Here is a 121,968-nt window from a genome sequence, read left to right as displayed (position 1 = left end):
TTTCATTGATCATTCAGGACAGCAAAAGTGGCTGATCTGAAAATAATCTGATCCGTGGCTTAAAAAAAACAGTATACATTCTGAACTGTGGGTTTTGCGATCAATGACACCCCTACACAATGCTAACTGTTGGCATCACACTAAAGATAGCTGATACGTAGTGAGACCATATAGTGTCACTGCTACTGCGTGACCACATATGGTATTGATAACTAATGTGAGCGATTTCTTTAACATGGCCTGTCAGGCATACCGTATCAGAACAATAACAGATGATATAAATTGACGGAGGATTTTTGACATGACAGCAAGTCTGTTTTATGACTATTGTACAAATTGTGTTGACCGACATGCAATTCAAGACTTGATGAATCAAATTTTTGTCCACAGCTCTTAAAATTTGTCTTTGTGTGGCTTCAAACAGATATGAACCAAATGGGAAATGTGAAACGTATGTCGATTATCGCAATATTTTTAAACTGTGAATGTTGTCTGCTGTTTCATTGAAAGAGTGCAACAAACTGAAAAAAGGACAAAAAAATGTAATTTAAATTTTAAACATGTCAGTCATGAGCAAAACACACGATAGGTGGAAAGAAATGAATGACCCACTGAGAATTACTAAAAATGATGGAATCACTACCCGCAGAGGATGTTCAGGATTATTTTTAACTTCATAACAAATAAACAAATCACATTTATGACACAAATCAATTTCTGGCTCCATTAAATATTTGAATTAACTGTATAATGTTTTCCAGATCAAGTACAAGAAAAAATTGAATCTCTAATACCCCTGTCACACATAGCTGGAATCACACAGAATGGTGACAGAATGACAAATCAGCACACATCCGAAGAGTGTCAGATTTCAGTTCCAAAATGTTCTGACAGCCATCTGTGGATGTCCACACAGTTGGTCAAAATCGGCCAGCGGCCCCAAGTGTGAAGCACATGTTCAAAACCCTCGGGCGCCGTCAAGATGGGACACCTATCGACAGCGGTCCATGGCAGTTTGATGACCATCTGACTGCAATTACATATTCTGATGGCGCCAAATGGGATCCGAAACGATTCAAGGCATACGAGTGAACCGCGAGATGGATCTGGCATGGCAAAGCCTGCCAGTAGTGGACCTGCACGTGCCACATATAATAATGTCCCCACCACCCCCCCCTCCGGAGCACAAAGGAACTGTTGAAATGTATGTGGCAAGCTCATCATGATACAAACCCCAATTCCAATGAAGTTGGGACGTTGTGTAAAATGTAAATAAAAACATAATACATTGATTTGAAAATCCTCTTCAAGCTATTCAATTGAATACACCACAAAGATAAGACATTTAATGTTCAAACTGATAAACTTTGTTGTTTTGTGCAAATATTTGCTCATTTTGAAATGGATGCCTGCCAACACATTTCAAAAAAGTTGGGACGGGGCAACAAAGACTGGGAAAGTTGATGAATGCTCAAAGAACATCTAATTGGAAACAGGTGAGTGTCATGATTGGGTATAAAAGGAAGCATCCCCAAAAGGCTCAGCATCACAAGCAAAGATGGGGTGAGGATCAGCACTTTGTGAACAACTGCATGAAAAAACATAGTCCAACAGTTTAAGAACAATGTTTCTCAACATTCAGTTGCAAGGAATTTAGGGATTCCATCATTTACAGTCCGTAATATAATCAGAGATTTAGAGAATCTGGAGACTTTCTACACATAAGCGGCGAAGCCGAAAACCAACCATTGAATGCCTGTGACCTTCGATCCCTCCGGCGGCGCTGTATTAAAAACCAACATCATTGTGTAAAGGATCTTACCACGTGGGCTCAGGAACACTTCAGAAAACCATTATCAGTTAACACAGTTCATCGCTACATCTACAAGTGCAAGTTAAAGCCATACATCAACAACATCCAGAATCCTGTGGCCTGATGAGTTCACGTTTCAAATTGTTTTTGGAAATCATGGATGTCGTGTCCTCCGGACAAAAGAGGAAAAGACAATCCACATTGTTACAAGCGCAAAGTTCAAAAGCCAGCATCCGTGATGTTATGGGGGTGTGTTAGTGCCCATGGCATGGGCAGCTTACACATCTGTGATGGCACCATCAGTGCTGAAAGGTACATCCAAGTTTTGGAGCAACACATGCTGCCATCCAAGCAACGTCTTTTTCAGGAACGTCCCTGCTTATTTCAGCAAGACAATGCCAAGCCACAGTCTGCACGTGTTACAACAGCGTGGCTTCACAGTAAAAGAGTGCGGGTACTAGACTGGCCTGCCTGCAGTCCAGACCTGTCGCCCATTGAAAATGTGTGGCGCATTATGAAGCACAAAATATGACAATGGAGTCCACTGACTGTTGAACAACTGAAGTTGTACATCAAGCAAGAATGGGAAAGAATTCCATCTACAAAGCTTCAACAATTAGTGTCTTCAGTTCCTAAATGCTTATTGAGTGTTGTTAGAAGGAAAGGTGATGTAACACAGTGGTAAACATACCACTGTCCCAGCTTTTTTTGAAACGTGTTGCAGGCATCCATTTCAAAATGAGCAAGTATTTGCACAAAAACAATAAAGTTTATTAGTTTGAACATTAAATATCTTGTCTTTGTGGTGTATTGAATGAATATAGGTGAAGAGGATTTGCAATCATTGTATTCAGTTTTTATTCCGTTTTACAACAACCGTCCCAACTTCACTGGAACTGGGGTTGTAATAAGTAGGAATTATTATCATGTACAGTGAATGTGAACAGCGGCTATCAAAATGAAAGCACCATTCACTACTGTGCGCACCCCACCACAAATCTGAACAGGCTGTTATATCTACAATAGACATTACAGTACAGATATTTGTCCATTCCTTCCCATGGACAACGTAAATAATAGGAATATGGTATTCATCATAACTGTATATAACACGGGCAGCTGCGCCTCTCCATGGTGCACAGTAACGCGTTATTGCACGCGTCAGGCTCGGAGCTGAACAGATCTCACACTGTAATAAATGATCACCTTCTAACTGTAGGCGATATGACATGGAACTGTTATGCCAGGCCGCGTGACAGCATTAATAAACATGATCTCACCTCTACAGCGGTCCAGAAGTGTTTCCCAGCGGGACGTGGATGTGGAGCGGAAACGGCAGTCTGTGGTTAAAATCCTCTCACCCAAAATAAAAAATAAATCCCATGTGATAATCCAACCATTGCGGTGTCCAGTGTTGCGTTGTGCTGCTGAAGTGAGCAAAAAAGAAAATAAAATTCGCTGGAAAGGCACTCCGTCTGATGCAGGGGACAGCATGGCACACTGCCAGTAAACTTTCAGTGAAGCTGTCCAGTGGCACTAAGTGCACGCACTCTTAGTGGCTCATATATACATATACACACACAACACCATACACTGCTGAGTGATAATTGCAGCCCCATGCATGTATCTGCGCACACGCATGGGGCTGTGGCAACGCAGAAACGGACACTGCGCACGTCCCGTGAGGAACTGAGCACTTCAGTCCCGTGCTTGACATCCAGACGTTTAGACATCGGCAGTCTTCAGCGCCTTTATGGCCGTCTGACAGCAGTCTGTATCATCTACCTGTTGTCTACATGTGCTTTGGATGCCATCGTGCAGGTGTGGACAAGGTACTCCGAATGCGTTCTGACACTGCTGGCTACGCCTCTTTTCCTCCTGACTGTGTCGGATTATGGCAATATTGCTGTGTCGGCATAGGTCCTGCACATTCTTGCTATGTGTGATGGGGCTTTAATTTTAAGAATAATATGATGAATAATCAACAACAAAATGCAGTCACAAAGGGGTTGCCAAAAGGAGTTTGGAGTCAAAAATCTGGTGATTGCAGTGGATGCAAAGATTTTGGCAACTTAGAGTCTGACATATTTACGTATTTGACATAAGTATTATTTTGTGATGCCAAAAATAATACTTACGTATTATTATTTTTTTATCTTAGGCTTTGCAAAAGTATTGGCATGGTCCTTCTACAATGCATTGTTTGAATAGGTAGATAAATGAATTCACTATACACTATAAATATTAATATTGTCATCCTGGAACTCAGGGAATTGCAGCTGCAAGTAATGAGGATAAACTCTCATATCTGGTGAATTTGATGCACCACAGCTACAAGAAAGCAACTTGTGTTGCTTATGTATCCCATAGGCATGTGCTGCCACCTACTGATGGTTAGTGGACACTGAATTGATAATGGATTAGAAGCAGGTGTGGTTTGTCAGTGAGAGACAGACTGCTGTACTGTAGTAATCAGAAAATAATTATTTTATGATTGTTTATACTATAAAATTCCAATTATCATTATACACACACACACATATATACATATACACACACATACATACACACCGGGTAAAATAATCATTGAACACATCACCATTTTTTCTCAGCAATATATTTTGAAGGTGCTCTTGACATGAAATTTTCACCAGATGTCAGTTACTCCCCAAGTAATCCACACATACAAAGAAACCAAACAAATAATACAGAAATTATGATACACGTAATAAATGGAATGACACAGGAAAAAAGTATTGAACATGCTTACTCTGAAATTTCATTTAATACTTTGTACAAAAGCCTTTGTTGGTATTACAGCTTCAAGTGCCTCCTGTAGGAAAAAAAACTATACCACATCCATTGCTCATTCTTCCACACAGTCTTCAAATCTTGAAGGTTTCATGGACCTCTTCCCTGAACGCTGATCTTTAGTTCTTTCCATAGATTTTCTATTGGATTCAAGTCAGGTGATTGGCTGGGCCATTCTCGAAGCTTTATTTTCATTCTCTGAAACCAACTGGGAGTTCCTTGGCACTGTGTGTTTGGGATCATTGTCTTGCTGAAATGCCCATCCTCATTCATCTTCATCATCCTGGTAGATGACAGCAGATTTTTTAACAAGAATGTCTCTGTAAACTGTTTTTTCCCATTCATCCTTCCTTCAATCATATGAATTTCGTCAGTGCTATATGTTGAAAAAACAGCCCTACACAATGATGTTTGCATCTTCAAACTTCACTGTTGGTATGGTTTTTTGGGGTGATGTGCAGTGCCATTTGACCTCCAAACATGGTGTTTATTATGGCATCCAAAGAGTTCAGTTTTGGTCTCATCTGAACAGACCATACTTGTGCAGCAAACTTTAAATGAGCTTCAACATGCTTTTTCTTCAGCAGTGGAGTCTTGTGTGGTCAGCGTGAATACAGCCATAGAGGTTGAGTGCATTACTACATGTCTTTCTGAAGCTCTCCCATCAGTCCGTGGCTCTTGGACAACTCTTCTGATGATTCTTTTCACTCCTCTGTCAGAAATTTTGCGAGGAGCACCTGGTCATGGCTGGTTTATGGTGAAATGAGGTTCTTTCCACTTTCAGATTATGGCCCCAACAGTGCTCACTGGAACATTCAGTAGTTTAGAAATCCTTGTGTAATCAATGCCATCAGTATGTTTTGCAACAATAAGGTTGTGAAGATCTTTGCTTTTACCCATCATGAGATGTTTCTTGTGTGGCAGCTTTTTATGGGCCATCCGTTCGGACTGCGTTCTAATTACTGATAGATTTCAGCAGGTGTCTTGCCTTTCTATGTCTTTTTACACTGCCCTTTCTTTATGTGTTCAATACTTTTTCCTGTGTCATTTCACATTATTACACAATTTATTGACATCTATGGTTTGATTTCTTTGTATGTATGGATTACTTGGGTTGTTACCAACATTTAGTGCACCATCAGAAATATATGTACTTATATATATTAAATATATTAAATATATTTATATTTTATTTGCTGTATGTACAACCCTAATTCCAATGAAGTTGGGACGTTGTGTCAAATGTAAATAAAAACAGAATACAATGATTTTCAAATCCTCTTCAACCTATATTCAATTGAATACACCACAAAGACAAGATATTTAATGTTCAAACTGATAAATTTTATTGTTTTTGTGCAAATATTTGCTCATTTTGAAATGGATGCCTGCAAGATGTTTATAAAAAAGCTATGACGGTGGCATGTTTACCACTGTGCTACATCACCTTTCCTTATAACAACACTCAATAAGCATTTGGGAACTGAGGACACTATGATTGGGTATAAAAGGAGTATCCCCAAAAGGCTCAGCCGTTCACAAGCAAAGATGGTTGCTTGATGTGCGACTTCAGTCCGGGGTCTCCGTTGTCGTATTTTGTGCATCATAATGCAGATCATAGATGCTGGCTTTTGAACTTTGGATGGTCTTTTTCCTCTTTTGTCTAGAGAACACGACATCCATGATTTCCAAAAACAATCTGAAATGTGGAGTCATCAGACCACAGCACACTTAGTTGGACATTTGCCTGTCTCACTTCCATCATTGTGATGTCTCATTTCAGTCTATGGTGCAGAGCATGTTGGAGGTTAATGCATTAGCTAGCTAGCTTGTTTCACTTTTCTTTTTACCCTCAGAGATTCTGAATTAGACTGTATTAAGGGTGAATGCTAACATTAGCTCGTGTCTAACATTAGCCTTAAGTTACAGTTTAACTCACTAATTTAACACTAACTCACTAATGAACGGCTGAGCCTTTTGGGGATGCTCCTTTTATACCCAATCATGACACTCACAATTAGTGTCCTCAGTTCCCTAACGTGTATTGAGTGTTGTTAGAAGGAAAGGTGACGTAACACAGTGGTAAACATACCACTGTCCCAGCTTTTTTGAAACATGTTGCAGGCATCCATTTCAAAATGAGCAAATATTTGCACAAAAACAATAAAGTTGATCAGTTTGAACATTAAATATCTTGTCTTTGTGGTGTTTTCAATTGAATATACAGTGAGGAAAATAAGTATTTGAACGCCCTGCGATTTTGCAAGTTCTCCCACTTAGAAATCATGGAGGGGTCTGAAATTTTCATCTTAGGTGCATGTCCACTGTGAGAGACATAATCTAAAAAAAATCCGGAAATCACAATGTATGATTTTTTTGTTAAATTATTTGTATGTTACTGCTGCAAATAAGTATTCGATCCCCTACCAACCAGCAAGAATTCTGGCTCACACAGACCTGTTAATTTTTTAAGAAGTCCTCTTATTCTGCACTCTTTAACTGTATTAACTGCACCTGTTTGAACTTACCTGTATAAAAGACACCTGTTCACACACTCAATCAATCACACTCCAACCTGTCCACCATAGCCAAGACCAAAGAGCTGTCTAAGAACACCAGGGACAAAACTGTAGACCTGCACAAGGTTGGGATGGACGACAGGACAACAGGCAAGCAGCTTGGTAGAAGACAACAACTGTTATGATTATTTATTAGAAAGTGGAAGAAACACAAGATGACTGTCAATCTCCCTCGGTCTGGGATTCCATGCAAGATCTCACTTTGTGGGGTAAGGATGATTCTCCTCCTTCCTTCAGTAAGAGCATTGAAGATGGGTCATGGCTGGGTCTTCCAGAATGACAATGACCACAAATACACAGCCAGGGCAACCAAGGAGGGGCTCCATAAGAAGCATTTCAAGGTCCTGGAGTGGCCTGGCCAGTCTCCAGACCCGAACGCAATAGAAAATCTTTGGAGGGAGCTGAAACTGCCACCCTGAAAGATTTGGAGAAGATCTGTATGGAGGAGTGGACCAAGATCCCTGCTGCAGTGTGTGAAAACCTGGTGAAAAACTACAGGAAACATTTGACCTCTGTAATTGCAAACAAAGGCTACTGTACCAAATATTAACATTGATTTTCACAGGTGTCGAAATACTTATGTGCAGCAGTAACATACAAATAAATTATTTAAAAAATCATACATTGTGATTTCCAGATTTTTTATTTTATTTTTAGATTATGTCTCTCAGTGGACATGCACCTAAGATGAAAATTTCAGACCCCTCCATGATTTCTAAGTGGGAGAACTTGCAAAATGGCAGGGTGTTCAAATACTTATTTTCCTCACTGTAGGTTGAAGAGGATTTGCATATCATTGTATTCTGTTTTTGTTTACATTTCACACAACGTCCCAACTTCATTGGAATTGGGGTTGTTTGTTTGTATGTATATACATACACACACACATATACTCATGTGTGTATGTGTGTGTGTGTGTGTGTGTGTGTGTGTGTGTGCGCATCTAGAAAAATAAAATGTGCAAAAGCTCACAGGGTGCCCAAACACTTGCATGCCACTGCATATGATGAGATCAGATGGAATGAATTGGGATAAATATTTTAACTTGTTATTGTTTACATTCTGTCTTACTCATGCTACCGTTGGATTTCTTAATAGATTTAACACATACGTATACACAGGCACTGGATAGAAATGAAAGAATAAGCAGCTCTGCAAATAAGGATAATCAGACAGCATGTTGAATCGGCAGCCACCTAATCCTGAATTTTTTTTAAAGCAGAGGAAGAGAGATTTTTGACTCCACCGAAACATTACACTTGAAAACAAATTATTTATATCCACTTTGAAATGCTGAACAAGTTTTTGTAGTTAAATGTAAAGTTATTTTATTGTTGTTTGTCAGCACATAAAAAATTTAATTGTAAAAAATCAAATCCATACATTCTCATGAAGAGCTCTGTACTTGTCTCTCAGTGCCAGAAGAGGTTTTTACTTTTCTTTTTTAACCCAAGAAGCAAGATCTGTGAAATGATCTTACAACAAACAAGCTGTACAGCAGTAACATCCTGTTCAAACATCCCGGACAACAAAAATAATCAGGAAACATATCATCAATGTAGCTCACAGCAAACGTTTTATTAAATCTGTACATGATTCTGCTTGTACGATTGACTCAATGTGGTGTTACACCTATTGCACATCCGCACATTGTGATATTGCTACTGAAATAACAGGTTGTGCAGCTCCAGTACTGACAAAGTTAACTGAAACCAGATTACTTAGACCAAACTTCAAATACAAACTGGAAGCTAAAAATTAAAATGGATAATGGTGCTTCTTTTCTTTCACATACTTATTACTACTGGCTTGTTATTGTCAAAGTTATTTAGTATCAAAGTTTCTACTGTGTGTTTGTTGTTGTTCTGAAATTGAATACGCACTTTCCCTAAAAGGAACAAACTGGAACTGGAACAATTCTTCTTTTTTTCTCAATGTGTTGCATTTTACACAACATGTGACTTTTAGATCCAAGAATGACTCTCATCTTATATAATGTAATGTATATTGTAAATATTTTCCTGTGGTAGTTTATGTCTTAAGGCCCTGTCTAACCTTGACGATTTAGCCAGCATATGCTGACGTATGAAAAATGCACCGAATATGCTGGATACATCGAATACATTAATGCAGCTCTCACTTCACGATGATTTAGCCAGCGTATGCTGACAGCACCGTTTTCACCAAGCTGTCCGGGTCAGTACGGTACAGGTCGGAACAGTTAATTCTGGCTTGGTTTGCATTCCCACCACGGACAGAACCCTTTTTTTGGCAGGATCATGGGATTTATTTCATAGCATGCAGAATGTTGAAGAGTCAACTGATGTCTGTGATAAACGCTGACATGAATATATGAGGCGCTGTGACTCCAAACTTTTAAAATAAGTTAATTGTCTTGTTGTGACACAAAGTGCCGGTGTTCTCTGGTTCAGGCTGAGAAACGCACCGGGAGCACAGAAACCAGCCACAACAAGGAACTAAAGTATTTTCAGACGCTGTTTTCCAAAATCAGGACGCTTTATGTGGATACGTTTTCGTCAGGCTGTGATGATGAATCTGACTGAAATGAACAGGTCACATTAAGACTTTATATTTACTCTGTGTGTGAATGGTTTCAGTATTTGTAACAGTCTGAACTATTCATATGAGGACTGCAGCTTTCAGTTGTTCAGCCAATCAGTGGACAGCATCAATGGACGTATTTTGAATTATGAGTAACTTACAAGAAACGTGTGTCAACAATCGCATAACTTACATACGACTTATGGTCAGCGTATGCAGGACATATTAGCCATATGCTGGCATACATCGAAAATATTGTGCATGCCCAAAATTTTTCGAGGTACTCGCCGCATTACGATGTATATCATTTTGCTTCATCATGCTCTTAACTTATACAAAATTTACCCTTAACTTATTAGATGTACGCCAGCGTATGCCATTTGTAATATGCTCAACATACGCTGGCTACATGGTCAAGGTGTGATAGGGGTTTTATTTTCTAAACCTCCAAACCAGATTAACCTACCTCACCTGTGCAGTCAGCCTTTTTTTATAGCTCCAAACAGCCCAGCACACATTAACGGGTTCTGCCTTTGTTCATGCATTGCTAACACAAGTAAGCACCGTCTGTCGCTGGCTGCCATCACAGGTAGCATAATCGTCCTTCCCACTCTACCTCTTCAGTTCACATGGACTTTGTGAACTCTGACCTCTAAGTCAGGTTCGCCATGCTGCCTCTCCTCAGGTCGGCCAAGTTTCTGGCTGCTCAGCAGTTACAGGTTCCATAACATATCTGATGACTAATTTGCCTTCTCTTTTCCCATAAAGCCTTTCCTCCTGTACATGTACCCACGCTGAGCTATTTTTGGACCTACAGCAGCTGTCTGTGCTCTTGCAATTTGTGAATGCTTACAAATAACCATTGTGCTTTTACCTGTGACACGGATGCTACAATCAGAGACACAGTCGTAAACTTTACCGCTGCGCTCCTCATGCTGAAAGAGACTGTCTTGGCTTGTGTCTTTTTTGTTAAAGCGCAGAAGTGTTTTTTTGTTGTTGTTGTTTGTTGTTTTAAAGTCTGCTGTAGTCAGACAGGAGAACCGCTGCTTATCAGTTGCTTGGTTTGTAAAGCGGCTTCACAGTGAACTGCAACAATGTGAAAATATCACATTATGTGTTCATGGCTACACTAATATTGTGAATTCTGAAAATGAGTTGTTTGACTTGTTATTTATTATAGTTTTGTACTGTAACAACTACTTTTACAGCCTAATAAATGTTTTATAGACTGCAGTTTCTGTTATTGTTGTGATACTACATCTACACTTGTAAAAAAAATTATTAGACCACCTTTACAATTTTTATGTTACTACTTCTTCTTCTTTGTCTTTCGGCTGTTCCCGTTAGGAGTCGCCGTAGCAGATCAGTTGTTTCCATCTCACCCTGTCCTCTGTATCTTCCTCTGTCACACCAGCCACCTGCATGTCCTCTCTCAGCACATCCATAAACCTCCTCTTTGGCCTCCCTCTTCTCCTCCTGCCTGGTGGCTCCATCCTCAGCATCCTTCTCCCTATTTACCCTGGGTCCCTCCTCTGCACATGTCCAAACCATCTCAATCTCGCCTCTCTGACTTTGTCTCCAAACCGTCCCACCTGAGCTGTCCCCCTGATATGTTAATTCCTAATCTTGTCTGTTCTTGTCACTCCCAAAGAGAATCTCAACATCTTCAGCTCTGCCTCCTGTCTTTTTGTTAGTGCCACCGTCTCTAAGCCGTACAACATAGCTGGTCTCACTACTGTCTTGTAAACTTTCCCCTTCACTCTTGCTGATATTCTTCGGTCACAAATCACTCCTGCCACCTTTCTCCACCCACTCCACCCTGCCTGCACTCTCTTCTTCACCTCTTTACCACACTCTCCATTACTTTGAACAGTTGACCCCAAATATTTAAACTCATCTACTTTCACCACTTCTACTCCTTGTAACTGCACTATTCCACTGGGCTCCCTCCCATTCACACACATGTACTCAGTCTTGCTTCTGCTGACTTTCATTCCCTTTCTCTCCAAAGCATATCTCAACTTCTCCAGACTAGACTCAACTTGCTGTCTACTCTCACTACAGGTCATCTGCAAACATCATAGTCGATGGGGACTCCTGTCTGATCTCATCCGTCAACCTGTCCATCACCACTGCAAACAAGAAAGGACTCAGATCTGATCCTTGGTATAATCCCACTGCCACCTTGAATGAGTGTCATTCCGACTGCGCATCTCACCGCTGTCACACTATTCTTGTACATGTCCTGCACTACCCTAACATACTTCTCTGCCACTTCAGACTTCCTCATACAATACCACAGCTCTTCTCTTGACACCCTATCATAAGCTTTTTCTAAGTCCACAAACACACAATGTAACTCCTTCTGTCCTTCTCTGTACTTCTCCAACAGTATTCTCAGAGCAAACATTGCATCTGTAGTGCTCTTTCTCGGCATGAAACCATATTGCTGCTCACAGATCTTCACCTGTTTTCTAAGCCTAGTTTCTACTACTCTTTCCCATAACTTCATGCTGTGGCTGATCAGCTTTATGCCTCTGTAGTTGCTGCAGCTCTGCACATCACCCTTGTTCTTGAAAATAGGAACCAGCACACTTCGTCTCCACTCCTCAGGCATCCTCTCACTTTCCAAGATTTTATTAAACAATCTGTTTAGAAACTCTACTGCCATCTCTCCTAGACATTTCCATGCCTCCACTGGAATGTCATCTGGACCAACAGCCTTTCCACTCTTCATCCTCTTCATAGCAGCCCTCACTTTTTCTTTGCTAATCTCTTGTACTTCCTGATTTACTCTCACCACATCATCCAGCCTTTTCTCTCGCTCATTTTCTTTATTCATCAGCTCTTCAAAATATTCCCTCCATCTTCTCAGTACACACTCCTCACTTGTCAGCACATTACCATGTGCATCTTTTACCACCCTAACCTGCTGCACATCCTTTCCAGCTCTGTCCCTTTGTCTGGCCAATCGGTACAAGTCCTTTACTCCTTCCTTACTATTCAACTTCTTGTACAGCTCACAATATGCCTTTTCCTTCACTTTTGCCACTTCTCTTTTCACCTTATGCCGCATCTCCTTGTACTCCTGTCTACTTTCTTCATCTCTCCGAATATCCCAAAACTTTTTTGCCAACTTCTTTCACCTTATGCTTTCCTGGACCTCTTCATTACACCACCAAGTCTCCTTGTCTTCCTTCCACTGTCCAGATGTCATACCAAGTACTGTCCTAGCTGTCTCCCTCACCACATCTGCAGTACTTTTCCAGTTGTCCAAAATTGCTTCCCCTCCAACTAGTGCTTCTCTCACCTGCTCGTTAAATTTTAGACAACAGTCTTCATCCTTCAGCTTCCACCATCTGATCCTTTGTTGAGCTCTCACTCTCTTCTTCTTCTTTACCTCTAAAGTCATCCTACAAACAACCATCCTATGCTGTCTAACGACACACTCTCCTGCCACCACCTTACAGTCTCTGATTTCTTTTAGCTTGCATCTCCTATAAAGAATGTCATCCACCTATGTGCACCTTCCTCCACTCTTATATGTTACCCTGTGCTCCTCCCTTTTCTTAAAGTAGGTATTCACCACAGCCATTTTCATCCTTTTTGCAAAATCAACTACCATCTGTCCTTCCCCATTCCTATCCTTGATACCATATCTACCCATTACTTCCTCATCACCTCTGTTCCCTTCACCAACATGCCCATTGAAGCCCCCACTAGTGTGTGCATGGGCAGGGTTTGCAGAGTGCAATTGTACAAAACATATGGAACCAAATTTGCATGATAAATAGAACCATATTTGCACGCTAAATGCAACACAACACAAATGCCAAATGTATGTCACGTGACATACAAAGCACCAATCAATTGACAAGGAGGATCCACTCAGCCATTATATAATCATTAATATGGGAAGCATAATATTTACAATTATAGGTAAGGATATGAAAATGTTTTGAACTCTCCAAATATTGTTTTACCTCTTTTTTGGTGGGGTGGAGAGCCCCCAAGTACCCCCTGTAATTCTAATCATGGTTTAATTGTGAATAAGGATAAAGTTGAACCCTTGAAAATCAAAGTGTCAGTGCATGTGGGAGCCTCTACAATAGTCCTTGTCGATAAATTGGTGAAATTGTACTTCAGCGTCAATTTTAATAGTAAGGAAATGATTTCTCTTTTTGTGTGTAAACAGTGTTGTAATAAGTATAGGACTTATCCACAAATTCGGTTCTGTACATACGGAGAAACCACACAAATCTGGATTATTTGTGCCCCTGCATCAACACAAATGATATTTGTCAGATTTCTAAACCTCAGTATTTTCTGAGTCAGACTTCTTACATGAACAAATATGGACATATACACTCAACAAAATATAAACGCAACACTTTTGGTTTTGCTCCCATTTTGTATGAGATGAACTCAAAGATCTAAAACTTTTTCCACATACACAATATCACCATTTCCCTCAAATATTGTTCACAAACCAGTTTAAATCTGTGATAGTGAGCACTTCTCCTTTGCTGAGATAATCCATCCCACCTCACAGGTGTGCCATATCAAGATGCTGATTAGACACCATGATTAGTGCACAGGTGTGCCTTAGACTGTCCACAATAAAAGGCCACTCTGAAAGGTGCAATTTTATCACACAGCACGATGCCACAGATGTCGCAAGATTTGAGGGAGCGTGCAATTGGCATGCTGACAGCAGGAATGTCAACCAGAGCTGTTGCTCGTGTATTGAATGTTCATTTCTCTACCATAAGCCGTCTCCAAAGGCGTTTCAGAGAATTTGGCAGTACATCCAACCAGCCTCACAACCGCAGAGCACGTGTAACCACACCAGCCCAGGACCTCCACATCTAGCATGTTCACCTCCAAGATCGTCTGAGACCAGCCACTCGGACAGCTGCTGAAACAATCGGTTTGCATAACCAAAGAATTTCTGCACAAACTGTCAGAAACCGTCTCAGGGAAGCTCATCTGCATGCTCGTCGTCCTCATCGGGGTCTTGACCTGACTCCAGTTCGTCGTTGTAACCGACTTGAGTGGGCAAATGCTCACATTCGCTGGCATTTGGCACGTTGGATAGGTGTTCTCTTCACGGATGAATCCCGGTTCACACTGTCCAGGGTAGATGGCAGACAGCGTGTATGGCGTCGTGTGGATGAGCGGTTTTCTGATGTCAATGTTGTGGATCGAGTGGCCCATGGTGGCGGTGGGGTTATGGTATGGGCAGGCGTCTGTTATGGACGAAGAACACAGGTGCATTTTATTGATGGCATTTTGAATGCACAGAGATACCGTGACGAGATCCTGAGGCCCATTGTTGTGCCATACATCCAAGAACATCACCTCATGTTGCAGCAGGATAATGCACGGCCCCATGTTGCAAGGATCTGTACACAATTCTTGGAAGCTGAAAATGTCCCAGTTCTTGCATGGCCGGCATACTCACCGGACATGTCACCCATTGAGCATGTTTGGGATGCTCTGGACCGGCGTATACGACAGCGTGTACCAGTTCCTGCCAATATCCAGCAACTTCGCACAGCCATTGAAGAGGAGTGGACCAACATTCCACAGGCCACAATTGACAACCTGATCAACTCTATACGAAGGAGATGTGTTGCACTGCATGAGGCAAATGGTGGTCACACCAGATACTGACTGGTATCCCCCCCCCCCAGTAAAACAAAACTGCACCTTTCAGAGTGGCCTTTTATTGTGGACAGTCTAAGGCACTAATCATGGTGTCTAATCACCATCTTGGTATGGCACACCTGTGAGGTGGGATGGATTATCTCAGCAAAGAAGTGCTCACTATCACAGATTTAGACTGGTTTGTGAACAATATTTGAGGGAAATGGTGATATTGTGTATGTGGAAAAGTTTTAGATCTTTGAGTTCATCTCATACAAAATGGGAGCAAAACCAAGAGTGTTGCGTTTATATTTTTGTTGAGTGTATAAATGATCCAAGTTCTTCTTTTCATCAGTGATCCCAGTTCTTATTCAAGACACAAAAAACAGATTTCAGAATAACTTGTGGAAGCAGTTTTAGTTCAAATCATCATGGAATCACAACATTCAAACATCTCATTTTTGTCACTTGAAAAGCTGCAGTGTATTGAGAAAAATAAAAGACACATTCACCTTCAAAGTTTTCGAGCTATTCGGTTAGGACCAGATTCCTGATTGTTCTCTTTTCCTGCGGACGATGGTGGCTACATCCTGTTTCAGCATAGAGACACTCTCTTCGAGCTGTTCCGAGAAATCTCTCAGCAGACGATTGTGGTCATCCACAAAGACTCTGAGTCCAAACAGGTCACATTCTTCCTGGAAAACAATATAAACACACATAGGATCTCTCTCTCTCTCTCTCTCTCTCTCTCTCTCTCTCTCTCTCTCTCTCTCTCTCTCTCTCTCTCTCTCTCTCTCTCTCTCTCTATATATATATATATACATAAAACCCCAATTCCAATGAAGTTGGGAGTTGTGTAAAATGTAAATAAAAACAGAATACAATTTGCAAATCCTCTTCAACCTATATTCAATTGAATACACCACAAAGGCAAGATATTTAATGTTCAAACTGATATTGTTTTTGTGCAAATATTTGCTCATTTTGAAATGTTTCAAAAAAGCTGGGACAGTGGTATGTTTACCACTGTGTTACATCACCTTTCCTTCTTGTTGTGTGGGCCGCTGAAGAGGAGGTACTGCTGGCCCACTACCACCAGAGGGCGCCCTGCTTGGAGTGCGGGCTCCAAGCACGAGAGGGCGCCAGACCCAGAGGAAGTGACAGCTGTCACTCATCTACACCACCATATAAGCCGGACTGCAACTCCACCTCCCCGCCGAGAAATCGACTACCAGTACCAAGGTAATTTCTCTGCTGACTAACACTGTGTGTGTAATAACTTGAACCTCTATTGCAGCCGTTTTCCTGGAGTGTTGCCTTATCTGGAGGATTGGCGTTTGGTGTGACAGCGACGGCTTCGCCTCACACCCCATCTCAGATAAGTGGTTGACCAGGAGCTGCACGAGTGTGTGTGATTTGGAGGTGGAGGTGCTCCCTCCCAACTGTGTTTGGACTGTAAATTACTGAGTGTGCGGACTCACACTCATACATCATCTTTCTGTTTTCTGCCAGCAGTACCAGGGTCGACAGCCGAAGACAGAGGCCACCTGGGGACTCGGGACTTGGCGGCTCCGGTGTTCTTCAGACCGTTGGTGGTGGAGGCCGTGTGGGACGCGGCTTCTCTCTCGTCGGGCGTCTTCTATCTTCGAGCCTGCCCACACGTCACCTGGTGTTTATTGACTGTGAAAATTACGACACATTTCGTTGTGTATTATCACAACATTAAATTGTTACCTTTTGGCTTACTCATTGTCCGTTCATTTGCGCCCCCTGTTGTGGGTCCGTGCTACGACACCTTCCCAACACTTCTAGCAACACTCAATAAGCATTTGGGAACTGAGGAAACTAATTGCTGAAGCTTTGTAGGTGGAATTCTTTCCCATTCTTGCTTGATGTACGACTTCAGTTGTTCAGCAGTCCGGGGTCTCCGTTGTCATATTTGGCGCTTCATAATGCGCCACACATTTTCAATGGGCAACAGGTCTGGACTGTAGGCAGGTCAGTCGAGTACCCGCACTCTTTTACTATGAAGCCACGCTGTTGTAACACGTGCAGAATGTGGCTTGGCATTGTCTTGCTGAAATAAGCAGGGAGGTCCCTGAAAAAGACGTTACTTGGATGGCAGCATGTGTTGCTCCAAAACCTGGATGTATCTTTCAGCATTGATGGTGCCATCACAGATGTGTACAGTTGTGCTCAAACGTTTACATACCCTTGCAGAATTTTTGCTTTTTGGCCATTGTTAAGAGAATATGAATGACAACACAAAAACTTTTTTTCACTCATGGTTAGTGGTGCAACCATGGTGCAAGCTTTGCATATTGCATCACTACTCTTAGCTTCATAGTGGAGTAGAGCAGAGGATTTTCTTTCACCAAAACAGATCAAATTCAGGCTTGCATCTCACATGTACCTTCTGGCAATTTGTAGCTAAATTTTCAGGTCTTCTTTTTAAGAAAATCCTCCTCTATACCACTTCATCATGAAGATGGATAACTGGTGATACAAAATGCAAAAGTTGCACTGTGCATAATTTCTCCAATCACAACCACGTAAGCCTATAACTTCTTCTGGGTTGTCTGGGTGTCTTGGTGGCTTTCCTCACTCTTCTACTTCTTGCACTGTCTCTCAGTTTTTGAGAACTGTCTACTCCATGCAGATTTACCATAGAGTGCCATATTGTTTTTATTTCTTTGTAATTGAGTTTAATTAAAGTCCGAAACTAATTCAGTGGCAGCTTTACCATCAGAGAGCCTTGTCCACAACTACCACAAAAGACTCCACGCTGTCATTGATGTTAAAGGGGGCAATACACAGTATGAAGAACAGGGGTATGTAAACTTTGGATCAGGGTCATTTGGGTAGTTCTCTTGTCATTTTGATTTAAAAAGAGGAAACACAGTTGTTTGATAATAAATGGCTTCACCCAACCACTAACCATGAGTGAAAAAAAAGTTTTTGTGTTGTCATTCAAATTCTCTTAACAATGGCCAAAAAAGCAAAAATTCTGCCAGGGTATGTAAACTTTTGAGCACAACTGTAAGTTGCCCATGCCATGGGTACTAACACACCCCCAAACCATCACAGATGCTGGCTTGTGAATTTTGCGCTGGTAACAATCTGGATGGTCTTTTTCCTCTTTTGTCCAGAGGACACAATGTCGATGATTTCCAAAAACAATTTGAAATGTGGACTCATCAGACCACAGCACATTTTTCCACTTTGCGTCTGTCCATTTCAAATCAGCTCAGGCCAGAGAAGGCAGTGGCATTTCTGGATGTTGTTGATGTATGGCTTTTGCTTTGCATGGTAAAGTTTTAACTTGCACTTGTAGATGTAGCGACGAACTGTGTTAACTGACAATGGTTTTCTGAAGTGTTCTTGAGCCCACGTGGTAAGATCCTTTACACAATGATGTTGGTTTTTAATGCAGTGCCGCCTGTGGGATCGAAGGTCACGGGCATTCAATGCTGGTTTTCGGCCTTGCCGCTTATGTGTAGAAAGTTCTCCAGATTCTCTGAATCTTCTGATTATATTATGGACTGTAGATGATGGAATTCCTAAATTCCTGCCTGCAGTCCAGACCTGTTGCCATTAGAAAATGTGTGGTGCATTATGAAGCACAAAATACAACAACAGAGACCCCGGACTGTTGAACAACTGAAGCTGTAGAGAAACATTCTGCTGCTTTGAAGGTCCCAATGAGCACAGTGGCCTCCGTCATCTGTAAATGGAAAACGTTCAGATCCACCAGGACTCTTCCTAGAACCTGGCTGTCCATCTAAACGGAGTGATCGGGGTGAAGGGCCTTACTCAGGGAGATGACCAAGAACCCAGTGGTTATTCTGTCAGAGCTGCAGCATTCATCTGTGGAGAGAGGAGAACCTTCCAGAAGGACAACCATCTCTGCAGCAATCCACCAATCATATATATAGTAGAGTGGCCAGATGGAAGCTACTCCTCAGGAAAAGTCACATGGTAGCCCACCTGGAGTTTGCTTAAAGGCACCTGAATGCGTCTCAGACCATGAGAAACAAAATTCTCTGATCACATGAGACAAACACTGAACTCTTTGGAGTGAATGCCAGGCGTCATGTTTGGAGGAAACCAGACACCATCCCTATAGTGAAGCATATGTAATGGAGGCCAGCAGGTGTCACTGTGCATATGTAGTTAGTAAACCTCACTCCCAACAGCTCAAAAGGATTCTCTGGTTACAAGGCCAGAGCCCTAGATTTTAGCCTTCTGGTTAGAGAGTCTAACTCCCATGCCGAGGATTGTGAGTTTGCGTCCCGAGGGGAGCGAATGGGCAGAGTTATAACAACACAATGCAGAGTGCCAGCTGCGACACATAGTCAATCAATCAATCAATTTTTTTTATATAGCGCCAAATCACAACAAACAGTTGCCCCAAGGCGCTTTATATTGTAAGGCAAGGCCATACAATAATTATGTAAAACCCCAACGGTCAAAACGACCCCCTGTGAGCAAGCACTTGGCTACAGTGGGAAGGAAAAACTCCCTTTTAACAGGAAGAAACCTCCAGCAGAACCAGGCTCAGGGAGGGGCAGTCTTCTGCTGGGACTGGTTGGGGCTGAGGGAGAGAACCAGGAAAAAGACATGCTGTGGAGGGGAGCAGAGATCGATCACTAATGATTAAATGCAGAGTGGTGCATACAGAGCAAAAAGAAAAAGAAACAGTGCATCATGGGAACCCCCCAGCAGTCTACGTCTATAGCAGCATAACTAAGGGATGGTTCAGGGTCACCTGATCCAGCCCTAACTATAAGCTTTAGCAAAAAGGAAAGTTTTAAGCCTAATCTTAAAAGTAGAGAGGGTGTCTGTCTCCCTGATCTGAATTGGGAGCTGGTTCCACAGGAGAGGAGCCTGAAAGCTGAAGGCTCTGCCTCCCATTCTACTCTTACAAACCCTAGGAACTACAAGTAAGCCTGCAGTCTGAGAGCGAAGCGCTCTATTGGGGTAATATGGTACTACGAGGTCCCTAAGATAAGATGGGACCTGATTATTCAAAACCTTATAAGTAAGAAGAAGAATTTTAAATTCTATTCTAGAATTAACAGGAAGCCAATGAAGAGAGGCCAATATGGGTGAGATATGCTCTCTCCTTCTAGTCCCCGTCAGTACTCTAGCTGCAGCATTTGAATTAACTGAAGGCTTTTTAGGGAACTTTTAGGACAACCTGATAATAATGAATTACAATAGTCCAGCCTAGAGGAAATAAATGCATGAATTAGTTTTTCAGCATCACTCTGAGACAAGACCTTTCTGATTTTAGAGATATTGCGTAAATGCAAAAAAGCAGTCCTACATATTTGTTTAATATGCACTTTGAATGACATATCCTGATCAAAAATGACTCCAAGATTTCTCACAGTATTACTAGAGGTCAGGGTAATGCCATCCAGAGTAAGGATCTGGTTAGACACCATGTTTCTAAGATTTGTGGGGCCAAGTACAATAACTTCAGTTTTATCTGAGTTTAAAAGCAGGAAATTAGAGGTCATCCATGTCTTTATGTCTGTAAGACAATCCTGCAGTTTAGCTAATTGGTGTGTGTCCTCTGGCTTCATGGATAGATAAAGCTGGGTATCATCTGCGTAACAATGAAAATTTAAGCAATACCGTCTAATAATACTGCCTAAGGGAAGCATGTATAAAGTGAATAAAATTGGTCCTAGCACAGAACCTTGTGGAACTCCATAATTAACTTTAGTCTGTGAAGAAGATTCCCCATTTACATGAACAAATTGTAATCTATTAGACAAATATGATTCAAACCACCGCAGCGCAGTGCCTTTAATACCTATGGCATGCTCTAATCTCTGTAATAAAATTTTATGGTCAACAGTATCAAAAGCAGCACTGAGATCTAACAGAACAAGCACAGAGATGAGTCCACTGTCCGAGGCCATAAGAAGATCATTTGTAACCTTCACTAATGCTGTTTCTGTACTATGATGAATTCTAAAACCTGACTGAAACTCTTCAAATAGACCATTCCTCTGCAGATGATCAGTTAGCTGTTTTACAACTACCCTTTCAAGAATTTTTGAGAGAAAATAGTGGTGGCAGCATCATGCTGTGGGGATGTTTTTCAGTGGCAAGAACTGGGAGACTAGTCAGAATTGAGGGAAAGATGAATGCAGCAATGTACAGAGACATCCTGGATGAAAACCTGCTCCAGAGCACTCATTCGACTGTACACACAGTATAAAAATTTAAGTAAGGGTTTGAGCACTTGGTCACTTGCCAAAAAGAAAAGAAATCAGTTTAGACTTGAGAAAAAGAACTGTTGATTTTCACAAAGCATGAGAAGGACATACAAAGTTATCACAATGTTTCTAAGTGTCAAGAACTAAAGTGAGAAGTATCATGAAGAAATTCAAAGAGAGCCACACAGCACAGAACAAGCCTGGCAGAGATAAAAAGCGAAATTGAGATGTGTCTGAAGAATGCATAAAACTGCCCAAAGAACAGACCCAGAACAGCTGGAAAGACACTCATAAAAGTGTCCTGGACAGGTATGGACTGTGGGACTGCAGATCAAGAAAAACTCCACTTCTGCAGAAGAGACAACTTCAAGCCAGACTGAAGTATGCTAAGGACAACCTGGAGAAAGATCATGCATACTGAAGCATGTCCTTTAGTCTGATGAGACAAAGCTAGAGCTCTTTGGCCATAGAGATGTTGCTTATGTTTGGAAAAAGAAGGGAGAGGTGTATAACCCAAAGACCACAGTCCCTGCAGTGAAACTGACCGGCGGGATGCTCAGGAATGGTAGGACACAAATGCACGGCTCTAGCAGACAGCTCTGACTCTTAGTAATCTTTACTGAAGGAGAAAACAGTGGTCGGTACACGAGCAGGCAGTCCAACAAAAGCAGCAGTACAGAAATCACGAGGCAAAGTGGCGTGGTCAAAGCAACAGGCAGGAGGTCAGGTACACACTATGAGGCAGGCAAGAACAAGAACACAGGTACAGAGCTGGAATGCAGGCGCAATGCATGACAAACTGGCGGAGAACAATATCACCCAGTGAGCTTATAAAACCCCAGGTGGCAATCAGCAAATCAGGAACAGGTGCACATGGAAAGCACCAGAAGCAGGGCGTGGCCAGAGAGAGAAAGAGAAACACCCATCACCAAGAACCAAGAGAGAGATAAGAGAAACAGAGACAGACAGACCCAAGCAGAAAAATCCCAACAAGAGAATAAACAAACCAAAACCCTGATAACACAAAAGTAACAACGCTCAAGCCCTGACAGTACCCCCCCCCCCCCCCCCCCCACCACCACCACCACCACCACCGGCCGACCCCGGACAGCCCAGGCGAACCAGGATGAGAGGAGTGAAAATCACGAATCAGAGTGGGGCCCAGAACAAAGTGGGAGGGAATCCATGACCGCTCCTCAGGACCATAACCCTCCCAATCCACGAAATACTGAATTCCATGGCCACAGTGACGAGAGGGCAGGAGCCACCGCACCGTGAATGCTGGGCCACCATCCACGAACCGGCGGACAGAGGGGGAATGGCAGGAGGGCACAAAGGACTGGACGTAGCAGGTTTGATCTGACTGGTATGAAAGGACGGATGAATGCAGAGTGACCTGGGGAGATGAAGATGAATAGAAACAGGGTAAATAATTATGGATACAGGAAATGGACCGACGACGGGCCGCTTGAGGGGCCTCGGGTGTCGGGGGGACCTTGTATGGTTCCTGGCCTGGGGAGTGGGTCTCGCCTCTTTCCTGGGGGCTGGGCCTCGCCCTTGTGTCCCGGTGGTCCCTGCCTGCACTCTGGGTTCAGTTGCGGTGGCTCCTTTGCCCCCATCCCCGCTGCCGCTCACTCCTCCCTCTGGTGCCGTGGGCGGGGTGGTGCGGTTCTGGGGCCCCCCCCTCTTGGTGGGCCCTGCCGGCGGCCTGCGTGCTTCCCTCAGGTGTGGGGTTACTTCCTGTGCCTCCGTTGGGGGGGGGCAGTGTCGGGGGTGCATTCCGGCACCGTTGGGCCACTCCCTTGTTGGTCCGTCGTGCTTCCCCGGTGGCTCTGGTGGCTGCCCTTCCTGGCCCCTGTGCCCCCCGCTTCCCTTTTTCGCCTGGTTCCTCCTGGGGCCCTGCGTCCTGGGCCCTTTTCTGTTGTTGCTTGCGGTCAACCGTATGGCTTCAGACGCGCCGGAGTGGTCCATGTCTTATGGTGGGGTTCTGTACGTTTATCTTGGCCCAACACACCAGCCACAGTAGTGATTGAATATATAGCTGTGATCTGGGTCTCTGTGTGTGGCTGGTCACGTGTTCGTGGCCGACACCACAATTCGGTTTTGGGTGCTCTCAAGGGGATCAAGACTCTGGTGTCCTAGATTAGGGAATGAATGCTCACTAACTAGTCAACAGACTGTCGCTGTCACTGCTTGTTCATGTGTGGTGGTTTGTTCTGGCATGTTTTGTGTTGGGGCACCGTCTCCTCTGTGTCTCACTTCACAGTTATTGCTTTCACCACTTGTCTTTCGTTTTTGTCTGTCTTCGTGTTGTTTTGGTGGTCGGTCCCTCCTGATAGAAGTTGTCAGTCGGCTTTGAGGAGGATCTTGTAGAGTGATCGAGAAGGGTGGATGGGGGTCACACATGCACACCACATTCATTCACGCACTACATACCTGTACCTTCTGTCCTGCAAGAATAAATTGCATATACGAGGTCTATTAGAAAAGTATCCGACCTTATTATTTTTTCAAAAACCATATGGATTTGAATCACGTGTGATTGCGTCAGACAAGCTTGAACCCTCGTGCGCATGCGTGAGTTTTTCCACGCCTGTCGGTTGCGTCATTCACCTGTGAGCAGGCTTTGAGTGAGGAGTGGTCCAGCCCCCTCGTCGGATTTTCATTGCCAGGAAATCGCCCAAATAGACAAAAACAAACTTATTCAAGTAGTTCCGCAACACATCGTTAACCAAGTTTTGGAACACAGCTGGGCACTTGTGAGACCAAACGGCATCACTAAATATTCATAGTGTCCCGAGGGTGTATTGAACGCCGTTTTCCACTAGTCTCCTTCTCTGATCTGAACGAGATGATAAGCATTGCGGAGATCTAATTTTGTAAACACCTAGGCTCCTTCCAATAATTCAAAAGCCAAAGAGATGAGCGGCAGTGGATAACGGTTTTTAATGGTAACTTCATTAAGCCCCCGGTAATCAATGCATGGGCGGAGCGATTTATCTTTCTTCTCAACAAAGAAAAACCCTGCCCCTGCGGGTGACGAGGAGTGCCGAATTAGCCCGGCTGCTAAGGACTCCTGAATGTACTCGTTCATCACGTGGCGTTCAGGTGCCAACAGACAAAATAGTTTTCCCTGGGGTGGGCTTGCCCCAGGAAGGAGCTCGATGGTGCAATCATACTCATGATGAGGAGGTAGTAATTTGGCCCTGCTTTTGCGAAAAACTGTAGCTAAATCATGATAGCAAACAGGAACCCCAGTGAGATCCGGGTTAGTAACGGGCGGAGAGAGTACTGATTTTGAAAGGCAGGAGTTATTACAAGCTGGACCCCATGACTCAATTTTCCCCTCAGCCCAATTAAAATGAGGACAGTGCTGCTGTAACCAGGGGTGCCCCAGAATAAGCGGATGTGTCATCTTGCCAAAAACATGAAAACTGATCATTTTGGAGTGATTCTCTGTCACAATCAAAGAACCGGACTGAGGTGAGTGACACTTCCCAATTCATGGCCATCCACAGCACACACCACCAGAGGGCGCGAGAGCTCAACTAATTTCAGGTGCAGGGACCTGGCGAGAGAGGACTGAATTAAATTTGCGTCAGAACCGGAATCAATGAAAGCTGACAAGGAAACAGAGGAATGCTCAGAGGAGAGCCTCACAGGAATAACATTTTGTGCTGTGGATGGAGAAATAGAATTTAGACTGACCCGTATGTCTGACTTTGGCCACAAGGTGGCACCCCTGGCTAGGCAATGACTAATCATGTGTCCTGAATGACCACAGTAAAAACAAAGTCCGTTGTCACGACACCGCTGCTTCTCGGCGGAGGAGAGGTGAATGCGACCCAGCTGCACGGGTTCCTCCATGCTGCGACGCAGAGAATCAGTGTTGACATTACTGGAGGAGGTGTGGAGAGGAGGAGATCCGGAGCAGCTGACTGGGAGCTGGATGGCACGCCGCGGAAGGTCTTGCAGACGCCTGTTGGTCCAGATGGCGAGAGCGATGAGCTGATCCAGGTCATCGGGCAGATTCACAGACACCAGCCGATCCTGAATCTCTTCAGCCAGGCCCTGGAGAAAGACGTCTTGAAGAGCTGCGAGATTCCAGTCACTTTTAGTAGGCAGGATGCGAAAGTCTATTGCGTAATCAGAGACTCGACGTCCACCCTGCCTCAGCCTCATGAGGGATCGAGCCGCTTAACGGCCCGGAGACGTGTGCTGGAAAACCAGCTGCAGAGCAGCGGTGAAAGCTGGAAAACAGAAGCAGATGGCAGATTTACGACCACACTCAGCTGTTGCCCACGCCAAGGCACGACCAGTCAGGTGAGTGATGATTTAAGCTATCTTCGTCCTGTTGGACGGGAACTTACAGGCCATGAGCTCAAAGTTCAACTCACACTGCGTTATGAATGGTCTGATGTCACCTGATTCGCCTGAGAAGGGTTCTGGTGGAGACAGCAGGTTGCAGTACTCAGGTGCAGGTGTAGAAGCTGGTGCGGGTGCTGATGGCCCCAGTGGTGATGGACTGGTACTGCCGGTGGTCGTCATAAGAGAAGCCTGATGATCAAATCTGGTTAACAACTGACTCATCTGAGTGCTCACCGACTCCATAAATGAGTTTTCACGTTTAGCGAGATCGCTAAACCCGGATGTCAGGGCATTGAGGCGGTCTTACTGCTGTGCAAGCTGCCTACTGTGACAGCGTACCGCTGACTGAAATGGGTCGGAGCGGCTGTGTCCATCGTTCGCCAGTTTGTACTGACAGGCGGGATGCTCAGGGATGGTAGGACACAAATGCACGGCTCTAGCAGACAGCTCTGATTCTTAGTAATCTTTACTGAAGGAGAAAGCAGTGGTTGGTACACGAGCAGGCAGTCCAACAAAAGCAGCAGTACACAAATCATGAGGCAAAGTGGCGTGGTCAAAGCAACAGGCAGGAGGTCAGGTACACACTATGAGGCAGGCAGGAACAAGAACACAGGTACAGAGCTGGAATGCAGGCACAAGGCACGACAAACTGACAGAGAAAAATACCACCCAGTGAGCTTATAAAACCCCAGGTGGCAATCAGCAAATCAGGAACATGTGCACATGGAAAGCACCAGAAGCAGGGCGTGACCAGAGAGAGAAAGAGAAATACCCATCACCAAGAACCAAGAGAGAGATAAGAGAAACAGAGACAGACAGACCCAAGCAGAAAAATCCCAACAAGAGAATAAACAAACCAAAACCCTGATAACACAAAAATAACAAAACATAACAAGCCCTGACAGAAACACAGCAGTGGGAATATTATGCTGTGGATGCTTCAGTGTGTCTGGAACTGGGAATATCCTCAAGGTGGAGGGAGTCATGAAGAAAGAAGCATATGTAAAGATTCTGAAGGAAAGCCTCAACCAGTCAGCAGCAAAACTGAGTCTGGATCATTGCTTTGTCTTCCAACATGACAATGACCCAAAACATATGTCATTCCTCGTGAGGAACTACCTCCAGAAGACCAAAGTGAACATGACTGACTGGCCTACACAAAGCCCTGACTTAAATCCCATTGAAAATCTGTGAGGTCAACTGAAGTCCAAGGTTCATGCCAGAAGACGATCACGATCTGGAGGAACTTGAGAGATTCACCAAAGAGGAATGGACTGGAATTCCTTAGGAGATATGTCTGTCATGTGGGTCTACATCAGTGGTGTCCAAAGTATTCCAGAAAGGGCCAAGAGGGTGCAGGTTTTCATTGCAGCCACTGATTCCAGCAGATGACTTCACTGATTAACATCACTTTGAGCAGCTGGGATCAGTTCATCAGTGAAATCACTTACTGGAGTCAGTGGCTGCAAAGAAAATCTGCACCCTCTTAGCCCTTTCTGGAATGTCTTTGGACCCCACTGATCTACATTCATGTGTGGGTTTTGTATTTTCTTTTTAATCATGTTTTTGGGTTTTTTCTTTATGTTAAGGATTTGTTTTACTTTGTGTTTTTCTGACTGTGCACTCTTGTCTTGTGTGTCTTGTCCCTTCTGTATGCCACGCCTCCTACCTGATTGTTCTCACACACCTGTGTCTCATTTTCCTTAATCACAACCTCTTATTTAAACCCTCTGTTTTCCCTCCTATGTTTGCCAATTCACTATATCTTGTGTCTTTGCTACCAGCATTCTTCACAGTCCTCCACACCATGTTGTCAGAACCTTTTGCCTATTTTTGACCTCGAGATAGTCTCATGATTTGGATACCACTGCTGATTTTGGCTTTCCTTTTTGTGGACTGCCTGTTTTTTCAGTGAATCCTTTTTCTCACTCAACACCTCTGTGTGAGTCTTGCATTTGTGTCCAGCCTTTTTGGTTCCAAGTTCCTGAATGAACTGGCCAAAAATGGACACAGCAGACTCATCTTCCATCCACATAGTACCCCGCTCTCAGGGACTGAAGGGACTGACAGGACCGGCTCATGTCCTCCTTAACACCCAGGCTGGTCTCCTTATGGAGAGGCTCGATAAGAGTATACCCATTGCAGCAACACCTGAGGCTGCGGTGCACCCATCACCGGGGCGTTAGCAGGAAGTCATCCCGAGTCAGAGACTTTGATTTTTGCAGTCAGCTTTCCTGCCCGGAGCATTTTCCGGCGAATCTGGTGACATGAAGCCATTCCTGCATTAAGTCAGTCAGTCAGGTCAAGCCAGTGAATGGTAAATGGACTGCATTTATATAGCGCTTTTCCATCTGCATAAGACGCTCAAAGTGCTTTACAAATAATGCCTCACATTCACCCCGATGTGAGGGTGCCGCCATACAAAGCGCTCACTACACACCAGGAGCAACTAGGGAATTAAGGACCTTACCCAAGGGCCCTTAGTGATTTTCCAGTCAGGCTGGGATTTGAACCGAGGATCTTCTGGTCTCAAGCCCAACGTCTTAACCACTAGATCATCACCTCCCAATGAAGACCAGCACTGCTCTGGCCTCCGGCCAACCCCCCTCCACCCACCCAGTTCATGGTTCTGGTGTTCTCTTGCAGAGGCTGCTGTCTGCTTGTTGTCGGGGCCGGAGGATCCAGTATCTGTTTGACTGGGAGGGGTATAGTCTGGAGAAGCACTCCTGGATCCTGTCTCGCTTTGTTTTTGACCCTGATCTCAATCAGGAATTCCACGTCTCGCACCCTGACACTCCTGCGCCATCGGGGCCAGCCTTTGAAGGGGGTAATGTCATGCCACACCTCTTTCCTGATTGTTCTCACACACCTGTGTCTCATTTTCCCCTAATCAAAACCTGTTATTTAAACTCTCCATTTTCCCTCCTGTGTTTGCCAGTTCATTGTACCTTGTGTCTTCGCTACCAGCCGTTTTCATAGTCCTCATCCTCATTATTGCCATGCCGTGTTCTCAGAACCTTTTGACTGTTTTTATCTCAAGTTAGTCTCATGATTTGGACGCCACTGCTGATTTTGGCTCACCTTTCTGTGTACAGACCTTTACCTGTTTTTTCAGCAAACCCTTTTTCTCACACCATGCCTGTGTGTCTTGCATTTGTGTCCAGCCAGCCTTTTTGGGTCTAAGTTCCTGACAGTCTGAGACTTGTTGAAAACAACAACAAATGACTGCAGGACACACAATTGACTATTAGCATTAACAGGGCAAATAATTTTGTCCCTGGTAGTTTTTGGTTTTTGTGAAATAATTTTGTTTCTGTGTGCAAAGTAAAATAATGTTGGGGTCACTCAAGGAACTGGTCACTGTTTCCGTCCACAGACTTTGATTCTGCAAGTTTTGCCACTTCTATGTTAGCTCCTTATTCCAGCACTTGTGGGTGGGGCTTCTGTAGGATGTGTCAAACCAGAACTGTTAGCCACATATTCTCTGCTGTCATGTTTATATTTTGGCATGTAGAAGGCAAACAGCATCCAAAAAAAAAAAAGAATTTACCATAAAATACTCTGAGAGTCTGAAAGTAGATGCTGATGTCCAAAAATACATTTCCAAAGGAAAACCTGAGACTTCTGCACCCAGAGAATGAACATGATTTAAATTTACGCAACAAATGCAGCCACTGAGACCTCATAAACAACAGCATGTATCTATTTTTGCAGACAAACTGATACGCACGCTGGGCCGGTGTCTTCGCAGGCGCTGCAGTTGGCCTCTGACTGAGGTCATGCTGTGGTAAAAAACTTTGAGAGCGCGAGCAAATTCTGCATCACAGCTGGGACGCACTGACCTCCCACCTAATGTGCACAGACGAAAGTGATTGTGAGTGTACAACACAAAGCAGGAGCAATGTAGTTGGTCAACCAAGACGTGTGTGTAAAGATTGCATTTGTGTTGTGTTACCGCTCCTGGCTGTGGAGAGCTGTTCTCTCAGATGGTTATTCTCCTCTTTTAGCGAGGCATTAACACCCTTCACTTCCTCCAACTCCTGTTGAAGATTTCTCATGAAGTAGTTGAGCTCTGCACGCTCCACAAACTGCAACACACAGGCATGCCGACAGCTTTCACTTCTCCTCCGAGGAAGAAACAACAAATCAGCTCAAGTTTTGAATTCACAGTCATCTCAGAAAGGAAAATGAGGAGAAACAGACATTACAACCGTATTTTCATCATTTACTGATTTTTGCAGTTGGCACTGTTATTTTTCCCCCAGTTCTTTCTGTAATACTGCCCCTTACAAAGCACAAACTCAAACTATTCCACACTTTTAAATTTAATCAAAGTCACAGCAAAAATAATCAGGCCTGGGCCCTGCAAGAACTTCTCTTACAGACAAGATCCGCTCTTACAGAACCCCGGACAATGGATACAAGCAGTTTTTATACAGGATTACATATGCGTAACAAAGGCGGACCTTATTTCGCAAAGTCCTTCTGTTATTGGCCCCCGTGGGCATTCAAGGGAGGTCCATCCCCCTGCCCCAGGCCCGCGCAATAACGGGAGACATATGATTTATAATTGTAACCTAACTCTCTTTATCCTAAGTGGTACAAACTGGTTAAATCCAGTTCTACATGCACATACCAAAGAAGAACAAAGGAAAGTGAGAATAAGAATGAAACCAAAAATATAACCCTACATATAATAACTACCTTGATACCAAAAGAAATACAGAAAACAAATAAAGAAAACCATAATTAGACACAGAAATATATCTAACAGCACTTACTGCAGGATCGGACGAGCTGGCCTCGTCGATGATGAAGATGCCCTCAGTAGTCATCCTCACTCCCTCCAGTGATGATCTCAACTCCATACAGCCCTCTGAAGCAGAAAACACACTAAACAGCTGCAGCATCCTCCCCAATTTAATGACAGCCTGAGCTAATCTCAACTCATCTCTGGCAGCCCAAAGAAAGCAGAAAAACTACAGTTACTATAAGGTACTACTCTGATATTAAGTGTGATGATGTCCTTAGAGAATTCATCAAATTTATGAGGGGATCAAAGACCAGTAAACACAATCACAGTTCAACCATCAGAACCAAAGCACAAAGATGAGCATTAAGGTCATTTTTTTTTTAGGAATAATGACATTAAAATTATGTTAAAATTGCTTTCTTACAATTAACTTTGTTCTGTTTTTCTGCTCGAGCTGCTGGGGATGTGTTGCCTGCACCTCTTCAGCCGTCTGCAGGAGTGAGGTCAAGTAGCTGCTGTGCTGCTCGGACCTCTGCAACAACTCTGCTGTCCTCTGTGACTAATTATTCAACTTGCATTTGCCAACTCTGATCTACTTCATTCTAAACCAAACCAACACTACATCCAGTCATCACCATTAAACACACAGACTATCGAGAAGTGTATTAGAACTAAAGAAGGCACTTGAGTGGTTGGCCAAATGTTTTGGGGACCAATGGGAAACTCAGTAAGTGTGATGTTTTGGAGGTGTTCCACAACAATCACAGAGATTCAGCTGCTTTGACTTCCACAGAAATGTTATGTGCTCTGACACCTCATTGCTGTGCTCACTGTGCCCTGTGAGAGACTGACATCCTGTCCAAGATGTACCCCGATTCTAGCCCTATGTTTGCTGGGACCGTGAGCCTTGATTGGAGCACGTGGGTATAGAAAATGAATGAATGAATTTTGCCATTGTGCATAGAGCTATATTTGTTTTCTTGGTTCTAACTATTACTGTTAGTAGTTGCTCTGCCAAGCTTGGTTTGAGCCTTCTGGTCTGTCAGACTGGAAATAGCAGATGGCCACTCCACTGAGCTTGTTCTGCTTGAAGTTTCTTACTAAACAAAACAGAGGTTTTCCTTTCTACTGTCACCAATGTGCTTGCTCGTGGGGTGGAGAAGGTCTGGACCTTACTCACACACACCACTTTAAGATGACTTTGGTTAGGATTTGGTATTATACGAGTATAAGTAAATTGAAATTACTTTAAAATCGAGCAGTTACAATCAATGATCAAGATCAAAGATGAGTAATCAAGACCAAAGGTCAATACTCACAATCACAGATGAGGATCAGGAACAATTCAACATCTAAGTTCAGTGTTACTGATCAAGAATTAGGTTTAGGTTTAAAGTTCAGAACCAGGATCAGCAATAGGGTTCAAAACCTAAGAAAATGATCAGTGATTTGTGATCAGTGTCAAAGTTCAAGATCAAAATTGATCAATAAGGATTAAATGTGACTAATCCGGATAAATGGTCAACATTCATGATCAAAGGTCAAGATTTGGCTCAAAGTTCAGCTTTCAGGATCCTATACAGGTCCTGAGGTCCACTGGTGCTGGTGCTTTTACCTGAACACCATAACATGAAAGGGATGTCTACAACTCCACCTGGATGGAACGGCAATCTGTTGCAGGTTTACTTCCCCAAGCTGGTAACCCATTTAGATCTGAAGTGACTGGCAGCAATGCATTTGAAGTGTCTTGTCCAAAGACATACACAAGTAGCCTGACCAGGAATCAAAGTCAGATCTGCATATTGGTAGTCCAACTCCCAGTGAGCTCCCTGCTCCGCAAAAGATGTTAGTCATATAAAAGCTGATCAAAGATGATTCATTACGATTAAAGGTCAATATTCATGATCAGATGTCAGGCTCATGCTCATATAATTGTAACTAAGATAAAATGTGAAGGTATACACTCTACCATGTGCCTTACTAGTTAAATACCATGAGCATAGTTTCCCAGTGAGTGTCCAAACGTTTGACTGGTATGCTAGGTATCGGGGAAACTGTGCTCACAGTATTTAACTAGACACTATTTGGACACCAATTTGGACACCCTAAAGGCCAGCTCCTCCCTGACAGTCATCCATCCATCCATCCATCATTTCACCTTGAAGACCCCATAGTTCCAGAACAACAGCACTGCTCTGCAGGTAATCCAGCAGGCACTGGGAGGTGTGGAGAGACATGAAGTGAACTCTGTGGTCCAACAGAGGGTTGACATTGTGCCACACAGCTGGAGTGAACACAGGCTGGCTGGAGTCAAACAACCTGAAACTGATGCACAGAGATAGTACCGGACTCTGACAGGACAGCCAGTTGACTTATATGGAAAATACCATCTCCTGATTCTTTGTCAAAAACAACTGGCAAGTGTTATGTCTCACCCAATTTGGACACCTCGATTACGGGCCTCTCTGATCCAGCGGATACCACAACATTGTTCTAGGGCCAGCAGGAAGTCCAGTCGAGCACCCAGTAACTCTGACGGGTCAATCAGGATGGCATCTTCATCCAGTGGGCTGGTTAATGAGACAACTCATTTACTAATTTTTCTCCATATGCACATCAGAGACATTCTCAGTGTGTGTTTCTGCCATACAGTCCAGTGGAGGTGCAGGGAACCAGCTGTGCCTGGACAACAGCTTCCTCTGTGCCTTCTGACCCCAGCACCTGAAGATGAGATTCATGTATATTTCTCTATCAAAGTATGTCATTTCTGAAATCAGCAGTTTCACGTTTATTTGTCTGAGTACCTCCAGTTGTTCTTCCAGAGCGATGCGAAAGGCCAAAGACTGGAGCCAAAGATGAGCAGTGCCCAGGAGCAAAGGCTCCACTGGATCCCAGAACGGGTCTTTATCTCTGGGCAAAGGCTGTATTCCCTAACAACCGGAACCAAGGATAGATCAAATACTGTATTACAAATAAATGTTTAAAAGCTGTTTTTAACTGTCAAATATAATAATCATATGTCATGAACGAGCGAAGCTCGTCAGCATCTCACCATGTCATTTAGGTTCTTCAGACTTTATTTTGAGTAAATGCTTCAAGGGAGCATTAGCATGGCAAAAACCTTTCAGCTCCCCCCCAGACCCCCCACCTTTTTAAGCATTTTTCTTGATTTGCCTCTCACATGCCTGGAAAAGCTCCTCGCCATCTCACCATGTCCATTAGGTCATTCAGACTTTTTTCAGTAAAATGGTTTTTGGGAGCGGGAGCATGACTAAAACCTTTTAGCTTCCAGGGGGGCCTTGCTCCCCCCCAGCCCCCCAGCCTTTTTAAGCATTTTCCTTATTTTGCCTTTCAGCTTCTTGAGGGGCTCTGCTCCCCATACTCCCTACCTTTGCAAGCATTTCTCTTTTATTCTTTTTTTTTTTTTGCTTTCCAGCTGACCCCCAAATTACAGCCAGGGCGTCAGACTGGGGGAGTAAAGGGTACTATGTACCCAGGGTCCAGAGCATGGGGTAGGGGGTGGGGAGCAGAAAAAACTGGCATTAAATACATTTTTGTGTTGCATGTATTAATGTCCATACAATTCATGTTGTAAAATAATATGATTAGAATGAATGTATAAATGTTGCAAAACATAATTCTGCTCAAATAAGAATATTGAAAGATCTCTGATGGCCCTTCCCACCCCTGCACAGTTGTACAATGGTTTAGCCCAGACGCACAGGTGGCACGCTGCCACAGACACACACACACACACCCCAAACTGGATCTGACAGAAAGTGTTTAGTAGAGCTGAAACAACTAATTGAGTTAATGAATTATTAAAATAGTTGTCAACTAATTTAGTCATTGATTAGTTGCTAAATAACTTTGTTTTACCGCAAATGCTTCCTTTCTTCCATATAATCAACCGTTTCTGCAGTGCGACTTTGCTTTGAATCTTGAACCAATGAAGCAGTGCTTCGATCTTTTGCTTCATTGCTTCTTTGTTTTATTTTGCTTTATCTTAAGTTTCTCCACTAAAACCCCAAGGAGCATATGTCTGTGAGTAATATTTACCTTTTTTATGTTAAATTGACCTGTTATGGTCTTCTGAAACAGTTGATAGATGTATTTTATAGGCAGTGGATATTTTGCCGGATACGGCAAACACGGACCTAGCGCTATTTGACTGGATCTCCTCGCTGATTGGCTAGTTCAAATGACATCACGGTAGAGTTTATTTCAATATGGCGGTGCTCTCAGCAAAGAAGAACTGGATGATATTTTGCCGTACGCGGCACCGGCAAAATGGCAGGTTGTGCTGTTTTGCTGGCCGTCTAAATTTATTCACGACGGAACGGAACGGCTGCAGTCGGGCGGGAAATTAAAGGCGATAGGAGTTTCATAATAGTAGCTCAATATTGATTTTCATTATTGAAAATTGGCATATTTTACCATTCACTATTTTCAGGGGTGGACTGATGTGGATTTCTGTATTTTCATTTTTATTCTGTCTTGAATTTGCAGGTTTTATTTATAATCCCCGCCTAACACAGAAAATTACCAAGACTTCAAAAATGATTTCCACCGTGCCCAAAATTATTTCCACTGCATGGCGAAAAGCGCCGGTGGACATAATTTTCGCCACACAGTGGAAATAATTTTGGGTACAGCTATGCCATGTTTTTGAACTGCTTTTAGCATCCAAGAATCCCTCGAGCTGTTTTTAGCGTCCAAGAATCCCTCCGGCAGTAGGTGATTTTCTGTTCCGATTCAAACGAGTTTATGGCACCCAAAACGGCATTTAAAGATGAAAAATTAGCACCAACACTCAATGCCGAGGGCGCCGCAACACGCTGCCATGTTGAAATACCCTCTGCGATTACATCATTTGAACTAGCCGATCAGCAAGGAGATCCGGTCAAATAGCGCTATGTGCGTGTTTGCCGTATCCAGCAAAATATCCACTTCGTATTTTATAACTTAAAAATGGGACCGATGCTTACATGTTAGCATGTCTATGGCGTTTTCAATGTTAAAGTTAGCATTAAGCTATTGGCATCTCAGCATGTTTGTGTTTAGTTTAGTTTAAAATAAAATAAACTAAGCATGTTTGTGTGCATTTGTTTTCTGTATAATAATAATTAATGGCTCAGTGTTTGTTGTCGTAAAAGAGTCAAATGTATTACAAATTGTAATATTTTTAATTTATTTTTATTTACAGTATATATTAATAATAATAGCAACAACAATAATAGTAATAATAACTAATAATGCTATATAACACAATTTTGGAGAAAGAGACAAAAGAACTTGATAAAATAAAACACAACAGAAAACATAAAATCAACTCACAATGAATATAAATAAGTAAATATAGAAATAAATAACTGTTATAAATAAATAAATAAATAACACCTAGTGACTCTTACACCTCCACTTCATCCCTGTTTTATTTAAGTTTAATGACAATTTGTTTCGGTCAAACCACATCTAAGCTGTGTTTTTACATAAGAAAAAATAAAATGCAGTTAATTGCACATTTGTGCCTTTTTTTCATGAAAATATCTTATTAAAGATCAAATATAACACTTCAGTCATGCCTTTAAAATGCTTTCGTGGACTCTTGCTGTAATAATATGTCAGTGGTTGAGATAGTTGCTGTTGGCATCTAAAAATGCTCATAATCGGGTGAAACCTGATGGAAATCTCTTTGTGGTGTGTCGGTGATGTATGTATGTGCAAAATAAAGCAAAACACTACTCCAGGTATGTGTTTGACAAGAATATAACATCATAACCTTGTTACAATCTCAAACGTTGATGTTGCGTGATAAAGGGCTTTTAATAATAACTCACTTAAAAAAATAATGGCAAAACTCACATGTAAGTAAAAAAAAAAAAAAAAGAAAAAAAAATCAACCAATTAATCGATTACTAAAATAATCATTAGTTGCAGCCCTAGTGTTTAGGTTGAAATAAGACATGCCTTTCCTTAAAAAAAAAAATCAAAGTCTGGATTTCTGTAAAGAAGAGAATAAAAGGACAGGGAAAGAAAACTAAATGAGGGAAAACAGCTGCTAAACAAATTCTATGAAAAGAGAGGTGAGCTTGAAAACTAGCTATACTGAGTTGGGGTGTCTGGGGGACCAAACTGCACCATTTTCAAGAAAAATGGTGCAACTTTAAAAAGGGTCCTGACTCTCAGGTGTAATCTAAGGTATACATGATTTAGACCTGGTTTGACTAAACACTAGAAATTTGGTGTTTGCGTTAATAAAAAAGAACATAACAGTGTGTGGGGGGGGGGGGGCTTCAATATGGCTAGTACCTAGGGCCCAGAATTTGGTGCTACACCCCTGATTACAGCCCTCTTGACCCCTGCCACTTTAAGCATTTTGGTTTTTTTTAATGTAGATGTGAATTAATATTCAAAGTTTTCAGCTAGTTGACAGTAGGGCTGCACAACATGGCCAAATTGTCATATCACAATATTGTCATATAAACTGTCATGTAAATGTCACTTATATACATTCTGTCCGTATTCTTGAGCCACGTAGGTGGGTAGGGAGAGTTCCCGTGGGATAAAAAAAGCTTTTCAACCTATACTCTTTTTTTTTTCAAAGATATTTAGGTGAACCTTAGTAAACACTAGTAGAGTTCCACCTTAGATTTGAAATGTATAATAGAAGCTATACCTTACTGAATTTTCATAGCAATACGATATACGATATGACTATGATTTGACACAAAGTGCAGCAACAGTGAATATTAAACATTATTAAACAAAAAGGTAATAATACCACACTCAGTTTGCACTCATCATAAGGTTAGGATACTGTGCCCTCCAAAAGTATTGGAACACTTGGAATTTCACACATTTTAATTTCTTTATGCCGTTTTAAATACAAGAAATACAAAAAAATAAAGAATAAAAATTCCTAAAATTATCTTCCTCAAACTCAAACTGAAAGCAAATCTTTAAAACTTGATGAAACCTAGAAATAATAATCAGTTTTATTGCAGTTTTCTTCAGACAAGTCAGGGGATGGAAACATGAACATTTCCAAGTCACTGAATATGTCTTGGACTTTATTTACATCAATTATGAAGAAATACAAAAGTTTCTTTCCCAAAACATCAAATCTAGGCTTTGACAAATTGACTTTCTGTCAGTTTGTAGCTGAACTTTCAGGTCTTCTTTTTAAGAAAATCCTCTTCTACACCACTTCGTCAGGAAGCTGGATTTTATATTTTTAATCAATTTATATCAAGTTGTAGACATTTGCTTTCAGTTTGCGTTAAGGAAGATAATTTTAGGGGAAAAAAAGTGTATTTGAAATGGAATAAACAAATTAAAATGTGTGAAATACCAAGTGTTCCAATACTGTTGAGGGCAATTGAGAAACACTGAGGAGCAGCATCTTACAGCTCATACATCTCATCTTGTATATAGTGCAGCAGATAAGAGAATATTTAGAGTGGAATCCTGCAAATGGTGATACAAGCATCACATATGGCACAAACAATCCATAGACATGAACTCTTTAAAAAACCTGACTGGCCACTTGAATTTTCAATAGGCAGCCAGGTAGGGGTCAATTGAAGAATTACACAGGGGTCAAAATTAAAAGATGCTCCAATCATACAGAAAACTACATCACAATATTTGCCTGATCATAAAGATTTCAAAAAAGGTGTAGTTTGGACAATCTGTGACTGAATGTTATGGAGTTATGAGGTAAAAGCAGCAAGAATAGTGACAAAGGTCAGTTTCAGTTTGTACAGGGGTCAAAAGTTAAAGCTGCTCCATTAATTTTGCTCCAGCTGTATTTGTGCTGAATTTGATGCTTGTATCACCATTTGAAGGATTGTTTCAGTTATCTGCTGCACTAGTGGTGGTCCTAGAGTGATTTACTCCCCGGGTGAAACCCCCTGCGTGCCCCCCCTGTGCACACTAACGTGGCCACCACCTCCGCCCCACCACCCATGAAAACACTAACTTCGTCCAGAACACCCACAATCCCACAAATTAACTCACAACAGCTATTTTCAAGAACAAATTTCCAGTTTTAATGACTAATGCAATAACAAACACAAAGATAAACAATAATTACTTCAATAAAGTTTTTGAACATAAAAAACAAAAGACTCAGTGACTTCACATTACAACTATGTACAGTACAGGTATTTAAGAAAGCACAACTGCACTACAGCACCACCCGATGGTCAAAATATTGCACGTCATTCAGTTTTACCAACAGAGTGCACTTTGCATTATCATAGAGTACCATTCACCATAATGAACAAGACTTAAACCTCCATTAAAGTCGCATCTATAAATAAGTGCTCACTATCCGTGATGTGAAATTCCATCGAGTAGGAGCATTTCTGGGCAACCTTGAGCAGCCTGCAGACTCAAGAAAAGACATCCTCTTTGTGGATTTTGAGAAAAATGTGGCAAACCCAGAGAGTGATGCAAAAAATATTCTGCACTCAAATAAGTATTTAGCCCCCTGAGACAGAACCAGATTCAGTCTGTGTGCATAGCAATGCACAAACATTGCACTGGGGGCTATTGCTTTAACTTTGGCCTGCAAACCATTGAGAGCTGAAGCCATGACAGCAGCCACGGCTTCTTCATAAGGAAGACTATCAAATGGCTTTGCCAAAATCTGGTCCACAGCATTCAAATTGTCTGCCATTATGTGCAGCTTGCTACCTAGCTAGCTCGCTAGCTGGGACTGGCGCGAGGCTAGTGTGAAGTTTGTCTGCCTGTGAGTGCTTTGTGACGGTGGAGGAGCTCAGCAGCACCCGCTGCTCGGTAGGGACAGAAACTGCGATAGAAGTCAGAAAGAGTGATAGAAATCAGTCTCCAAACACAAGCAGCTACGAAAAAAAACCCCCACCAGAAATAGAAGCTCGATTTGTCGCTAGTCATTTTTAACAAAGAAAATGCCGCTAAGAGGATTAGGAAAGTCTCCGGTTCAACTCAGAACAGAATGAAAATTAAAAAATGCTCCCACGGATGTTTACACCAAAAGATCGCTGATTCGCTCATTTCGCTGTCAATCAAAAAGGGATTCAGCTTCAGACAGATCATCCAATCCTCATGCAGAAGCTGAGCTTCCGGGCCGGCCGATGCCAGCCCACTGCCCCATAGACCCCCAGAGACGCTGAGCGTCCGATGGTCGGGACAAAGGCCAGGATTTATCCAATGACTCTTCTCGTTTCGCTGCAGTCTTTGCTTCGCTATTGAAGTCTGTGGACGCTCAGCGTCCACACTGTTTAAAGCACTGTGAAGCTGCGGGTTTGAGTGAGAGGAAAGCCGCGTCGTTACCAGTGATAAGAAGCTGATTCTGAACAAAAGTTGAGCGCGTTGTAGCGCATATTTAGTCAATGACATGTACACACAATAGTAGTATATATTTGATCACTTATTTTTTGACATTTTAGGGGAAGTTGAGCTTCCCTTAGAGCAATTGCACCTGTAGTAGTGTAGTACTTGGTAGTCAACATTTCAATGACTATTACAGTGTTCCAGTGGTGGAACGGCGTTGGCGTGTATTATGGGGCTACCATTCTGTTGGCTAACACAGAGCCCAACGTTAACCCAAGGTGATGACAGCAATAACTTTAAAAGTTTAAGCCTAATCTTATGCTGAAATTAACATCATCAGGCTAGTTAGGATACTAAATCATCATGTCACTCACTGAAATTGATACATAAATTGATACATACCTTTTTCCTTTGCTCGTTTCTCCTCTTCGTCTTTTTCTTTCGAAATTGGGCACCTGATGGCTTTGATCGTTTCCTATCCATGATTATGGCTTACTCCATTTATTTGTCATTCGACCACCTCCTCATCCAAACATTAAATGATTCCCCCCTCCCCCTGCACAAACTCTGCACTGTGCAGCGTTGCTCACCTAACGCGAGAGGTAAGACTGTCGCTGAACCATTTCAACTTGACCAATTGACCACCACGACCACCAAAATCTTGGGAATTCCTTCAGTTCATCATACACAACACAGAATCAAACCTAATGGGAATGTAGAGAATTTCGAAACCTTTATTTGAAATATTATACAATAATAGAGCAGAGCGTGATGACAGATGATGATGTGATATGAGGACAGTGGATTGTACAGGCGCCAGATGCGCGTCTCCCACCATGGGACGGGGGGAGATGGGGGCACCGCTCTGCCATAATGTAACCACGAACCCCCCCGGTCAGGACAAACCCCCCCACCCACCCCGTTTTTTTTTTTTTTTGACTTTTTTTTTCGCACGGCCGTGCCACCTCCCCGCCGCAATGCCACCCCGGGCGGCTGCCCGGTTGGCCCGCATCCAGGACCGCCCCTGTGCTGCACTAATAAGCCAACAGAGCATGAAGCAGCTGCTGTCTGTTAGCTTAAACATGTGTATATAAGGCAACCCGAAATAAAGGAGAAATGTTGCTTTTAACAACCTGGACCTCATTTCTGGCATAAAATATAGTCGTTTACTCACCAGTATAAGTTTGGTGTGATTAGAAGTCCATAGTTCAAACGACGTGTTCAGTTCAAATCTGAAGCAAACATTTTTCTTCTTCTACTAAGGTGGATTAGAATGTTTTGTGGTACAGAGCACAAACTACTGGACAGGAGGAACCTAGCAGTCAATGTGACTCACTGATTTGAAAATGCAGCTCTTTCAACCAGATGTGTTGTGCCGTGACATGTCAATCATCTGTGTCCAATTGGATTTCAGGAAAGTCCAGTGAAACCCCGGCCTCCGCTCTAGCTCCACCCATGCCAGGAAGTGTTCAACATTTCCTGTTTGTTGAGTTCCCGTGAGATTCCATGGGATCTCGTCTTTCAATCCAGGAAGTGTTTGACATTTGAACATTTCCTGTTTTACTGTGGATTTGAAAATTGGCACTTCCTGTTTAGGACGCCCTGTACCATGAACGAGCTTCGCGACGCTTCACTCATATAAATGATACAAGTAACAAGTTACAAAAAACATTTTCAATCAGTACAATTTTATTCTGCAATTTCTGTGTCGTCACATAGATGACTTAAATTTCATTTTTTAAATTTGATTTTTTTTTAATTCAAATTCTTGTCATACTTAAAATTCATGCCACTCAAAAATGTAACTTTTTTGCAGGAAGGGGTTCTAAGTGCTGCATCACAAATTACACAAACCAATTACAGCAGTGGGTGGAGCTTAATGTATGGTTGACTTGTTTCTGCTTTTTTATTTTATTTTATTTTATTGTGAATGAAAGAGCAGAAGGCAATGTGCATTTCAAGAATTCCAAATTACAGCCTAGGGTCTATTTTTATTGATTTATTTTTTGTGTGTGGGGTGAAGGGGGGTCATCTTTTTACTCAGCACAAAACTGAATTTAAAAGTCAGCTGCGGAGGAGTGGCTGGGTTTCACAGAACGAGCTCCTCCACGACATGCATTAGAGGAGGATGGCTAGGCTAAGGTAAGGCTAACTTTATAATCAGCCATTTTAAAAACTTTGTCACATTTAGTGAGGTTAATATGTGCATGTTTTGCTCTGCACTGAAGCAGTCCAAGCAACCAGACACTTCTGACATTTTTGCATCTTCAGTGGTGAGAAGAAAAATTTCCACAGAATTCTTTTTAGAGTCCAGTAACATTAACATGCACAACACACACACACACACACACACACACACACACACACACACACACACACACACACACACACACACACACACACACACACACACACACACACAGTTGTGTGCAAAAGTTTCAGCACCCCTGATAATTTTCAGGATTTTCCTTTATAAATCATTGGTTGTCTGGATCAGAAATTTCAGTTAATTTCAGTTACATATATATATATATATATACATACATACATACATACATACACAGTGAGGAAAATAAGTATTTGAACACCCTGTGGTTTTGCAAGTTCTCCCACTTAGAAATCATGGAGGGGTCTGAAATTTTCATCTTTAGGTGCATGTCCACTGTGAGACACATAATCTAAAAAAAAAAAAAAAAAAAATCCGGAAATCACAATGTATGATTTTTTAAATAATTTATTTGTATGCTACTGCTGCAAATAAGTATTTGAACACCTGTGAAAATCAATGTTAATATTTGGTACAGTAGCCTTTGTTTGCAATTACAGAGGTCAAACGTTTCCTGTAGTTTTTCACCAGGTTTTCACACACTGCAGCAGGGATTTTGTTCCACTCCTCCATACAGCTCTTCTTTTGATCTTTCAGGTTTGGAATTTCAGCTCCCTCCAAAGATTTTCTAGTGAGTTCAGGTCTGGAGACTGGCCAGGCCACTCCAGGACCTTGAAATGCTTCTTACGGAGCTCCTCCTTAGTTGCCCAGGCTGTGTGTTTGGGGTCATTGTCATGCTGGAAGACCCAGCCATGACCCATCTTCAGTGCTCTTACTGAGGGAAGGAGGCTGTTTGACAAAATCTCGCAATACATGACCCCATCCATCCTCCCTTCAATACGGTGCAGTCATCCTGTCCCCTTTGCAGAAGAGCACCCCCAGATTATGATGTTTCCACCCCCATGCTTCACGGTTCGGATGGCTTTCTTGGGGTTGTTCTCATCCTCTAAACATGGTAAGTGGATTTGATTACAAAAAGCTCTATTCTGGTCTCATCTGACCACATGACCTTCTCCCATGCCTCCTCTGGATCATCCAGATGGTCCCTGGTGAACTTCAAATGGGCCTGGACATGTGCTGGCTTGAGCAGGGGGACCTTGCTGCCCTGCAGGATTTTAAACCATGACAGCATCATGTGTTACTAATGTAATCTTTGTGACTGTGGTCCCAGCTCTCTTTAAGTCATTGACCAGGTCCTCCTGTGTAGTTCTGAGCTTTCTCAGAATCATCCTTACCCCATAAAGTGAGATCTTGCATGGAATCCAAGACCGAGGGAGATTGACAGTCATCTTTTGTTTCTTCCACTTTCTAATAAATAATCATAACAGTTGTTGTCTTCTACCAAGCTGCTTGCCTGTTGTCCTGTAGTCCATCCCAGCTTTGTGCAGGTCTACAGTTTTGTCCCTGGTGTCCTTAGACAGCTCTTTGGTCTTGGCTATGGTGGACAGGTTGGAGTGTGATTGATTGAGTGTGTGAACAGGTGTCTTTTATACAGGTAACAAGTTCAAACAGGTGCAATTAATACAGGTAATGAGTGCAGAATAAGAGGGCTTCTTAAAGAAAAATTAACAGGTCTGTGTGAGCCAGAATTATTGTTGGTTGGTAGGTGTTCAAATACTTATTTGCAGCAGTAACATACAAATAAATTATTTAAAAAAATCATACATTGTGATTTCCGGATTTTTTTTTTTTTAGATTATGTCTCTCACAGTGGACATGCACCTAAAGATGAAAATTTCAGACCCCTCCATGATTTCTAAGTGGGAGAACTTGCAAAACCACAGGGTGTTCAAATACTTATTTTCCTCACTGTATATGCCTCAAACTAAAACAAGGAGAATCTTTAAATGCACTTTGACATTAGCATTGAAATATTATTCTTTCTTTACTCTGACATGTAACCCTGCTTTTGTCAGTTTTTAATTTTGGAATGAGGAGAATGAATTTGTTTTGCTGCTTTTCAGAATGGGTGACAAAAACACAAAAACAAAATGCACAGGTGGGGCACTGCATACCCTGCACATGCAGCGGTGCACATAATGAATGAGTGGGGCGGAAGGTGCGAGAGAGTTGGGAGTCTGATGATTTTTCCGACCGTGTTGTACCGAGTTGTGTTGTGTGGTCAGCTTATGGATGTGTGGGAGCACACAAATTGGAACCTTTGAAGTTTTAAGTTGTATGTCAATGGAGTTCAATGGTTTGTTAAAATAAAACCGCAAAACAAATTTCAAGTGGAAGATTTGTTTTTTGTTTTGTTTTGTTTTGTTTTTTGGATCCTGGAATGCATCAGCCACAAGACTCCCATTCTTCTTTTTTCCTTTTTTTTTTTTTTTTGTCTGTTTGGAAATATCCTACAGTGATGTTATCATGATGTCAGTATTTGGTTAGGTTTTTAGTGCACTTGCTCATGCGGTCTGCAAGGTCCAGACCTCACTTGGGTTTAGTGCTTTGAGGTGATTTATTTTATGATTTAGTGCTGTATAAAGAAATTGAATGTGCAACACTTCTCTAACAGTACTGGTTGTGATGGGGAATGTGTTTTACTTTTTCCTCATATGTTTGATGACCTTGACCTTTGACCAGTCTACTCCAGAAGTTCATCACCTGGACACACTCATCCAAGGATTATTCTTAACAGGTTTGATAGAAAATCTACTCATCTGTTTCTGGGGAGTTTTTGGAAACAGACACATGAGAGATTATAATAACCTTCACTACCACTGGTGCGCACCCTAAACATCCACTTTAGTTGATTTCTAAAAATCTCATACTAAATTTTAGATACTTTGAGCCATGTTGCATTCACTGACTTACGTGATCTGATTTCTGCTCAGCCTGGTGCTGCTGGTAGACTTCTTCCATCAGGAACTTGCGGTTGACAAATTTGGCCTTGGACCACATCCACACCTGTGGAGGAGGGTGTAAAGGTTTAGGCAAAGAGGTGACGCACAGAATAACTAGAATAAATAAAATATTTGTGTACATTAGGTGGAGAGAGATGAAAAAGTGTCTGACCTGCTTACTTTCTGTACAAGTGACTCTGACAGCAATGTCTTTCTCCAGATCGTGACCTTTTGAGTCAGCCAGTGTCAGGTTCTTGATCTCCAGCTTAAACTCCACTCCCTACAGAGAGATCACTGGTGGTTTTCATATTTAAAAATTCCTAATAATTCAAAAATATGTGTCTGTTTGGACCGAAGAAAGTACATTTTGTAAAGCATGTTTGTGGGACCTTGTTCAGCTCCTGACTCATTTGGTTGGCCTCGGCCACCATGGGCATCAGTTTGATGTAGTCGTAGAAGACAGCCAGCAGGCTCGGGTCCGGCTGACTACATCCAGTTCCAGACTCACCTAAACACAGACAGATAAGGACCAGAGAGTTTCCAAAAATGGACCCTGACCACTTCAACGATTAAGCTTCCCTCACCTAGGTGAATGCCCTCAGCAGCTGCAAGCTCAGATTGGAAATAATCATAGTCATAACGACTCCATTCATCTCCACCCCTCTCTGATGGATACCCAATGAAAAGATAGGTACAGCTAGAACCCAGGATAAGCCGGTCCTAAAAGAAGACAAGCGAGAGGAATGTTTTAAACAGAAGACAGCCAAGAGTTCCTCCTATTATTATCTGTGTGTGTGTGTGTGTGTGTGTGTGTGTGTGTGTGTGTGTGTGTGTGTGTGTGTGTGTGTGTGTGTGTGTGTGTGTGTGTGTGTGTGTGTGTGTGTGTGTGTGTGTGTGTGTGTGTGTGTGTGTGTGTGCTCCCAGTCCTGGTCTAATGTTGGTATCTTGTAGTTTGCGGCCATTCTCCTGTCTGTCTCGGTTTACGTTGGTGCCTGGTTCCCCTTGTGTTTCGTCCTTGGTCTGTGTCTTTGTCATCATTGTCTGTGTCACCTGTCTGTTGTCCATGGTTCATCGTCATGTTTCCCTGTCTCTGTCCCTCAGCAGTGTGTGTCTTCCAGGTGTCTAAGTTGTACGTTCCCCTGTCCTGAGTCCTCTGGTCCTAGTGTTCCTGCCCTCTAAGTTCCTGCGTGGTATTGCCTGATTGTTCATGTTTTATTTTGTCCCCAGTTAGCACTGTGTCCATCTTTGTTCTTCACTGATTGTGTACCTATATTCCCGGTATTAGTTTTCAGTTATTGTTTTTTCTCCAGCAGTATTATTTGAGTGTATCTTTTCTTGCGTTAGTTCTTGTTAGTCCTGCCTCGGGTTCACTTATACACTTGTTGAGTTCCACTGTAGTTTCTGTATTCTTGCACTTGAATTTACATTTTGTTTTTGTCACTGTCTCTGTGGGTACCCTAAATCCAGGGTATTTCCACATTAGTGGAAATACCCTGGATTTAGTTCTTGCACGTGGCTTAGCGTTTGTAAATGGCTTAGCGTTTGTTTTCGTAAAAGAGTCAAATGTATTACGAATTGTAATTTTTTTATTTATTTTTATTTATATATTAATAACAATAATAGTAATAACAACAAAAGTAATAACTAATATTGCTACAATACAATTTTAGAGAAACAAGACAAAAAGAACCCGATAAAACAAAACACAACAGAAAAGGTAAAACCAACTAACAATGAACATGAATAAATAAATATAGAAATAAATGTTTCCTGTGAACACATAGTGAGTGACTCCACTTCATCCCTGTTTTATTTAAGTTTAATGACAATTTGTTTCAGTCAAACCACATCTAAGCTGTATTTTTACACAAGAAAAAAATAAAATGCAGTAAACTGCACATTTGTGTCTTTTTTCATGAAAATAACTTATTAAAGATCACATATTACACTTTAGTCAGGCCTTTAAAATACTTTCGTGGACTCTTGCTGTAATATGTTGTCAGTGCTTGAGATAGTTTCTGTAGGCATCTAAAAATGCTCATAATCGGGTGAAACCTGATGGAAATCTCTGTGGTGTGTCGGTGATGTATGTATGTGCAAAATAAAACAACACTACTCCAGGTATGTTTTTGACAAGAATATAACATCATAACTTTGTTACAAAGTCAAACGTTGATGTTGCGTGATAAAGGCCTTTTAATAATAACTCACTTAAAGAAATAATGGCAAAACTCACATGTAAGTAAAAAAACAAACAAATAAACAACAACAAAAAAAGATTAATCGATTACTAAAATAATCATTAGTTGGAGCCCTAGTTTGTTTTACGAGTGAGAGCATTTTACCGATTAAATGTGAATAAGCCAGTTTTGAGTTTCTCAGTGCGCATGCATTTTCAAAACTGGTAACAGTGTTACTTTGTGCACAGCAGAACAATGTTGTCAGTTGCTTTAGGCCCTAATTTTGTATTTTACTGACTGTAGAGCCAGCAACACAGCACCCATTTGGTGCATTCACCGGATTAGAACACATCAAAATACTACAGAAGACAAAGAATTTTTACTTGACAGTTTGAAGTAAGTTTTCTTTGTTTCAGAGGGCTTCATACCCATTAAAATTCACCAGAATATATAAAATTTGACTTGCTCTTTTAAAATTTTCTGGGGGAGATACCCCCCATAATCAATACTGTGTTTTTACTTCACAGATTGAAGTGAGTTTTATTTGTTTCAGAGGGCTTCATACCTGTTAAAATTCACCAGAATATAAAAAATTTGACTTGGTCTTTTTAAAATTTTCTGGGGAAGATACCCCAGACACCCCCTCCCCCCATGAACAATACTGTGTTTTTACTTAACAGTTTGAAGTAAGTTTTCTTTGTTTCAGAGGGCTTCATACCCATTAAAATTCACCAGAATATATAAAATTTGACTTGCTCTTTTAAAATTTTCTGGGGGAGATACCCCAGACCCCCCATAATCAATACTGTGTTTTTACTTCACAGATTGAAGTGAGTTTTATTTGTTTCAAAGGGCTTCATACCCATTAAAATTCACCAGAATATATAAAATTTGACTTGCTCTTTTAAAGATTTTCTGGGGGAGATCTCCCAGACCCCCCATAATCAATACTGTGTTTTTACTTCACAGATTGAAGTGAGTTTTATTCGTTTCAGAGGGCTTCATACCTGTTAAAATTCACCAGAATACACAAAATTTGACTTGGTCTTTAAACAATGTTATGGGGGGAATTGCTGGCATTGATTTTTGCCAGGAAAAAATTTCACTCAGATGAAATTTTATTGCTTTAACCCATGCACTACATCCTGCTATCGAGGTGGGTTCCATCCATCAATTTCTAGTTACTCACTAGATGGAGGACCGGGGCGATTCGCTGGCTGTTGCCAAAGTGCCGCCACCATGGTTAGCATCTAAAAACCAGGCATGAATAGAAATCAGTGTGGACATGATCAGTATTTCTTGCAATATATCTGTGCTGTTACATTTATTCAAACTCAGTCCTACATTTGTACAGCCAATATTTGTCAAAACAAATAAGAGGATCAGACTATTTATATAATAAACTTAAATGAATTTGTTAGCCCCAAGATAGAAAATAATACCATCAATTTGTCAAACACACTATGTTTGCCATGACACGATATATTATTTTTAATTCATTTCATCATGAAGTTAAGATAAAAATGGGAAATAATCGGGGTGAAAGTAAGAGCTTTTGTGCTCGCATCATATTTAACATATTACTGCTCTTAACCCACCTGCGGCGCCGCTTTTACAGGGCGCTTCTCTGTGAAAATTTCAAATAAAATGAAACAGCCAAACCAGCCAGGGTGAAAGTAAGATTACTCCATTTCTGGACCACATTGATAGAAATCTGAAAAGACTACACAGGAATATGGAGTATATCATCGAGGAATTAATCTAATTCATGTATATTCTTTTTTTTATGATTAACACTTTATTAGTTTTTTTGTCAATATAACATACAGAACATAGCGAGGCAGTGAAAGAACTGTACACCACTACGCAGAAACAAAAGAAAATTAACTAGATAAATGAAAGTATTAAAATACTTAAATAGAATAGTAATAATAAATAAATAATAAAAAAAAATTATAAATAAAATAAATAAATACCCAGTGAGGATGAGAGCATTGCAATTAGCAGTGAGAGTGATGCATCAAAAGTCGTTTTGTTTTATATACTGGCTGATTATTTATTCTCAAGATCGGCAGTATTCAGTTTTCAGAGTTTAATCATTTATACTTATATGTAACTAAAATTTGGATTAATTCTTAAGCAAATTTAAATTAAATGAACCAAGGACGCGGCTCAAATCCCTCACATCGAGAGGTAAAGGGTTTAAGAGAACACTCCCACGCTAATTGCATTTAGTCCAACCACCTTAGCATCATAGACATTCAACCTGAAGTTCCTATAAAGGAGAAATAGGCATTCCATTTGATATAGAAACAGTCCATTCTGTCCAGTAGTTTATATGAAAGGCGTTCCAATGCAGCTAGTTTGCCCAGCTCACTGAGCCACCGGAGGGGCTGTTGGAGATTTCCAGTAGGATATTATAAGTTTTCATCCCAACAACAAGACAGTCCATTCCTTATCATTAAACGGGGAGTCTTGCAAAGGTGATGGATCCCCGATCACAAAAAGCCTCTGAGAAAATGGCACTTTATGTTTAACAATTTGTTCAATATGTCGATGGATCTCCAACCAAAAGCACTGAATTTGTGGACAATCCCACAACATGTGGATGAGTGTACCCACCCCCTGCAAACACCTCCAACAGTTTGCAGAGGGTATAAGCTTTGCTTTATACATTTTATGTGGTGTCCAGTATAATCTATTCAAGATCTTAAATTGGACAAGCCTGGTTCTCAGTTCTCTGGAAATTTTTTTCTACTTCGTAAAATATTTGTCCACTCAACATCACTGAATTGAACATTAAGATCTATTTCCCATGCTCGTTTGAGGGTATGAAGGTCTTTATTTGAGCTCTTGAGGAGCATTGAATAGAAAATTGAGGCTTTACAACCTTTACCAATAATGTCCAGTGTCTTAGTCAGCCACTCTAAAACAGGGGGAGAGGTTGTGGGAAATCCAAAGACTTGACATAACAGATGTCGAAGTTGTAAGTATTTCCAGAATTGATTTTGAGATAAACCATATTGAGCTTGTAAATCCATAAATGATTTGAGGGTTCCCCCTTCATAAAGATCTCTTAGCATAAGGATGCCCTTCCTGACCCACTGCTTCCAAATAAATGGTGATTTTTCAATACGTAGGCTTGGGTTTAGCCAAATGGAGGCTAATGAATGAAGATTGGAGCTAGTACCCAGTATAGCAGGGATCCTTTTCCATACATGCTGTAAAAATGATACTACTGGGTGTGTCTGAAATTCAGAGAAAAGTTTCATGGTAGTAAGATGAATTAAGGGGAGAGAGAGAGAGAAAACTGACCCACCTTTCGTCAAAAAAGTGACAGCTGCCAATCAAAATCGGCCATGTCACTAAGCCCCGCCCCCTCTGTGACGTCATAGCCAATCAGAATCGATGACGTCACTATGTCCCGCCCCTAAGCCCCTCCCCTAGTCCCGCCTCCAAGCCCCGCCCCTTATGACGTCACAGCCAATCATAATCGATGACGTCATTATGCCCCGCCCCTAAGCCCCGCCCCTGATCCCGCCTCCGAGCCCCCGCCCCTTATGACGTCACATCCAATCAGAGTCGATGACGTCAGTATGCCCCGCCCCTAAGCCCCGCCCCCAGCTCCTCCCCTAGTTCCGCCCCTGGCTCCTCCCCTAGCCCCACCCCCAAGCTCCTCCCCTAACCCCGGCCAAGCACCGCCTCCAAGCCATACCTCCCCTCCCACCCAGGGTCTAATATTTTAATGTCATTTTATTTCATGAATTAAAGAACGATTAAAAATACCTAGATCTTTTTAATGTATTAAAGAATTAACTAATTCTGAAATAATTAAACATAAATCACTGTCTATTATTTAATGACCCTTTAATATCTTTAATTCTTAAATTATTACGTTTCCTTTTCTGTTTTTTAATTCGTAAATTAAAGAAGGGGAACAAATACCCGTCTCTCTCGGCTGTAAGTCTTTGCAGCAAGACGGTCAAATACCCACGCATAGAGCCGCTCGCGGAAACATGACCCCACGGCTGTAAAACCTGTTGCAGACGCTGTGTCTGTGTGAGTGCGTGTGTGTGTGCGTGTGTGTGTGTGTGTGTGTGTGTGTGTGTGTGTGTGTGTGTGTGTGTGTGTGTGTGTGTGTGTGTGTGTGTGTGTGTGTGTGGCGGGACACCCGCTGAGCGGAGATGCTGCCCCGAGGTGATGAACCCGAAGAACAATAAACAATGCTCCTTATCACTCACGCCAGATGATGTTTTCTTTTAAGATATTAGCCGATCGATCATGGTGCGCGGGACACCCGCTGAGCGGAGATGCTGCCCCGAGCCCGAACAATAAACAATGCTCCTTATCACTTACGTCCCTGGGAACGAGTCAGCGAGCATTTCCACTACGACCGGTGAAGAGTGAAGATGCCTGGACCCCCAGCTATGGGTATAAAATAGAATAAATTTGCGGAAAAAATCCTGGAAAACCATGTTGTTTAATTAAGTTTTCTTGTCTTCGAGCAGAGTGCGAAAACCGCATCAGCTTTCAGGGTAAGTGATTTAAGTAATCTGTTTTGATAGAAATGAGTGTTTTTAAATGATGCACGCCGTCTGAAACTGTTTTTTTTTATTTTTTTTTAGACAAAACCACGCAGACGGTCCAGAGCGCGTTCGGACCCGTCCTCGGTAATATATTTGAAATAGTACAGAATATCCGCTTGCGAGGGTGATGCTTTGTATTCATTTATTTATGTTAATTCTAGAAATCAAGTCAGAGCCCCCTGAAGAAGTTCGAAGGCTGGAAGCCCCGACTTCACCACGCAGATGTAAGTACAGCGATCGAGATTAAATCACGATTAAAACTCTGGAATAACCCGATTTTTTCTGTCACAGCCCATGGAGAAGCGGGTCAGTGGGAGAGACCCGTAAAACGATCCGCGGATGTACACGGTAAGGAGTCGGAGTTTATGTATTTATTTATTTATTTTAAATATTTAATAACTAACGATTTTCTCTTTTTTCAGCACGCGGTGGAGGGAGACCGTCTATTTTCCACAGAGACGCAAGGCTCGAAGATATTCTGAGCTGGGATTAACCTCATCACGCAACTTTCTTGAAAATGTGTAGTCTGTTTTTATTTTTTTATTTTTTCTCTTATTCCGATGGAACGGGAGAATTCATTTTGAAGAGGTATATTAACTGAATTTCTTGAGGTAGATTCTTCCTGCTACAGATTTTAAAAGATGGAAGGAGAGAATTCACATCGGGAAAATAACTTCGGACGTGTATTGGATTTAAACGCTTCAATAATCGACTCAGCAGGGAGCGCTCCTGGAGCAGATGGCCCATTACCCGAGGCGTTAAATTCGCCGCCTCAAAATAACATCGAGTCCGGAGAGAGACTTTTAAGCCGTGTTCGTTTAACACCGTTAAATGAGGCTCTTAACAATTTAGCGGCTGAACGAGAATCGGAAGAAATTAACCCCTACATCATTTCTGCGATTAACGCTATAAATTCGACGGTCCAGTCTGATACTGAAGAGCCCCCTGACCCCCCGCACACCTCACCTCCAGACGAGTCCGGTCCCGCGGCGTTGAACCAGGTACGCCTGACTCCGTTAAATAACGCCGTAAACCTCCTCGCGTGTGAAGTTAATCCTCACGTCCAATCCGCGGTGGATGAATTAAATCAAACGCCTAACGACGCTCGCGCTTTTTCACCTTTAAGAAGTCCCTCCCCGCGCAATGCGCGCGGAGAAGAGATTTTAAACAGAGCTCGTTTAACCCCGATAAACGCGGCGATCTCTGTTTTGATGGAAGACGGAGATGATGCACGACCGGGACCCAGCCGACACTCTCCCATGACGGGCGGTGGGGCTGCTAACGTCATCAGGAGACCTGCTTTTAACAATATCGAAATCAGGCTGCCTCTCAATTTCCAGCGCGCCGACGAAATTCCCGACTACGCGGAATTTTACCGTAACGTCGTTGGGGCTCTTCATAACTCGGTCGAAAAGGCTTTAACACACGCCAGGGCCGGGGACTTTATCCAAATGGAGATTCGTGGGGACTCAGTCTACAACGAGGCCGCTTTGATCAGCTCATATAACGACGCTGGCGATGTGACGGGCTTCCAAAATCTGTTAGAACGATTGATACAATCAAATTCCAACGTTTTAGCCGACGAGTCTCTGGAATTAGTGGTTCAAGTCATCCGCAACCAGAACGGCGCGGGGAAGCGCAGAATAGATGACCTCCTCCATCACGAGGTTCTGAGGAAAAAATCCAAATGCCTTAATATCGTGTATAATCCTGACAACAGTTTATGTTTCGCGATAAACCTCGTTCAGTTATTGAATCCTCATCTGAGTACGCACGAGGCGGAGCAGCGCGGACTGGCGTTACAAAATAGCGTCGGATTAACGGAAGCTACGCCGGTATCTTTAGAGCAGGTGGGAAAATTTGAAAACGCTCTGGGTTGTAAAATTGTGGTGTTTTTCAGAGCCGAAGGGGAGAGAAAGCTGACAAAATTCCAGACAGGAATACCGGCGCAGCAGAAAACTCTTTTCGTTTTTCTGTTTAATAATCATTTTTACGGAATCATCGATTTAAAGAGATTTTTGGGAGTGAAATATGTATGTAAGTTTTGCTTTGAGGGGTACAATAACCACGCCTCCCATAATTGTCCGTCATATTGTAAAATTTGTGAATCCACGCAGTGTTATGAGAAAAATAACCCTGTATTCTGCAGCGAATGTAACAAGGAGTGTCGCTCTCCCACCTGTTACAGCCTGCATAAACAGCCGAAGTATCGTCCTTCCGCCGGTAAGTTCGTTAATGTGTGTGATAACAGAAAAAAATGCTCTCGATGTAAACGTGAGTATTACATAGCGTTTTCTAAAAACAGCGCTCCGCACGTGTGTAAGCAGAAGAGGTGTCATATATGCGGCGAGGCTCTCCAGGAGCCGAGCGAGGGTCACCTCTGCTATATGACCCCGCTCAAAGCTGAAGAGACGCATTCAGAGAAATATGTTTTTTATGATTTTGAAACGTATGTCGATAATAACGGGGAACACGTACCGTTTTACGTCAGCGCTGTAACAAAGACGGGTGATTTTTGGAGCGCATGGGGGACAGACTGCGTAGCCCGCTTCTTTAAACATTTTAGAACGAGAAAATTCAAAGAATACGTGTTCATCGCTCACAACTCAAAAGGTTTTGACGGCTATTTGCTTCTAAAGTATTTAGTCCAGCAGGGCGTAACCCCCGCTGTGATTATGACCGGGAGTAAACTATTACTCATGACAGACGCCGCCTTTAAACAGAAATATATAGATTCGTTATCTTTCCTTACAATGCGCTTATCTCAGATGCCTAAAGCCCTGGGGATCCGGCTGAAAGACGAAATCATCCGCAAAGGTTACTTTCCGCACCTGTTCAGTTCAGAAAAAAATCTGAACTATGTCGGTCCGTACCCTGACTCAGCGGCTTACGGGGTCGCAAATATGTCAGAGGGAGAAAGAGAGGAATTTAACGCGTGGTACGTGCGGAAAAAAAACGCAATTTTCGATTTTAAAGCCGAGGCCGTTATGTATTGTGATAACGACACAAAAATCTTGGCTGCAGCCTGCTCCAAATTTATGTCTGAATTCATCGCTGAAACACTCGTGGATCCTTTTACCTGCGTTACAATCGCCTCGGCGTGTATGAAAGTCTTCCAAACTAACTTTCTTGCTCCAAAAACGCTGGCGATCCCCTCCGCCGACAATTATAGAACGAGGCATAAAAATATTCGGACGTGGCCGTGCAATGGTTAGAATGGGTTGCTGAGACGCAAAACATTATCATCGATCATGCTCTAAACAGGGGCGAGAAAAAAATAGGAGGTTATTATGTTGATGGGTATGCTCAGATTGACGGCCGGATAAAAGTGTGGGAGTTTCTCGGATGTTTTTACCACGGGTGTGCAAGGTGTTTTACACAGCATGAAATAAACCCTCTCACAAACACCTCATTTGGAGAGCTCCACGCAGCGTGTCAGAAAAAAATAGCCTTTCTGCGGGCTATGCCGGGCGTCACCCTCAACGTAATTTGGGAGCATCAATGGCTTGAAATGAGGCTGAGGGATGAGAGCGTTCGGTGTTTCCTCGCCCGCAGGGGGTTACCGCCGCCCCTCGAACCTCGCAACGCTTTATACGGCGGTCGGACTTGCGCGGCCCGTCTGAGGTACACGGCTGAGCAAGATGAGACGGTCTATTACGTCGACGTGACCTCGCTGTATCCTTACGTTAACGTAAATTTCACATATCCCACGGGGCATCCGGAAATTATAGAGAGAAATTTCAGAGACCCCAGGACTTATTTCGGGCTCATCAAAGCCATCGTGTACCCGCCCCAGGGGCTAAAATTCCCCGTCCTCCCACACAGAACTCCTCACGGTAAACTGGTGTTTACTCTGTGTCGCACCTGCGCTGATGAAAATAATCAAGCTGCAGCGTGCACACACAGTCAGCAGCAGAGAGCTCTGTCTGGGACTTGGACGACCCCGGAATTCCACAAAGCTCTGGATACAGGCTATGCTGTAGCTAAGATTTTTGAAGTCTGGCATTTTGAGGAAAAAAGTGATAAAATCTTTGAGGGGTACATAAACACCTTCTTAAAACACAAGCAGGAAGCCTCTGGTTTCCCTCCCGAATTTGATAAAGACTCCGAGAGCAGAGAAAAATACATCACGGACTACTGGCTGAATCAGAAGATTCGTTTAGACCCAGAAAAAATCAGTCACAATCCGGCAAAACGTCAGATGGCTAAGATCTGCCTCAACTCCTTCTGGGGGAAATTCGCCCAGAGGGCAAATCTGACGCAGACCGCGCTCGTTAAAAATGCTGACGATCTGTTCAGGTATCTGTTTTCTGAAGAGTACGAGGTCACATATCTAACATTCCTCAGCAGTCAGGCGGCTATGGTTCAATGGAGGTACGGCCCGCGGCACGTCAGCCGACCGGGTAAAAACCGTCAATATTTTCATCGCGGCGTTTACAACGGCGTACGCGCGTTTGACCTTGTACGGTTTTATGGAGGCTGTGGCAAATCCTGACAGGATTCTGTATTATGATACCGATAGCCTGATTTACGTTTGTAGGCGGGGTGAAACCCCGCTGCCTACCGGTAATTATCTGGGGCAGCTCACCGACGAGTTGAACGGCGACGTCATCACAGAGTTTGCAGCGGCGGGACCTAAAAGTTACACATATAAAACCGCACGAGGTAAAACGGTCATGCGTGTGAAGGGGATCACTCAAACCCACGAAAGCTGTCAGAAAATAAACTTTGACAGCGTCAAAGATCTGGTCGAGGGTTATATAAAAGATCCCGCCCTCGCTGCATCTATCATAACGCCGCAGCAGGGAATTAAACGTCATAAAAGCAGTTTCAGTTTGACAAACGTGTCATTTCAAAAATCCTTCAGGGTGGTGTATGACAAGCGGCGTCTTTTAAAGGACGGGGAAACCGAACCGTTCGGATTTTGAAACATGTCTCACTCTGGAAATACGGTGGAGATTGACCCCAGACTTCAGCTCCCATTCTCCTGTCTCATCGTTGGACCGAGTGGTTCGGGAAAGACTGTGTTTGTGAAAACATTGCTGGAAAATTGTAGCCACGCTATGAGACATGTGCCTGACAACATTGTATGGCTGTATACGTCTGAACAACCTCTGTATTCTGAACTGAAGAATAAAAATATTAAATTTGTAAGAGGACTCCCTGACTCATTTCTGGACGACAGCCTTTTCCCTGAAGGTCAGAGCCATCTGGTTATTTTGGACGATCTCATCTTTCAAGCAACGGATCATCCTGAAGTTGTAAGAATTTTCACCCAGTACAGACATCACCGGAATATGAGCGTCATCATGATCACACAGAACGTGTTTCATAAAGGGAAATACAGTCGAACCATCAGTTTGAATTGTAATTATATGGTGCTGTTTAAAAATCCCAGAGACAAGTTACAGATGAACATTCTGGCTCAGCAAATGTTTCCCGGCAGAAAACAATTTTTTTTGGAGGCACTTGATGATGCTACGAGCGTACCTTACGGGTATTTATTACTGGATTGCACGCAGGAGTGTCCAGATCAGTTCAGACTGAGATCGGGATTACTCCCGCACGAGTGGCCCACAGTTTATTTACAGAAAGATAAACGGATATGAGCTCTCTTTTAAAAAGGAACGCCCCCGCTCTTAAAGCGCTAATCAGAGCCGGGGCGAGGGAGCGTCACCACAGCCTGAAGACCTGCAGGGCGGAGCTTCTGAAAACTTTATCCGAGATCGCTTTGAATATATTAAAGGGGAATATCGCCTTGAGCGACTCTCAATTCCGGGCCTTGAAAAAACGAAAAAGAGTTTTACGTCTTCTGGCCGACAGAAAAACCAGTTATAAAAGAAGCGGGGAGCGCTGATTCAGACGGGCGGCTTTCTCCTGCCTCTGCTCGCCGCGGCCCTGCCCGTTATAACGAGTCTAATAGTACCCAGAGGATAATGGCGTTCAAAGCGGCGCAAAAGATGTTTTTACTCACTCCACAGCAGATGCTTCAACTCAGTCAGTCCGTTCCGCCGAGCGGAAATAACATCAGACAAACGGCGGAAAATGATTTAGACTCGCGAATGCGAGGTATACTGGAAGAACGTACTCACTCTCCTTATGAAAAAATTAAAAAGTATGAGGCTCTGCTGCAGCGCTATTTAACCCTGATCAAGCAGGGGGAACTCGAATCACGCGTTTCACCCCCGCAAGAGACTCGCGTCGCTAAGCAACCTGAGGAGGAGGGGGTGGAGGAGGAGGAGGAGGAGGATGAGACTGTCACAGAGGTCCTGAAGAATATCCCCTCCAGAGAGCGTAGAAACGCTGAATATTTTATGAGGAAATTATCGAAGGGTGATACGCGCTGGAGTCCGTCGGGGGAATTTATTTACAAGGGGAAAGTCGTGAGGGGGTCTCACGCCATAGATCTTATGAAACATCTCGGATCCTCGTTCAAGAAATCGAGCCCTCCTACAGGCTGGGTGAAGTTCCTCAATATTTTACAGGAGCGGAACATCCCGGTGGCGTGCGTATCAAACCCGCAAGCCCGCGAGCAGCTTCAGAAGCTTAAAAAAGGCCGGAGCAGCTCGCCGGATGAATCCCTTCTTTTAACCGATTCGCCGGCCAGGAAGAAACTTAAGAAAAAAAAAGACTTCCAACGCTGGGAAGGTTTCTCACCATAAAAGGAGGGTATCGAATTAAAAACTGACTGGATATTATGATCAAGATTCTTTAAATACATCGCAGTCAGTCACGTTTTTGTATATTGTTACTAATAAAACACAGACTGAAACTCATCTCCGGCCTTCATCACTTTTATTCGGTATACGGTTTAAAAAACAACTTTCAACACTTCTCTACTTAATAACAACGATGCAAAAACATTAAAGGTATGATCGGGGGTGCATTTCTACACATTCGGAACATTTTTCACAAAAAACACATAAAAAAAAATCAAAGGTCAAAGGTCAAAGCTTCTTTCTACGTTTAAAAACGGGGGTTTACATCATGCAAACGCGATAAAACTTTAAAGGTATGATCGGAAGGCCGCTCTCACACATCCACCCCATTTTCAGGCGAAAAAAAACATAAAAAAAATTTAGGATCAAAGATTAACACTTCTTTCTGTACTTAATAACAATGTTTTAAAGCGTGCAAACGCGATAAAACTTTAAAGGTATGTTCGGAAGGCCGCTCTCACACATCCACCCCGTTTTCAGGCGAAAAAAAAACACATAAAAAAAATCAAGGTCAAAGGTCAAAGCTTCTTTCTACGTTTAAAAACGGGGGTTTACATTATGCAAACGCGTTAAAACTTTAAAGGTATGTTCGGAAGGCCGCTCTCACACATCCACCCCGTTTTCAGGCGAAAAAAACACATACAAAAAATCAAAGGTCAAAGGTCAAAGCTTCTTTCTACGTTTAAAAACGGAGGCTTACATTATGCAAACGCGTTAAAACTTTAAAGGTATGATCGGAAGGCCGCTCTCACACATCCACCCCGTTTTCAGGCAAAAAAAAACACATACAAAAAATCAAAGGTCAAAGGTCAAAGCTTCTTTCTACGTTTAAAAACGGAGGTTTACATTATGCAAACGCGTTAAAACTTTAAAGGTATGATCGGAAGGCCGCTCTCACACATCCACCCCGTTTTCAGGCAAAAAAAAAACACATACAAAAAATCAAAGGTCAAAGGTCAAAGCTTCTTTCTACGTTTAAAAACGGGGGTTTACATTATGCAAACGCGTTAAAACTTTAAAGGTATGATCGGAAGGCCGCTCTCACACATCCACCCCGTTTTCAGGCGAAAAAAACACATACAAAAATCAAAGGTCAAAGGTCAAGGCTTCTTTCTACATTTAAAAAACGGGGGTTTAAATTTTCCAAACGCAATAAAACTTTAAAGGTATGATCGGGAGAGCGTTCTAAGACGGGGGTTACATTTTCACACGGAAAAACATAAAAAAATAGGAACGCCGGTTAACACAAGCCGTGACAATATTTAAACTCATGCAGAGGCCCTGCTAGCTGGTTACAGGAGGTATTGCAGCTTTTCTTAAGGCAATAACGATATCTTTTCACAAAATCAGAAACCAAATCATCGTTCGCGATAGTATTTTCGGAGTATAAAGACACCACGTCCCGGTACGACTTCCCACTGGCTCTGTTATACAGATAATACACGCAGTGTTGTCCGCATACGTCGGATAACTCGTGCTGAAGCTGCTTGTTGTGATACAGAATGTTTTTAACATCTGGGAGATTCTCCAGATATTGCAGGATGCTTTTAGGGTAGTAATCAAAGTCAGGGCTGAGGCCGAACGAGTCAAAAAATGTGGCTCGACCATTTTTTTCAACGGTGAGCGCTAACCAGTGTTCTCCCGGTAAATGTCTAGGGTGGGTGTTTACAATGAAATATACGGGAGGGCCCGGCTTGATCCGGAATAACTCGTCAGACGCAAAAACACCGGCAAACAGGTCTCCTATTAAGCCCCTCATAACTGCGTCCAATTCCAGGGTGTTCATCAGTAAAAATCCACAAGGACCTGTCGCTTGGAATTAATCTCCAGGAGAGAATCATAACACGCGTACACTATCAGCGTGGTGGTATGCGGAGTCGCGACTCTGAATCTCATTTCAAGTCGCAGGGTGCCTGTGGAGACGGGGCTCAGAGCGCCGCTGTCCTCCTCCGGGTTTAAATTGAAGACGTACAGCGCGTAGCCGCGCGCAAAATCCTCCCGGTCTATACAGAGAGGCTGGTCTTTGAGGTGTCGTCCGGTCGCGGTGTAGAGATTGTAAAACTCCCTGACAGAGAGTTCGTTGTTAAATTCAGGCTGGAAAGCTTTAGCCGGCAGCTGTCTCCCGTTTTGATTGAGTGCGAGGTACTCCAGGTCATAGTGTGCAAATTCAAACGGGGACAGATCTCTTCTCCCACTGAATGCATTGTGATTCACCATACCCAGAACCACATATTTGGGCATGGTTCCTAAAAACAGGTTCTCCTGGTTGCATATCCTGGAATGGCTGGGGATCACGTAAGTCTTAACGTTGATTCGTGATAACGGGTACACGGCGTTCCCTTTCATGAGAGCCGCGGAGTGGCCCAATCTCACTGCAGGGGATACGGTGACTTTCTTAACGAATAGGGATGCGCCCAGAATTTTCAGCTTGAAAGTGGAGGCCGCCAGCCCCATCAGGCAGAAAGCATCGCTGGCTCGAATTAATTTAACTCTTAGATCAATGTTATTCAGAAGAAGCCTCTCGCAGAAAAATATGTCCGCGTGCAGCGGACCCTGAACTTGAAATTCACGCGATTCGGCGCTAAAGCGCGCTCTGCTCACGAGGCCTTTATTCGGGCCCGCGTCATCCACAGCGGTCGAATTGTGCTGACCCGGGGTGTCCTTGTAAAACAAACCGCCCGTGAACTGCGATTTCAATGAAGCAGGGGAAAAGTTCAGCAGCGTCTCAATCATTGCCCTGTACGGGTGCGTCACGCTGGACTGGGAAATCAGCCGGTCACCCAGAGTCACGTCGACTTGTGAGAAAATCGTATTGAGAGGATAATTTATGACGCCCACGCGGGCGTCATTAGCCAGGTCAGTCCCGTCGGCGTTTGTAATTTTCATTCGCAGATAAAGCAGCGTATTATTGAGGTCTAAATACCTCTCACCGTCTCCGGGGATAAAAAACTCGATAGGGCCCATGTCCGTCAGGGCTGATAACGGGCTGACTTCAACGTATTGGCTTTGCTCGATGGACAGCTGGGTCCCGGGGACGGCGAATAAATCCAATTCGCTCATGGTGCATTCGGGGGAATTATTTCGCAAAAGAGACATTGTTTAAGAGAAAATATCCCCGGACAACCTCCTCTTCTTATGCTTCCTTCGAACTGTTCTGCTTTTTCCGGGGGTCTTTCGCTTTTTAACTGTTTTGACCCGTTTCCCCGGGGGGCGTTTCCGGGGCCTTCTTGAGAGCACCATGATCCCGGACCCCCGCTGCTGCTCGGGCTCCTGACTCCGTCCGGCCCTCTCAACAACGTGGCTCACTACGTCGGAAGCGATGCTTCAGGCTGCGTTTTTCAGGTGAGGTTTGGCGATCGTGTATCCTTGTTTAATCAGCGGCGACACAAATTTGAACAGTTTCGAAAATATGTTCCCGAGCCCGCGCCCGTACATAACAGGAGCGCCGTGGAAGCCGTGAAGGCCATTCCCGACTTGATTTTCATAGTAAGGCACAAATCTATAAATGTCGGCTTTGTGCGCTGCCCCAGCCATTTTTTTTTTATCCCGCCGGTTTAAAATGTAATGTCACAACCACTTTACCGTATCTGAAATCCACCGTTTGATCTTGATCGCTTTTGATTTCGATGCGTATTGTCTCAATATGTCTTTTGGAGACCGGGATGTAATAAGCGGGGTTGAATTTCTTTGTAATTATTTCCCCGAAACGACCTCCAATTTCGAACGCTCGGAGGAGAGGAGCAAAAGCGTCACCCACCGCCTGAGGCTGTACAACGTCTGTATAACAGAACAGGTGATACATCCCTGCTTTTATATCGGGGTAGCGGGGACAGCTCGTGACCCCGGGTCCGCATCTCAGCCATTGATTAGGGTGCATCCCCAGCATGTACGCCGTCGGGGCTTCAAAATATACCTGGCTGGTACCGTCTCCTTCCCACAGAAACTTTTTCTGGATATCGTCATATTTTAAAGTCAGATTCGGATCTATAGTCTTCAAACGAGGGTTTATCAGCCCTGCAATAACCTCAAAGTTATCATAATATCCCGTGTCAAAATATCGCGAGTGAACGGCGAGTTTGTTCTTGCCCGTAATTTTCATCACCTGGAACGTACAGGAAGGCTTTTCCGGGATATTTAACCAGGTGTGCGGATAACAAATTTCCGTCAGCGCCACATCCCAGTCACCCTCTAGATCCAGGTGTCGAGCCAAGTCCACCTGGTAGCATGAAATTGTGTTGTCCGGGAATACTTTTAGGCTGGCGTTTGAAGGCAGAGTCATATAAAATCCGTGTTTCAGATCCCGATCCATTTCTCATATGTCGGTTGAAGATGGAAGTTCTCATATTTATACGGCCATCAGCTGGTCCGCGGGAACCCAGGAGTTAAATTTCTCGGGCCAATTTTTCCATCTGACAAATACAAATTTCTTTCCCTTGGTAAAACGTTCACGAATAATTTCTTGAACCTGATACGGTCTGTCTTTTGCTATTTTAACCTTCTGCAATTCCGGTTCATAGAATGAGCCTTCAATGATCTCACCGTCATAATCTTTCAATTTATAAACGGGCGGCGTACGTTGTATACATTCTGACACCGTGAACATTTCATCCGTAAAACTTTGTTCATATTTTTTATCAAAAACTCCCCTGAGCTTGGAGACCCTGACTATATCTCCGACCTTATATTTACACTTCACAGGCCTCCTGCGTAGGGTGGATGCCCCATACAAATTTTGAAACACTTGATCGACATTTCGATCATTAACCTCATTCGGCCTCATCTTAATGCTTTTATGATAACTCTCGTTATAAGCCGTGAGTAAAGACGGTAGGACGTCGATGTATCTTCTCGTGTTTTTAGCAGTAAAATATCTCCACATTCTCGTCTTTAGCGTGCGATTAAACCTCTCGACAACCGAGGCTTTCAGATCACTTGCGGTGGCAAAATGTAGAATCCGGTGTTTTTTCATTAAATCCTTGAACGATTTGTTAAAAAACTCTTTCCCGGCATCAGTCTGCATCTTCAGAGGCACCCCGCTCTGCTTTAAGAGTGAGGCAAAGGCCTGTGAGACTTCGCGCCCTTGCTTTGACTTCAGAGGTCTGGCATACGCTTTTTTGAGAAGATATCGATAACGGTCAGCAGGTACTTGTACCCGTCGTTAAAATCTGATAACCCCTGCATGTCGCATAAATCCGCCTGAAATTGGTTAAGCGGGTTTGTGACAAATACTCTATTTCTTGGAAAATGCGTCCTGGCAGGTTTGTGTAATGTGTATGCATCTTCCCCCGACAGGAAATCTCTGATATGCTTCATACGAATTTTAGAGCTGTGTTGATCATGCAGAGCCCTGCGTAAACGCTCCGGCCCTCCAAAACTCCCCGGATTTATCGGACTATAATATACATCCTTCATTAAACCCTCATCACCCATCTTTTAAGACGGATCTCTTCAGAATGATGAACCGGATAGTCCTTTTGCATTTTTATATGTTTTAGCGACCATAAATATTAGTCTTTTGTTTTAAATTGAACTCTGATTCAGCACCGCGGAGAGCGCTCACAGAGCAGCCTCGAGCTTTTAATAAGACCGTGTTAAAACCCCTCATTAATTCATACGAGCACCTTTTTTCCACCAAAACCTCGTTTGTATGACTCTGTCTTGCAATATGAAGCGCCTTGAGGCAACTGTTTTGTTGTGGTTTTGGCACTATATAAATTTGATTTGTAAAACATTTCACCCTTTTTCAACAATATTATAGGAAAGAACACAGGCCGTATAAGGTTTAGAATATATGCTTTATTACATTCATTAAAGTCACGCACAGAGAAAAAAGCAATTGTTCATGTTTATTAAACACAACATGTGTGAAGGAAAAAAGTATACGTTTTAAATAGGAGCTCTTGGAAACGTTAAATTGAACTCTGATTCAGCACCGCGGAGAGCGCTCGAGCCTCGAGCTTTTAATGAGACCGTGTTAAAACCCCTCATTAATTCATACGAGCACCTTTTTTCCACCAAAACCTCGTTTGTATGACTCTGTCTTGCAATATGAAAAACATTTCACCCTTTTTCAACAATATTATAGGAAAGAACACAGGCCGTATAAGGTTTAGAATATGTGCTTTATTACATTCATTAAAGTCACACACAGAGAAAAAAGCAATTGTTCATGTTTATTAAACACAGCATACGTGAAGGAAAAAAGCATACGTTCACGTACAAAACTGGAAAACTCTCAGTAATACATCTCCCCCGCATTTACGGTTTATTTCAGTATTCAGCTGTAAAAGTGTAGGAACAATCTCCCCTCTGGACACCCCCATCTGTTTCACCCGGCACGCTATCACATCCACAAACAGAGTGTATAATGTAAGCAGATGCATCGTATTACACCGTGTAAAATCGTCAGTGGTCAAAACAGAGATTTTCAGTAATACGTTGTACAGAGATTTTTCAGATGAATGGAGAGCCGCGCTGTAGATATGATCTGTCCAGACTCCGGGCCCGGGGCGACGTCTGATAACGTCGAAAACCCTCTCCATAGCGCATAAAGGCGGGGCGTCTGGGATCTCCAGCCTGCGAATGACTACCCGCTCCAGCTTATACGAGAGTCCACGTATAATATAAACTTCCCGCAAGCTTTGAAAGAGAATCATCACACAATTACCCATGACTGTAAAACAATATAATGATATTTAAAAAAAAAAAAAAAAAAAAAAAAAAGCAGGTTTTTCTTCAGTCGTCTGGGTTATAGACGGCTACCATCTCCTCCAGGTCGAGATCTGCGTCTTCACCGAAACATGTGTACAGTTCGTTGATCTTTGCTTCAAAAGTATCAGTGTATTTCAGCTCAGTGAGGATGTTTTCTACCACCCCCTGAACCCTCGCAGCCGATGGGTTGAGGAAGCGCTGGGCTAGGAGCTTTACCACAGCCGGGATGAAGGTCGGTCTCCAGAGTCTCACCATTAATCTCTCAAAATGTCCGGTAAAGAAATATTCATTTAACGGGTCCAGGCACTCGTGCTGGCGCTGGCTGGGGTGATCGATCTCACACCCGTAACAGAGTTTTTGTCTGTAACTTTTGATCACAGCCAAAAGTAAGTGTGCCACGCCGACTTTCACCGTTTTCAGGAATTCCTCTGACAGGAACCCGTCAGGCCGGTCAGATGCGAAAGATGTGGCGTATTTCTCAGCCGGCTCGAGGTCTTGTACCTCCCGCGGACTCGCGGCCTCCGTGACAGCGGGAAGAGACCCCACGCCTCCCGGGCTGGAAAGCGCGTGAGAAGGATGGATCTCGCCCCAGACCGCCTCGAGCTGAACTCCCCACGGGCTCTCGTACCCACCGCGGGTCCGTGAAGCCTGGCTCAGGGAGGGCCGGTCTCTTCCACAGTCGAGCGCGCAGTCACAAGCGATGTCGTCGGCCGCTGCAATGGGAGAGGTTGAGGAGCTCATGCTGGTTCGTCGTCCGATGCTTGAATGAGATGTGGTCCCCTGGTTTTTATAGAAATCCCCGTGCATGCGGGGAGGAGCTACGTCAGAGTTTTTTTTATTTTTTTATTTTTTTTTATTTTATTTTTTATTTTATTTTTTTATTTATTTTTTTTAAGTAAAAAGAGGGGCCAAGTTTTTTCGGACTTCGATAACGTCCCTCCAGGCCAGGCACCTTGTAAAGAGGCCCGTAATCCTGTCGTTGCAGGTGTTGAACATCTCATGCCAGCTCTCAGCCGCAGCTGTGACGCTTCTGACGTGGCCGCTGGCACTAACCCGCTCCAACTTAATTTCACCCTCAGAGACAGTGTCAGGAGGTCCACGCTGGAATATCACCCTATAGCGAGGCCCCTGGGCGCTGAGCCAGGTGAGTTGGAAGCGTGTTTTCTTCTTTTCCGGCGTCCGATCTCCTGGAGGTTCAGGGTTGACCGTGTCGCGAATCATCGAGCCCGCCGCCGCGGAGAAGACACCCCAATCGGCGGAAGTAAGCGCCACCCGTGGGGTTCCTCGAGTGGCAGTCTCACCCTCGGCCAGAGTGAAGAAACTTACTTGGGCATAATACGGGTCGAACGTGTAAGTTAAACGTTCGTGCCCCTCCAGGCTGTACGTCAGATCTTCCTCCGGTATCGGCTGGCTCAGACGGCTGACGTACATTCTCGCTTTTTTTGGGGCAAGCGAGCCTTCTGTTGTCATGGTGATGTTAACCGGGGTCTCGCAGATGTAGCGGAGGATCGGAGTTCGTCTCGCCATGGTGAATGCTGTATGTCACTCTATCGTCAAAAGGGGATTTTTAAACCCTTCTTCGTCCGCGGGGCGTAATTCCTTACCTTTTGCTCTAAAAACACCGTTTGGCGTAAGTGATAAGGAGCATTGTTTATTGTTCGGGCTCGGGGCAGCATCTCCGCTCAGCGGGTGTCCCGCGCCCCATGATCGATCGGCTAATATCTTAAAAGAAAACATCATCTGGCGTGAGTGATAAGGAGCATTGTTTATTGTTCTTCGGGTTCATCACCTCGGGGCAGCATCTCCGCTCAGCGGGTGTCCCGCCACACACACACACACACACACACACACACACACACACACACACACACGCACACACACACGCACTCACACAGACACAGCGTCTGCAACAGGTTTTACAGCCGTGTTTCCGCGAGCGGCTCTATGCGTGGGTATTTGACCGTCTTGCTGCAAAGACTTACAGCCGAGAGAGACGGGTATTTGTTCCCCTTCTTTAATTTACGAATTAAAAAACAGAAAAGGAAACGTAATAATTTAAGAATTAAAGATATTAAAGGGTCATTAAATAATAGACAGTGATTTATGTTTAATTATTTCAGAATTAGTTAATTCTTTAATACATTAAAAAGATCTAGGTATTTTTAATCGTTCTTTAATTCATGAAATAAAATGACATTAAAATATTAGACCCTGGGTGGGAGGGGAGGTATGGCTTGGAGGCGGTGCTTGGCCGGGGTTAGGGGAGGAGCTTGGGGGTGGGGCTAGGGGAGGAGCCAGGGGCGGAACTAGGGGAGGAGCTGGGGGCGGGGCTTAGGGGCGGGGCATACTGACGTCATCGACTCTGATTGGATGTGACGTCATAAGGGGCGGGGGCTCGGAGGCGGGATCAGGGGCGGGGCTTAGGGGCGGGGCATAATGACGTCATCGATTATGATTGGCTGTGACGTCATAAGGGGCGGGGCTTGGAGGCGGGACTAGGGGAGGGGCTTAGGGGCGGGACATAGTGACGTCATCGATTCTGATTGGCTATGACGTCACAGAGGGGGCGGGGCTTAGTGACGTGGCCGATTTTGATTGGCAGCTGTCACTTTTTTGACGAAAGGTGGGTCAGTTTTCTCTCTGGAGAGGACTACTCAGGTAACTCTCTAGATCAAACCAGGGGGAGCTCTCTCTGGTGGGAGGGCCCAGTGAATTATATGTTGGAGGCTGAAGGTGTTTAGGACACCAAGACCTCCCAAGTCTGTAGGTTTTTGTAATTTTTTCAGCTTCAATCTAGGGTGTTTGCCATTCCATATAAACCTATTTCACAGCCTATCAAATTGCCTAAAATAACCAGCTGGAATTTTAAGAGGTAGGACTTGTAGAAGGTAATTAAATATAGGAGCACTAATCATCTTAATAACATTAACCCGGCCCCAAAGAGACAGAAAAAGAGTAGACCATTGTTCAGTGTCTGCTGTAAAATGATCTAATAAAGGCTCTAAATTAATTTGAATTATATTCGATAGATTATGGGGAAATACAATACCAAGGTATTTAATTCTTACCTGGGGCCAGCAAAAATCTGTGCCATCCCCTGTTGTGAACAGTGTTTTAGGACAGTAAGATGTTAGAGGGAGAGCCTCTGACTTGCTCCAATTAACTCTATAACCAGACAGACGTGAAAATGTATTAATAATTTTAAGAAGAATTGGGATTGATTTTTGTGGCTGAGTAATCAGTACTAAAGCATCGTCTGCGTATAACATAATCTTGTGGGTCTTGCCGTGAATTTCAATACCTGGAAAGATGTACTCTTTTGCGAAGAGCTACTGCTAATGGCTCTAATGCTAGAGCAAAAAGCAGGGAGCTTAATGGGCAGCCCTGGCGCGTGCCCCTGTAAAGTCTGAAAGGCTGAGATGTGATTCGGTTTGTTGTCACTGAAGCTACGGGTTCATCGTATAGAAGTTTGATCGAGGAGATAAATTTTTGACCGAAGCCAAAGGTCTCCAGGGCAGCAAAGAGATATTGCCACTCTACCTTGTGAAACACTTTTTCGACGTCCAGGGAGAGGGCTGCTGCTAGGGAGAGATGTTTGAGCGAGGGGTCGTTTTGGAGTGACCATATGGTGTCAGTGAGTCGCCTAATGTTGTCTGAAGCACCACGGGACCGAATAAAGCCTACCTGGTCAGGGTGTATGAGAACGGGTATAACTTTATCCAATCTTAATGCTAAAATTTTAGAGAGGATTTTACAGTCACAGTTTATCAAACTAATTGGCCTATAGTTTTTACAGTCTAATGGATCTTTATTATTATTTTAAATAAGAGAAATTAAAGCCTCCTTTAAAGAGGGGGGTAGGTGGCCCTCTTCCAATGAATCTGTGAAGGTTTCTAAAAGTAAAGGTGAAAGCTGATACAGTGAATCCGTCAGAGCCTGGTGCCTTGCCAGTGGGAAGACTTTTAATTACTTTTGCAATTTCCTCTTTGGTTATAGGGGCGTCAAGTAGGTCTATTTGCTCCTTGGTCAAGGACGGTAAAGAAAGAGAAGACAAAAATCCATGGATCTCCTGAAATTCTGCTTGCATTTCGGATGAGTAAAGTGAAGTGTAAAATTCTCTAAAAAAATCATTGATTTCATTTAGATCTGACACCATAGAATTGTCCTGTGCTCTAATTGCAGGTATGATGTTCTGCGCTTCTTTCATTTTGATGTATCTGGCTAACATTTTGCCTGCTTTATCCCCTTCCTCAAATTGTTTATGTCTAAGACGGAACAGAGAAAATTCTGCTTTTTGTGTAAGGATTGAGTTCAGTTCATACTTAAGCTTTACAAGAGATGACAGATTAGCAGAGTTTGAATTATGCTTGAATGCAGCCTCTGATAAAGCTATTTTTCTCTCTAGATCAATCTGTTTAGATGTATCAGATTTTTTTTTTTGAATGAAGCATACTGGATAACAAAGCCTCTTATAAAGGCCTTAAAGGCCTCCCAGGCCACACTAGTTGAGGGGGCTGTGCTCCAATTTGTCTCAACATATAGGGAAATCTCTGCTTTTAGGGAGGACAGAAACTCAGGGTTGAGAAGAAGACTTGAATTAATCTGGAACATTTTTTAAGTTGACATGGCAAGGCCATATGTAAATCGACAGGAGCATGGTCGGAGAGTACTATGTTACCAATGGAACTATAGTTTACTGAGGAGACGGAGGATTTTGACACAAAAAAATAGTCAAGCCTAGACAATACATTGTGAGCAAAGGAATAAAAGGTGTAATCTCTTGTAAAAGGGTTAGATAACCGCCAAATATCGACCAGACCAAGGGCACTGCACGTCTTGCAATATAGAGCCGGACCTACGGGAGCGCTGTGAGAGGATGTTGCGATCTAGGGTGTTGTCCATGACCAGATTAAAATCGTTACCTGTTAAAATAGGATAGTTACCCATTTCACTAATTTTATGCTCAAATTGTGCATAGAATGCGGGGTTGAATGAATTTGGAGCGTAGACGTTTGCTATGATGAACTTGCAGCCTTGGATCTCTACCAGGATTATAAGCAGTCGCCCGGACTCATCACTGACCTCTTTAAGACATTTAAGGTGCAAGTGCTTATGGATAAGAATAGCAACCCCTCTGCTCTGGCTGTTGCCGCAAGAAGCATACACCTGGCTGACCCAGTCTTGACAGAGTTTTTTTGATTCTATATCAATCAGGTGGATCTCCTGGAGTAGTGCCACATTTACTTTTTGTAATTTTATAAATGTTAAGACCTTTTTCCTCTTGATTAGGTGATTAAGACCTTTAACATTCCAGGTTAAAAAGTTTAGAGTGCTTTGGGAATTAGCCAGCATCGTAATCAGTGCGTATTGCAATCCAAAAGTTACTACGATTCACAACCAAAGACTTCCTCACTGGGTAAAAGACAGAAACAAAAATTTAAAAACCACAACAAAAATATAGGAATAAGCATATAACAATAGCATAATGTAAATGGGGACCCAGAACAATAGTCACCCAATGATGCCCCAAAATAGCATCAACTAAACCAAAAAACTCTATGACCATGACTGTAAACAATGTGACAAACTCAGGGAGAGGCGCTAAAGCGGCAGCCTTGTACATTTGAAAAAGCTATGAGCAAGGGAAAAGGACTGTTGTATTCAGTAAAATGTAAAACAAAAATTCAATAGAAATACCTTAACGTTGAAGATCCTTTGCTGAAACTGTATAGTCTGTGTCCATACCTTCATTCAAATCAGTGTCCACTCACGGTATTGAAGCGATCACGTTCAACGCTTTCTTGGGATCTGTAAACTCTTGTTTACCAGACTTCAGCTTCAGGACCAGCACAGCAGGATATTTGAGTGTGAAGGCGACTTTCTTCTGGTGTAGCAGACGTTTACATTGTTTAAACGCCGCCCGTTTCTCCGCGACCCGTCTGTAGTAGTCTGGAAAAATCATAATATGATGACCATTCCAATCCAACTTCCCCATCCTGTACGCCACATCTATAACACACTCCCGGTCCTGGAAGCATAGAAAGCGAATGAGGATGGCTCTGGGTGGGTGATCGCCAGGAGCTCGTCTGCCGAGGGTCCGATGCGTGCGTTCAATCTCCAGCCCACCAGCGAATTCAATATTCAACAGCTCCGGGATAACTTTGCGCATGAAGGTGAGAGTGTTGGACTTTTCACAGTCTTCTGGAAAGCCCACAAAATGTAGGCTCTTTTGGCGTGATCTGTTCTCCATGTCATCTATTTTCTCGAGCAAGCCCTCAATCGCCACTCAGGTGACCAGAGGATTAGCTTCCAGTGTGGCGTTAGCATCTTCAAGAAAAGCAATACGAGACTCAACGTCTCCCAGACGGTTTGCTAACTCCGTTAGCTTAGTATCCACGGCTCTTGTTGATGCCTCTATGGAGGACAGCTTGTGAATTTGCTTCTCTGAAGATTCTTTCAAAAGTGCATATATCTTAGCGATGTCCTCAGCCATTTGATCATTTGTTTTACCTGTCTCCGATGCGGGCAGTGGTGAAGGAGGAGAGTTCGGTGTAGCATCGCTAGGTTTAGCTGCGCTTTCTTTGTTAGGGCCATGGCGAAGGTTGAGTTTCTGCTGGTGCGTGGGCATTCTCAATTATTTTCAGATATGGTATCTTAAAATCAAAAGTGTAGTGTAGTTTCAGCAAAGGTAGCGAGTGAAACACGCCCTTATAAAAGTAGAAAGGCTGGCTACAACGCGGAGCTCACAACCTAAGCTGCCATCTTCACCGCCTACGTCACATCCCCATACATGTATATTCTTATATTATTAGAATATACAATGTCAAAGTGACTGTCATGTGACTCACCAAACTGAGAGGAAAAACATTTCCATTCGATGAATTTGCTCTTACAGAATATCTCAGGATGGAAAACCTAATCTGAAGAAAAAACCCGAGGCTAATTAAAAAGGGATAAATTGTGACTTGTGAAAGTGAGAATTCTAATTGAATCACTAAATGAATGGTGCGATATTTATTACGACAAAGCATTCAGGCAGTAAAACTGAAGTCACTACTTTACAGAATACAGATAAACACAAAAAAGAAATAATTTTCTTTTATTCAGCTGTTTTAGTCATTTCCTCACATCATTAGTATTACATAATACACATTTATGAAAGCTCACAACACAATCTTTTGTCAGCTTGTTGCTGCACCCGGCGACTGCACAAAACAACATTTTCAGATCACTTTAACCCAAGTTTAAATCAGCGTATCATTGATTTCTATTTAATGCCTGACAATGCGTAATAATGCTAAGCAAGATGGCGACTGCCTGGCAACAGCTCACAGGCTGCATCTTAAGAAATTTACTCAAGAATTTAAAATTTAATCTTGGCCCTAGTGTACTGACAAACTATAGTCTGATATCAAATCTCTCATTTTGCTCTAAAATTCTGGAAAAAGTAGTCTGTTTTTAGAAAATATCATTCCACAGAGACGGCTCTCACTGAAGTGGTAAATGATCTTCTGCTTGCAATGGATTTGGACATGACTACAGTTCTGTTGCTGTTAGAGCTTAGTGCTGCATTTGATACTGTGGATCAAAATATTCTACTCGATAGGGTGGAGAATCATTTTGGGATTACTGGGAGTGCCCTTGCATGGTTGACATCATACCTGGCAAGTCGTTCTCACTGTGTTTTGTACAATAACACTACCTTTTAACCTTAGTGACATGAAATTTGGGGTTCCACAGGGGTCCGTCTTAGGCTCCCTGCTTTTCTTCCGTTATATAGCACCCCTTGAGCACATATTTCTGTGTTTTGGGATTACCTTTTATTGCTATGCTGATACTCAGTTATACATGCCGATAACTGCTGGTAATCTCATTCACATAAAATCCTTAGAAGACTGCCTTGCATCAGTGAAAAGCTGGATGTCTAGCAATTTCCTACTTTTAAATTCTGATAAGACTGAAATGATGGTTCTTGGTCCAGTGAGACACTGGCATCAATTTGACCAGTTAACGCTTAGCTTAGGCTCATGTGTCATACATCACACTGACAAACTGAGGAACCTTGGGGTAATTTTTGATCCTACTTTGTCCTTTGACCTCCACATTAGAGATAATATGAGGACTGCTTTCTTCCACTTGCGAAATATAGCAAGATTTGCCCCATCCTGTCAATGGCTGATGCTGAGACCCTGATTCATGCATTTGTTTCTTCTGGATTGGACAACTGCAATGTTCTATTTTCTGGTCTAATTCAGTCCAACATTTGGGGTCTCCAACTGGTTCAAAATGCTGCTGCCAGACCTTTGACAGGAAGCAGAAAGTTTGACCACAGTACACCCAATTTGGCGACTCTTCACTGGCTTCCTGTCCCTGTGAGATCAGATTTTAAGGTTCTGCTACTAACCTATAAAATTATTCATGGATGAGCACCTCCCTTCTTACTTAAACCCTACGTACCTGCCCGGGCTCTGCGTTCTGAGAGTGCAGGACTACTTTGTATCCCTAGGGCACTTCACTGGTGACGTCTACTGGTGGTTGGCTCTCACTGCGGTATTGTATTACTTCCTGTTCCGGAGCACAGTGGTGTTTTGCTGTTAGCTGTTTAATCTGCGTAGTTAGACTGATCTAGATAACGATTTATTTCACAGTGTAATCTTCACGTGCCTTAACTAAAGCACTCTCTCTGCTGAATCACCTCTAAATTATTTTCACATTATTCACTTTGTGTGTTTTAGGAATCCACTAGCTTAGCGCAGCTATTAGCTCTTAGCCGGTTTAGCATGGTGGCTTCTCCTGTCTCTGCCGCACTTTTCTGCGCTGGGTGTGAAATGTTTAGTTATTCCTCTGCCTCCTTTAGCAGTAACGGTACTTGTAATAAGTGTAGCTTGTTCGTAGCTTTGGAGGCCAGGCTGGATGAATTGGAGACTCGGCTCCGCACCTTGGAAAATCCTACAGCTAGCCAGGCCCCTGTAGTTGGTGCGGACCAAGGTAGCTTAGCCGCCGTTAGCTGTCCCCCAGCAGATCCCGAGCAACCGGGAAAGCAAGCCGGCTGGGTGACTGTGAGGAAGAAGCGTAGTTCTAAACAGAAGCCCCCTGTACACCACCAACCCATTCACATTTCTAACCGTTTTTCCCCACTCGGCGACAGACCCGCCGAGGAACAAACTCTGGTTATTGGCAACTCTGTTTTGAGAAATGTGAAGTTAGCGACACCAGCAACCATAGTCAAATGTCTTCCGGGGGCCAGAGCAGGCAACATTGTAGGAAATTTGAAACTGCTGGCTAAGGCTAAGTGTAAATTTGGTAAGATTGTAATTCACGTCGGCAGAAATGACACCCGGTTAAGCCAATCGGAGGTCACTAAAATTAATATTGAATCGGTGTGTTGTGAAAGTGTAGTGACACAGACCCACAACAGGGGGTGCAAATGAACGGTCAATAGATGAGCCAAAAAAGTAACAATTTAATGTTGTGAAGGTGCACAACGAATACACAGACAATCTCAGAATCTGATAACAGTCAATCCACAAAGGTGACGTGTGGGCAGGCTCGAGGATAGAAGACGTCTGTCCTGAGAAGAGCCGGAACCACACGATTTCCGCCGCCACCGAACCTGGTGAATACTGGAGCCGCCAAGTACCGCATTCCCAGGTGATCACCGTCCCCGACTGTCGGATCTGGTACTGCTGGCGAAGAGCAAAGACAGTCAAGTGTGGGTGTGTGTACACCCCGTAACAACAACGGTGGGAATGCCACCTCCACCTCTAACACACACTTGTGCAGCGTCTGTTTAACCACTTATCTGACGGGACGTAGGATGAAACAGTCGCGACCCATGCCGGTCCTCTGGTTGACAGCTGCAATACAATAGCTCTTGGAATCAATTAATACAGGCAGAGAAAATTACCTCCATAGAAGTACGATATCTCGGCGATGAGGTGGAGATGACGTCTGGGTTTTATGGAGTGAGATGATGAAGAATGAGTGACAGCTGTCAGGAAATAATGAGAGACAGCTGTCACTCCCGGCTGTGTCCGTGGCGGCAGCGCCCTCTCGTGCCTGAAGCCTGCACTTCAGGCAGGGCGCCCTCTGGTGGTGGGCCAGCAGTACCTCCTCTTCTGACGGCCCACACAACAGGACCCCCCCCTCAACGGGCGCCTCCTGGCGCCCAACCAGGCTTGTCGGGGTGTCGACGGTAGAAATCGGCCAGGAGGGCCGGATCCAGGATGAAGCTCCTCTTCACCCAGGAGCGTTCTTCAGGTCCATACCCTTCCCAGTCCACCAAATACTGGAACCCCCGGCCCATCCGACAGACGTCTAGGAGCCGGCGCACCGTCCAAGCCGGCTCCCCGTCGATGATCCGGGCAGGAGGCGGTGCCGGTCCGGGAGCACAGAGGGGCGAGGTGTGGTGAGGCTTGATCCTGGACACATGAAAGACTGGGTGGATCCGCAGTGAAGCTCCAACTCCCGGCTTCACTGCGGCAGGACTGAGGATTTTGAGGATTCTGTAAGGTCCAATATACCTGTCCTTGAGTTTCGGGGAGTCCACCTGGAGGGGGATGTCCTTCGTGGATAGCCACACCTCCTGCCCGGGCTGGTAAGCAGGGGCCGGGGATCGCCGGCGGTCCGCATGGGTCTTCGCCCTCGTCCGGGCCTTCAACAAGGCAGAACGGGCGGAGCGCCACACCCGACGCCACTTCTGCAGGTGGGCCTGGACCGAGGGCACACCGACCTCTCCCTCCACCACGGGAAACAATGGGGGCTGATACCCCAAACACACCTCAAATGGGGAGAGGCCGGTGGCAGAGGACACCTGGCTGTTATGCGCATACTCGATCCAGGCCAAATGTTCACTCCAGGTGTGCGGACGTCACACAGCGCAGGACTTGCTCCAATTCCTGATTGGCCCGTTCTGCCTGTCCATTGGTCTGCGGGTGATACCCGGACGAGAGGCTCACAGTGGCCCCCAGTTCCCGGCAGAAGCTCCTCCAGACGTGTGAGGAGAACTGGGGACCACGATCAGAGACGATATCGGTAGGTATCCAATGCAGACGGACGACGTGGTGGACCAGCAGGTCTGCTGTCTCCTGGGCTGTTGGGAGCTTCGGGAGGTCCACGAAGTGGGCCGCCTTGGAGAATCGGTCCACTATCGTGAAGATGGTGGTGTTGCCCTGGGACGGCGGGAGGCCCGTGACGAAATCCAGGCCGATATGGGACCAGGGGCGATGAGGCACAGGAAGCGGCTGGAGAAGTCCTTGGGACCTTTTATGGTCTGCCTTGCCCCTGGCACAGGTGGTGCAGGCCTGGATGTACTCCCGGACATCGGCCTCCACAGACGCCCACCAGAAGCGCTGCCGGACAACTGCCACGGTCCTTCACACCCCTGGATGACAGGAGAGCTTGGAACCGTGACAGAAGTCCAAGACTGCAGCTCTGGCCTCTGGTGGGACATACAGACGGTTCTTCGGACCAGTTCCGGGGTCCGGGCTCCGTGCCAGGGCCTCCCGGACGATCTTCTCCACGTCCCAGGTGAGGGTGGCCACGATAGTGGACTCAGGCAGGATGGGCTCCGGTGGATCCGACAGTGCAGTTTTGACCTCCTCTTCGTGTACCCGGGACAAGGCATCCGACCTCTGGTTCTTGGTCCCGGGGCGATAGGTGATCCGGAAGTCAAAACGCCCGAAGAACAGTGACCAGCGGGCTTGCCTGGGGTTCAGCTGCTTGGCGGTCCTGATATACTCCAGGTTCCGATGGTCAGTGAAAACCGTGAACGGCACAGACGCTCCCTCCAACAGGTGTCTCCACTCCTCAAGAGCCTCTTTCACCGCAAGGAGTTCTCGATTGCCGACATCATAGTTCCGTTCAGCCGGGGTCAACCTGCGAGAAAAGTAGGCACACGGGTGAAGAACCTTATCGGTCTCTCCGCTCTGGGATAGCACGGCTCCTATCCCTGAGTCAGAGGCGTCCACTTCAACCACGAACTGGCGGCTAGGGTCGGGCTGCACCAAAACTGGCGCAGTAGAGAACCGTCGTTTCAACTCCTTGAACGCGGCTTCGCACCGATCCGACCAGGTGAAGGGGATTTTTGGAGAGGTCAGGGCTGTCAGGGGGCTAACTACCTGACTGTAGCCCTTAATGAACCTCCTATAGAAATTAGCGAAGCCGAGGAACTGTTGCAGCTTCCTACGGCTTGTTGGTTGGGGCCAATCTCTCACCGCCGCAACCTTGGCCGGATCAGGGGCGACGGAGTTAGAGGAGATGATAAACCCCAGGAAGGACAAAGACGTGCGGTGAAACTCGCACTTCTCGCCCTTCACAAACAGTCGGTTCTCTAACAACCGCTGCAGGACCTGACGTACATGCTGGACATGGGTCTCAGGATCCGGAGAAAAGATGAGAATATCGTCCAGATATACGAAGACGAATCGGTGCAGGAAGTCCCGCAAGACGTCGTTAACCAAGGCTTGGAACGTCGCGGGGGCGTTGGTGAGGCCGAACGGCATGACCAGGTACTCAAAGTGACCTAACGGGGTGTTAAATGCCGTCTTCCATTCGTCTCCCTTCCGAATCCGAACCAGGTGATACGCATTACTAAGATCCAGCTTAGTAAAGATTTTGGCTCCATGCAGGGGGGTGAACACGGAATCCAACAATGGCAACGGGTATCGGTTGCGAACCGTAATCTCATTCAGCCCCCTGTAATCAATGCATGGACGGAGTCCGCCATCTTTCTTACCCACAAAAAAGAAACCTGCACCCATCGGGGAGGTGGAGTTCCGGATCAGCCCGGCAGCTAATGAGTCCCGGATGTAGGTCTCAATTGATTCGCGCTCAGGTCATGAGAGGTTGTACAGCCTGCTGGACGGGAACTCAGCGCCTGGAACCAAATCAATGGCACAATCGTACGGACGGTGCGGGGGAAGGGTGAGTGCCAGATCCTTGCTGAAGACGTCAGCAAGATCGTGGTACTCAACCGGCACTGCCGTCAGATTGGGAGGGACTTTGACCTCCTCCTTAGCATGTAAACCGGGAGGAACCGAGGATCCTAAACACACCCGATGGCAGGTTTCGCTCCACTGAACCACCACCCCAGACGGCCAATCAATCCGGGGATTGTGCTTCAACATCCATGGGAAGCCCAAAATCACGCGGGAGGTAGAAGGAGTTACAAAAAACTCAATCTGCTCCCGATGGTTTCCAGACACCACCAGATTTACTGATTGTGTCTTGTGTGTGATTAAAGGGAGGAGGGTGCCATCTAGTGCCCGCACCTGCAATGGCGAAGGAAGCTCCACCAGAGGGAGCCCTACCTCCCTTGCCCATCTGCTGTCTAGCAAATTCCCTTCTGACCCCGTGTCCACCAGTGCTGGGGCTTGAAGGGTTAAATCCCCGCTCAGGATTGTAACTGGGAGTCGTGTGGCAATCTGTGTGTGTCCCACGTGAATGTTATGACCCCCCCTTAGCCCAGTCTCTAAGGGCGGTTGTTGTCGTTGTGGCCGTTTGGGGCAGTTTTTCTGTATGTGCTCCTTTGAGCTGCAGAGAAAACACTCCCCGCGGACCAGCCTCCTCATTTTGGCCCTGTGCGTTTCCCTAACAACGTCAGCAGGGGGAGCTGTTGCCCCACGGAGCACTGCGGCTGTGGAGCGTGGGGAGGGCGGCCCCTTTTCGAACCCGGAAGGGAGAGGGACGGCGCATATCCAGCCACGTCCTTCGCCTCGCTCCCGACAGCGCTCCTCCAACCGATTGTCTAACCGTATAACGAGATCGATAAACCCATCTAAATCCCGCGGTTCTTCCTTAGCTACCAGATGCTCCTTCAGGACCGATGACAGTCTGTTTATGAAGGCGGCGCGGAGCGCAACGTTATTCCAGCCGGACCTCGCAGCCGCGATGCGGAAGTCGACTGCATATTCGGCTGCGCACCGGCGCCCCTGTCGCATTGACAGCAGCATTGTTGAAGCGGTCTCTCCTCTGTTAGGGTGATCAAACAATGTTCTGAACTCCCCCACAAACCCAGTGTATGCTGATAACAACCGTGAGTTCTGTTCCCAGAGCGCCGTAGCCCAGGCACGTGCCTTACCCCGAAGCAAATTAATAACATAAGCCACCTTGCTGGCGTCAGACGCGTACATCACGGGTCGTTGTGCAAAGACGAGCGAACACTGCATCAGAAAGTCCGCGCACGTCTCCACACAACCCCCGTACGGCTCAGGGGGACTTATGTATGCTTCAGGGGATGGTGGGGGGGTTTGTTGAACGACCAGTGGAATGTTAATACCCGGCACCAGGTCGGCAGGAGGAGGAGCCGCAGCAGCGCTCTGATCGCGCGCTTCCACCTGTGCGGTGAGAGCCTCCATCCTGCGATTAAGGATGACGTTTTGCTCGGACATCAAATCCAGCCGAGCGGTAAAGGCGGTGAGGATTTGCTGCAACTCACCGAGCACGCCTCCTGCAGACGCCTGTGCACCCTGCTCTTCCATTGGCTGTCCAACACATGGGTGACGCCCCTCGGGATCCATGACGCTGGCCGAGATATCCTGTTGTGAAAGTGTAGTGACACGGACCCACAACAGGGGGCGCAAATGAACGGTCAATAGATGAGCCAAAAAAGTAACAATTTAATGTTGTGAAGGTGCACAACAAATACACAGACAATCTCAGAATCTGATAACAGTCAATCCACAAAGGTGACGTGTTGGCAGGCTCGAGGATAGAAGACGTCTGTCCTGAGAAGAGCCGGAACCACACGATTTCCGCCGCCACCGAGCCTGGTGAATACTGGAGCCGCCAAGTCCCGAATTCCCAGGTGATCACCGTCCCCGACTGTCGGATCTGGTACTGCTGGCGAAGAGCAAAGACAGTCAAGTGTGGGTGTGTGTACACCCCGTAACAACAACGGTGGGAATGCCACCTCCACCTCTAACACACACTCGTGCAGCGTCTGTTTAACCACTTATCTGACAGGACGTAGGACGAAACAGTCGTGACCCACGCTGGTCCTCTGGTTGACAGCTGCAACACAATAGCTCTTGGAATCAATTAATACAGGCAGAGAAAATTACCTCCATAGAAGTACGATATCTCGGCGATGAGGTGGAGATGACGTCTGGGTTTTATGGAGTGAGATGATGAAGGATGAGTGACAGCTGTCAGGAAATAATGAGAGACAGCTGTCACTCCCGGCTGCGTCCATGGCGGCAGCGCCCTCTCGTGCCTGAAGCCCGCACTTCAGGCAGGGCGCCCTCTGGTGGTGGGCCAGCAGTACCTCCTCTTCTGGCGGCCCACACAACACGGTGTGTAACTTTGCAAAAACAATGTCGGACTCTGTAGTTTTCTCTGGGCCCCTCCCCAATCGGACTGGGAGTGACATGTTTCGCCGCATGTTGACTTTGAATTGCTGGCTGTCTGAGTGGTGTCCAAAAAATGAGGTGGGCTTCATAGATAATTGGCAAAGCTTCTGGGGAAAACCTGGTCTTGTTAGGAGAGACGGCATCCATCCCACTTTGGATGGAGCAGCTCTCATCTCTAGAAATCTGGCCAATTTTATTAAACCCCCAAATCGTGACTATCCAGGGTTGGGACCAGGAAGCAGAGTTGTAGTCTTACACACCTCTCTGCAGCTTCTCTCCCCCTGCCATCCCCCCAATACCCCATCCCCATAGAGACGGTGCCTGCTCCCAGACCACCAATAACCAGTAAAAATCTATTTAAGCATAAAAATTAAAAAGAAAAAATAATATAGCACCTTCAACTGCACCACAGACTAAAACAGTTAAATGTGGTTTATTAAATATTAGGCCTCTCTCTTCTAAGTCCCTGTTAGTAAATGATATAATAATTGATCAACATATTGATTTATTCTGCCTTACAGAAACCTGGTTACAGCAGGATGAATATGTTAGTTTAAATGAGTCAACACCCCCGAGTCACACTAACTGTCAAAATGCTCAAAGCACGGGTCGAGGAGGAGTAGCAGCAATCTTCCACTCCAGCTTATTAATTAATCAAAGACCCAGACAGAGCTTTAATTCATTTGAAAGCTTGACTCTTAGTCTTGTCCATCCAAATTGGAAGTCTCAAAAACCAGTTTTATTTGTTATTATCTATCGTCCACCTGGTCGTTACTATGAGTTTCTTTGTGATTTTTCAGACCTTTTGTCTGACTTAGTACTTAGCTCAGATAAGATAATTTATAGTGGGTGATTTTAACATCCACATAGATGCTGAGAATGACAGCCTCAACACTGCATTTAATCTATTATTAGACTCAGTTGGCTTCGCTCAAAAGTAAATGAGCCCACCCACCACTTTAGCCACACTTTAGATCTTGTTCTGACATATGGCATAGAAATTGAAGACTTAACAGTATTCCCTGAAAACCTGTTTTTGTCTGATCATTTCTTAATAACATTTACATTTACTTTAATGGACTACCCAGCAGTGGGGAATAAGTTTCATTACAGTAGAAGTCTTTCTGAAAGTGCTGTAACTAGGTTTAAGGATATGATTCCTTCTTTGTTATGTTCTTCAATGCCATATACCAACACAGTGCAGAGTAGCTACCTAAACTCTGTGAGTGAGATAGCTTATCTCGTCAGTAGCTTTACATCCGCACTGAGCACAACTTTGGATGCTGTAGCTCCTCTGAAAAAGAGAGCCTTAAATCAGAAGTGCCTGACTCCGTGGTATAACCCACAAACTGGCAGCTTAAAGCAGATAACCCGTAAGCTGGAGAGGAAATGGTGTCTCACTAATTTAGAAGATCTTCATTTAGCCTGGAAAACGAGTCTGTTGCTCTATAAAAAAAAAGCCCTCCGTAAAGCTAGGACATCTTACTGTTCATCACTAATTGAAGAAAATAAGAACAACCCCAGGTTTCTTTTCAGCACTGTAGCCAGGCTGACAAAGAGTCAGAGCTCTATTGAGCCGCATATTCCTTTAACTTTAACTAGTAATGACTTCATGACTTTCTTTGCAAATAAAATTTTAACTATTAGAGAAAAAATTATTCATAACCATCCCAAAGACATATTTTTATGTTCGGCTGCTTTCAGTAATGCTGGTATTTGGTTAGACTCTTTCTTTCCGATTTTTCTGTCTGAGTTACTTTCATTAGTCACTTCCTCCAAACTATCATCATGTCTATTAGACCCCATTCCTACCAGGCTGCTCAAGGAAGTCCTACCATTAATTAATGCTTCGATCTTAAATATGATCAATCTATCTTTATTAGTTGGCTATGTACCACAGGCTTTTAAGGTGGCAGTAATTAAACCATTACTTAAAAAGCCATCACTTGACCCAGCTATCTTAGCTAATTATAGGCCAGTCTCCAGCCTTCCTTTTCTCTCAAAAATTCTTGAAAGGGTAGTTGTAAAACAGCTAACTGATCATCTGCAGAGGAATGGTCTATTTGAAGAGTTTCACTCAGGTTTCAGAATTCATCATAGTACAGAAACAGCATTAGTGAAGGTTACAAATTATCTTCTTATGGCCTCAGACAGTGGACTCATCTCTGTGCTTGTCCTGTTAGACCTCAGTGCTGCTTTTGATACTGTTGACCATAAAATTTTATTACAGAGATTAGAGCATGCCATAGGTATTAAAGGCACTGCGCTGCAGTGGTTTGAATCATAATTTATCTAATAGATTACAATTTGTTCATGTAAATGGGAGTCTTCTTCACAGACTAAGGTTAATTATGGAGTTCCACAAGGTTCTGTGCTAGGACCAATTTTATTCACTTTATACATGCTTCCCTTAGGCAGTATTATTAGGAAGCATTGCTTAAATTTTCATGTTACGCAGATGATACCCAGCTTATCTATCCATGAAGCCAGAGGACACACACCAATTAGTTAAACTGCAGGAATGTCTTACAGACATAAAGACATGGGTGACCTCTAATTTCCTGCTTTTAAATTCAGATAAAACTGAAGTTATTGTACTTGGCCCAACAAATCTTAGAAACATGGTGTCTTACCAGATCCTTACTCTGGATGGCATTACCCTGACCTCTAGTAATACTGTGAGAAATCTTGGAGTCATTTTTGATCAGGATATGTCCTTCAATGCACATATTAAGCAAATATGTAGGACTGCTTTTTTACATTTGTGTAATATCTCTAAAATTAGAAAGGTCTTGTCTCAGAGTGATGCTGAAAAGCTAATTCATGCATTTATTTCTTCTAGGCTATTCTTCTATTGTAATTCATTATTATCAGGTTGTCCTGAAAGTTCCCAGAAAAGCCTTCAGTTAATTCAAAATGCTGCAGCTAGAGTACTGACGGGGACTAGAAGGAGAGAGCATATTTCACTCATATTGGCCTCTCTTCATTGGCTTCCTGTTAATTCTAGAATAGAATTTCAAATTCTTCTTCTTACTTATAAGGTTTTGAATAATCAGGTCCCATCTTATCTTAGGGACCTCTTAGTACCATATCACCCCAATAGAGCGCTTCGCTCTCAGACTGCAGGCTTACTTGTAGTTTCCTAGGGTTTTTAAGAGTAGAATGGGAGGCAGAGCCTTCAGCTTTCAGGCTCCTCTCCTGTGGAACCAGCTCCCAATTCGGATCAGGGAGAGACAGACACCCCTCTCTACTTTTAAGATTAGGCTTAAAACTTTCCTTTTGCTAAAGCTTATAGTTAGGGCTGGATCAGGTGACCCTGAACCATCCCTTAGTTATGCTGCTATAGACTTAGACTGCTGGGGGGTTCCCATGATGCACTGAGTGTTTCTTTTTATTCACCTCTTTTTGCTCTGTATGCACCACTCTGGGGGTGTTGTGTAAAAGTGTAGTGACACGGACCCACAACAGGGGGCGTAAATGAACGGTCAATGGAAATAACAAGTAACACTTTTAATGTTGTGAAATGTGCACAACGGATACAGATACAATTCAATACTACAGTCAATTATACAGTTGGTGTCGTGTGGGCAGGCTCGAGGATAGGAGACGCCTGTCCAGATAGGAGTTGGGACCCACACGATTTCCACCGCCAACGGATCTGGAACACACCGGAGCCGCCAAGTCCCGAGTCACCAGGTGGCCACCGTCTCCAGCTGTCAGATCGGGTACTGCTGGCAGGAAGCAGAAACAGTCAAGAGTGGGTGTGTGGAGGCACACACCCAGTTAAACAGTCAGCAGAGTTCTGATGATAAAGGGAGGAAAACACCACCTCCCACTCTCAATAAGCTTAGCTGAACAAGACACAAAGACGGCTGAGAGTTTTACCTGAATACTTCAGATGATTTCTCGGCAGGGGTGTGGTGTCTTCTCCAGGCTTTTATAGTTGGCATGATGAAATGATGAGTGACAGCTGTCAGGGTGTCTGAAGCTCCTGGCGGCGAACTGCGCCCTCTGGTGCCTGAAGCCCGTCTACAGGCAGGGCGCCCTCTGGTGTTGGCCAGCAGTACCTCCTCTTCGGGCGACCCACACAACAGGGGGGTTCCCATGATGCACTGAGTGTTTCTTTCTCTTTTTGCTCTGTATGCACCACTCTGCATTTAATCATTAGTGATTGATCTCTGCTGTCTTCCACAGCATTGTCTTTTTTCCTGATTCTCTCCCCTCAGTCCCAGCAGAAGACTGCCCCTCCTGAGCCTGGTTCTGCTGGAGGTTTCTTCCTGTTAAAAGGGAGTTTTCCTTCCCACTGTCGCCAAGTGCTTGCTCATAGGGGGTCGTTTGACCGTTGGGGTTTTTCTGTAATTATTGTATGGCTTTTGCCTTGCAATATAGAGCGCCTTGGGGCAACTGTTGTTGTGATTTGGCGCTATATAAATAAAATTGATTTGATTTGATTTAATGTTAGTCTTCAGTTACTCTTGACCTTTGAGTGAATTCTAATTTTGTGTTTGTTTTTGTGCAGTCCACAACCAACACCAGTTCCACTCACTTGCATAGTTTTCTCGCACCTGTACCCTGTTCTCCAGAGTCTCCATCTCCTGGTCTCCGTTATTCGCAGGTGTTACTGTTTGTTGTCCATTATTATTATAATAAACCATTTTTCCTCAACCCCTGATATGCAGCATCTTGAGTCGCTTCTAGGTTCCCGTACTGCCACTAACATAGTGACCAACGCCAGCAGACATGGCACCACAAATCATCACTGACTGTGGAAATTTCACACTGAACTTCAAGCACCTTGAATTTTCTGTCTCTCCACTCTTCCTAAAGACTCTGGGACCTTGATTTCCAAATGCAATATAAAATTTACTTTTAGCCGAAAAGAGAACTTCGGACTACTGAGCAACAGTCATGGCAACGGTTCAGTTCTTTGTCCTCCTCAGCCCAGGTAAGACGCTTCTGACACTGTCTCTAGTTCAGCAGCAGTTTGGCACCAGGAATGCATCACTTACAGCCCATTTCCTGGAACTTCGTGCGTGTTGGCTCTTGATGCACTGACTCCAGCCTCAGTCCCCTCCTTCTGAGCTCTCCCAAGTTCTTGAATTGACTTTACCTTCCAATCTTCTCAATGCTGCGGTCATCCCTGTTGCTTGTGCATCTTTTTTTTTTTTTTTTTTTGATCAAGGTTTTTATTGCATTTTTACAATTTAAACATGGGTCCAACAGAATGAGAACAGAAGGAAAACCAAAACAGGACCCTGAACCTGCTCCAATCCAGCCCACCTCTGACCCTTCTTTCCAAATACCAGACTCACAGTGCTATTACACGAGAGATGAAATGCAGAGTTTGAATAGCCAAGCATTAAAAAAAGACAGAACAACAATAGGTAGACATCTCAGAAATAACAATAGTAATTTAAAAAAACATCAGAGGTTTACAGTACTATATTATTGGCATCCATATTTTCAACAAACATTAAAAACGGTTGCCAAATATTATAAAATTTCCTAGTAGACCCCCTGATTGTGTATCTGATCTTCTCCAACTTGATATGGTACATGATTTTCCCGATCCAGTGATTGTGTGTTGGGGTGCTGAGTCCTTCCATTTCAATAATATCAGTCTCCTAGCAAGGAGAGAGCAGAAATCCAGTATAGTTCTTTCCTACATCTCAAGAGGGGGTTCCATCTGGGCTATAGCGAAGAGAGCAATGAATGGAGATGGTGCAACACCTTTACAAAGATCTTAGAAAAAGGTCTCAAAAATGGAAATGGAATGAGATTTATTGTCATCACAAATGCAACAACAACGAGATTACGTTTACACTCCAATTACCTCAGACACAATACAGCAATTAATCCACAATTATTACTTGTTTACAGTAATAATGGCACACATCAAAATTAAATACAGCACATATACATTTGACATTGTGTATGTGCTCTAAACTTGAAGCAGTCCATCATCTGAATTGAGGCAAAGTGGGCGAGGGCTGCCGCAACATGAGTCACACCGCCAGCAGCTTGGGGGGAGCATTAGCGAGGTCGCGACCGCCGGAGTCCCAAACCAGAAAAAAAAGGTGCTAAGCTTCGGACATGTCCAGAACACGTGTAACAAACTGAATAACAGCATGTCTAAGACAGATAGAAGAGGAGAAGATTCTCTCTACTATTTTGTGCCAAGTTTCTTCTGTAATGGGTTCATTTAAATCTGTCTCCCATTTGTTTTTGAGGGACTCTAGAGGCAACAAGTTATGAGCGTATACAGTATTTCATATATTGTGCTTATAGTTCACTTTACAATCAAAAATTAAGACAAGTTGGAGGACAAAAGGGAAAAGATTTTGAGTTTGAGAAGACAAAATTCTGAAGCTGCAGATATCTATAAAAATGTAATTTGGGAATATAACATTTTTGTACCAAAATTGCTGTCAATATACAGACCAGACAGTAAGGTCATACCTCTTCCGGACCATCTATCAAAGGCCTCATCGATTAATGATGAAGCAAATATATGCTTTTTTGCAATTGGTGTTGCTTGGGATAGATCTGTAAGTGAGAAGGTTATCTAAACTGGTTCTAGATCTGACTGTGTAAAATAACTGGATTAGAAGTAAAATTAGGACGGGGTGTGAAATGGCAGCTTGGAACACAGTAAAGTTTTAAGATATGAACCTTACAGACACTCCCTCCAGATTTAGCCATTCAATAGCAATGTTATCATTATCATTGCCCATCCAATAAAACAATACGTACTCTAATATTAGCCGCCCAATAGTATTACAAGAAGTCAGGGAGTGACATACCTCCCATTGAGCAAGGTTTGTGAAGTACACTTCTTTTCATCCTAGGTGTTTTTTGTTCCAAATAAAACTTGATATCTGATTATTTAATTTGATAAAATAAGATTTGGTTTAAAAAAACCGGAAGGCACTGAAAAATATATAAAAACGTAGGCAGCATATTCATCTTAACTGTATTCATTCCGCCTCAGAGCTATAGCTACTGGTTCCATTTCAGCCGCAAGAGTGATTGGCTATATGCATAAATTAAATATACAGTTCAATTTTTGCAGTTCAACAGGGTAACATCATGTTAATTATGAGGTATAATTTATGTCAGATTTTCAAAGTAAAATCAAACTAATGAAATATCCAATCAATATCCAAAACCCAGGTTTAGATGACAGCAGACTAAGTGTACAATTCCTACTACAGGTCACGACCACTCATAGATTTTGTTCATGTCTATGAAAAAAACAAAAAACAAAACTCACAATATGAGCCAAAGTAAAAGTGGGAAATTCTATAAAATATTTTTGCTTTAAAGCTAGGGTAGGTACCTCTGTTCAGAAACACTTGTTGTTATATTGGATGAAATGGTCTGTCTATCCTACCAGTCGTCAATACATATGTATTCGGAAAATGGAACGAAAAAAATCAGACGTCTGTAGCAGCTGTAGGATCGATAAAACTCCGACAAATTCTTCTTTACTTCACTTGAGGAGCTGAAATGTTCCAAAAATCTTTCACGCATAAATGTTGTGCTGTGTGGTGTGATCTAATCGTGAACACGATGTGCAGCTCGTCAAGTGGAGTAAAGAAGTGAACAGAGTGAGTGGAGACGTCAGCGGATCGCATCAGAGTGCAGCTCGTCTGAAGGATTATAACAAGATGTTAAATCTGTTATAAACATATTTAACAGCTGCACACAAGAAGGAAAGAACACGCAATTCTTTTACCAAGCCATGACATGTAAACATGACAAATAATTACCTTTTTAGACAACTGTAAATGCTTTCTGCAGCTTGTTACGTGTGTGCACGAATCGCTGAAGCTGGAGCGGTCCTATGTGATTCAGGAAGTGATAACAGCCGTTTTCAACAGCCATTTTGCAGAGAAAATGATTAATCCGACACGAAATAATTATTTTATATACACAGCGTCCAGCGCAGAGTGCGTGGCAGCCGGTAGAACAAAGAACGGTGTCCTGCTGCGATCACAGCGGGTGGGAACATCAAGACGATGTGCATGGTACTGCGTGTCAGGGGGCCTTTAGTCGGCTCTCCTCTGCCCCACTGAATCCCACAGTCAGATGCGCATTCGTTTGTGGGGTCGTGGCTTTGGACGGCGCACTGACGGGATGGGAGGAGGGGGGAACCTAGAGGAGGTGCTACTTTCAAATCTTCCTAGCTCTCTTGCTAGCTCTCCAGGACTACCAAGTCTAGCTTTAACATTTTAGGTCCTTCCACAAGGCCTACTGTTCAAAGACCTCCATTAAAATGAAAACAAGAATATTGTGCAGCTATCTGGTGAATACTGCCACCTACTGGACTGTTCAGGATTGTGCACCCATCAAATTATGAATTTCATATGAAAAGGATTGTTTCAAGAAAAGTGGCTACAAAAACTATATTTGTTATTGTTGTTGTTGTGACTGACAGTGTATGAATTGGATTTGATGTTTTGTTTAATAGATATACATTTTTTGAAGTTTGTTTTCATTGTGAATTTAAAGGATATAATTTAACAAAATTTTATATAAAGGAACCTAAAATCTTTCTAAACTTTTTTTGATGTCATAAAAAAAAAGCCCAAGAGTGCCCAAATTTTTTCATGCTATATGAAGAGACTCACCAGGTGCTGCAGCTCAGTTGTCTGGTAGACAGTAGTGCCATTGATGATGACCCTTGACCCTGCCAGTGGGGTCAGTGTTACCTGCCGATATTCATTTTTGAAGACAGCGTGGCGCTCTTGGATCCTGATAAGCGTTTGCATAAAAATCAACATGCAAAGAGAGAAAGTTTGTTTTCAAGTTTGTGTTCCTTAAGCTGAACAAAATATTTATAGTTAATGTTTGGACCATTTTCTCATTTGAAGTATCAATTCTGAAGCCTTGATTTTGTGTTCAGTGACCTGACCTATTCGTTATGCTGGAAACAAAGTGTTCTTTATAGTGTGCATTAAATATATAATCTGTTGTTCCCCAATGTGGTCATCCTGAAACACCTACCCTAGTCCTTTCATCGGGATGGATCTAGGGGAGGAGTCAGAGAGTCCAATGTACCATTCACCTGGAAGAACAGAACCACCACTGTCAGTTTAGCAGGAATATACATTAGCAACTGTGTGATCAAATTCATCACCTTACAACCACATCACTGCCTCCCAAAAATTATGACCAGAAACAAAAAGCCACAAACCTTCCTGGATGAAAAGTTTAACCACCCCTGAGAGCTGAGCATCTTCATTAATGTTCAGGATGTAAGGATGCATCTGCATCATTCGCCGCTCCTGACAAGAAAAGTGAAGAAACAGCATGAAAGAGAAACACACACACACACAGAGAGAGAGAGCAAAAACTAATGACACCCCACATTATGTTTGCATAACTACACCTACTGGCCACTTTTCTAGGTACACTTGGGTGCATATAGACATTCAGACACAGTCAAGATGATGTGCTGAGTTCAAACAGAGCATCAGAATGAGAAAGGAAGGTGATTCTCTCTTACCTTGACCCCTTTCTACAGAATAATGTTCTCATTGGAATGACAGTTTAATCCTTTTGAGTCTATTAAATCTAGACTAAAGCCACATCTGTTCCCTTTAACATATAATTTATGAGTAGGATATCACTGTATTGCATGTATTTGGCTGGTATTGTTTACTATATATAGCACAATATATATTTGCTATAGTGCCATATTTTACATTATTTACATATATCTTCAGTTTTATTGTGTGTTTATAATGGGTTTATGGCTTTATACTGTCCTTGTGTTTTGCTAAAGCACTTGGATTTTGACAACTTGGAGCAGAATGTGTTACATAAATAACATATTATAAAGACTTTAAACTTGGAACTAGCGTGTTGCCCATGGGTGTTGGGTAGTGTTTATCAAATAGGTAGTTGACATTTTTCAAGCGTGGTAATAAATTATGCAGATTCTATAATGAGGTGGAATGGCATGAGAGACCAGAGTGTTTGAGAACTTTAGACCTCAACAGTTTTTAGAAGAACTCAGCCCTTTTATTTACTGTTAATTACATAATTTTTCAGTGTTAATTTACTGTATGAATGTATTTATAATTTGTTTAGGTTCTTGTTATCATATACACACTATTATTATTATTATTATCATCAGCATCAGTGTTATTATTATTATTATTATTACTACTATTATCATCATCAGTATTATTATTATTTGATTTGATTATTACTTCTATTTTGTCATTTGATTTTTAAATGGACCACAATGGAAATAAGTGTTTTGATACTTTCTTGTATCATTCATCTTTTTTCAACGTATTTACAATCATATTATGTACTTACATTGAACTTAATAAATAAAATGATTAAGTTATATGCATGCATGCCCACATGCACACTTTTAATAAAAAGATGATTTACCACCCCCTGCTGGAATGGCCTGTGAGTCCAGAATGTAATTATCAATGTTCATTGTTCAGTGTTGTTAGCTAATATGTGGAGTTTCTCTAAAAATATTACTCCTATCAACTTTCTGTTTTGGCGGCATTCATCCTTGACCCAAAATACATAAACATACCGAATGGCAAATGTCAGCTCTCCCCAGTTACTCCGTGAGCAAAGTTATACACACACACACACAGACAGGCTGTCCCAGCTGCAACAGACCATCAGTTCATGTGGACACACAACAGGCGATCTGAATGTCACGTCTGTCTGACAGGACACACACTGGAGGACTATATGACAAGCCAACAGTGCGACAAATACACCACTTTCAGTCACATATTAGCAGAAATACGCCGTAACAAACACCATTTGGTCAGTTATCAGTGCACTTTTTTCTCTTCCTCATTGAAGACCACACCGGGTGTCACTTCTGTCAGCTAAGAAACAGTACCTGCTGCAACAGTGGAAGTTTGGAAAAATGTGTCCAACATAACCAAAGTGTACCTAATAAAGTAGCCAGTGACTGCATCCCCCTGATCTCCTGGCAATCCACCTGTGTGATGCTGGCGTATTGTTGCTCCCAGTCCTTCAGCGCCTCCTGCAGGTGCTGTTCCCACAAAGTCTGAATGGCTCTGATCTGAAGCTCATTATGTGTCAACAGCTGGCGGAGCTCCTCTGAACGCACACAGATACACACAATGAAACACAGTGACCTCTGAGCTTTGAGTAAATTTGGCTGTATCCAACAAGTCTAACTGGTCTCGTCATTGGCTCGGCGTCCTTCCTGGCTGATCCGGCTCAGTTTTTGCAGCAGCCTAGCATTCTCTGCCTTCAGCTCTTTAACCAGACGCTCAGTAGGGCTCTCGTTCACCACCGCCCGGTTCTGGATGCGCTTTGCCCTGAAAGAGGAGCAGGAGAAAAGAACACAAGAGGTGAGATAACATAACTAAAAGGTTGGTCCTATTTTCTGGCTTACCTCAGTCTAGCATTAGGGGTCTCTAATTGGTTCAAAAATGCTGCTGGCAGAATTTTGACAAGAAGCAGAAAGTTTGAACACATTACACCGATTATGGCATCTCTTCACTGGCTTCCCATTTCTGCGAAGTCTGATTTTAAGGTTTTGTTACTTACTTATAAAATTATTCTCGGACTAGCGCCTCCGTACTTAGCTGACCTAATTACACCCTATGTACTGACCTCTGCTCTGCCTTCTCAGGTCGCAGGACTACTTTGTGTTCTTAAAGTTAAAAAAAAAAAATAATCAACAGGCCACAGAGCCTTCCCTTATCCTGCACCTGCCTTGTAGAATGATCTCCCTGCAGAGATAAAACAGATTCCATAGAGACATGTAAGTCCAGACTCAAGACGCATTTATTCTCCCTCCCGTAAAATATGACCGGTTGTAGTATGGAATTATGTTTCCTGTCCTTTAAATTCATATTATTAGCAACGGAACAGGTCTCGGCCTCACTACATCTAAATTCTGGGTCTGCTAGTGAAGCACAGGGCTAGCTGCCTGTGACCACCTTAGCAATCTCTCTGCTTCCCTGTCGATCTATTGCTGGTGAATTAATGCCTTGGGCATTTATTTCCAGCCGACTGATTCTGCTCTTTTTCTCTCTGTCCGAGGCACTGACGACACCCTCAATGGATGCTGGCCAGCAACTGAACAGAACAAAGGGGTGGGGGTCGCTGGAGCTTATCATAGCAGTCATAGGGCATGAGACAGAGTACACCCTGGACAGGATGCCAGTCCATCGCAGGGCTGGTACCCATTTATAGCTGGCTGCACTGACAATGCACATAAAATGTCCAAAGAACAGGGACAGGTAACCTGAACAAGAATGAAACCCAGGTCTACAAATCTATTGGTCGCCCAACTCCCATCTCACTGAGCTACCTGCTCTGCAGGTGGACAAAAATCAATTTTCAGACAGGGTGGTCAGCTGGGGTGGCCTAAGACTTGGAAATTTACTTATTCCTGAACTTAGATTCAGGAGGTCCCTGGGGTCTTGGCAGAGGTACACGTTCTCTGAGGGCCATTCTATTTAAACTAGTAACACCCTGTACTTGTAATGTATGTATTTGTTTTTGGTACCTCTCAGCATAGCGCAGTGTTGAGAGAGACTCCTCGTAGCAGATATCAGCCGGGCTCAGCGCAGCAATCTAACAGAATCATTCATTTCCATTAAAAACATGCATTTTTAGTTCCAAACACTGTATTCTTACAATGTCAAAGATAAGTCAAATTTTTCAAATGACAAAATGATTATACATTCTCTAGAATTGTGAATGGTGACGACAGCGTTGTTATTAGCTTGTGCCAGTTACCATGACAGTGCGACTGTTGCCCCCCAGTGCAGACTGCAGTAGTTTGGTGAGAACGGAGACTCTGTAAGGAATATGGATGACTTTCTTTCCCACCGCCACATCGGCTAGGGCGCTGGAGGAGGGAGAGAAGAGTGGATATGAAAGACATTAATGTATGACATTAATTACACACACACACGGAAAGAAATTGTCAGACTCAAACAGAAATTGACAGAAATTTAACTCATCTGCACACAACACATCTCCCTCCCTCCATCCCTACTACCCACCCCCGTGTCTCTCCACTCCCTTCACCCTGGTTTCCTCCCTGCCACCTCAAAGGCAGCGCGGTTTTTACTGCTGCAGCCTTCAACCCCCAAGCTGGGCGGGGTGAGCCCCTCCTGCTGCGGCCTTCACCCACTTTGCCTCAATTCAGATGATGGACTGCTTCAAGTTTAGAGCACATAAACAATGCCAAATGTATATGTGTTGTCATAAATATTGATGTGTTCCATTATTACGGTAAACAAGTAATAATTGTGGATTAATTGCTGTATCTTGTCTGAGGTAATTGGAGTGTAAACGTAATTGCCCTTTTAGGGATCAATAAAGTTGTCTGAAGTCTGAAGTCAAAGCTAAAAGGGAGTGTCAGGCCAACCTGATGACATTTCCCAGAGTGGTGAGGCTCAGGTTGATGGCCGTGCCCTCTCTGAGGCGGTCGGCCTCTGAGCCTGATGATCGCTGGCGCTCGCTGCCAGCGAGGTCCACAAGGTTGATGTTGGACTGCTTTGTGATGTTCTCTTTAGAAAAGATCTGACAGAAGAAAAAAAAATACATCTTTAACAGATTGCTGAAGAAACTGGAGCTGGGCAGGTTTGCTCAAAAATGTATGCATGAAAAACAGGAAATAAGATTATTTTTATTTCAAAAACAGACTATCAATTCCCTCTCCGGGAACGATCACCTTATCGTGGTGGAGAGGTTTGTGTGTCCCTATGAATCTGAGAGCTGTGTTGTCTGGAGTCTTTGTGCTCCTGATAGGGTCTCCCATGACTAATTGATCTCAGGCGAGGGGCCAGACTAAGAATGGTTCACAATGACTCCATAGAAAAACAAGGGAGAGGAAAAGTGACCCAGGCTGGAGGAATCCCGGGGCCACTGTCTGGAGACAGGTCTGGACAGAGGGCCCAGCAGTGAATGCCTACTGGCCGGGCTTGTCATGGAGCCTGGCTGTGCACAGCCCAAAAAGGCAACGTGTGCCTTCCATGACCACCCTGTGGGCTCTCCACCAGCTGGGGTTAACTGCCGGGTTCGGGTGCGCTGTCCCACAGGTGGCAGTGAAATTTGAGCCCCTGATGGACCTGGGCAGCAGAGGCTACCTCTGGGGGTGTGGAACGTCACCTCACCGTGGGGGAAGGAGCCAGAGCTTGTGCGGGAGGTGGAGCAGTACTAGTTAAAACAAGCCCAAAGGGCTGCAACCTCTGCTGTGAGGGATGCAAAGCAGCAGGTGTGGGTAACACGGAGAAGGACTTTCAGCGTCGTCACCAAGGTGCTTCTGGCAGACTGTGAGGCACCTCAGGAGAGGAAAATGGGGATGGATGGGACTCTGCTGACCTCAACTGAGGAGATAATCGGGTGCTGGAAGGAACACTTTGAGGAACTCCTACATCAGACTGGAGTGCCCTCTTTAGCAGAGGCAGAGCTGGAGGCTGATGTCAAACAACTCCACAGTGACAGGGCCCTGGGGATTGATGAGATCCGTCCAGAAATGCTGAAGGCTCTGGGTGTGGAGGGACTGTCTTGGATGAGACATCTCTTCAACATTGCGTTGAGGTCTGGGACAGTGCCTAAGGAGAGGCAAACTGTGGTGGTGGTCCCCATATTTAAAAAAGGGGACCAGAGAGTGTGTGCCAACTACAGGGGCATCACACTACTCAACCTCTCTGGTAAAGTCTACTCCAGGATGCTGGAAAGGAGGGTTTGGCCAACAGTCGAACCTCTGATTGAAGACAAACAATGCAGGTTCCATCCTGGCCGTGGAATAACCGACCAGTTCTTCACTCTCACAAGGATTCTGGAGGGGGCCTGGGAGTATGCACAGCCAGTCTACATGTGTTTTGTGGACTTGGAGAAGGCATATGATTGGGTACCCCAGGAGATACTGTGGGAGGTGCTGTGGGAGTAGGGAATAAAGTCTTAAACCAAGTGAAGGAGTTCAAGTACTTCAGGGTCTTGTTCACAAGTGAGGGGACAGTGGAGCGTGAGATTGGCCAGAGAATCGGTGCAGCAGGGGCGGTGTTGCATTCGATCTACCGTACCGTTGTGACGAAAAGGGAGCTGACCCAAAGGCAACGTTCTCAATCTACTGGTCAATCTTCGTTCCTACGCACACACCTATGGTCATGAGGGTTGGGTCATGACTGAAAGAACGAGATTGCAGGTACAAGCGGCTGAAATGGGCTTCCTTAGGAGGGTGGCTGGTGTCTCCCTTAGAGATAAGGTGAGAAGCTCAGTCATCCTTGGGTAGCTTGGAGTATAGCCGCTGCTCCTTCACGTTGAAAGGGGCCAGCTGAGGTGGTTCGGGCATCTGGTAAGGATGCCTCCTGGGCGCCTCCCTAGGGAGGTGCTGCAGGCATGTCCATCTGGGAGGAGACCCCGGGAAAGACCCAGGACTAGGTGGAGAGATTATATCATCACACTGGCCTGGAACTCCTCGGGATCCCTCAGTCAGAGGTGGTAAATGTGGCCCATGAAAGGGAAGTCTGGGGTCCCCTGCTGGAGCTGTTGCCCCTGTGACCCGATCCCGGATAAGCGGTTGAAGATGTATGCATGCATTGTACTGTCAGTTATCATTTATTGTAAAGCCACAATACTGTGAGAAATTCTATGGATACAGGTTAAAATGATTTGTGAGAAAATAAAAACTATCAATTCTCATTTTGTGAATTTGGTGTATATTTAACTGAGTGTTTTAACTGAAAGTGAGCAATAACCTGCTTGAGCTGGAGGACAATGAGCATGTGCGAGCGACTGCTGTTGGCATTCATGTGAGTGGCAGCGGTTGTACGCGTCCGTGTCCCCTGTTCCATTAACTGCTCCACCTACAAAAAGAGTTTTAAAGTTCTCATTTCTACATTTAAAAAAACAAAGCAAAACAAAGTACAACACACTCAGACAGCACCCCTCGATCTTATTTGGCTTCCAAACTGATCTTTTTTATTCTATAATGACATGATTGATACCACTCAAGAAATGTCAATTACTTTTTGTTTTTGCATTGTAAATTCTGCAGAATATGTCTAAAGACAAGTACACTACATAAATTGTTTTTTAAACAATCTGCCTTCCAACTGTAAAGTTTATCACCAGCAGACAGGAGGATGAAGCATGTACTTTGGTAATATTCACACAAAATCCTTTCTGCAGTGTTTTGTGGAGGCCACAGCCCACACATTGGTCAACCTCTGCTGTCCTCTGATTAAGCTTCCTCTTGTGAATGACCAAGTTTCAGTGTTCGCATAAAAGGGAGTGGAGTGGATTCAGGGCTGGGAGTGAAATTTGGACACAGCAATAAAAGGAATGGCTCCCAAATATGGCTGGATCACCACGGAGCAGGTGATTAGAGACCCTGCAAGGCTTATGACAAATGTGGGTGTGGAATCCATTAGCTTAGCGGGGAAATTAGTGAAGAAAATCCACTATGGTGATAGTGCAGTTTATCTGCCAGGGAGGGAAATTCAACAAGTTGAGACTGTGGCCTGCTTCCGTAGACGTGTCCATAAAAATCATAGAGGGATATGCTTTGCAAACTTAATATCCATTACTATATTGGATGATGTTGAAATTGTGGATGGCCCAGTGGTTGTTCCAGCAATAGCAAAGATTTTGTGTCTGCTACCTACAACGCATGTGGAATGTCTCAAACCTAAACCTACTTCTAGGCATCTTATATATGCTACTCTGGAACCACCCCTAAACCCAAACAGTTCAACTGTCAACCCCACTGAGGTCCTTAGACTGGGTCTTATTAACATAAGATCACTGTCCTCAAAATCATTGTTGATTAATGAATTAATTATTGATCATCACTTAGATATGATTGGGTTATGTGAAACCTGTCTTAAACCTACAGCTGTCCTCCCCTTAAATGAAGCCTGCCCACCAGCATATACATTTAGTCACGTCCCTCGTGATGCGAAGCAAGGCGGGGGTGTTGCTCTTATTTATAAATCTAGGTTTAGCTTATTAGCTGTTGGGGGTCACAAATATAACTTGCTTGAGCATCTGATTCTCCGCTCTGTTCAGGATATTACGCATTGCCAAGGTCAGAAGAATAAAAATCAGCCGTATTACTTTGTCACTGTATATAGGCCTCCTGGCCCATATTCTGAATTCTTAGATGAATTTGGTGCGTTCATCTCTAACTTGTCAACTAGTGCAGATATTCTGATCATTGGTGACTTTAATGTTCATATAAATAAGCCTTCTGATCCCCTCTGCAAATCATTTATGGAAATTGTGGATGCATTAGGATTTCGGCAATGCATTCGGGATTCGACGCACATTAGTGGAAATACCCTGGATCTGGTTCTCACACGTGATATTGCTGTCATGAATATTGACATCCTGCCTCTTACATCAGTGGTCTCTGATCACTCACTTATTAAGTTTACAGTTTCACTGCCGTGTTTAGTGGAACAACAACCTTATTTATCACTGCAGCGATGCATCAACTCCTCAACTAAGACTGAACTAGAAGTTAGACTGCCTGATGTCTTAGCCTCACTTTTGACAAATACCCAGTCAGTAGACAGACTTGTGGATAGTTTAAACTCAGTGCTCAAAACTACACTCGACATGATTGCACCACCTGTGTTGAAACTGCGCTCCCCCAAATCACAGTCACCTTGGTTCAGTGATTACCTGTGTGACCTCAAGCATAAAGCAAGAGGTCTAGAACGGAAATGGCGTCATTCAAAATTAGAAGTATTCCACCTTGCGTGGCGTGATGCTATCTTAGACTATAAGCATGCATTATTGGCTACAAAGCGGACCTACTGCTCTGATTTGATCAACAACAACAAGCATAACTCAAAGTTCTTGTTCGACACGGTGGCAACACTTATTCATGGACAACCACCTGTAGCTCACTCTCCTTTTACAGCACAAGATTTCCTGGATTACTTTGAGAAGAAAATAGATGACATTAGGTTGAACATATCCCAGCGTGCCTTAACCTAGCCACTACACCATGCTATTGAGGTGGGCGCCACTACTGAGGTATTACCTAGATTTACAGAATTTGATAGTATCTCTCTAGGCATGCTGACGAAACTTGTAACTTCAACAAAAAGCACAACCTGTTTATTTGATCCTATACCAACAAAACTGTTTAAGGACCTGTGGCCCACTCTTGGGCTGATTGTGCTGGAAATTATTAATCTTTCTTTAACTTCTGGATCTGTTCCTAACTGTTTCAAATCTTCAGTGATTAAACCATTACTTAAGAAACCTAATCTTGACCCTAGTGTATTGAAAAACTATCGGCCGATATCAAATCTTTCATTTTGCTCTAAGATTCTGGAAAAAGTGGTGTCACGGCAGCTCGTAGACTATCTTACTGAGAATAATCTCTTTGAGCCACTGCAGTCTGCTTTTAGAACCACAGAGACGGCTCTCACTAAAGTGGTGAATGATCTTCTGCTTACAATGGATTCGGACACCATTACGGTTCTGTTTCTGTTAGAGCTCAGTGCTGCATTTGATACAGTGGATCATCATATTCTACTTGATAGGCTGGAAAATCATTTTGAGATTACTGGGGGTGCCCTCGCATGGCTGAGTTCATACTTGACCAGTCGTTCTCACTGTGTTTTGCACAGTAACACTACCTCTAACCTTAGTGACATGAAATTTGGGGTTCCACAGGGGTCTGTCTTAGGCCCCCTGCTTTTCTCCCTTTATATAGCACCCCTTGGGCACATATTGCGCCGTTTTGGGATTACCTTTCACTGCTATGCAGATGATACCCAGTTATATATGCCGATAACTACTGGTAATCTCGTTCACATAAAATCCTTAGAAGATTGCCTTGCAGCAGTGAGAAGTTGGATGTCCAGAAACTTCCTACTTTTAAACTCTGATAAGACTGAAATGATGGTTCTTGGTCCAGTGAGACATCGGCATCAATTTGACCAGTTAACAGCCTAGGCTTGTGTGTCATACATCACACTGACAAACTGAGGAACCTTGGGGTAATTTTTGATCCTTCGTTGTCCTTTGGCCTCCATATTAGAAATATTACTAGGACTGCTTTCTTCCACCTGCGAAATATAGCGAAGATTTGTCCCATCCTGTCTATGGCTGATGCTGACACCCTGATCCATGCGTTCATCTAATCTAGATTGGACTACTGCAATGTTCTATTTTCTGGTTTACCACAGTCTAGCATTAGGGCTGTCTAATTGGTTCAAAATGCTGCAGCCAGACTTTTGACACGAAGTAGAAAGTTGAACCACATTACACCCATTTTGGCATCTCTTCACTGGCTTCCTGTTCCAGTGAGATCAGATTTTAAGGTTCTGCTACTAACCTATAAAATTATTCATGGACTGGCACCGCCCTACCTAGCTGACCTAATTAAACCTTATGTACCGGCCCGGGCTTTACGTTCTCAGGGTGCAGGACTACTTTGTGTCCCTAGGGTGAATAAGAAGTCTGTGGGTCACAGAGGTTTCTCTTATCGTGCCCCTGTTCTGTGGAATGGTCTCCCTGAGTCAATAAAACAATCAGATTCTGTGGAGACTTTCAAGTCCAGACTTAAGACGCACTTATTTTCGCTTTCATATGGCTAGCATACTGGTACAGTTTTGTTTTACGCTTTTTACCTCTTTTATTCATGTTATTAGTAATGGAGCGGGCCGCGGCCTCAACTTTACCTAAATTCTGGGTCTTTTTGTGAAGCTTAGGGCTAGTGACCGGTGATCACCTTAGTATTTCTTCTGTTTTTTCTTGTTATTTAATGCTGGCAAATTATACAGTATTTTTTGTCTTTCTGATGCCTGATTCTGTTTGTTCTCTGTTTAAGGTGCAGCTCCATCCAGAGATGGGAGTTGTATTTGTGCTGGCGACCCTCCTGTCCTGTGCACCAACAGCAATTCTTGTATAGTCGTCCGTAAATTGTTTCTATAATTTATGTTTGTAGCATGGCCCAAGCAGAGGGTCACCCCGTTGAGTCTGGTCTGCTTGAGGTTTCTTCCTCAGAGGGAGTTTTTCCTTACCACTGTTGCTCTGGGGGTTGGTAAGGTTAGACCTTACCTGTGTGAAGCGCCTTGAGGCAACTCTGTTGTGATTTGGCGCTATATAAAGGAAAATACAATTGAAATTGAACTGGACCCCCCTTTGTGCCAAACCAAAGACATGCTGAAACAAATCAATGAATTTAACACAACTAAATTTAATAAATTTGTGTTAATATTTCTCCAAATTCTTATGTGATGCATCAAATCTTAAATTATTTTTGTATCGAGTTTGGCAATGTCTGTTATTATTATTTAGTAACTACAGCAGCTTCCTCCCAATTCCAAACACTACATGTGGCCCTGTGAATGACTGGCTTCCTGTCCAAGCTGTGCCTCGCCTTTTGCCCAGTGACCACTGGAATAGGCTTCAGCCCCCTGTGAGCCTTAACTGCAGTAAGCAGGCATGGAAAATGAATGGATGAATGAATGCTTATTGACTGCTATGCACATTTTTAAAAATTTCACATGTTCCAGCTTAAGGAAAAACCACCATTAAGCGTCTTAGTCAGGTGTTGAGTCAACTTGTGTCACCTGAACAGTTTCAGTGCACCTTGGTACAGATTAAACAAGTCTATGGAACTCTCCTGGGGAAATGAACATCATTCTTCCAAAATATTTGACCTCATTTGGTGATGGTCGTAGAGAGAGAGCTATGTAAACATTGGCCCAAAATCCTTCACAGATGTGTTGATCACTTAACACAGTTGTGTTGAGCTTTTGTGTATGGGTCACAACATCTGATTCACATCATACTCCGCAAACATTCACTCACCCCTTGTTCCCTGAGGATGTTTCTCCACTCAGATTTTTCTGTTAATTTGGCACCTATCTGTAAATAATAAACATCATCTTGTGTCCCTAGTTTTTTAGCGTTATAGTCATAATATATACAATCAGCTATATTGTGCGCTCACAGTCTTATCAGAAGCTCCATGTGTGTTGCACACAGTACTGCATGCAGCCAGATGACAGCTAATTTGTTACGCTCCTTTCTTTTTCATGTTCTGGCTCCTACGCTGTTCAGTGCCTGCATGGACTGGGTGTTGGGTAAGGTTGTTGAAATAAGTGGCTTAGATGCTTCTGTTGGTGAGGAAAGAGTTATACTGCCCATGACTTTCCAGATAATGTTGTGGTCTTTGTGGGATAAATGGATACCGTTATTGTAGCACTTAAGATGCTGAGTGAGGAATCAGAGAATCTGGGTTTGCACTTTACGACTATCACAAGTGTATCTGTATATGATGAAGATTTCTGACAGAGTAATGAAAATAATTATCAGAAGTGTTGTTCAAGAGCCAAGAACCACTTGGGGAGAGCAACTGAACAATTGTTTCAAAGAAAACAGGAAGTAATGCACTCAACCTTCATAGCTTGTATGCACGTTCATCATGCAAGACTTCATTGCTGAAGAAAAAGCATGTTGAAGCTTATTTAAAGTGTGCAGCAGAACATTTAGACAAGCCTGTGAATTACTCAATGGATGCCATAATGCACACTACAAATGGCATGACATGTCACCCCAAAAACACCATACCAATAGTAAAGTTTGGAGATGGGAACATCATGGTGTGGGGCTGTTTTTCAGCAGGTGACACTGGCAAATGTGATCTCATACAATTGAAGGAAGGATGGAAAACTGTACCAAGACACTCTTGATAAAAAAAATTCTGGTGCCATGCACCAGGATGATGAAGATGAAACAAGGGTGAACATTTCAGTAAGACAATGATTCCAAACACACAGCCAAGGAAATTCTCAGTTGGCTTCAGAGAATGAAAATAAAGCTGCTAGAATGACCCAGCCAATCACCTGACTTGAATCCAACAGAAAATCTATGGAAAGAACTAAAGCTCTGAGTTTATAGATGAGGTCCATGAAACCTTCAAGATTTTAAAACTGTTTGTGTGGAAGAATGTGCCAAAATCACACCTGAACAATGTATGCAATTAGTTTCTCCATACAGGAGGTGTCTTAAAGCTGTCATTACCAACAAAGACTTTTGTACAAAGTATTAAAAAAATTTCAGTAAGAGTGTTCAATATTTTTTTTTCCTGTCATTCCATTCTGGACCTATTTGTTTTGGCCTCTTTGCATGTGTAGATTACTTGCATTGTTACGACATCTGGTGAAAATTTCATGTCGTTAGGACCTTTAGAAATATATTTACTGAGGAAAATGTTGACGTGTTCAATACTTATTTTACCCGCTGTATCTCTGCAACAAGATTTGTGTTTCTGGGTCTTCATCTTTTGAGATCAAGACTTGGAAAGAGCTCCTGGAATCATGTGGTGTCTGGACAGAGGAGTTTGGTGATGTTGATATCTTTGCAGGTGATCAAACGTCCAAGTATTAGTGTATATTTGTGAGCCTTGGAGGCCAATCAGTCATGACTGGATGTCTTTGGTACTAATTATTTTCAGTAGATCTGCTGGAGTGACTCTGTGTCAAATAAAGAACTTAGGGAGACTCAGATGATGAGTAACTGCAATGTAAGGGAGTGTCAGTTATGACATTTTGGCCAAGTAGATCATTTCATTTCATCTCAGTGTTGAGGACCCCAGTGGCTAGTGAAGGTCAAAGGCACTTACAAGTTTCATCTGGCTGAAAGAGATAGATGGTTACTCAGGAGGTTGAGATGGATCAGTGTCTCCCTGGTTGCCATCCAGGACCCAGGAGAGTTCTGTGGTGTATTTGATGCTGTGACATGCAGCACTGGTGCATGCCCCCAGATCTGACTTGACTTTCTTTTTCTGAACTGTTGATCTTGCCATGCTTCTATCCATCTACCTGTGGTGCACTGTCACAAGGGACTGTGCGCAAACCCTCCACGTAGAACCCCCTCTGTTGGTCCTCTCTGACTCTCAGCCCACCTGGAGGACGACATCCCCGAGACAGCAGGTCAATCACCTGAAGCAGCACAGATAGGGACAAATGTTAATAGAAAGACCACAAAGGAAGTTACAGGAAGAATAGTGATGCTAAAAATGACGGTTTTTACCTGCTCATTATAGATTTCTAACATACTGAAAAAGACCTGTGAAAAAGAACAGAATTATAATCACACAGTAAAACCAGTGCGCAAGTAAACTATTATGTCCTTCAAAAATCAAATTACAGATCGCATCCTTACCTGGCATTGCCTGCTGTCCTGGTTTTCTCTCATGGCCTGAAAGAGGCGCTCACAGAGCCTCGGAACCAAACCTTTGTTCGGCCCATAGCCCACCATGGAATAACTCTTTCCAGAACCAGTCTGCCCGTACGCCAGCAATGTGGCATTATAACCCTGTAGATGTCATTTCAGGACAATTCACAGTTAGAAAAGACCAGTTGTGACAGTAGAACCTTTTGCAGTAGAAGTATATATGGTCTATACCTGCAGTGCATTTTGCAGGATTCCTTCTCCTAAGTCTTGGAACACACTTTCCTGGGGGTTGGATGAGATTATGTCACAGATAAGTACAACACATCCATACTGGGATCTAGGATGGGGCTGTAGACCCCCCACCCACATTAAAACTTCAGTTACTCAACAACATCCCAAGAGGAACAATATTAATGTCCCAAGAGACTTTCAGAGGGACCAACGTTGGAAAGTGGTTTGAGGTTGCATCTAGAATACTCAATATATTAAAGTAATGGGCATTTTTTTGTCTGGGTGAAAATGGGGTCCAAATTCGAAAAATGCTCCAATCATGTTTAAAAAATAAAATAAAATAAATCATTTGTCTTATACAAGACACAAAAATGTAGTTTGCTCCACCAACAACTTTCCGTTGTTACTATGACTTAAAAACTTGATATTTTAAAACATTTACTTAGGTGGGCATGATGAAATTTCAAGGTTGAGGATGCTAGTTTTGAATGAAGTATACTTGAACATTTTGTCAAAAAACACACCAAAATCATTCAAATCGTATAATCTCCCAATTACTGGTAAATTTCACCCTTGGCCAAAAGTGCATTGACCTTTCCATGCTTACAGTCTTAGTGCCTTAACAGGAGGTCACAGATGGATATTTTTGGCTTCTGTATGACAAGATCAATAATAAGATAAGATTGGAGCATTTTTAAATTTTGAACTCTATCAAAAATACCTGCCACTTTAAAGAGAGACAAAGGCTAAATTTGTTTGGTATCCTTCAGGCAACCCAAAATCATTTGCCAGTATATCATTTACAAACCTTGGTTTCTCTGAAACTGTGAGGGAACATTAATGATGTTCCTCACCAGGCAATTCACTGTGATTCAAAACTGACCTCTAAATTCTGAAGTTCTCACTCCCAACATTATTTGGTTGATATGATCCTATAGTTTTCTTAGCACCCATATTGTCTATGCCAGGGGTCTCCAACCCTGCTCCGGGAAAGTACTTACCCTGCATATTTTCCATGTCTACCTGATCTAGTCACACCTGATCGATTAACATGGCTGTTTCCCAGCTCTTGATTGGCTGAACACACCTGAATGAGTTAAGCAGCTGGGTGGAGCAGAGAGAATTATAAAACATGCCAGCCAGATGCCCTCCAGCAGAGATGAAGATGACTGGTCTGTGCAGTGAAGTCAACTAAGCAAGTTCATGCCACTCATATAATGCAAGGTGCATTTATTTATTTTACTTATTTTTATTTTCATTTGCTGTGGTATGGTCAGAGGATATACAGTGCATCGGTTTTTCACATTTTGTTATGTTACAGCCTTATTCCAAAATGGGATAAATTCATTATTTTCCGCTCAAATTCTACTCACAACACCCGATAATAACAACATGAAAAAACTTTTTTTTTGCAAATGTATATATATCTATCGTATATACAGTATATAAAGAAATCGCGTGTACATAAGTATTCACACCCTTTGCTCAATACTTTGTTGATGCACCTTTGGCAACAATTACAGCCTCAAGTCTTCTTGAATATGATGCCACAAGCTTGGTGCAGCTATCTTTGGGCAGTTTTGTCCATTCCTCTTTGCAGCACCTCTCAAGCTCCATCAGGTTGGATGGGGAGCGTCGGTGCACAGCTATTTTCAGATCTCTCCAGAGATGTTCAATTGGATTCAGGTCTGGGCTCTGGCTGGGCCACTCAAGGACATTCACAGAGTTGTTCCGAAGCCACTCCTTTGATATCGTGGCTGTGTGTTTAGGGTCATTGTCCTGCTGAAAGATTAACTGCCGCCCCAGTCTGAGGTTAAGAGCGCTCTGGAGCAGGTTTTCATCCAGGATGTCTCTGTACATTGCTGCATTCATCTTTCACTCAATCCTGACTCGCCTCCCAGTTCCTGCCGCTGAAAAACATCCCCACAGCATGATGCTGTCACCACCATGCTTCACTGTAGGGATGGTGCCTGGTTTCCTCCAAACATGATGCCTGGCATTCATGCCAAAGAGTTCAATCTTTGTCTCATCAGACCAGAGAATTTTGTTTCTCATGGTCTGAGAGTCCTTCAGGTGCCTTTTGGCAAACTCCACCTCAGCTGCCATGTGACAATTACTAAGAAGTGGCTTCCATCTGTCCACTCTACCATACAGGCATGATTGGTGGAGTGCTGCAGAGATGGTTGTCCTTTTGGAAGGTTCTCCTCTCTCCACAGAGGAATGCTGGAGCTTTGACAGAGTGACAGTCGAGTTCTTGGTCACCACTCTGACTAACACCCTTCTCCCCTGATCGCTCAGTTTAGACAGGTGGCCACCTCTAAGAAGAGTCCTGTTGTCCTTCTTCCATTTACAGATGATGGAGGCCACTGTGCTCATTGGGACCTTCAAAGCAGTAGAAATGTTTCTGTTCCCTTCCCCAGATTTGTGCCTTGACACAGTCGTGTCTCTGTGATCTACAGACAGTTCCTTTGTCTTCATGCTTGGTTTGTGCTCTGACATGCACTGTCAATTGTGGGACCTTCTACAACCCCAATTCCAGTGAAGTTGGGACATTGTGTAAAATGTAAATAAAAACAGTTGCAAATCCTCTTCAACCTATGTTCAAATGCATACACCAAAAAGACAAGATATTTAATGTTCAAACTGATAAACTTTATCATTTTTGTGCAAATATTTGACCATTTTGAAATGGATGCCTGCAACACGTTTCAAAAAAGCTGGGACAGTGGTATGTTTACCACTGTGTTACATCACCTTTCCTTCTAACAACACTCAATAAGTGTTTGGGAACTGAGGACACTAATTGTTGAAGCTTTGTAGGTGGAATTCTTTCCCATTCTTTCTTGATGTATGACTTCAATTGTTCAACAGTCCGGGGTCTCCATTGTCGTATTTTGCGCTTCATAATCCACCACACATTTTCAATGGGCGACAGGTCTGGACTGCAGGCAGGCCAGTCTAGTACCCGCGCTCTTTTACTACAAAGCCACGCTGTTGTAACACATGCAGAATGTGGCTTGGCATTGTCTTGCTGAAATAAGCAGGAACGTCCCTGAAAAAGATGTTGGTTGGATGGTAGCATGTGTTGCTCCAAAACCTGGATGTACCTTTCAGCATTGATGGTGCCATCACAGATGTGTAAGTTGTCCATGCCATGGGCACTAACACAGCTCCATATCATCACAGATGATGGCTTTTGAACTTTGCGCTGGTAACAATCTGGATGGTCTTTTTCCTCTTTTGTCTGGAGGACACGACATCCATGATTTCCAAAAACAATTTGAAATGTGGACTCATCAGACCACAGCACACTTTTCCACTTTGCGTCTGTCCATTTCAAATGAGCTTGAGCCCACAGAAGGCAGCGGCGTTTCTGGATGTTGTTGATGTATGGCTTTAGCTTTGCAAGGTAGAGTTTTAACTTGCACTTGTAGATGTAGCGACGAACTGTGTTAACTGACAATAGTTTTCTGAAGTGTTCCTGAGCCCACACGGTAAGATCCTTTACACAATGTTGTTGGTTTTTAATGCAGTGCCACCTGAGGGATCGGAGGTCACGGGCATTCACACAGGCTGCTTACGTGTAGAAAGTTCTCCAGATTCTCTGAATCTTCTGATTATATTATGGGCTGTAGATGATGGAATCCCTAACTTCCATGCAATTGAACATTGAGAAACATTGTTCAGGTGTGCACCTTTCCAATCAACTGAATTTACTCCAGGTGGACTCCAATTAATCTGTAGAAACATCTCAAGGATGATCAGTGGAAATAGGATGCACCTGAGTTCAATTTTGAGCTTCATGGCAAAGCCTGTGAATACTTATGTACATTTGATGTCTTTGTTTTTATTTTTAATAAATCTGCAAAAAAAAAAAAAAAACAAACAAAAAACTTTTTTGACATTGTCATTATGGGGTATTCTGTGTAGAATTTTTGAGGACAAAAATGAATTTCATTTATTTTGGAATTAGGCTGTAACAAAATGTGGAAAAAGTGAAGTGCTGTAAACATTTCTGTATGTACCGTAAATTGAAAACACAATGATCCCTTGGCAAATCAAATCCAACAAGAACCTAGTAAAGGCAAGAAGTGGTATAACTATGGTCCAATGTTCAGACAGACTGAAGAATAGCACCACCTAAAGGAGAGCAGCCTCGATCATGACTGTCGCTTGCTGTTAGCTGTGTAGTTATTCTGTTGGTCTACTTACAAGCATTCAAACATTTTCATGTGTCCTGTTAGAATTGTAATTGTTAATTTGGAAAAACTGCTGTTCGTTCTGTTGTACTTTGTATGTGTTAATTAACATCTACTTTATTTATTTAGTGTGCACTTAATCTTTTCTTTAAAGTCGAGTCAGCTTGCAAACAAATGGTGGTCATTATGACTTGAGACTTAACTTGGGAATTTCAGATTCATCATTGAGAGTGACTTGATGGTGACTTACTCCCACCTCTGTCTGTTAGCCCCCCATTCAATAATTTTGAATCTACCCCAGCAACCAAAAGACATCTACTCTTCAAACTGTAGTATTGTTTTTGTTGAATACGAGGGCTGATTGAAAGGTTTTGAGCCCAACCGAGAAGAAACCGCAACTCAATTAATGTAATACTTTATTTTTCAACATAATCCCCATATGTCTTATCTTGGAGCCCAAGTCCTCCACTGCAGGTATGACATCACTATCAGTATTATAGTGAATTCCAGCAAGACGTCTTTTCATGTTTGGAAGCAGATGGAAGTCCAAAGGAGCCAAATCAGAGGAATAAGGTGGGTGAGGAACAAGTTTGAAGCCACGTTCATAAATGGCAGCCATTGCGATGACCGACGTGGGACCACAGCATTGTCCTGATGAGACAGAATACCTCATCCAAGCATTCCATGCTGCTTCTGCTTTATTTTCTCCCATAGTAATTGCAAAAGGGAAGCATAACAAGCCCCACTGATGGTCTGCTTCTTCAGGAGACAGTCCAAAATTGCGATTCCCTCTGCATTCCTAAAGACAGAGGCCATGGCCTTTCCAGCAGATGAGACAGCTTTGCTTTTCTTCAATGGGGGAGAACCAAAGAGGTTATTAATGAAAACTAGAGGCCGTAGTCGAACTGAGCCGTGTCCCGGCATGGAGGCGTGGTCGCCATTTTAATTCCGGGCAACTTAGTGATTTGCGCGCATAGATGCTCATTTAGTCTCTTCAAGAAACAGGTGGAATATGCTGGAAAGCTGTGCCACAAACGAAGGAAGAAGGGAGACAATATTTCCTGCCGTAAGTAAGTGGTTTTGGTTATTCTTGTCACTTTGTCCGTGACATTTGGTCGATTAACAGGTGTATGTTTCCTGCTGTGCCTGAGTCGTCCGTGTACACAGGCCATGAACTCTTCACTTATGTCTAGTTGATATTTCCCCTGCTGGACTGACTGATGTTTAGTTTAAATACTTGTTGTTAGTGATTAAAACTGTTCAACAAGACCGACGATTTTTTTATTTTGCACCTTAAATAACCGAGCCATTGCTCGAGATTATAATGACCCGCAGTGTGCCGCTCACAGTCAGGCTCACACAGAGACGTGCACCCACACCACTGACTTCATGAATGAAACTTGGTCAATAAAGGATAATTGTGGAAAAATATAACATATACATAAATGTACTGTAATGGCTTTAGGAGCTGCACTGTGCTGAACTCAGCAGCAGCTTGATCAGCAGTGCAGCTTGAACAGATCGGATCTGTGTAACTTTTAACACTAATATTTGGGAATGTGTGGGCGTGAGAGTAAGTTTAATACTTTCCTGACATAATTTAATGTAAATTAATTTTACTGGTTTGATAATCAGGTCAGAATGACATTTTAACACACATTTTGCAAGCGTTTTTCTGTGGGTGTTCAGTCGCGAATCCGCATTGAAAATGCATTAACGTCCGGGTACTTTGTCAATATTTTGCCTGGTTAGGAGACATCATGTCGCTGTCCGTGAAGGGACTTTCGCGTTTAGTAGGCAGCATTGAGAGCGCGGACTCTAGTTCTCATTTATTAATCTCTTTTATTAACCCACATTTCCATTGCTTCGACTGTTGTTTGGACTCCAGTTCAAACTGATGGACACAGGTCTCATCCATGGTCATGAATTGTCACATGAAGTTATCTGGACATGCCTCAAACAGCTGAAGATTCTCCCTGGATATCTGGAAACTTGTGCATTTTTTGTTTGGATGTGAGAAGCCTTGGGACCCATCGTGATGAAAGTTTTGTCATTCCCAGTTCTTTCGGAAGAACTGAATGAACTACTGGCTATGTGACACTCACTTACTCTTCTCTCAGCGAGGACCATCATGGATCTTCTGGATCATGTTGGGGGAGGTGGCAGTTCTGGTTCTTCCTGATCTTGCTCCATCTTCCACACCTGTTCTGCTCCTCTTGAATTTGACTCACCAGTGTTTAATTGTAGCAAAAGACTGGGCATCCTCCCCCAATGTCATGACCATGTGGATCTCCTTCAGAGACACTCCCTTTTTTATGAGATACTGAATCACAGCACACCCACCAGCTTGTCCATTTGGCAATGTGACACACCCCTACTCATGTCACTGAAATATTGTGTCTCTAACATTGCACCCAGTGTGAGTCAGGATTTCACAAATTCTCAAGAGAAATGTTGGGTTGTCAGAACACACACACACACAAAAAAGGACAATCACGTCCTACTTTTTCTGGGTCAGGCTCAAAACTTTTCAGTCACCCATCATATCACTTCACTCTTTTTCTTGGTCTGTTGTGATTGTTCAGGGTATTCAACTCATTTCAGAAAGGGCCGAGAGGGTGCAGGTTTTCTTTGCAACCATCCACTTCACCAGGTGATTACCTGGTGGAATGGATGGATGCAAAGAAAACCTGCACCCTCTCGGCCCTTTCTGGAACGAGTTGAATACCCCTGTGATAGTACATAGCAAAAGTGATTTAATTTTCTCTGTATTACATCAGGAGGTTTTGGACTTGACCTGGTCAGCATATCGACCCCCTCGTTCTTCAGGCAGATAGAGGCCGCTGGGATCTCGTGTGAATCCACTGTGAGACCAGTAGGCGTAGTCAAAGCAGAAGGAACGGCGGCCTTGTGAGTCACGTGGATCCTGGATGGTGATCACGTTTGACACCATGGAGATGATACAACGGCTACCTGCATCCTTTTCTCTCTGAACAGCGTAAAGAAATAAAGATGACTTTCTTCATTCTGTGTGACTACAAAAGCCTTTGACCGTGTTAATCATTTTGCTTTGTTTGAACAGGCAGCAAAGAGGATGGATCCTCTGTATATAGTGAGAATTCTACAACCCCAATTCCAATGAAGTTGGGATGTTGTGTGAAATGTAAATAGAAGCAGAATACAATGATTTGCAAATCTCAATCAAGCTATCAAATCAACCTATATTCAACTGAATACACCACAAAGACAAGATATTTAATGTTCAAACTGATAAACTTTATTGTTTTTGTGCAAATATTTGCTCATTTTGAAATGGAAGCCTGCAACACATTAAAAAAAGTTGGGACAAAAGACTGGGAAAGTTGATGAATGCTCAAAGAACACCTGTTTGGAACATTCCACATGTGAACAGGTTAACAGGAAACAGGTGAGTGTCATTATTGGGTATAAAAGGAGCATCCCCAAAAGGCTCAGCTGTTCACAAGCAAAAAAGGGGCGAGGATCACCACTTTGTGAACAACTGCATGAAAAAATAGTCGCACAGTTTAAGAACAATATTTCTCAACATTCAATTGCAAGGAATTTAGGGATTCCATCATCTACAGTCCTTAATATAATCAGAAGATTCAGAAAATCTGGAGAACTTTCTACATGTAAGCGGCAAGGCAAAAAGCCAACATTGAATGCCCATGACCTTCGACCCCTCAGGCGGCACTGCATTAAAAACCGACATCATTGTGTTAAGGATCTTACTGCGTGGGCTCAGGAACACTTCAGAAAACCATTGTCAGTTAACACAGTTCATCGCTACATCTACAAGTGCAAGTTACAACTCTATCATGCAAAGTGAAAGCCATACATCAACAACACCCAGAAACGCCGATGCCTTCTCTGGGCCCAAGCTCATTTGAAATGGACAGACACAAAGTAGAAAAGTGTGCTGTGGTCTGATGAGTCCACATTTCAATGTGTTTTTGGAAATCATGGATGTCGTGTCCTCCGGACAAAAGAGGAAAAAGACCATCCAGATTGTTACCAGCACAAAGTTCAAAAGCCAGCATTTGTGATGGTATGGGAGTGTATTAGTACCCATGGCATAGACAACTTATAACAACTTATCTTTGTGGTGTATTCAATTGAATATAGGTTGAAGAGGATTTGCAAATCATTGTATTCTGTTTTTATTTACATTTTACATAACATAGTTTGGGGGTCGTCTCACAAACTGTCTGCGGCCCTTGGACCCAAAAAGAACAATTTTACTCTCATCAGTCCACAAAATATTCCTCCATTTCTCTTTAGGCCAGTTGATGTGTTCTTTGGCAAATTGTAACCTCTTCTGCACATGTCTTTTATTTAACAGAGGGACTTTGCGGGGGATTCTTGCAAATAAATTAGCTTCACACAGGCGTCTTCTGTCACAGCACTTACAGGTAACTCCAGACTGTCTTTGATCATCCTGGAGCTGATCAGTGGGTGAGCCTTTGCCATTCTGGTTATTCTTCTATCCATTTTGGTGGTTGTTTTCTGTTTTTCGTCTGTATTTTTTTTTTTGTCCATTTTAAAGCATTGGAGATCATTGTAGATGAACAGCCTATAATTTTTTGCACCTGCGTATAAGTTTTCCCCTCTCCAATCAACTTTTTAATCAAACTACGCTGTTCTTCTGAACAATGTCTTGAATGTCCCATTTTCCTCAGGCTTTCAAAGAGAAAAGCATGTTCAACAGGTGCTGGCTTCATCCTTAAATAGGGGACACCTGATTCACACCTGTTCCACAAAACTGACGAACTCACTGACTGAATGCCACAGTACTATTATTGTGAACACCCCCTTTTCTACTTTTTTTTTTTACTAATAGCCCAATTTCATAGCCTTAAGAGTGTGCATATCATGAATGCTTGGTCTTGTTGGATTTGTGAGAATCTACTGGTACCTTGTTTCCCATGTAACAATAAGAAATATACTCAAAACATGGATTAATGTTTTTAGTCACATAGCACTACTATTATTCTGAAGACTACTGTACTTCACCATTACGGCACCACTGGAGGGTGCTGTTATACTTTCATAGTTTTATTATTTCTTAGTTTTAGTTTATTTCTTACATGTATTTATGTTACATTTATTTGTTATATGGAAACACTATTCCGGAATAAAGCTTGAATTTAACAGAATGAGATGCCAGCTATCTGTGCCAGGATCCATCTGCTGGTGGATCTCGAATAATTAGAAAAATACATCAGACATCCAGACTGTCAGCACTGGACAACCATAAGCTTGCCTTCTCCAGTCTTTCCTCTCATCTCTGCTGTCTCCAGATGAGAGAGCAGAGTGAAGATTTTGAAGTTTCCACAGGACACCACTGTGGCTGGTTGAACTTATTCCTAATGCCAGCGATTCTGTCCACAGACAAGAAATTGGACAGCTGGCATCCTGGTGCAAACACAGCAATCTGTTGCTGGATGCATAAGATGCAGATGATGGACTCCAAAGAAGCACAAATTGTTTCATTTGAATTCCATTGGCGTGGCATACAGCGCAGATATTAAAAAAAAAAAAGTCATTTTAATAGTCTAGTTTAATTTTTATATACTTATCAGTACTATTTTTTGGTAAGGGCTATGGGCAAGAAGCCCCGCAAATTCAATTACAATTTGCCAAACAACACACTGACTGGCCTAAAGTGAAATAGTTCCAAAATTTGTGGACTGATGAAAGCAAGATTGTTGTTTTGGGTCTAGGGTGTTTTTGGGTCTAGATGACCCCCAAAAACTGAATTCAAGCTACAGTACACTGTGAAGACAGTGAAGCATGGTGGAGCAAGCATCATGATATGGGGATGTTTCTCATACTATGATGTCAGCCTATTTATTGTACAAGGTCTATTAGAAAAGTATCCGACCTTATTATTTTTTTTCAAAAACCATATGGATTTGAATCACGTGTGATTACATCAGACATGCTTGAACCCTCGTGGGCATGCAAGAGTTTTTTTCACGCCTGTCGGTTACGTCATTCGCCTGTGGGCAGTCTTTGAGTGAGGAGTGGCCTACCCTCTCATCGATTTTTTCATTGTTTAGGAATGGCTCAGAGACTGCTGCTTTGTTTGATCAAAATTTTTTCAAAACTGTAAGGCACAACTGAGTGGACACCATTTGATAAATTCAGCTGGTTTTCGGTAAAAATTTTAACGGCTGATGAGAGATTTTGGTCTGGTAGTGTCACCGTAAGGACGGCCCATGGTGCCTGACGGCAATCTGCGCTTCGAGGCGGCAGCGTCTCGTCATTTCAAGTTGAAAACTTCCACATTTCAGGCTCTGTTGACCCAGGAAGTCATCAGAGAACAGAGAGCTTTCAGAAGAAGTCGGCATGAGGAGTTTATTCGGACATTCCATTGTTAACAGACATTTTGTAATGAAAGAACGTGCGGGCAGAGTCGCATGTCGAGCCGGACCCAACCGCGGGGGTCGCGACAGGAAAAACACCTCCGTGTTGGAAACCTTAACGGGCAAGTTGGAACATGCCCAAGCTGTTAAACAATTTCTCAGTTACTCACTTGTTGAAAGCCATCAAAAGCCGCCTGAATTTTACAAATGGTTTTCAACACAGAGGTGTTTTTCCTGTCGTGGCGCACACAGATTCGCCGAGTCATCACGGAAACGACTCGGCGAATTTGCGCACACGTCTTTCATTACAAAATGTCCTTAAACAGTGGAATGTCCGCATAAAGTCCTCATGCCGGCCTCTTCTGAATCTTCTCTGTTCTCTCATGACGTCCTGGGTGAATTAAGCCTTAAATGAGTATGTTTTTAGGTCGAAACAGGCTGACAGTGCCTGGAAGCGCTGCGCGACGTCCCGCTCCGTGTGAAGACCTTACACCGACAGAAACACCCCATAATCTCTCATCAGCCCTTAAACTTTTCACCGAAAACCAGCTTAATTTCTTGAATAGTGTCCACTCGGATATTCCTCACAGGTCCAGAAAAATTTTTGATAAAGCAACGCGCGCCGTCTCGAGCAGCGTGTGAAACAAAGGAATTCAGCCGAGAGGGCTGGACCACATCTCACTCAAGGCCTGCCCACAGGGAAATGACGTCACTGACACGCGTGAAAAAACTCACGCATGCGCACAAGGGTTCAAGCATGATTGGTGTAATCGCACGTCATTCAAATCCATATAGTTTTTTTTTTTAAATAAAAAGGTAGGATACTTTTCTGATAGAGCTCGTATACTAGAGATCATGGATCAGTTTGAATACATCAAAAATACTTATAGAGGTCATACTGCTTTTATACCGAAGAGGAAATGTCCTTGTAATGGATGTTTCAACAACACAACGAACCCAAACACACCAGCAAGTGAGCAGCATCTTGGTTCCAGACCAACAAGACTAATGTTATGGAGTGGCCAGCCTAATCCAAGGACCTACAGTAGTGTTCAGAATAATAGTAGTGCGATGTGACTAAAAAGATTAATCCAGGTTTTGAGTATATTTCTTATTGTTACATGTGTTGTGGCTGGGGTGCCTGGCGTGCCTGGCTGGCTTTTGTTTGTCTTCTGTTTTCTGTCTTCTGTTTTTCCTTCCAGGTGGCATGCGTTCAGGACTGAGTGGCTGTGTGGCTGAGTTATTAGGACCTCACCCTGATCACCTGAGGCTGGTCATGTGCAGCTCGTCAGGACTCACAGCTGTGGTGCATCTTTATGGATTGGGGCATGGTTGCATTTAAGTCTGGAGTACACAGTGTGTATTTGCCAGAGACTCGACCTTGTGACCAGACGGGTGAGATTGTCGTCAAGAGAGCCATCTCATCATCATGGATGCAGAGACCGTACCAGGTTTGATGCCATGGTCTGTGAAAGAGGAGGGGGTGAGGTCTCACGCTCGTCAGCACACTTCCTGAGGTAGTTTAGGTTTTGTGACTAACATGAGTACAGTCAGTAAATGTGGTGTCCCTCACACCTTATTATATTGAGCTGTTATGTTAGTCATTTAATCAGCTTCCACTGCAGTGGAGAAAGTGAACTGGGTGTTCCATGCCTGCAGGGTGGGAAGCTGATTGGTGATTAAGCCAGGAAGTGTTTGCTGTTTATGTACACCTTTGAGTGGTCTCTCTGTGTGTGGAGTGGTGGACTCACATGATGGTTTCTTCTTTCACAGACTCGGTTGGTCGCGGCCACCTGGGGGGTGTCGGCGGGGTCCTTGGGTCCAAACTGTTCTGGCTCCGGACCGTTTGTGCTGCTGGGAGCGCACCGTCTTTCCACCTCGCCAGACCACGCACTTATTTTGTTAAAGCACTCACTGTTATGTCATTAAATTCTGTTATCCTTTGTACCGTGCTCTGCTTATTTTATACTGGGTCCTGTCAAACGCTGGTCGGTCCTCCGCCCGCGTCCGACACATAACAGTAGTCTCTGGCCAATACATCACGGACCCAGCGGTAGCAGAGGCGGTACTGTGCCGGGAAGGCGGCAGCAGACGTCAGAAGTTATCCGGATCAGTTGCGGGTGCTCTCCGCCTGGATGGTGCGTGTCGGAGAACCCATTATTGAATAGTGATTTGAGCTCTCTTGCAGCCGTGTTCCTGTGTTGTTGCCTTATCCGTGGGTTGTTGTGGAGTGTGACTAGCGACGGCTTCGCGTCACACTTCGACCGGATAAGAGGTAAAACGGGAGCTGCATGAGTGTGTCTGTAATGGGTGAATGCGCACGGTGGAGCTCTGTGGCACGGGTCGCTGTGCTTCCTGTTGTTACAGTTGTAGCCCCGTCTCCCCGGGTGAAGATAGCTACTGCGTCTGTTGTGTCAGCTCCGGCGTAATTTAGTTGAAGCACATTTTGGTTGTGTGTTACACGTAGCTGCGCACAGGGAAAACAGCATGAGTTGTTTTCTCGGTTACCAAAGGGGTTTTTATTTTTAGCACTTTGGCTCCCCCTGTTGGTGACTGAGTCACATTACCGTTAATGCTCTTAAGGTGGAACAGGTGTGTTCCATTTGTTTGAGCTTAACGGTATAAGTCACTTATTAGTTTTGTGTTGGTTCATTTTTTGTGGGTGTTTTTTGAGTTGGTTTTTGTGTGGGATTTTCTACACTATTAGTGTTCTGGGGTCGTGACCTTGCAGGCTGTCTGGAGTACAGACAGGACCCAGATAACCTTATATTAGTCTGTTAGTCTTTCTTTTTATTTCTTTTGGTTTCACCTCCCAGGGTTTGATGGGACGGTCCTCTGGGGGGTGATGGGGGGGTAATTGGGTTGTTTTTTTCTTTTTTTTTCTTTGTTTTTTTTTTGTTTTTGTTGTGCCCTCTCTTCTCCTCTGGCTCCAGCTGTGTGAGCCGTAGGTTGTCGGCGTTGCTGGAGTGGTGCAGTTTGGTTATGCTGGGTGTTTCCCAGGTAACCTCTGCACCTGGGGGGGGGGGGGGGGGGTTCGGGGTGTTGTGTTTTTTTTTGTTGATTCCCTGTTCCACCTCTGGCTTCAGCGCGCCTTTGAGCCGTATGCCATCGGCGTAGCTGAGGTTTGGGGCAGTGGAATATACCCGCAGCTGGTGGCTGGTTTGGAAGTCGGAGGGGTGGCGCCGTTTTGTGCCGTCTGCCATTACCGCTGTTCCACTCCTCCCGGTTGACTTCTGGGGTATAGTCGTGGTTGGTGACACTGGACGTACTTCCAGTTTCCACTGCGCCGAGGGGGTGGGGTTGGGGTTGTTTTGCTTGTATGTTTTTTTTTCTTTTGTTTTTCCCCCAGTTTCCGCCCTCAGGGTGTGACTGTGGTGTCCTCTGCGGGGGGAAGGGCTGTGGGTCCATCTAGCCATAGACGGCCGGGGCTGGGTCTGTTAGTCATGAGGGGGGGCGTCTCCTGGGGTTTGATGGAACCGTCCTCTGGGAGGCGCTGGGAGTCCCCGTGGGTGACTTTGGATCCCAGAGGGACCTCGGCTGTGGTTATTACTCCTGGAGCTGGCGGGATGTCCTCTGGGGGGTGTTGGTCCCTACATGTCGTCCGGGGGGGGGGGGGGGGGGGGTGTTAGTGTTTTTTGTTTGCAAGCTTAAGTTTGGGTTGTGTTTTTCTTTTCTCCTCTTCCAGGGGTTTGATGGGACGGTCCTCTGGGGAGGGGGGTGGTGGTTTGGTTGTTTGTGTTTGTCTTTTTTGTTTTATGACTAAACAGACTTTAAACAAGGTCGGACAAAGGCTGACCGCACAGGTTCAAGAACTCCTGGCCACACCTGTGCATATCGAATGACAGAAACAAAGGCAAAGATGCAGTCAGAGGTGAAGACGTCGACAGTTCTGTTAAATGAAGATTCAGTTGGAAGATGAATGCAGATACCGTTTCCAGCCATGGTCCCTGGAGGGGGGTGTTTTTCCTGGGCCAGGTTTGTGTGGTCGCCAGGAGGCTTCCCGTGAGGGTGGGGTGCTGTTGTGGCTGGGGTGCCTGGCGTGCCTGGCTGGTTTTTGTTTGTCTTCTGTTTTCTGTCTTCTGTTTTTCCTTCCAGGTGGCATGCGTTCAGGACTGAGTGGCTGTGTGGCTGAGTTATTAGGACCTCACCCTGATCACCTGAGGCTGGTCATGTGCAGCTCGTCAGGACTCACAGCTGTGGTGCATCTTTATGGATTGGGGCATGGTTGCATTTAAGTCTGGAGTACACAGTGTGTATTTGCCAGAGACTCGACCTTGTGACCAGACGGGTGAGATTGTCGTCTCGAGAGCCATCTCATCATCATGGATGCAGAGACCGTACCAGGTTTGATGCCATGGTCTGTGAAAGAGGAGGGGGTGAGGTCTCACGCTCGTCAGCACACTTCCTGAGGTACTTTAGGTTTTGTGACTAACATGAGTACAGTCAGTAAATGTGGTGTCCCTCACACGTTATTATATTGAGCTGTTATGTTAGTCGTTTAATCAGCTTCCACTGCAGTGGAGAAAGTGAACTGGGTGTTCCATGCCTGCAGGGTGGGAAGCTGATTGGTGATTAAGCCAGGAAGTGTTTGCTGTTTATGTACACCTTTGAGTGGTCTCTCTGTGTATGGAGTGGTGGACTCACATGATGGTTTCTTCTTTCACAGACTCGGTTGGTCGCGGCCACCTGGGGGGTGTCGGCGGGGTCCTTGGGTCCGAACTGTTCTGGCTCCGGACCGTTTGTGCTGCTGGGAGCGCACCGTCTTTCCACCTCACCAGACCGCGCACTTATTTTGTTAAAGCACTCACTGTTATGTCATTAAATTCTGTTATCCTTTGTACCGTGCTCTGCTTATTTTATACTGGGTCCTGTCAAACGCTGGTCTGATCTCCGCCCGCGTCCGACACATAACAACATGGGAAACAAGGTACCAGTAGATTCAGTAGATTCTCACAAATCCAACGAGACCAAGCATTCATGATATGCACACTCTTAAGGCTATGAAATTGGGCTATTAGTAAAAAAAAGTAGAAAAGGGGGGTGTTCACAATAATAGTAGTGTGGCATTCAGTCAGTGAGTTTGTCAATTTTGTGGAACAAACAGGTGTGAATCAGGTGTCCCCTATTTAAGGATGAAGCCAGCACCTATTGAACATGCTTTTCTCTTTGAAAGCCTGAGGAAAATGGGATATTCAAGACATTGTTCAGAAGAACAGCGAAGTTTGATTAAAAAGTTGATTGGAGAGGGGAAAACTTATATGCAGGTGCAAAAAATTATAGGCTGTTCATCTACAATGATCTCCAATGCTTTAAAATGGAAAAAAAAAAGAGACGCATGGAAGAAAACGTAAAACAACCATCAAAATGGATAGAAGAATAACCAGAATGGCAAAGGCTCACCCATTGATCAGCTCCAGGATGATCAAAGACAGTCTGGAGTTACCTGTAAGTGCTGTGACAGTTAGAGGACGCCTGTGTGAAGCTAATTTATTTGCAAGAATCCCCCGCAAAGTCCCTCTGTTAAATAAAAGACGTGCAGAAGAGGTAACAATTTGACAAAGAACACATCAACTGGCCTAAAGAGAAATGGAGGAATATATTGTGGACTGATGAGAGTAAAATTGTTCTTTTTGGGTCCAAGGGCCGCAGACAGCTTGTGAGACGACCCCCAAACTCTGAATTCAAGCCACAGTTCACAGTAAAGACAGTGAAGCATGGTGGTGCAAGCATCATGATATGGGCATGTTTCTCCTACTATGGTGTTGGGCCTATATATCGCATACCAGATATCATGGATCAGGTTGGATATGTCAAAATACTGAAGAGGACATGCCCTTGAAATGGGTGTTTCAACAAGACAATGACCCCAAACACACTAGTAAACCAGCAAAATCTTGGTTCCAAACCAACAAAATGCCTCGCAGATGTGAAGAAATCATGAAAAACTGTGGTTATACAACTAAATACTAGTTTAGTGATTCAGTTTGCTAAAAAAGCAGTTTGAACATAATAGTGTTGAGTTTGTAGCATCAACAGCATATGCTACTATTATTGTGAACACCCCCTTTTCTACTTTTTTTTTTACTAATAGCCCAATTTCATAGCCTTAAGAGTGTGCATATCATGAATGCTTGGTCTTGTTGGATTTGTGAGAATCTACTGAATCTACTGGTACCTTGTTTCCCATGTAACAATAAGAAATATACTCAAAACCTGGATTAATCCTTTTAGTCACATAGCACTACTACTATTCTGAACACTACTGTAAATCCAACAGAAAACTTGTGGGGTGACATAAAAAATGCTGTTTCTGAGAAAAAAATAAATGCAGAGGAATTGTGGAATGTAGTCCAATCGTCCTGCTCATGAGCTGGAATACCTGTTCACAGGTGCCAGAAGTTGGTTGACTCCATGTGACACAGATGTGAAGCAGTTCTATATATACGTACAACTAAATACTGGTTCAGTTGTTCACAGGAAAGATAAATCTTCAACCATTTTACAGTTTAAACAGTAAAAAATGCAGACACTGCTATATTTTTGAACAGCCTAATATTCCTTTTTCTTCACTTTCTGTAAAGTAATAAATTTGATAAATTCTTCATGTTATGATTTGGAATAGAATGTGCAGTGTTTCCAATGCATTTGCTTGGATTTTCAGCTTTCCTCACTTTTTTAAACACACTGCTATCATTTAACACAGCTGTACAATGCAGTAAGTAGTGACAAACCACAAGATTGCATTCATTATGTTCAGAAAAGGCATAAGCAAAAATGGGTAAAGCAAAGAATCCAGTTAGTGGAGAAACCACACGTTCTCAGTGAGCACTGACCTTGCTGAAGGGTCGAACTCTGACGGCCACTTTGACACAGTCTTTATTGTGCATGGCTTTCGATCGCATTGTGCAGGAGCTGAAGCAGCTCAGGAGTCTCACAGACACAGGCACGCACACACACACACACGCACACACACAGCAGCAGCAAAATGTGTTGAGTTACTGGTTATTATGGACACAATCGGGGAAGCACGACAGGGATGATGCGCACAGACGTTTTTTGTACCATTAACATTTTAAAAACGTACAGTACTGGGATCAGGTTACATCACCAACAATTACCATAATTAATTCTCTGTCAATCAACTAATTAATTCAG

At 43.5% G+C, this 121,968-nt stretch overlaps 1 protein-coding gene across 1 annotated transcript; it reads right to left on the bottom strand.

Moving 5' to 3' along the window:
- Nucleotides 1-15,744: 15,744 nt before the first annotated feature.
- kif28 (kinesin family member 28) lies at nucleotides 15,745-121,767 on the bottom strand. The gene is made up of 27 exons (XM_034187995.1): nucleotides 121,647-121,767; nucleotides 111,222-111,413; nucleotides 104,226-104,276; nucleotides 103,983-104,135; nucleotides 103,851-103,886; nucleotides 103,640-103,759; nucleotides 96,545-96,652; nucleotides 94,210-94,364; nucleotides 93,573-93,684; nucleotides 93,340-93,407; nucleotides 91,998-92,140; nucleotides 91,795-91,916; nucleotides 90,004-90,094; nucleotides 89,814-89,874; nucleotides 89,438-89,561; nucleotides 45,843-45,978; nucleotides 45,648-45,766; nucleotides 45,431-45,538; nucleotides 45,230-45,322; nucleotides 33,573-33,689; nucleotides 33,419-33,489; nucleotides 33,204-33,338; nucleotides 32,927-33,093; nucleotides 30,797-30,891; nucleotides 29,971-30,103; nucleotides 29,746-29,864; nucleotides 15,745-16,109 (listed from the first exon to the last, which is right to left on the bottom strand). Exons 1-27 carry the CDS (start codon nucleotides 121,713-121,715, stop codon nucleotides 15,951-15,953), a joined length of 3,057 nt encoding a protein of 1,018 aa, XP_034043886.1. The 5' UTR covers nucleotides 121,716-121,767; the 3' UTR covers nucleotides 15,745-15,950.
- Nucleotides 121,768-121,968: the final 201 nt, after the last annotated feature.

The sequence above is a fragment of the Thalassophryne amazonica genome, chromosome 2 (assembly GCF_902500255.1).
Source record: "Thalassophryne amazonica chromosome 2, fThaAma1.1, whole genome shotgun sequence".
Taxonomy (NCBI): domain Eukaryota; kingdom Metazoa; phylum Chordata; class Actinopteri; order Batrachoidiformes; family Batrachoididae; genus Thalassophryne; species Thalassophryne amazonica.
The sequence above is the reverse complement of the archived record's forward strand: the minus strand, read 5'-3'. Positions and strand labels throughout refer to the sequence as shown.

Excerpts from the sequence above, each read along its gene's own strand:
- kif28 (XM_034187995.1), bottom strand. The coding sequence starts at position 121,715 with ATGCGATCGAAAGCCATGCACAATAAAGACTGTGTCAAAGTGGCCGTC. Across the intron at positions 103,760-103,850 it reads TAGAAATCTATAATGAGCAG|GTGATTGACCTGCTGTCTCG; the intron begins GTAAAAACCGTC and ends GTGCTGCTTCAG. Across the intron at positions 45,539-45,647 it reads TGAGTCAGGAGCTGAACAAG|GGAGTGGAGTTTAAGCTGGA; the intron begins GTCCCACAAACA and ends ATCTCTCTGTAG.